This window comes from Acomys russatus, chromosome 19 (assembly GCF_903995435.1).
Source record: "Acomys russatus chromosome 19, mAcoRus1.1, whole genome shotgun sequence".
Taxonomy (NCBI): Eukaryota; Metazoa; Chordata; class Mammalia; order Rodentia; family Muridae; genus Acomys; species Acomys russatus.
The window spans coordinates 27,459,388-27,601,689 of record NC_067155.1 but is presented as its reverse complement, the minus strand read 5'-3'; the positions used below and the strand labels follow the sequence as shown (position 1 = coordinate 27,601,689).

Below are 142,302 nucleotides of genomic sequence, written 5' to 3'. Positions count from 1 at the left end.
TCTTCCAGAACCTGGCCAACATTTCAGCCTTTTAAACCCCCTATTGCCTCCCTACTGTCAGCAGGAAGTAGTTAAGAAGAATACTTCACCCCTTATCCATCTGCAAAAGGCTGAAATGCTGTGCTTCAGGCCTGGGACAAACAGCTCCAGGTTCTCCCAGGACTCCTTAGTCCCTATCTGCTGCAGGACATGGCTGACATAGCCTGCCCTCCACCCTGAACTTTCAGAGCAGAATTTTTGCTTTCCCTTCACTATATAATCTGGACATTTTGTTGCTATTGCTTTTTCTCCCTTACCTCCATTTATATACTTTAACTTACCTTATATAAAAAACAATCCAACGTCCTCTTTTTTGTTTTCGTTTTGGTTTTTGGTTTTTGGAGACAGGGTTTCTCTGGGTAACAGCTCTGGCCGTCCTGGAACTCACGCTGTAGACCAGGCTGGCCTCGAACTCACATCGATCTGCCTGCCTCATTTTTTAATTATAGGAAAAGGGAAGAATGTTAGGATTCTACTTCCATCTGCACTGAAATACATGCAGGCAAATGTACAGTGATGTCATTGCCTACCTGCCATGGAGGCATGGGCCGGCCAGTATATAAAAGGACAGACCTACCCCCCCCCCCTCTTTCCTGGGCTCTTCCCAATGCTTCTCCTTCGTATCTACCATAAAAACTGTCTCCTCAGTCACACCTCGGAGGGGCAATGTCCTTGTTGTACATGCCAACTCAAGTCCTTTCCCCTCCAATAGCACCACGAAGGAATCAAGTCAGCATATACAAAGAGCCGAAAGGCTGAGGACCCCGCTGCTCTCATCTGACACTTTGGGTCCAGGTCAGCCTGTGTTTACTCCACTGCTCAGTCTGGAAAATGCCTCTTTGCTTCTCTGGGGCTCCTGAGAGAGCCCTGCAGCATGAGAGGGGGAGGAACTAAGATTCCACAGGAACAAAGATCACTCTCCACGAAGGGAAAATAGCAGATGAGCTGGGTTTTGTTGTTGTTGGTTTGGTTTTTTTTTTTTTGTTTTTTTTTTTTTTTTTGCATTTTTGAGACAGAGTTTCTTTGTGTAGCCTTGACTGTCCTAGACTCACTTTGTAGACCAGGCTGGCTTCAAACTCACAGCGATCCACCTGCCTCTATATGAGCTGTTTTTAAACACTGAGCTAAAGGGGCTGCAGAGATGACTCAGTGGTTAAGGGCACTGGCTGCTCTTCCAAGGACCCAGGTTCAATTCCCAGCACCGACATGGCAGCTCATGAACATCCGTCACCCTCTATTGCCTCCACGAACACTGCACGTATGTGGTGCACATGTATGCAGGCAAACACTCATACACATAAAATAAAATAAATAAATCCTCCTTTTAAAAATAATCTAAGGCTGGAAAGATGGCTCAGAGGTCAAGAGCACTGTCTGCTCTTCCGAAGGTCCCGAATTCAATTCCCAACAACCACATGGTGGCTTACGGACACTTGTAATGAGATCTAGTGCCTTCTTGTGGTGGGCAGGTACACATGTGGGCAGAATGCTGTATAAATAATAAATAAATCTTTAAAGAAAAAAATATTAAAAAAAAATCTAAGCTAAAGCTTTATGCACACAAAAAGCAGAGGAGCTAGAAACTGCTGCTGAGACGCCCAGGTGGCAGGGATGGGGTGTGTGAGAGCTAGGATATCTGAGCATGCAGACTGTAGCGCAAGCTGCAGATAGAATGCTGGGGAGTTCTTTAGGCTGGGAATCACCATTAGAATTCAAACCACAGCCAGGCATGGTGGTGCGCGTCTTTAATCCCAGCACTTGGGAGGCAGAGGCAAGTGGATCGCTGTGAGTTCGAGGCCAGCCTGGTCTACAAAGCGAGTCCAGGACAGCCAAGGCTACACAGAGAAACCCTGTCTCAAAACAACAACAAAATTAGTTCAAACCACGAGGCAACTCAAAGCTCAGAATGATGGCAGTGCACACATATTGAGTATTTACTCATATTAGGTAGACATTGTGCTAAAATACAATATTTTGAGCTGGTGGCGCTTTAATCCCAGCCCCCAGGAAGCAGGGGCAGGTGGATCTCTGGGAGTTCGTGGCCAGCTTGGTCTATATAGCGAGTGTCAGGACAAGCAGAGCTACATAATAGAGAGACTCTCTCACACAAACAAACAATACAAGATATTGTATAGGCTTTTAGAACGTTAATACTAAGAGAAATGTCTATGAGGCAGACACTAGTGTTAATCCCATTTTTCGGTTTCAGGAAAGCAGACTTAAAGGAAGGGCCCAGGATTAGTGGGACAGGCAGGACTTAAACTCAATTCTGTCCTTACTTGGGGACACAAGCTACTCACCACAGGCTCTCCAGCACTCCTCCGTGGAGGAAGGTAGGAAAAGATGCAGGTAGATTAAACATCATGGGGACCTGCTGGTGAGAAAGTAAGATGCTTGACTCCAAGCCTGGCGAACTTGAGTTTGATCCCTGGGTCCCAGCTGGTAGAAGGATGTGTGCCATGGAGCGCGCGTGCACACATACACACACACACACACAACTATATTTTTTGCACCACAACATGCACCTGACCATAAGATGCACCCAATTTTTAGAGCAGTGAAACAAGAAAAACAGTAAAGACAGCAATTGGACCATAAGGTGCACCCTAATTTCCGCCACTGCCCCACACTTTGGGGGAGGAGTGCGTTTTGTGGTCCAAAAAATACAGTAAATAAATTAAAATAGTATAGTATAGTATAATATAAAAAAGGATCTTGGGTACCATTTAGCAGAAGTGAGACCTTATTTGTTTGTGGGCCAGATGTGGCTTTACAGATGTCTTGTGAAGAAGGAGAGTAGGTAAGGGTTGGTGAGCTTTGTGCCCATCTCTCTGGTGCACACACTTCTCTGCTTTTCTTCAGGTACCATTTGTGCCTCAAAAGTTTCTCACCTCATTTCAGGTGATGTCTGGTTTTCATTTTGACACAGAGCCTCACTCTATAAGCTCTGGCTGTCCTGGACCCACTCTATAGAGCAGGCTGGCCTCAAACTCACAGCAATCCACCTGCCTCTGCCTCCCGAGTGCTGGGATCACAGGCTTTCATGTCGTTTGCACTGCCCTGGCTTTGTTCCTCTCCTTTATGTGTGTGCGTGTGTGGACAGCAGGGTGTTTAACTCTGACTCACATGCCAAGAGTAGTGTACGGAACAAACGACTCAATACAAGTTCATCCTCAGCCGTTTACACCGACACTCACCCTCTGTGCCGCTCACTCTCCTGAGCCTGGGAAACATCCATCTGCCTTTAGTGGTACTTTATATACAAAGAAAGGGAGGGAGAACAGGAGGGAGGGAGGGAGGGGGCCATATTTGATGAGCTGAGTGCAGTCCCTGGAACCCACACAGTGAAAGGACAGAACTCATTTCCTGCAGCTGCCACACAGCCCTGCACACAAACACACAAACAATAAACAAACAACTGCAGAAATGGTGTGACTGCTCCTTGTTGTTTTTTTCATCCGTCTCTAGTTCTCTAAGATTCCTTCCTCACCATTTTCTTTCTGAGGCGCCTCCTTCCTTCAGGGTAACTGCTAACAGCTGCTGAGCTCTTTTACTAGAAGGTTCCCACACATTCCTGAAAGATAACATCATCAGACAGACCTGTGATTCTCTGGCCAGGATAACTCAGAGGAGTCCATGGTGGTCTAGCCTGGTGTCTTCTCTGGTAATGTGGAATCTGCTGTGGTCTAATCTGGAGTTTGCTGTGGCAATGCCGAGTCCACTGTGGTCCAGCCTGGTGCTTGCTGTGGTGGCATGGAGTCCACTGTGGTCCAGCCTGGTGCTTGCTGTGGTGGCATGGAGTCCACTGTGGTTCAGCCTGGTGCTTGCTGTGGTGGCATGGAGTCCACTGTGGTCCAGCCTGGTGCTTGCTGTGGTGGCATGGAGTCCACTGTGGTCCAGCCTGGTGCTTGCTGTGGTGGCATGGAGTCCCCTGTGGTCCAGCCTGGTGCTTGCTGTGGTGGCATGGAGTCCACTGTGGTCCAGCCTGGTGCTTGCTGTGGTGGCATGGAGTCCACTGTGGTCCAGCCTAGTGCATGTGGTGGCATGGAGTCCACTGTGGTCCAGCCTAGTGCATGTGGTGGCATGGAGTCCACTGTGGTCCAGCCTGGTGCTTGCTGTAGTGATAGTCTCTCCTCTCTGGTTTCAGGATACTCCATGTGTCCTTGGATCTCAGAAGCCTGTGTTGAGTCTTGGCATGGACACTTGGCATACCTGGCATGCAGTCAGCCTCTCCACCAAATGTGAGAAGTGTACAGCCACTAGTTCTCAGTGCTCCTTTTGTGTTCTCCTTTCCCTCAGAAGCTGGTGATGGCGCAGAGGTCGCTAACACACTGTCATTCTTTCCAGCATGTTCTCTCTGCTGCTCAGGTTATGGATGTTCTATCCGCCTGCCACCCTCACTGTATTCTGGAGCTAAATCAGTAATATTTTTATTCTCATTCTTTTGTTTTCTAGTTTTACAATTTTAATTTGTTCCTTTTTATTACTTTGCTGAGATACATTTGTTTTTTAAAAATCAGTTGCTCTTTGTCAAGTGTAATTTATTGTGCTGTTTTAAAATCCTTAATCTAGGGGCCTGCACAAACTGAGGCACCAACCAAGGACATTGCAAGCAGAGGACGTAGACCCCATGTTCAGATGTGGCCAACGGACAGTTCATTCTCCACATGGGGAAGTGGGGGAGGGGAGTGGGGACTGAGCTCAGTGCCCCCTGGTGAGAGGCCCTGTGGGGAACACAGAGGAAGAGGATGCAGGCAATCCAGATGAGACCTCATAGGCTGTGGTCAGATGGTGGGGGGAGGAGGACCTCATCTGTCAGATGTCTAGGAGAGGGCTGAAGAGGGAGGGAGGGAGGATGGGAACAGGAATATAAGAGTGAGGGGGGCTGGGCATAGTGGCTCACGCCTTTAATCCTAGCGCTCAGGAGGCAGAGGCAGGCGGATCACTGTGAGTTTGAGGCCAGCCTGGTCTACAAAGCGAGTCTAGGACAGCCAAGGCTACACAGAGAAACCCTGTCTTGAAAAAAAAAAAAAAAAAGAGTGAGGGGATTACAATCGGGATGTAATGTGAATAAATCATAATAAAGTAAAAAAATTATTGTATCAAAAATAAAATAAAACCTTTAATTCTAGAAAGATGGCTCCGTGATTAAGAGCATTTGTTGCTTTTGCAAAGACCCAAGTTTGATTCTCAGCACCTGCATCAGACGGCTCAGCTACAACCACGGGCAATTCCAGCTCTAGTTCCTGTTCAGGCCTTTGAGCTCACCCACATCTACATGGTGTATGCACACCAAAACAGACAGACAAATACTCAAGGAAGAGGATGCCCAGTGGGGTTGCTACGGAAGGAAACAAAGAAGAAATGTCGGCAATCTAGAGAAAGAAAAAGAAAGAAAAGAAGGTGAAGAAGACAAAGAAGAAGGAGAAGAGAAAAAGGAGAAGAGGAAAAGGAGCGGGAGCGGAGGGTGCGGGGGGGGGGGGGGCCCGCACGGCGGAGACGATGCTGGCCATGTTCTGAGCTGGAGAGCGTGTGCCAACGCAGGCAAATCCCCGGACTCAGCAAGGTGCAGTGTCTGTGCTCTGAAAAAGCTGAGTGAGTTCAGCCTGCTTTGTGCCCAGAACGCTTTCAAAAGACTGGGACCGATTTCCGTTCTCACAAAACTTAATTATTAACCATCTCTGTGAAGGGAACACCGATGGGTGAGGATGTGTGAAAATCAATCCCCAGAAAACAGGTCCCCTGCTTCTCTTTCCTCATGCCCCCCCACTGCAAACCCTGGCTGTGCAACCCCCTTCCAGCCATTGAGTCTAGCACTCTTCTGAGTAGGCAGGAAAAAAGTGTGTAGGGGGAAATTAACAAGGTATAAGTAAAGCCTCTGCTTCTATGAGAACTTTCCAAAGCACTTAAGTAATGAATAGCAGTAACTATCTAATCCTTTCCACGCCCCGGTCCTCAGCACTGTAGTGGCTGACCCTGAGTTACCCATGAGAAAGAAGGAAGGGGCTAGAGTGGTGGCTCAGTGCCTCAGAGCCCTGGCTGTTCTTGCAGAGGACCCAGCATTGACATGGTAACCCACAAGTCTCTGTGACCCCAGTTGCGAGGGACATAACGCCCCCTTTTGGCCTCTGATAGCACTGCACACACGTGGTGCACATTCATACGTGTAAGCGAACACACTTATAAAACACAGCTTAAAGAAAGAAAGAGAGCCGGGCGTGGTGGCGCACGCCTTTAATCCTAGCACTCGGGAGGCAGAGGCAGGTGGATCGTTGTGAGTTCGAGGCCAGCCTGGTCTACAAAGCGAGTCCAGGACAGCCAAGGCTAACAGAGAGACCCTGTCTTGAAAATCAAATAAAATAAAATAAAATAAAAAATTAAAAAAAAGAAAAGAAAAGAAAAAGAAAGGAAGAGAATGGAGAGATCAAGGGAGGGAAGAAAAGATACTCTGAACATTTGTGGAGCACTTGCTCAACACTGAGTATTCTGTTTACATATTCAGCACTGAGGGCATAGACCTGGGGACAAATATTGGATGGGGATTCGGTAAGCCGGGCCAATAAGGGATGTCTGATGGGCGACTTTGATGCTCACTGATGGAGCAGAAGCTCTCATGAAAGTCATCCTGAGAGGTCAGTGCCCAGGCGTGAAGGGCTTCCTGGGCTGCTGAAGAGTTTGGCTCCACTCTCCAGGCGGTGGAAGATGACTAACCTCCTGACAGAAGTTATGACATCTGTACTGTAAGAAGGAGAGAAAGCATATATGTCAAGATGCCATGACGCAGAGGGAGCCCCAGCGGGTCCCTGTCACAACTGCCCAGATGAGGCAGCATTAAGTAGAGGATGATTCCAAGGGCACAGAGGGACAGAAGTCAGGAATCCGCTGATTGCTGGCAGGAGGCAGGATGCAAGGATGTTGGGTACCCATATAGAGATGGGACGGGACGCCATTCAACTCAGAACCACACATGGCCTGGGCGTCTCACTTGTCATCACACCACACGGGCTCTTTTTCTGGCGAGTCACACCCTTGTGTCAGCTCTTTTCTACCCACCCACTAGAACATCCACAAGAACGTATTCATGTTTCCCTTTTTAGACTCCGTCTTTCCATAAGCTATCGACACTTGGGTCTCCAGGTCTGTGCTCCCAACGCCCTTGAATTGTGCTGCCTGCCTCTGCCCCACACTCAGCCCACAGGACAGAAGGCTGTGCTTCCCAGTTAGCTGGGTCCTCTTAGGGACACTACTCTCCTCGCTCATTTCCTACCCGCCCCCCCCCCCCCCCCCCCCGTCCCGCCGCGTGCCCCGCGCTGCCCCCTCCGCCTGACCTCCCCCCCCCCCGCACCACGCTGTCCGCCAGTTCTCCAGACCAGCAACATCCCCCCCCCCCCCCCCCCCCCCGTCCCAGCGAGCGAGGACAGGTGAGCCTAAGAGACAGATTCCAGGTAAAGTGATCGGGTTGGCTGCGCAGCCTTTAAGGCGGGACAAGCGAGTTGCCATGGCGGAGCTTCTGCTTCTTAAACAGTGAGACAGACCAAATTATATCAGTATGTCTCTAGAGGCAAAGCAAGACAGCAGGGGCACACAGTCCAGCACCACCCTGACTCGGCAAGCAGCAGCCCTACGCAGCCCGGCTGTCTCCCAGTCCCACAGGCCTCTGAATCCTACAAACTCTCTCGGCTACACTCCGCATTTTCCCCCTTTCATTTCATTTCTATTCTGGTCCTTACCTACTTATTCTCAGATCTCATTTACCTCACCCACCTTGTCACTCAGCCCATGCTTCAGATACCATTGATTGTCCCAAAGATCATTTGTGCTCCCTTTTTTTGTTTTTTGTTTTTTGTTTTTTGTTTTGAGACAGTGTTTCTCTCTGTGTAGCCTTGGTTGTCCTGGAACTTTCTTTGTAGACCAGGCTGGCCTCCAACTCACAGAGATCCACCTGCCTCTGCCTCCCAAGTACTGGGATTAAAGGCGTGCAACCACCACCGCCCGGCCCGGCGAAGCACAGAGAGATCAAGAAACGCGCCCAAAGCCACCTAGATAAATGAGCAGTGTTCCTGAGGTTCAACACTGACAATCCAGAGGTTTCAGCCGCTTGCCACGCTGCCATTCAGTAGGTGAGAAACTGGAAACAGCCAGGCTTAGGGCACGCGCCTTTAATCCCAGCACTTGGGAGGCAGAGGCAGGCGGATCGCTATAAATTCCAGGCCAGCCTGGTCTACAGAGCCAGTTCTAGGCCAGCTGCAGAGTGGAACTGTTTCAAAGGGGGGAAAAAAATGTATTGGAAACATGAGTCAGCTGAAGTCCAAAGTCAAATGAGGCTGAGCACGCCCCGAGTGCTTTCGGGACAGGACTGAGAAGGCAGCCAAGGACGATGAACGGTGTCTGTGTGTGTGTGCCGTGTTCACTAGTTTCAGAGGTAGGAGGCCACAGTCTGGAGGCATCTGAATTCCTGTGTGTGTGCCCACGTGCTTTCCTCACACGGCTCGACTCTAAAGCCCCCGGGATAACGATCCTGTCCGATGCCACTGTGTCTCCAGAGCCTATCACGGTGCCTGGCACATGGCAGATAGGTAGACAAGAGGAAGAAGGAAGGAGTGATGTTATTCCAAATGACCATCGACGTCACAGCCCGATGCCCTTTAAGCCCATGAATTTCTAATTAGTCTTGGAATTACAATTTCATATCTTCCGAATGCACTGTTTGACCCTCCATATAGCTGTTGTCCTCACAGGCAAGGGTAATACCTGAGCAAGTCTTGAGTAGTGGTAACCCGGTGTGTAAGTCCCCTGACACAGCATGCACAGCCAACATCCTGGCAAGTAAGCAATAACAAGCAAGCAACATTTATAAAACTCAAGAGTAGAAAGGAGAAAACAGTGGACGCAGATGGGCTTCTGATAAGCCCTGCTTTGGGATAGGATGGGCAGACGGGGCTATGCACTTCCTGGAATGCTCCTAAAGAGTTCAGCGAGTCCCACGAGCATGTGTCCTTCTGGAAAGGTGACCCATAGCACCTGTGACAATCTCAAAAGCCGTGGAGTCAGAGCCACCCCACTAGGGTCTGTGCGTGCCTGCGGAAGAGAGTGTTTTCCTGCCAGACAGCAAATGAGAGAGAACCCAGAAAACTCAATGCTCCTGAGGATGAAGTGGGTGAAAGAATGAGAGATTCATGAATCTCGGCAACCTGCAAGATCCGAGAACATGCGACAGAGTTGGTCGCCACCGTGCTAGTCCCGTCTATTGGTCTAACTACTAACTTTTTAAAGAAGTTGAACAAAAATCAACTCTTTTGTATATATTTTATAGAAAAATCAATAACAGCCCAGTGTGATGGCACATTCCTTTCATTCTTGCTCTTCCAAAGGCAGAGCAAGGGTCTCTGTGAGTTCAAGGCCAGCCTGGTCTATCTACAGAGTGAGTTCCAGGCCAGCTAGAGTTACAGGGAGAAATCCTGTCTCAAAAACAAATGAATGAAAAGAGTTTAAATAAGGAAGGGGAGGGCTGGAGAGATGGCTCAGTGGTTAAGAGAAGGACCCGAGTTCAATTCTCAGCACCCACGTGGCGGCTCACAACTGCCTGTAACTCTAGTTCCAGAAGATCCAATCCCTGCCCCCTCCACACACACAGACATACATGCAGGCAAAACACCAATGCAAACCAAATAAGTTATTTTTTTTTAAAGACTAGGAAGAAAGGATAAATCGGGCAACCACGTCTTTTTAAGATCACCGCACCACCCTTTACCTGAGGTACTGAACAATGGTCGGTAGGCTCAGCTTTGTTCAACTAATTGGGTCCTCAGGCCCGAGGACAAGGGCTTGGTTTGGCCATAGGAGCCCTTCATTTCAATCTCTAACCCCACAGACACAAGAAAAAGATTGTTTCCTTCAGCTGAAATACACACAAACCACCCCTAGTTCAACTTTCCCTCATCATGCCCAGCAACAGTCAGAACCCAAGGGCTTTATACAGCAAGTGACACACCTGCAGCACGCCTCGGAGTTCCAGCACACAGGGACAAAGGAAGAGCGTCTTAGAATATTGTGCAGATACGGCACCAGGCTGGTATTTTCCTTCTTTGGGCTTATTTGTTCTGTTTTATGTGCAGATTGCATGTCCGTGCACCAAACGAGTGCCCGGTGCCTGTGGAGACAGAGAGGGAGACAGATCCCTGGGAACTGGAGTGACAGGTGGTTTGTCATGTGGGTGCCGGGAACCGAACCTGGGTCCTCTGCGGGAGCAGCCGATGCCCTTAGCCACTGAGCCGAGAGCTGTCTCTCCACTCCAGTATTTTCTTTCTCAATGGCCCTGCAGTATAGAGTGAGGTTCACAAGGAAACACAGACAGAGAAAGGGGGAGGACACAGTAAGCTTTCCACGACTTTTTCTGGCTGAATTTCTCTAGGTATTATATTTAAACTTAGCTACTGGCTGCATAAACACAAAAGGTAAATAGTGTCATTCCGTTTTCTTGAGGAAAAATGTAAATTCTGTGTAACTACGGGCCAGGAGGCAGATTACTCAGGGCGCGGGGTGGGAGGGGGGGGGGGGCGGTGGGTCAGAGGCTTCTATTTGCCTTTTGGTTAACGTCTGTTCCGATCTGCTGGGAAGGTAAGAAAGCAGGGCTGGTTATCTGGATTCACCGCAATCTCTCACTCGAGCTTTCAGAGGCCTCCAGGTTTGAATGAGTGAGAGCTTTACTGGCAGAGGCTAACAAATGGCTCTGTAAATGGAGCCGACAGCGTTGATTGATTGCACTTTACGATGAAGCATGGGTAAAGAGAAAAATGTTTCTTCCCCTCAACTGAACCGGAGGCCCACGGCGTCTCTCTCGCTCTCTCTCTTGCTCTCTCTCTCTCTCTCTCTCTCTCTCAAGGAAACCAGAGAGATATTGGGTCTGTGCTCGTGGATAGACTGGCATGACGTGGGAGATGGTGTGTAGATGTGAGGACACCCTATGTGGGAGTCCACAAGCACTGTGAACGTGAAGTGATGGAGTCGGTACTGAAAGCGCAGTGTACAAGGACCGAGTTGGCTGTGAACTTAGCAGGGGGAGACAGACCTGGTCAGCTGACTTTTGACGGGAGAATCGGGACACAATACTCTCTTAGTGGCTGTGAACTGTCTCATAGTTAGACACATGCCAGGCGTTATGCATCTCGAACTAAAAGCATCAACGTATGCATGCAAAGAAATACAGAAATCTGGAGAGATGGTCCAGCAATTAAGAACGCTGGCTGCTCTTGCAGAGGACCTGGCTTCAGTTCCCAGCACCCACATGACAGCACACAACCAGCTTGTAAGCTCAGTTCCAGGGATCTGACATGGCTTATGTCCTCTGGAGATCTCCGCAGGTCTCTCTCTCTCTCTCTCTCTCTCTCTCTCTCTCTCTCTCTCTCTCTCTCTCTCTCTCTCTCTCTCTCTCTCTCTCTCTGTGTGTGTGTGTGTGTGTGTGTGTGTGTTTGTGTGTGTCTCTGTCTCTCTCCCTCTCTCTGTGTGTGTGTCTCTCTGTGTGTCTCTGTCTCTCTGTCTCTCTATCTTTCTCTCTCTCCTTCTCTGGAGAATGCTCATGTACACGTTAAATAAATAAATGAATAAATATTTTTAGAAGAACTTGGTAAAGCTGGACCTGTTGCATTCAAGCTGGAGCCTCTCTCTGATGTTTTTCTGGCTTCTTTTTGATGCTAAGGCTGTCTAGTCTCTCCACGCGCTGAGTCTTACCTGGTGTTGCACAGCGCTGAGGCTGTCTAGTCTCTCCATGCGCTGAGTCTTACCTGGTGTTGCACAGCGTTCTCTGCTGTTTTTTATTGGGGAGTAAGTGTCCTGCACCTCGGGGCTCCAATGCCACTTGTCAAAACTCAGAGGCACACAGCACAGGGCATGTGCTGACACCACAACAGGATGATGAAGGTGACTCCATTTTAATGTATACTTGAAATATCTAGTTAAATCAAACATTTGTTGATAATTTCTTGGGGTCGTTTGTTTGTTTTCAGTATTTAAATGACTCCATAACAGTTGGCATGTTATTATTTTTTTTAATAAAAAATATATAATATCTATTTGGTTCTAACTAAATAAGGTATTTTCCATGGCTTAAATTAATATGTACATGGGACTAGATTTTGGCCTGCTCCCACCTTAGACACCAGAACCTAACTGGTTACAAAAATGTGAAAAATAGCTTACTATCCAGAGAGTTCTCCTGTTGGCCAGATAAGAAATCCTGTTCTGCCATCCCAGAAGGCAAAGGCTGTTTAAGTTGCTAGATAACAAAGTTGTTATTGATTCTAGTATTTTAACTCTTCCTGATTCCCTGAAGCCCAAGGGAAGTTTGTCAGACTAAGAATGATTTTTGTTTAAAAAAAAAAAAAGTCCTTGTTGTGCTGTTAACTGGGCTGTGACAGATGGAGCCGGAGTTTCCTTGCTGCCCTTTATTCAAGAGTAGGAGAACAGAAAGTAAATAAGACAGAACCCAGAGCACTCTTAGTCTCCACGTTGGGCCCCAGCACTTGGAAAGCAAATGCCAGCTCCTCCTGCACTCCGCTGTTAGCCTGATGTTGTTACCCAGTTTAACATTCCCTTATCACATGCTCGTGTGGGCAGAATTAAGTGGAATTAGCTAACAAATTATATAAAATTCATTTACCTTTAAAGGAAGCTGTTTGGTCACAGTCAGGGTAGAGAGAGTGTTGCATTAAGACCCAAGCTAATGGTCCTGCCGGCTGATGAATCAATATGCCTTGGTTTTATTGCCTGGCTTTAATTGTACTTATGTGGGAGCTGCTGCGGGGCTCTGTACAACCTCCCAAGGAGAGGCATCTGCATCCCAAGGAGAGAAAGGAGCCCGGGAAACCCACAAACCCATCCCAAACCCTTAACTACACGAAGAAGTAATGGATGCAGGGGTGGCAGGCAGGACCAGATGGATGACTCACATCGGTGTTGGAGGTTTATAACCCACTGTGATGTGTCAGGACCACTCAGAGGTTCAGATGACGTCTCTGGGGCATCTGCTTCTCCCGAATTAGGCATTTTCCCAACCGTGTGATAATCTCAGGATGGACAGCTTGTTCTGATCATTAAAATTAGGTCCATTTAGTCTAAGTGTCTGCTGTCGACTCTCGATGCACACCGTGCCTGTGAATGAGCGTGTAACAAACGTGAGGATTCCCAGGGCTGGGGGTGTATATCAGCAGCGAGCACTTGCTCTGCATACAGGAGACCCTGGTTTTGACCTCCATCACAAAAAGAAAAAAAAAGAAAGCTAACCCCAAAAGTTAGAGGACTGACACATGAGGGCGAGGCCAGCTCTCTGGAGGTAGAGGTCCGAGATCAAGAGTTCAAGGCCAACCTCAGCTACCTACTGAGTTCAGGATCAGCCTTTGCTGATTAAGAGCTTGTCTAAATATATATATTCGAGCACCGACTCTATAATAAGCTAGCATGCTGTCATGGCAGTCAGATTAGATTCTAAAGACCCAGAGTCTTGAGAGATGATGGCTTCGTGGTTAGAGCACTGGCTGTTCTTGCAGAGGACTTGGGTTCAGTTCCCAGCACCCACATGGTGACAGCCAATCATATCTACAGTTCCAAAGGTTCTGACACCGTCTTCTGACGTCTGGCACCAGGCACACATGTAGTACACATACATACATATAGGTAAATCTAAAACTTTTGTGGTTGTTGTTGTTGTTTGTTTGTTTTTGTTTTTTCGAGACAGGGTTTCTCTGTGTTACCCTTAGCTCTCCTGGACTGCCTTTGTAGACCAGGCTGGCCTCAAACTCACAGCGATCCACCTGCCCCTGCCTCCCGAGTGCTGGGATTAAAAGTGTGCGCCACCATGCCTGGCTAAATCTAAAATGGTTTAAGATTTATTTTAAATTGTGTGTGTGGGTGTATGCATGTGAGGTCAGGTACTCATAGAGGTCAGAAGAAGGGATGGACCCCGGAAGGAACAAAGCGAGTCCAGGACAGTCAAGGCTACACAGAGAAACCCTGTCCCTAAATTAATTAATTAATTAATTAGCTAATTAATTAATAAAACCCAGAGTTTGGATGGAAGCAGGCCATTGAAGTGAGAAGAAGCCACAGAGATTGGGGGTGAGGAGGATGACATAGCAGCTGACCTTGAAGCCCTGGGAGTCTGACTTCTTTCTTTTGCTTCTCTTTCTGCTACAAAGTGAATGAAGCCTACAAGGTTGGGGCTGGATGATGGTGGCTCCTTCTGGAGGAGGAAGCAAGCGTGTAGCCATCCACAGGACCTTCAGTGCCCTGGCCCTTAACAGTACTTCTACTCCCGGACTCAAGACAGCAAGCAGGACGGATACATTTTAAGATAACTGTAACACCTCTCCACTTTTAAACTGTAGTTATATGCTGTCTAGTTTTATATCGGTGAGAACTTCAGCTGAGAAAAAAAAAAAAAAAAACCCGCCCCCAACCAGATTGGCCTGTGGGCTAACCCTTCAACTGATTGGCCACTGTGGCCAGTGCCGCCTTTAGGCTGGTGGTCCTGGGTGCTCTAGGAAAGTAGGTTGAGCATGCCATGAGGAGCAAGCCAGTGAGCAGAGTCCCTCTGTGAACGTGACCTCAGAGTTTTAAGCTGGAATAAACCCTTTCTTTCCAAGTCACTTTAGGTCATGGTGTTTTGTCACAGAAACGGAAATCCTAATTTAAAAGAAAGAGCCAAGAAAAAAAAAAAAAAAAAAAAAAAAGAGTGGTAGGGGGGAGTGCTGAGTTATGTGGGAAATAATTTCAGCTTTCCACTATTTGACACTAGAAATCACCTGAGCACGTCTTAGATGCCCTCCTTGCTTCCAGGTCCCGTCTCCCACCTGTGATCCAGATTCTGAATCTGGAATGAGTCCTCGAGCAAAAAATCTCCATGGCCACTAGCATTGCTATTGGCTATTCCAGTCATGAGCTAGTAGGACTCTCGTTAAATATGCATTGTTTGCTTTGCTGAGTTTTCTTATCTCAGGGCATAATTTTGTTTTAATTTTTTTTGTTTTTTTTTGGGGGGGGGTTGTTTGTTTGTTTTTTGAGACAAGATTTCTCTGTGTAGCCTTGGCTGTCCTGGACTCGCTTTGTAGACCAAGCTGGCCTCAAACTCACAGCGATCCTCCTGCCTCTGCCTCCCAAGTGCTGGAATTAAAAGCCTGTGTCACCACTACCTGGCCTGTTTTAATTTTTAACAGCAAAATAAATTTGAAATGAATATGGTCTTTAAAATTAAAGTTCACGTAAGCCTTTCTTTGCTGGCAAGCAAACACGCACACGTGCACGCGCACACGCACACACACACACACACACACACACACACACACACACTGGGATACAAGGGCTTAATTCCTATCATTTAGCCCAAACCAGCCTTTGGTGTGCTTGCAAACCCAGGAGGAAGGCCAGGCCTGAAGGAAGTCTCAGCAAAAATAGAAGGCCCGAGAGCAAGCAGGACTCTCAGGATGTCCTGCTAATAAACGACTTTTTCACTGTCCACACTATAATTGGTTTACAGCCTTTTTTGTTTATTTATCCATAAGAGCTGCTGTTAAATGGCTCGGGAAGGCTCTTGCCTAATGGCTGGATATCTCCCAGGCTTGCTGGAGGCAAGGAGGGCACCTGTGGCCTGGATTCAGAGCGGAAATGTACCACCTTATGGTACTGGGAGCCTGAGACCCAGAGATCCAGCCTACCTAAGAGCCACGCTGAATGGCTGTGGGAGCTTTGTTTCTTAAGTCCCTTTTTAAGGAAGGAGATGGCAGAAAACACTACTTGTGAAATCAAAGAATGTGCCTCTGTGTAGACAACACGCACCCACGCACACTGGGCACGCACACTCACTGTGGGAAATCCTTCCCTCGTGTTTTTGCTCAGCCTGGGCGGATTTATTTATTTGTTTGTTTCCCCAGGAAAAGCAGTGGGTGTTTTTTGCTGAGAGCCACTTTCCTTTTTGCAACGCCTAGCAAAAAAAAAAAAAAAAAAAAAAAAATTAAATAGGAACAAATGAAGCATCAAGGTGGAAGCCAATTTACCAAAATGCGCAATTAGACCAGAGTGCTAAGTAAAGCCTCTGGGGGTAGGGTGATATGGGGGGAGGGGGGCAGCGGGAGGGGACAGGGAGGGTCCAGCCCTAGGGGGTGCCCAGGTGTGGGGAGTAACCGTGAGGGAAGGTGTCTTTGTCCCAAGCCTGCTCATAACCGCATCACCAAGTCAACCTGCGGCCACCGGGCAGATTATCGGGCGAGGGTCAACACCTTGCTGCGGCTCGCGGCCCTGTCCGTCCCGATCGATGTGGCCACTTGCAGCCTGAGGAGATAGCATGGGGTCCCTGGCGGCCATCCTGAACAATGGGCTCATTGAGGCGGGCGCGGGTGCCCAGCCTTTCACTCCCAGGCCCAGCAATGGCCACAGGTGGCCCTTTTCCCTGAAGAAATCAGACACATTCCCCCCTCTGGCCTGACTTCCCTCGGTGAGAACGGGAGCAGCAAGCTGGGACTATGGAGGGCCCCAGGCTGGTACACCAGCTCTGGATGCAGGCAAGCAAATAGAATCCTAGGAGAGTAACAATTTCCAGAATTCAAACCCCCACTTTTTTTTTTTTTTTTTTTTTTTTGCCCTTAATAATTGTTGTTCAGGATAGCTCACTCCATCTGAATGCATTTAAAACACATTCTCTGCTAGGAAAAAAAATACTAAAATGTTGCAAAGGTCTAGATGTGACCGTATAGTTTGGGTGAGTGACTTATATCCTCTTGATTACTGGGTGACACCTGCCTTCTTTTACAGAGGCTCTCCGCAAAGATGCAAAGATGCTCAGTTTCTCCCAAACCTTCCTGTGTCTTTGGAGGACCAGGTCAGAGGCAGGCCAAGTAACTCAGAGAGTCCTGACCTCAGTAGCATCAGCTCCAGACGAACACTGAACAGAACACAGAACACCGTGGTCACTGGGAGTTGGTCTGGTCCTTGCCTTCGGGGACACACACACACACACACACACACACACACACACACACACACACACCCTAAAGTAGCCATCTTAAAGGCAGGTCCTCGGTATACCAGAGTATCTGAGAGACGGAAGGCAAGCACAGGTATCCTGACTATGCTGTGTTTGAATTAGTTTTCTTTTCTTTCTTTCTTTTTTTTTAGTTAGTTTTCTGAGCACCCTTTTCTCTCCTTGCCCAGCTGCCCTGTTTCACAGCACACAGAGTGGGCTTTCTCTGCAGGCGGATCCCACTAGGGACTCCAGGGTAAATTTGAACAACGCCCCCCAAACCTTGCTCAGCCTCTTAACCACACGTTCCTTTGCCTTGGGCACATTAGAAAGCTGTGTTCGGAGGTAATCAAATAGATTCCAATTTCCTACAGTTAAACTTAATAACAATAGCCTTCAACTTAAAAATGTTTCCAGCCACTGTGATTTTTCTCAAAAGTTAATAGTCTGCATGCTAGGATTGTAGAGAACACAAATACAGCGAAAAAAATAACCCAAGTAAGGGGATAGTTTCAGCAATAAAACAAAAAACGACAGTATCCAGCTTATAGATCTGGATCTCCTTAAAACTATTCGTCAACAGTTACAACCTTAACATTTTGCAAATCATATTATTAACTGATATTTACACACATTATTAAAAATACAAGAAAATTAAATGTTAGCCATGGTGCCTTACACCTAAAATCCCAGAACTGGGGAAGAGGACAAAGGCTTGCCCAAGTTTGGAGCCAGTCTGAAGCCAATCTGGCCTTGCAGGCCAGCCAGGGCTACAAAATTACCCACCCACCCAACTCCGTCTTTAAAAACAAAACAAACAACAACAACAAAAACAAAAAAGCATGGGGTGGGCAGAGGTGTAAACTTTTAAAGAAAGCACGTTGAGAAAGGTTTTGTAAAAGAATAAAGTTTCTGATATTTTTGCGCACTCTACTTTGGAGAGCTCCCTCAGCTACGGACAGAGGTGGGTTCAGCCGACCCAGAGAGAAAACTGAAACAGTGCAGGGGTTCGCGAGCACCGGGGCCTCCTTCTTAAAGCAGTCCTCTAGGCCAATGATGGCTCCAGGCTGAACCACGTGGGGTGCCTCAGAGCCTATGGTACAGTGGCCGGCTTGTCTGCGCCTCCCTCCCCCCGCCCCCGCCACCACCCCCCCGCCAGCCCCTGTCCCCCGAGAGAGCAGGAGAGAACTGTCAAAGCGACCCGGGGTGACGCCGGGAGTCCCCGTGCCTACCAGCGCCAAGGCTTGGCTTGTAGCTCCCTACTCCGGGCTGCTGGTCCCCAAGTGCCACCTGCCACCATGAACAGTGAGGAGCAGTACTATGCGGCCACACAGCTCTACAAGGACCCGTGTGCATTCCAGAGGGGCCCTGTGCCTGAGTTCAGCGCTAATCCCCCTGCATGCCTGTACATGGGCTGCCAGCCCCCACCTCCGCCGCCACCTCAGTTTGCAGGCGCGCTGGGAACACTGGAGCAGGGAAGCCCCCCGGACATCTCCCCATACGAAGTGCCCCCGCTCGCCGACGACCCTGCAGGCGCGCACCTCCACCACCACCTCCCAGCACAGCTCGGCCTCACCCATCCACCTTCCGGGCCTTTCCCGAATGGAACCGAGCCTGGGGGCCTGGAAGAGCCCAGCCGCGTTCAGCTCCCTTTTCCCTGGATGAAATCCACCAAAGCTCACGCGTGGAAAGGCCAGTGGGCAGGTAAGCCTGGCTCTTTCTCCCTTTCTCTTCTCCCAGTCTGGACTCAGCTGCCACTATCTCCAAAGGGCCCCTTGGGTCTTTCATGAGTCAACCCGCAGGGATAACGCAGCCTTAGAACAAATTCTAAGGGGGCCAACAAGTCCACTTGTCTTGGCAGCCTCTTTTCCACTCAGCACCTCTTCTTCCGTATCCCGAGTCTTTCTTATCCCCGGCAGCCGGCCTCCATACCAGAGAAAGCAGAGGCCTAAGGCAGACTCAGAGCTTCTGAATCTTCTGGATCCTTCTGCAGCGATAGACCTGAACTCCCGGGTAGTGGCCACTAAGCAAGTTAAGCAAGACGTCTCTGACCTAGGCTGGAGCCCATTCGGAGCCCCAGGTCCCTTCACTTCACCGCCCTGGGATGGGGGCGGGGGAGGGCGGCCCTAGGGGCACTGGATGGAAAGGGAAAAACTGAAGGAACAGGGAAAGTGCAACCATTCAGGCCTGCGAAGGGGAGTCGAATACGGGGTGGGTATGAACAAGGAGAGGTTGTGGAGGCAAAGTGAGGGGCTCACCGAAAGGCTGAAGGCAGTTAGTTCATTCGCTCAGCTGGGAGAGGCGTCTGGGCTCCCAATTCTTTTTGGACCAATCAAAGGTGTTTGAAGGGTCCTCTTGCTCTGCGTCCCAGGCAGTAAATATACAAAATGAGATGCCTCCTTCCAGCTGTCCGGCTTTACGAAGCAAGATGCCTGGGTTTCCTTAGCCCCAGGCGCCTGCTTTGAGATAGATCCTTCCTTTCAGCCCGCCCGAAGCGAAGCAAGGCGCAGGTCTCTTCCCTGCCGGATGCTGGCAGCCAGTTGGTGAGGGGGCCCGTGCCCGCCGCCGCCGCCACGGCACAATGTTATCTCTTCCGGTCTGCAGCTACTTCTGGTCACACCTGTATTGCAAATAGCTGCTTTTTCTTTTGCCTCCCGACTGTCGAGAACTAAGGTGAAAAAGCTGGAGTTGGCATCCCCTGAGAATTGTCAACGTCATGTCCTCAGGGCCTAAAGTCCCCGGCCTGAAACTGCCCCTAGAGCAGCCACGCAAAGCTTTAAGAGAGGGTCTGGGGTAGCCTGGCTCAGCGCGGTCCCAGGAGGGCTCCTCATTTTCACATTGAGGAAGAACCCCCGACTTACGACAGGGCCCAAATTCTTGCTGGGGCGTCTGCCACCTCGAACCAATTGCAAGCAGACGGAGCAGGTAGTCCGCTGCAGAGGCTTCTCAAAGCCAAGGCCAAGGCCAAAGGGCGCTAAGACCCGGTATCGGGCTGCTCGAAGACAGATCTTCCACCTAGGGGCTCTCAGCCCGCAGTTTCTTGCCAAGGATTTCCTCCTTCGGGCCTTTCTTGCTCAGAGCCCTGGAGAGTCTGGCTGTCCGTTCCTGCGCTGGATGAGGGCAGAAAGAAGGCGGCGAGTGAAATCTGAGGGGAAGCAGACAGCATTTCCGCTGCTAGGAGAGCACTTTGGGGAAACCTTCAGACGGTGAGATCCCGGCTCCAGAAGCCTTTGCGGGTCCTTTCTGAGCCTCGCAGGACTCTCGGTGGGCTGCCCCTCTCTTCTCCCGGTGGAGACCGCAGTGGCCAAAGAGCTCACCCTGGGAATAGGAATGCTAGTGACTATAGCTGTTTGCAAATAGCTGGACCTAAAAAGAACTTCCTAATTCTCACTGGCCTCTTCTGTGCTGAGCCCCAGAAGGGGATCCGATCTGCACATTCTGCACATCTTCTCACCAAGAGATTGCAACTTTAATTTCCACGCCCCCCCCCGCCCCCGCCGCTACCTCTAGCTGAGCGCAGATCCCTATGGCCTTTCACTAGGACTTGGCCAAGTGGGCAGCTGAGGGCGGGAGTGGCAAGAATCTGTGAGTTACGTGTGTGAAACTGTGGTTGGCATCTTTAACTGTTTCATTAAGGATAAATCGCTCCCCTTTTCTGCTTCGGGAAAGGCCTGGGTGGTTTGGAGGTATTCCTGGGGACAAGAGCTGCTTTCCAGAGAAGAGTGGTCTAGAGGCCCCGCCTCAGATTCTAGCGTCTCCTCTTGACTTGGGAAAAACCTGGGAGCCTATTCCATCCAGGAAAATAATCCCTTGTCCTTTCAGCTCTTTGAAAAAATGTTCCTTGCCTCTGGCCTGAATCAAGGCAGCTTTGGGCTCATCCATGAGCTTTGGTGGAGGGGCCCCAAACCAGCACCCACCACAGTCCAGTGCAGCAGGTGCTCCACACAGAAGCGAAAGATGCAGACCCGGGAAACACTCGGTTTGTGTCACTGATTTCCTGGTGACCCGGGTCTGCTGCTTGCTTTAAATGCGGGTTTGGCGCTGGTGACCCATCGCTCCTCGAAGTAGCCCTCAGTTCCCGTTGGATCTGACCTCTGCCAACATTTCGGGCAAGATGGGGCCACCAAGTAGGGAGTTAATTGTCTCCTCCTGCTAAGGGTGACCTTTCCTAAAGCATTTTCCCTTCAGATGTAGAAGACTAACTGAAATTACTGTAACAATTACCTCTCCGTAACTACAATATAACTATATTAAATATAATATATGGGCCCAGGAGACGGTTCAGTATAGAAAATAATAATAATATAGCAATAACAATAATATAACAAAGGTTCCCTTTGCAAGCCTGAGGACCTTAATTCAATCCATGGATCCAAAGATAAAAGGAGAGAGCCAACTCCCAAAAGTTGGCCTCCCCCACCTCTACATGCATGCTGACATGCTCACAATGCATATTCTACATATATGATAATAAATATTTAAATAAATAAAAACGATACATATTAAAAGATATAATAAAATGTGCCCATAACTTAATAAGCATCATAATCTTTCAAACTGCAGTCTGCATCCATTAGTGAGTTATTAAATTCATTTAAAATATTTGGAGGTGCTGGACAGATGGCTGGCTGCTCTTCCAGAGGACTGGGGTTCAACTCCCAGCACCCACATGACAGTTCACAACTGTCTGTAACTCCAAGATCTGACACCCTCATGCAGACATACATGCAAGCAAAATGCCAAGGCACATAAAATAAATAAATTATTAAAATATTTTTGAGACAGAGTCTCATTATGTTGCAATTGCTGGCCTGGAAGTAGCTAGGATACGGGCTGGCCTCATTTGCCTGCCCCTACCTCTGCCTCTGGAGCGCTAGAATTAAAGACTTGACCTGGGCTGGCCTCATTTGCCTGCCCCTACCTCTGCCTCTGGAGCGCTAGAATTAAAGACTTGACCATGAGGCTCTGATCTTGTTAAAAATAATTTAATGTGTTGGGTTTTGCATTATTTTAATGAAACAGTGAATAAGGAAGAAAATTAACATTATATGCGGTAAAAGTTCGGTCTAGAAACGTATATACCCAGTTATACATATCCCTATGAGGACGGGATAGTCACACAGTCAGATTGAACTGGGTCAATGCCAGAAAGTTTGTTTAAAATCCTGTTCTTACCTAGGCCCCCTACACATATATAGCCATGGACAGCTTAGTCATCTGTGGGTCGCTGGTAAGGAAACAGGGCTGTCTCTGACGTGGACTCTGCCGCCTACATTCCCACAATTTCCCCTTGGCGGGACTACCTTGCCCGACCTCAGTGGAAGAGGATCCTCTCCGTCCTGATGCAACTTGAAGTTCTGGGGTGGGTTAGTAGTGGCGGGGGGCGCTCCCTTTCCTGAGGAGTAGGGAAGGGGAGGCGGGGAGGGGAAAGAAGGAGGGAGTGAGGGTAGGACCGAGAGGAGAAGAGGGATGAGGCAACGATCCTGACGGACATAAAGTCAATGAAAATAAAAAATTTTAAATCCCACGTTTAAGGCATACTATTGTCTTAGTAGAATGGAGTAATTCAATTTGTCTATTATGTGCATTTTAACCATTTCGACATCAGTTCAATGAACTAAATTTGAAACCACTGGTTGTCCGATCCAAGCGTGAGAGCCCGCGCGCTATGGCGGGGGGGGGGGGGGGGGGGGGGGGGGAGAAAGGGCTCCATTGGCTAAAGGCTGTGGTTGCCACAGTGGACTGTGAGAGCAAGGGCCTGCGACTGCACCGAGCAATCACAAGCAGTAGGAGGTTGTTCTTGGGCTGGGGGATAAAATATTTGGCCTTCATGGGGTCCGGGGGACCGCACACTGACCGCCCCGTGTCGCCCACAGGTGGTGCGTACGCAGCGGAGCCGGAGGAGAACAAGCGGACCCGAACAGCCTACACGCGGGCGCAGCTGCTTGAGCTAGAGAAGGAGTTCTTATTTAACAAATACATCTCCCGGCCGCGGCGGGTGGAGCTGGCGGTGATGCTGAACTTGACAGAGAGACACATCAAAATCTGGTTCCAAAACCGGCGCATGAAATGGAAGAAGGAAGAGGACAAGAAGCGTAGCAGCGGGACGGGGAGCGGGGGCGGCGGGGGCGAAGAGCCCGAGCAGGATTGTGCGGTGAGCTCAGGCGAGGAGCTGCTGGCTTTGCCTCCGCCGCCACCTCCCGGAGGTGCAGTGCCTCCCGGCGTCCCCGCTGCAGCCCGGGAGGGCCGCCTGCCACCGGGCCTTAGCGCGTCGCCACAGCCCTCCGGCATCGCACCCCTGCGGCCGCAGGAACCTCGGTGAGGACCGCAGGCTTTGGGGTGAGCGGGTCTGGGGACCCGAATAGGCAGCTAAGGATAAGGGAGGCTTAACCTAGGCGCCTCACAAGGAGAACATTCGTGAGGGCGCAAGAGCCGGAGGGACACTGGCGGACCTTCGGGGAAAAGACCTGGGCTTCTGGAAACTTTTGAGGCCGCTTCTAGTGCCCTGCCAATGGCCAGATGAGCCTCTGTTGGGCCTGTTCCTTTCCCTGACTCTAGGACTCTATCCTGGGACCAGTTCAAAGAACAGGGACTCCAAACTAAAAAGGGTGCAAACTTGAGCGTTTTCAACCAGCTCGGCTCGGTGTCTTTGTCTGTCCGGAAACAAGACAGCTGAACGGGTGTAAGGTTAAGAATAATGGAAGGGAGTCGTTTGGGGTTTCAAAAATATAGTAACGTGAGTGAGTGCTTCCCTCCTCTTCCCTCCCCTTCCTTTGCCTTATTTCTCCCTCCTAGATTCTCTCCCCCTCTTTAGCCAAATATTTTCGTTAAAGCCCATCCTTCAACCTACATCATTTCCTTTGAAGATCAGAAATTCTTCACAGCGGGACCCGAGAGAAAATGGAAGCAAAGAGTTCTTGTACCCCGGATGGGACTGAGGGACAAAGCTGCACGGGGACATTTGAAGTTCCTATTTAGAGTGCGAATATCTTCCTGGAAGGAAGCCAGGTGCCTTGGTACACCTTGGAAAACTGTTCACAAAGCCCCGACTGATCCCCCCCACCCCCGCCGCCATCGTGATTTGAAGGTTTGGGGGGGGGGGAGAACTGATTTTTTTTCCCCCACTTAAACCCTTAAATTGACCATTCTTTGTCGGCGGGTATGGAATTTCCAACTCAGTCAGTTGCTCTTTTCAAGATACTTAGGTTGTTTATGGAAATGCTTAATAAATATGTATAGCATGAGAAGTGATGAAGACGACTTGACCCTACTTATTCCAAACTTTCCTAGAGGGTGATATTCCCATCTCATTTAAAAATGTTAATGATCTTTTTTTTTTTTTTTCTTAAGAATTTTTCTTCAAGCCAGATGCGGTGTCCGCACGTTTGTAATCCTAGCACTCGGGGAGGCAGAGGCAGGCCTTGAGTTCGAAGTCAGCCTGGTCTACAAAGCGAGTCCAGGACAGGCAAGGCTACACAGAGAAACCCTGTTTCAAAAACAAACAGACGGACAGAAAGACAAAGAATTACCCTTCGTCCATGGCTGTGGTGGCACGCCTTTAATCCCAACACCTGTGAGGCAAAGCCTGGTCTACAGCTTGAGTTCCAGGATAGCCAGGGCTACACAGACAAACCTAGTATAGAAAAACCACAGCTTTTCTAAAGATTTTTTTCTAGTGACTCTCTCTCTACTTTTCTTGAGCTCCCCCAAAGTCTAAGCCTGAGATTTTGGAAGAGGGGACCTAGGGGACACTAGGCAGTTTTGTTTACTTGTTTAATTCAATGATTTGCTCTGTTCCTTAGAGAAACTGAGTAACAACCTGTTAAAAATTCTCCTAAGTCAATAAGGTGATTTTTTTTTTTCTCTTCTCTTCAGTGTGAATATGCCTTTTCCCGGTTGATGGATGCTGCACACAACCTAGGGTCTGGGGTGTCACAAATCCACACTGGAGATGTCAAAAAAAAATTTTTAAGTGTCTTTTCCCACTTGAATATAGTGGCAAAATTTATGCTGCCTTACAGGATTGCTGTAGGGTTTAAATGAAAGAATATAAACAGGCTCGATTTAATATCTCCAAAAGAGTTGTCTGTCCACAATATTAATGACTTTTTAGTGAGGTCATCACCACGTTCCTGAGTAGCTGGAGGTCTAGAGGCCAGCCACTGACCTCTTCCATTCTCCAAGCGTCCCTGAAGGTCCTCTCCTTTAACAAACCCCCTACACTGTTGGTATGGTTTTCATACACCCACTGGTCTTAGCTGACTGAGCACTTCCTGGTTTTCCATAACTCCCTTGTTGCCACAGCAACCTCCTCCAGGAGCTTCTTCCGGGGATGCTTCTGTCCTGTTGGTGGAGGTGCTGAGAGCCCTGTAGTTTCGCGTCCAGGAGACGTTTGGGTTCCAGAATAAAGCGAGCTGCTCTCGGAGTCTGAGGTCTCAATCTCACGTTGCACGCTGACGGGGCTGTAGCTTCTGCCCCTGGATCTGGGATGTGGGCGGGGAGGAAAGTAGAGGCTGGCAGGGACTGGGAGTTTGGGGCACCGGGTAATTGCAGGGTTGCCTGCAGGCTGCAGAACTCTGGACTAACCTGAGAAACCGCTAAGCCTTTGTGCTCGCACAAGGAGGCTGCGGTTTGGCGAAGCTGGGATGAGCGCTTTGCTCAGAATACGACTCGGAAAAATAGACTGGTTACCCTGACCTTAGATGTTCCATCCCCTTACTTACCCATGGCGTCGACTGGGTCACGGAATTCTATTCCCTCATTATTGGGGGCTCATAAGGAGGATGAAAGGAGGTATTTTCTAAGGACCCTGAAGGGGATGGGCACACTTTCTTCAGTAGGCTGGCTCTGTCTGGTGGTTTCCAGTAGAAAACTAGGGCTGGCGGGACAGTCCTCAGAAAAGTGAGGGAGACAGCCACACTGGGCTGCGTGTAGGCTGCAGCAGGCATGGGGAGGACTTCAGTGGGATGAGATTTCAAACTCAGAAATGAGATCAGAGCCTAAGGGTGGAATGGCCGGGCTCCACCCATGTTCCAGAAACTGAAGTCCCCTGGAGATGCACATTGTGGCCCCTGGAGATGTGGGAGTTGGCTAAAGGTGCTGGAGCTCCGAGCTCCCAGTACTCCACAGACAGAGGCAAGGGGATCACTGTGAGTTCGAGGCCAGCCTGGTCTACAAAGTGACTCCAGGACAGCCAAGGCTACACAGAGAAACCTGTCTCGAATTAAAAAAAAAAAAAAAAAGCCTGGGTCACCGAGGGCGCATTGAGGGAGGGCGCGTGGGGAAAGGGAGCGTGCTGAGGAACTACTCAGCTCCCTCAGCTCCTTGGCTCCTTAATTTAGTGTGTTCCGTTCGTGTAAGGAGCAGACACCACTGCAATGATTTTGGAAGGTATTAAGGGAGCATACGTGGGCGGTGAGCTTACCTGTGTGTACCTCCACGCCTCATCTCTCGGTGGTGCCCTAGGCAGAATCCACACGCCCTACAATTCCTGTTGAATTCATCAAGTAAAGTGAGAGGCGGTCCCTGGATCACCCACGTGTCGATCGGTTGAATCCATTCTGGCTGCGGTCAAAGCTGTGGATACCCTGACAACCAGCCGGCTTCCTCACCACACACCCTCACCCGGCAATCTCTGGAAATCACAACCAGACTCAACCAAAGAACCTGTGGGTTTCCCCAAACCCTGTGGGTTCCCAGTCCAGAACGAAGGTGGCGATAAACACCTAGGAAACACTCAGAGCCTTTGCTTTTCTCAGGATACACCTCTTCCTGTGGCTTTGCCGACAGCTCATCTCAGCCAGTAATGGGAGCTCGCTGGGTGTAAAGCTTCTTACCTACGCTCAGCAGCTGCCTGCCACCTTAAGCGTTTATCTACGGGGGCTCTTGCCCTAAGCTGGAACCCCTGCTCTGCTGGCTCAGGAAGGTGCCCCGCATTCAAGGCAACCCTGGAGACTGTGAACTTACCAGAGTGAAAACGGAGTTGATCAGGCTCCCCGAGCTAGCGAGCTAGCGCCCCTTTTTGAAGAATAGGGACAGTCAACTTGGTTCCTGACCTGGCAATGTCATCTCTCCGCATCTGCTCCTCAGGTAACTCAGTCCAGGCTGTCTACGTCTGAGTGATATATGTGTCGCTTTCTCAGGTTTGTGAACTCTACCTCTTCCTAGGGCGCTTCTTTTAAAATATTGTGGTTTTTTTGTTTGTTTGTTTGTTTTGGTTGGTTGGTTGGTTGTACCAGACCCTGGGTTCAGGGCCCAGCGTTGCAAGAAAGTCTGTTTCATAAGCACGCATGCATGCCTCATGTCTGCACCGTGACACGCTAAACTCTCCAGATGGGTGGCGATGTATTTTGCTATATCCTATAAATGAACTCTATTTTTTTTTCTGAATAAATTCTTTTCCCTTTTTGAATTCTCTACTAGACCTGATTTGTAAGACTATGGGGTTTGGCAGCATCATAGCTCCTATTTGCCCACCTAGAAGGTTCGCACAACTAAATAAGCCTAGGATTTCTATACTACACGAAACAGTCTCTACTTCAGAAAAAAAAATGTGCACAAAACATATCACCTAAAAACCGAAAACATGACGATCCTGTATTTATTGGATTCATTGTAATAAGTGCATGCACAATTTATTCAGACTTAATGCTGCAAGAGGAAGTTTCTAAGGGCTCTTCAGTGGCCCCCGCCCTGTGAGTGGGCCCCTCCACAGGGACACAAGCAAGCACTGAGGCACAGCCAGTTTCCAAACTCCCAGTTGTCTGGCCTCGGATTCAGTGGAAGAGAAAGGGGAAGATCCTTGGCCAAATGCAAAACTGAAATTTTTTTTCCCTCAGAACCCTGGACAGGGGTTGCCTTTCTGTGTCCGTTATGTATTGACCTTCTGGAATAGGGCAAATAACTTAATCCCTTTGACCCTGTCTATGGCCAGTGGAATTAGGGCTCTTCTTGTCATCTTCTGTGTTGTCGTGAGATAGCTTATGTGAAGGGTATGCTGGACAGGGCAGGCCAGCTAAGCGACTTAGCAGATAAAAGCAGTTACCAACTGTAGAACATATATACAGAAACACATCCACCCATATGTCTATCCATACTAGATAGGCGGCAGGGCTTTGTCCAGCAGTCCCACTCCCACCTCCGCACCCCTGCCTCAGGGGGGGTAGTCAATATTAGCGGCAAGGCTTTGTCCAGCGTCCCCCCTGGGGGGGGGGAGTCAACATTAGCAGTGCAACACAGACTTTGCAAAGGTTTCATATCATTCTCTGATGGACACGGCTGGGTCTTGGTCAGGGCCCTGGCCAGCGCTCGACAGCATCTGGCTTTGCACATAGGACATGCATGCAACATCTAGTTCTGGAATAGTCTGGTGACCAGGATGGAAGTATCTTGATGAAGTGGGATTTGCATAGGAATTGTTAGGACCCCAAGGCTAAGAGACCATCCCCTCATTCATAAATCATTCCCTTGGCTGCTGCTGTATCACTCAGATGTGGGTGTGGTTAGTAGAGAGCACACGTATGCAATGACTTACACGTATGCAATTTATTTGTCTCCTACATGGAAATCTGAAAGTTAAGTCATGTAGAGCTGGGATGTTGCCTGGCACTCAGGCTGCCTTGACTGTCCATTCTACTAGCCCTGGGTTGTTTGTCTAGTCCCATGGTGCACTGCAGCCACCATGCTTGCTCCTTAAGCAGCAAGAGACAATAAACAAGGAAGAGAGAGGCAGAATTGCAATCCATAAGAGACTGAAAGACGATGATGACAGCCAGGCGTGGTGGCTCACGCCTGTAATCCCAGCACTGGGGAGGCAGAGGCAGGCAGACCTCTGTGAGTTTAAGGCCAGCCTGGTCTGCAAAGTGGAGCCCAGAACGGATAAGGCTACACAAAGAAACCCTGTCTTGTGGGGGGGAAAAAAAAGACAATGATGAAACACCTCAACTCTGTGAATGTGTGGCCTTTACAGAGCAAAGTGAGTTTTAGAGGTATAGTTAGGTTAGGGAGCCTTAAAGAGACAGCCACCAAGGAGAGTGCACCAGTTCTCTGGCCAAAGAGACTGGGGAGCTTGCTAACCAGCTGAGCAAACCGGCAGCTATTCTCTGAAAAGAGCACAGTCTTAGTTTACGCCTTGGGGGTTTTGCTTTGTATGGTGTCCTTTCTTGGGATAAGGGCTCTCTGTGTAGCATAGGTTAGTGGGCTTGAGTGTATCCTCCTGCCTCAGGGCAGGGTGAGGGCTGTGGATGTGGCTCAGCGATAGAGTGTCCAGCATACACAAGGCTCCAGGCTCAGTTCCCAGAACCCTCCAAAAGGAGAAAGAAAGAAGAAAATAATACTGATGGTAAGGGATTAGAGATACTGATTCCAGGCCAGCTAAGTGACTCAGCAGATAAAAGCAGTTACCAACTGTATGTAGCACATATGTACAGAAAACACATCCACCCATCCGTCTATCCATACACACACATGCATGCATGTGTGCATAGATACATACATACATACAATTTAAATTTTTTAAAAAGAAGTGTAAAATGACTCTTGGAGACACAATCTCCAAGGCTAGGGCCTAAGATCCTTCTTAAAATTTGTCCTGAAGAGCTGGAGAAGTGGCCCATTGGTTAGGAACATGTGACACTTTTCCAGAGGACCTCAGTTCTGTTCCCAGAACCCAAACACCATCTATGAGTTCATGGGATCTGATGCTCTCTTCTGGCCTCCCAGAGAACTGCATTCGAATGTGCACATGCACACACTTACTCACACAAACACACACACACACACACACACACACACACACACACACACACACACACAAATCTTTAGGTGGCTGGTAGTGGCGCACACCTTTGATCCCAGCACTCAGGAAGCAGAGGCAGGCAATTCACTCCGAGTTTGAGGCCACCCTAGTCTACAGAGAAAGTCCCTACACAGCCAGGGCTACCCAGAGAAACCCTGTGTAAAACAAAATAAACAAACAAATCTTTTTTTTTTTTTTTTTTAATGAAACTTGTTCTGACAATTTGGTGTTTTATAAAACAAAAAACCCACTGGCAAAAATAATATTCATTTTTCATTATTGTACATTAGTCCCTGCACAAAGAACCGTGTCCTGGAATGTGATGCCAGAAGGAAGTTTATTCAAACACATGTGCTTGATTTCTTCAAACAGTGAGACTCTGTGGCCCACTGTTTGCTTTCGCTATCAGAAAGCACAGAACTAAACTTAGCATCCAGGCAGAGCTCAACTCTGTATTTCTTCTAACACAGGCCATGGAGGAAGGCTGGGATGTTTCAATGAGGAAAAAAAATCTACCTCTGCTTCTGTGTTTATCACCCATCTCACTTCTGAACCTCAAAATTCAGTGTCTTTGAGCCTTTGTCACATTAGTCAGTTGAGGCAAAGACTACTTTTGAAACAAATCCCAAGTCTGTGGGTTCAACTGTGTCCTCTGCAGGAACAGCAAGTGCTGTTACCTCTGAGCATCTCTCCAGCTCCCACATTATATTTTTGACAAGCAAAATGAATTAGTTGAAGGTTTTTAAATTTAAAAATAAACCTTTTTTTTTTTTTTTTTTTTGGCTTTTTCGAGACAGGGTTTCTTTGTGTAGCCTTGGGTATCCTGGACTCACTTTGTAGACCAGGCTGGGCCTTGAACTCACAGCGATCCACCTGCCTCTGCCTCTCGAGTGCTGGGATTAAAGGCGTGTGCCACCAATGCCCGGCCCTAAAAATAAACTTTTAAATGCTGTTTGTTGAGAAAAGTGGGCATTAAAAAAAATTATATTGTTTTTGTTTTTTTTAGACAGGCTTTCTCTGTGTAGTCCTGGCTGTCCTGGACTCACTTTGTAGACCAGGCTGGACCCGAACTCACAGGGATCTGCCTGCCTCTGCCTCCTGAGTGCTGGGATTAAAGGTGTGTGCCACTACCATCTAGTTTACTTGATGAATTTTTAGATTAAAAAACAACTATACTAGCCGGACAATAGTGGTGCATATCTGTAATTCCAGCAGAGGCAGAGGCAGGCGGATCTCTGTGAGTTCGAGGCCAGCCTGGTCTACAAAGTGAGTCCAGGACAGCCAAGGCTACACAGAGAGACCATCTCATGAAAAACCAAAAATCAAAAATAAACAAAGACCTATAGTAAGCTTGGTGGCACACACAGAAAGCTGAATCAGGGGGCTCATGGGTTTGAGGCCAGCCTGCCTGGCTATGTAGCAAGGCCCTATCTGAGAAGGAAGGGGGCAGGATGGCAGAGAGAGAGAGAGAGAGAGAGAGAGAGAGAGAGAGAGAGAGAGAGAGAGAGAGAGACCCTGTCCATGGTGTGGAGAGCTTGGCGATATCAACCACCTGTGTATAAACTTCGGACTTGTTACTGCTTCAACTCAATAGAAGTGGAGGTGAAAATGATCTAAATTGAGGCCCCAGTACTCCATCCACCTCACAGCCTGTTTTCTGGGGGGGAAAAAAAACTTTCCAATCTCTAAACTACTATGTACAGAGCCTGGATAGGGCCTGGAGAGGTGGCTCAGTGGCCAAGGCACTGGCTTCTAAAGGACCTGGGTTCAGTTCCCAGCACCCACATGGTGGCTTACAACCATCTGTAATGGCAGTTCCAGGGGATCTGACACCCTCTTCTGGCCTCCTTGGGCAATGTGTGCATGTGATGCATAGACATCCATGCTGGCAAAACAAAACATCCATGAATATAAAATATAAATAGACAGCCAGCTGTAGTTTCACACGCCTTTAATCCCAATGCTTGAGGAACAGAGGCAGGCAGATCTCTGTGAGTTTGAAGCCAGCCTAGGTTACAAAGTGAGGTCTAGGGCAGCCAGAGCTACCCAGAGAAACCCTGTCTCAGAAAAACAAAACAAAACAAAAACTATCAAAGAGATAAACTTTTTAAAAGATTTGTTTGTTTGTTTATTCATTCATTCATTTATTTATTTATTTATTATACAGTGTTCTACTTGCATGTAACTCCTGCAGGCCAGAAGAAGGCATCAGATTACATTATAGATGGTTGTGAGCCACCATGTGGTTGCTGGGAATTGAACTCAGGACCTCTGGAAGAGCAGACGGTGCTCTTAACTTCTGTGCCATCTCTCCAGCCCCAAGATAAATATTTTTTGGGCACTTCTTCCTTGATTAAACCCAACACATAAAACTATACATAAAGAATTGATTCAGGAATAATAATAATAATAATAATAATAATAATAATAATAATAATAATAATAATAACAACAACAATAATAATGATAATAATAATAATAATCAGTAATTTGGAGGCTATATAAGTAAATAAACATGAGAGAGCTTGGCCTTTGAGTCAGCTTCATCTCTGAAAATGTGAGCAGGTTTTAGGAAAACCTGCAGAGGGCTGCAGTCCTTCAGGTCTACCTAACCAGACTGAGGTGTGAGGAGCAGGGACTCAGTGTCGGGTGTTTATTGTCATAAATGACTTCTCTGTGTGTTCCCTGTGGGTGGGTGCTTGAAAGAATTCATATGACTGTGGTGGCTTATAGCAACAGAATCTACCCTGTTCCTCCTCCTCTCTCTCTCTCTCTCTCCCTCCCTACCCCCCTCTCTCCATCCCTGCTCCCCCTCTCTCTCCCTGTCTCTCTCTGTCTCTGTCTCTCTGTCTCTCTCTCTCTCTCTCTCTCTGTGTGTGTTTCGCAGAAAGGACGGGGGGAGCCGTGTCCCTTGCCTCTTCTTTATACTAATATTTTCATTGGCATAAATGGAAGGCATGAATCACCCAAAAAGATCTATCCAAATCAATATACTTAATTTTGTGTGTGTGTTGTGTGCATGTGTATTTGTATGTGTTTTGTGTGTATTTGTGTATTTATGTGTGTGTATGTTGCATGTTTTGTCTGTGTGTGTTTGTATGTGTTTGTGTGTGTGTGTGTATTTGTGGGGGTTTTAATTTTTTTTAATTTTTTTTTTTAGTTTTCGAAACAGGGTTTCTCTGTGTAGCCCTGGCTGTTCTGGACTCGCATTGTAGACCAGGTTGGCCTCAAACTCACAGAGATCCACCTGCCTCTGCCTCCCGAGTTCTGGGATTAAAGGTGTGAGCCACCACCCCCAGGTGGAATTATTTGTTTCTTTTTGTTGTTCTTTATGAATTCAGTACACATCAGATCACATTATAGATGGTTGTGAGCCACCATGTGGTTGCTGGGAATTGAACTCAGGACCTGTGGAAGAGCAGTCAGTGCTCTTAACTACTGAGCCATCTCTCCAGCCTTTTTTTTTTTTCCAAGACCAGGTTTCTCTGTGTAGCCTGCCTCCCAAGTACTGGGATTAAAGGCGTGCGCCACCATGCCTGGCCCTATTTGTGTGTTTTTATGTGTGTACATGTGGTGTGTGTTTGTGTGCATATTTGTGTGTGCATATGTGTGTGTTTGTGTGCATGTTTGTGTGTATATTTGTGTGTACGTATGTGTGTGTTTGTGTGCATGATTGTGTGTATATTTTTATGTACGTATGTGTGTGTTTGTGTGCATGTTTGTGTGTATATTTGTGTGTACGTATGTGTGTGTTTGTGTGCATGATTGTGTGAACATGTGTTGCAGGAGATCACACCCTAGAACTCAAGCATGCCAGACATGCACTTTTACTCTGAGCTCAACCCTTAGCCCAGGATACTTAATTCAATTATACCTGTGTGTATATTTATTTCAGCTGAGGGGATTTTTAAGGGTTTTTTTTAATTACCTTTATTATTTATATGTGTGCGTGGTGTGTGTGTGTGTGTGTGTGTGTGTGCGCGCGCATGTGTGTGTGCTGAGTGCTCACATGTCACAGCACAAATATGGACCTCAAAGGAAACTTTCAGGAGTCTGTCCTCTCCTTCCACTGCCTGGGGAATCAAGCTCGGGTTGCCAGGCTTGGAGGCAGGCACCTTACCCTGTAGGCCGTTGGCACCTTACCCTGTAGGCCATTGCTGGAGAGACTCTTCTTTACTGCTTGTTTATGTTGTTGGTTTAGGATTTGTTGGATATTTTTGAGATTTGAGACATAGTCTCATTACTTAACCCTGGCTGGCTTGGAGCGACTTAACCTGGTCACTCTATAGATCAGGTTGGCCTGGAACTCATAGAAATTCACCTGCCTCTGCCTCCTTAGCGCATCAGCACACTGGCCAAGTTTTGCAGGCTTATTTGCCTGAAGGAAGTATTCACAGGTTCTAAGAATTAAGAATTGGATGTTTTCTAAGAGACCATTCTGCTATGTACCACATAGCTGGTCTTTCATGTTTCCAGTGTGTGTGTGTGTGTGTGTGTGTGTGTGTGTGTGCCTATTTTATTTATCTGTGTCTGTGTGTTTAAGGGTGTGCATGCCTGTACTCACAGAAGGCTAATGCCAGGATCCAAACTCCCATCCTCAGGGCTGGACAGCACTTTTAACGCTGAGCCATCTCTCCAACCTGTGTAAACATGAAAGTAGGAGCTATGGGCGTGGTGGTGCGCAGCTTTGGTCCCGCATGCAGAAGGCAGAGGCAGGTGGATCTCTGAGTCTGAGGCCAGCCTGGTACAGAGTGAGGTCAGGCCAGTCAGGGCTACACAGTGATACCCTGTCTCAAAAAACAAACAGAGATGGAGAGACAGCTCAGTGGTTGAGAGCCATCTATAAAGGGATCTGATGCCCTCTTCTGTGATCAGGCACATATGCAAATAGATCACTTACATACATAGATAAATAATTCTTTTTTTTCTTTATTTTTTTAAAAATAATTTTATTTCATTTTATGTTATGTGTATTGGTATGAGGGTTCCTTGGACCTGGAGTTACAGACAGTTGTGAGCTGTCATGTGAGTGCTGGGAATCGAACCCTGGTCCTTTGGAAGAGCAGATAGTGCTCTTAGCCACTGAGCCATCTTTCCAGTCCCAAATAAATAAATCTTAAAACAAACAAACACAAAAGGATACACACACACACACACACACACACACACATATATATATGTATCAGTTAAAATATATACTCACCATAGAAGACTTCCCCTCTTCCAACGCACACCCTGTGCAGCAGACTTGGGCATGTGTCTGTTTGCAGGCAGGGCACAGACAGCCAGGCACTTTATTAAATGCCAACAGCCAGCCAATGCCAGCCTACACTGCAAATGGGCGGGTTCTGGTGGAGAGCCAATCCACACTCTTCTCCTCAAAGTTCAGGAAGATGTGTGTGGCTTGCTCCTCCCTCCTTCATACTCCCCACACAGAGCAGGGAATCAGCTACAGCCCTGCCTACCATATGGCCTGGACATATGAAGCAAGGGAAAGCACAGATTTTTCTGGGTTAAAAAGTCTTATATACAGGAAACAGGAAAATAACACACACACACACACACACACACACACACACACACACACACACTTTGTATATTGTATAACCTGTAATTGTGAAACAGAACAGCCCAATGCCCTTGACTCCTAACTTTAGGTCTTCCCATAACTTTGCCATAACTTTAGTGTCTTCCCATAGGAATTAATCAGCCCTGCCCCTCAAGTACAAATTCTCACCTGTGAGGCTTCCTGATGCTCCCGGCATCCTTCACACAGTAAGTATTCACAAGAAATGCCTGAATAAAGCACAGAAGAATTCTGTATTGATATATTGATATATTAACATTGGGGGTGGACGCTGAAGGGATGGTTCATCACTTAAGAGAACTGGCTGTTCCTCTAGGGGACCAGAGTTCAGTTCCCAGCACTTCACAGACACCTATAACTCTGGTTCTCAAGGATCCCATGACCTCTTCTGGCCTAAAGGGCACCCACGTGCACTCACCCAGACACATGCATATAAATAAAAAAATTTAAATCACAATATATAGTCTTTTAATGGAGTAGACATCCAAAAAATCCACTGGGAGGCTGGGGGACTGGTTCTGCAGGGAAGAGCACCTACACACATATGGTGTATACACACACACACACAGGCAAAACACTCATACACATAAAATAAATCTTAAAGCAGGGTGCGGTGGCCCACACCTGTAATCCCAGCACTTGGGGAGGCAGAGGCAGACGGATCTCTGTGAGTTTGAGGCCAGCCTGGTCTATAAAGTGAATTCAGGACAGCCAGGGCTACACAGAGAAACCCTATCTTGGAAAAAAATTAAAAATAAATGTTGAATATATTCATAATGACTCAAGAAATAGCCATGCATAGCATTGTGTGATTTTATTTAGTTATTTATTTTGGTTTTTGGAGACAGGGTTTCTCTGTGTAGCCTTGACTATCCTGGACTCACTTTGTAGACCAGGCTGGCCTCGAACTCACAGCGATCCACCTGCCTTTGCCTCCCGAGTGCTGGGATGAAAGGTGTGCGCCACCACAGCCCAGCCTTATGTGATTAAAAAAAAGGTTACAGAGTAAAATATGACTTAGTTTCCACTTTTATGGTTTTTTTTTGTTTTTTTTTTTCACTTTTATGTTTTTAAAAACTAGAAAATATATTATTCCATGTATGTGTATGTGCACACATATAATTCTTTAAGTTTTGCTTATTTCTTGTGTATTGAGTATTTGTTTTTCGATTGTGTTGTTTGTTTTTTCCTCATATGTGGTCTGTGCACCACCTATGAGTGAAGGAGTCATGATCCCAAGACCGGCGTTTCAGACATTTGTGAGCCACCAGTGTAGGTGCTGAAAACTAAACCAAGGTCCTCTGGCAAGAGCAGCCAGTGCCCTTAACCTCTGAGCCATCTCCTCAGGTCTCACATACATAAATCTCGGTTGGAATTGCTTAAACCAGAGCCACATCAATACCCCAACTGGCTAGAATGTACACAATAAAGAAAAAAACTTACTTTTCCCCCATTGTTCACCCTTGCACCATCTGAATGTGTTGGCAGGAAATGTCCAAGGGAGCTGTTTACTGTGTCTTCATAGCCTAAGCCCAGCCAAGCTTCCAAAGGAATGTCCTTTGCGCTCTCTCTCTCTCTCTCTCTCTCTCTCTCTCTCTCTCTCTCTCTCTCTCTCTCTCTCTCTCTCTCTCTCTCTCCCTCCCTCCCTCCCTCTCTCTCTCTCCCTCCCACCCCCACCCCCACTCCTTCCTCCTGCAGCCTTCCACCCCCACGGAGGCCACCTCTGCTTATCTCTCAGTTTGTGTTCTCTAGCCTTCTACGGGGGTCGGGGTGAGGGGAGCCTGAAAGGGGGCGCTGCTCCTGTGGCAGCTACTGTGTGCGAGCTCGACCTTTGCCACTTTGCTGCGCTGGGAAGCAGGAAAGAATGTGGTGGTGGTTGGGGGGGGGGGGAGGAAGGTGGCCCAACTGGGCTTACTCTAGCCTCCTGCGTGGCAGAACGTACCCCGTGGCCAAGCCATCCGTTTCTCAAAGACTTGGCAGAGGGGCGCGGCGGACCGAGGGAGCGGGAGGACAGGGAGAGCTTGAGTGTTGGAGAAGCACGGCGTCTCCAGCACTGTAAACATTAACTTATATTAAAACCCGGCCTTTCTCTTCCCTGGATTTCACAAAGCAGGAAGTTAAAGGAGGAGGGGGGAGGGGGGAAGGAAACTGGCCAAAGAGAGGGCCTTGGGTAAATTATTTAGCTGTGATCCAAGACTGAGTCATCCACCATTCTCCACACCCCAATGTGTGTCCAGGTTGACATCAGTCCTCAGACCCACTAATTATTTAAGCCAAGAGGAGAAGCCAGGCTGCCCGAAGCCAGGAAAACGTCGCGAGTGGGGGCTGGGGGAGTGGTGGTGTTTCTTTACCCAGACTGCCCCTAAATTCCTGGGCTCATCAATGAGAACCGGCATAGCTGGGGTACAGGTGCCAGCCACTGCGCAGGACTTAGTGACAGTAAGAGCCCAACCAGAGAGGCGTACCTTCTGACTGAGGTGAAAAGAAAGCCGGCCCTGATACCCCCAACTAGCACGCCTCGCCTTCAGTTGGTTAAGAATGGGAATTTGGGGCGAAAATACCACACGGAACCCGGAAAGGCAGAAATGTGCAGGTGCCTCTCACACCCTGTGCCAAAAAGACAGGCCCCTAGGACTGACCGAAGCTTGGTGCCCTTGGCTACCAAGTCAAGAAGCAGAGGTGGAGCGTTGCTGCCCAGTCCTGGGCGCCACCCACAGGCGCTGCGCTGTGGCTGCCCCACCCGGCGACCGGGTTCCTAGCTCAGCCAGAGCAGCAGCGCCTCCTGCGGGGTCCTCGCGCGCGTGCGAGCGGTCGAGAGTCCCGTCCTGGATCAGGACAGCTTTGCAGCAGCTGCACACTTCAGCTGGGCGTCCCGGGGCGCTCAGCATAGTCTTGCCTCAGGCCACTCCAGGTGTTTCTAGCCGGGGTGTGTCTAGGCCCGGTGGCCAATTGCCCGCTGCTCTGAATTTAGAGACGTACTGTTTAAAAAGTGAGGAAGTCGGAGGGGCATAGTGGCGCAGGCCTTTATTCCCAGCACTGGGGAGGCAAAGGAAGGCGGATCGCTGTGAGTTCCGGGACAGCCAGGGCTACACAGAGAAACCCTGTCTCAACTCTACCCTCACCCTGCCCCATGGGGATTGGGGGGGGGGCAGGAAAGAGGGACTCTGGGGTTGCAGAGGATTCCGATCCTGATGCCAGCACTCACAGGCTCACAACCATCTCCAGTTCCAGGCCGATCTGATGTTCTCTTCTGACCACGTTTATTCTTTCAAGCTAACACACGTACATATACATAAACAAGCTTATTATTATAAATAAAAATAAACAGTCGGGCGTGGTGGTGCATGAAACAGGCAGATCCTAGCCTAAACTACTTAGAGAATTCCGGGGCAGCTAGGGCCACAGCGAGACCCTGTCTCTAAAAATAAATATAAATATTAAAAGTCAGGGCATGTTTAATTTGATAACTTTAAAAGGTGCCCATCGGAACCAAGATACTCCAAAGGAGGAATAAGAAGTGCCCTAATTAGAAAATTGCTAATTCGTAATAAATATTGCATGGGGAAAAAAGAGGGGAAAAAAAAAACCTTGCAACGAGGCGTCTGGGTGCCAGGCAGTGGTAGAGACGGTGTCAGTGTTTTGAGGGTGAGCAGCCTTGTGCGTGGTCACGCTCAGGGATTCTCCGGCCTAGAGCGCCGCCTTCTGGGCCCCCTCCGGAGGAAGGCGTCGCACCTGTGTGCGTTGGGAGGCGGACTCCTCCAGCGGCCTTGGGGAAGGCGCAGAAGCCTGGACTGTGCGTGCAGGAAGCCGCTGTGACTCCTTCCTGCTGCCTCCGGGAGATGCACACGACTACTGTCTTAACATTTTGAAATAAAGATGCTTGCCGCTAAGCCTGTGTCTTTGATAGTGGCTTCGTCGCCCATAGGTGTTTTAATATGTGGCCAGTGCTCTCCCGTGTATATTTCGGACAATTGGGAATTCTGTAGGAAAAAAAAAAAAAAAAAAAAAAACACCTGGCTCAAATCTAATCTGATTTCTCCGTGGGATAGGAAGAAGGAATAAACTGAAAGTTGTGAGACGCTGATGTTGAAAGCATGTTAGGAGGGGCAGGCAGAAGGAATTGGGAGTTGGAGGCTCCCAGACTGTTTCTTGTCTGTCCAATCTATCTTTGTTTAGTTATCTAATTCGTTTGGGAGATTTTATTTTGCTTAGTGACTTTGAGACAGAGTCTCACTGTGTAGTCCTGGCTGTCCTGGAGCTCAATGCATACGCTACAGTGATCTTCTCATTTACAGATCCATCCACCTGCCTCTGCCTCCCCGGTGGTGGGGTTATTTTTTATTTTTTTTAATTAATTTATTTATTTTATTATGTATACAGTGTTCTGCCTGCATGTGTAACTGTCCACAAGATCTCATTATAGATGGTTGTGAGCCACCACGTGGTTGCTGGGAATTGAACTCAGGACCTCTGGAAGAGCAGACAGTGCTCTTGGCCACTGAGCCATCTCTCCAACCCGCGCCCCCCCCCATAGTGGATCTGGCTATACTCAGGTCAGTTTTAATAACTCCTAAATCTGTGATCTAGGTAATTAATGTTTATTTGTATGCTACTATTGATCAATAAAATGAAATAATCTAAATGCCACACCACAAAGAAAATAATCTAAACACAGCCGGGCGGTGGTGGCGCACGCCTTTAATCCCAGCACTCGGGAGGCAGAGGCAGGCGGATCGCTGTGAGTTCGAGGCCAGCCTGGTCTACAAAGCGAGTCCAGGATGGCCAAGGCTAACACAGAGAAACCCTGTCTTGAAAAACCAAAAAAAAAAAAAACCATAATAATAATAATAATAATAATAATAATAATAATAATCTAAACACACACAGAAACATATGTTATGTGACAGTGATTAGCTCTTATTTTTTCTGTGTTTGCTTCCTGAAGTTAGTGAGGAATTTTTCCCCAAGTACCATTTTTAATTTTTTTTTTTATGTACATCAATGTTTTGCCCTCATGTATGTCTGTGTGAGGGCACCAGATTCCCTGGAACTGGAGTTACAGACAATCGTGAGCTGCTATGTGGTTGCTGAGAATTAAACCAGGTCTTCTGAAAGAGCAGCTGGACCTCAAGAAGCACTCCCACAGCACTTGAGCCCTCGGAGAAGAATCCCATTCCTAGAACTAAAACAGACCTGTATGAACTGCCTGGGGCTCTACTGCCAAGAAAATATTGGGCACATAAGCCCAGTGCATAGTAGACTCTTATTGTGCGTGTAAATGTGTGCACTTCCTCTCAAGGATGTGTCTTCACACATAGGCTGTTCTGGTGGTGTAGCTCAGTGGTCTCACCCGTGTGAGAACAAGCCAGGCCAAACCCCACTTTACGCTAGTTAAAGTCCCTAGCACAGAACTGCAAGAGCTTGCAGGAAATAAAAATCAACTGGTCGTATCACTCTGGGATTTGGTAACTTAGTAGATAGTATCTAAACCTGCTGGGTTTAGTCATAAATTCCAATTTGGAGATGCTGCCGTTAAAACAAATGTTAATGTTTGGGTAGTGGAGATCTAGGAGACAAAAGGTCATCTGTGCGTTAGCCCCCACCTTCTCGGCATGGATTCCTCCCAAAAGAATGTCAGGTATATGCTGGTCTAATCTCTGCACCTGAGCTAGTCTGCCTTTTTTTTTTTTTTTTTTTTTTTAAAGACAGGATCTCAGCCAGAGTGTACCGGTGCATGCCTTTAATCACAGCACTCAGGAAGCATAGACAGGTAGATCACGGTGAGTTTGAGGCCACCTGGTTTACAAAGGGAGTCCAGGACAGCCAGGGCTACACAGAGAAACCCTGTCTCCAAAAAAATAAAAAATAATAAAAAGTATTTCAGAATTGGGGGGCTGGAGGGATGGCTCAGCAGTTAAGAGCACTGACTGCTTATCCAGAGGACCTGGGTTCAATTCTTGGCATACACACAGTGGCTCACGACTGTTCCAGGGGATCTGACATCCTCACACAGACATGCATGCAGTAAAACACCAATATACATAAAATAAGATTAAATAAAAGAATTTCAGAATTGGGGTGTGGAGGTGCATGCCTTTCATTCCAACACTCCAGAGGCAGAGGCAGGTGGATCTTTGTGATTTCGAAGCCATACTGGTCTACAGAGTGAATCCCAGGACAGTTAGGACTACATAGTGAAACCCTATCGTAAATAATAATAATAATAATAATAATAATAATAATAATAATAATTTCAGAGCTATTTTCTACATCTAACGTCATAGTCTCTTTAGAAATCTGAAATAAGAAGTAGATTTATTCTCTCTGATTTGTAGCCAGGGGAAGCAAACAAACAGACAAATAAACATTAAGTCCCTGAGTGATTGTTCGGGCCTGGGGTCATTCGGCTGTTACTCCAGCTGTTGCTCACACCTGCCTGATTTCCTCCAGCCACAGCACAACCTTTGAGGAAGCACAGAGGGAAATGGCCAAGGAACGAATGATGCTAAGAGTTCATAAGAATCAGAAGCTTCTATGAGCCAGGCATGACTTAAGAAAAACTATTTAACTCTGTGAGTTTGAGGCCAGCCTGGTCTACAGAGGGAGTTCCAGGACAGAGAAACCTTGTCTCGAAAAAAACCAAAAACAAACAAACAAGAAAGAAACTATTTGAAATGCTTACAAGTAAAACCTACATGATTTTTTTTTCTCTTAGCTTTCAAGGCTCACTTACTACAATGCCTGCTGTAAAAGTTTCTAATGACAAAACAAAAAACAAACAAAACAAAACCGTAAGAGCCCAACCAAGTAAACTACTTGTCTTGAAGACATTTGAGGAAAAGCTGAACATTTGGGGTGGCTCCCGGTTCTGTATGGAATTAATAAGATCTGTTGAGATACAGATCACTTCAAACTGAAAAGGATCGATTTTTTCCCCCCTTTTGGGCTAAATAACAAAACAACAGAGAGCACTGATGAGTTCTAAGGAGTCTCGAGAAGCGAGAAGCGTCTTCAACTCCTCTTCCATCTCCTAGAATCAAGCTTTGTGTGGACATTTCCGGGAGTGACAGGGGTGAGATCACTTCAGTCGCTTGCTTGCCTTCACATCTGGAATTTAGATCAGGGCGTGAGATCATCCTATTCAAAGGGTCTTCGTAAGGGCCCCCCCCGGGGGGGGGCAATCTGCAGAAGATGGTCTGTAATACAAAAGCAGCTTGGCCGTTAGGAAGGCCTAATCCTAAGTGTGTGCTGTAAAGATAGACACCCAACCTACCACCTCATCTGACTCGCATGATACAGATAGGTGAGATGTCATCTCTCCAAGGTCAACAAACACCCCCCCACCCCACCCAAATAACAGCCCGAGGTGCAAACTGCATCCCTAAACAAACAAACAAGAAACACACACACACACACACACACACAAACAAAACAAAACACCATTTCCCCCTGATCTCCAGCAGCTCCATAATGCCTTCTCTCTCTCTCTTTTTTTTAACTGGGTGGTTATGAATCACCACAGCAAGAGAATGAACTGGTTGAGTGGGGCCAGGTGGTGCACACAGCTTTAATCCCAGCACTCGGATCTCTGTGAGTTCGAGGCCAGCCCGGTCTACAAAACAAGTCCAGGACAGCCAGAGCCACACAGAGAAACCCTGCCTCAAAAAACCACAATGCCACACATGTTCACAGGGGGCACAGCTTGCCCCTTTCCCTACATGTCCCACGCCGGTGTTTCATTCCCGTGTTATCTTTTTCCGTGTTCTACCAGCACATAAGCGTGCCTCTGCACCTTGTCTGTGGAGGGCCAGAAGAGGGTGTCCGATCCCCTGAACCAGTGGGATTACAGAAGGGCGTGAGGACCCTTGTGGGTGCTAGGAATCAAACTCAGGTTCTCTGGAAGAGCAGCCAATGCTCTTAACCACCGAGCCATCTCTCCAGCCTTCTGTAAATTTAAAAGAAGAAGAAAAAAAATACACGGTGAGGCTGGAGAGATGGCTCAGTGGTTAAGACCACTACTGGCTGCTTGCTCTTCCGGGGTCCAGAGTTCAATTCCCAGCAACCACATGGTGGCTAGCAACCATCTGTAATAGACTCTGAACCCCTCTTTTAGTGTGCATGAAGACCGAACACGCATACACATAAAATAAATAAATCTTTAAAGAAAGAAAGAAATAAACGTCACAAAGAGGCTCTTTCAGAATTGTGAGGAATCCCTACTCCAGATTTGTTTTCTTAAAGTCAGCAGATCCAAGAATCTCCCGCAGGTGGTTTAGTCTGAACTTGGGCAGCTCGAATTTGAGCTCTGAGGGCTCTCACAAGCTAAACTTCTGTTAGTGAGTTGTGTCCCCGTCCCCATCCCTTCAATCCTAAACTCGTTTTCTACAGGCCCAGGGCTACCCAGGGAGATCTCGGGTGCCCCAGTATGGCAACTGAGGAGGGGCGCTGGCTGGGCATGACCTGGGCGCCGAGCACAGGCCAAGCCACAGCTTTGCCCAGAGCACGTGCGCCTCCTGGCGGCCGGAGCCCCAAGCTGGGTGTCTCTAGGGCTCCGCGCTGGGACATTCAGGAACCTGTGAGTATCCGCTCTAAAACAGCCTCAAGCTCCAGGCACAAGGCTCCCCAAACTGAGGCTGCGCTGCCAATTCGCGCCACATCCCACGTTTCCTCCAGCTGGCCTTAGCGATGACACAGTGTCTCCGCAGCGTCACTGGCCCGGGAGGGCTTTTTTTTTCCCCCACTTCTCTCTTGGTCTGGGAGGCTCAGGGAGGCGTTTGCTGCAGGTGGAGGGCGGGGAGGGACCGGTCGTCTGCAGCTAGCTGGGTTGAGCTTCAGAGCGCGCCCCCTAGATCATCTCTGAGCCAAAACGGGGCCGAGCCCCGGGAAGGGGGGGGGGGAGAACTTGTAATCGCGTGCAGCGGGACAATGCCGACTTTTGAACCTCTAACCACTAAGCAAACAACCCTTGTGCTCTTGCTCCACTGTCCAAACAGAGTTTATTGACAGGCGTTTCACAGCAACGCATAGCAACCGCGCCGCCGGCGAGGAGCTGGCTTGTGGGCGCGGCCAGTACGCCAGGCTGCGATGCTTGCTGGGGCGAGAGGCACCTGGGGGCAACGGGAATCACCTGGCCCTGAACCTGGGGAGGCCCCGCCCCGCAGACACCCACACAGCTTCCCCCTAGGTGGCCAACTCCCTCCTCTTCTCGCTGGAGCCCCTTTCCTATAGCAAATTCGCCTCCTGGATGGGGAAGTGCTGCGGGAGGGGGGGCGCGGAGGGGAGTAGGGAGGGGGAGTGGGTGAAGTGGGCATGAGCCTGCCCTGCTGCCCTGCGTGTTCCTTCCCTCCGTGAGTCCCTGTCTTCCGCTAGGGTAGTAGGGCACGGTTAAGTCCTAAATGGAAGAGTAAAAATTTCCTTTCTGACCTTTCCCGGAGACCCAGACACCCATAGGAAGCGGGCAGCAGACCTGCCAGATAATCAACCATCCCTTGGATCTTACGCTCATCTTGAATTCTTATGTATGGGGAATGAGGGTGGGAAGATAAGGCCTTTCCCGGCAGTTCGAAAGAAATGTAGGCAGAGAGGCTTCATGGAAATGCCTAGGGATTCGGAAGACTACATATAGTCCTGAAAGTGTTGTCTGGAAAGAACAGAAAACTATTAACCAATGCTGTGTCTAATTTGCTGTGCTAAGGGGGCATACCTGAGCGCGTGCGCGCGCGAAGGCGGGGGGGGGGTGGGGGGGTGTGAAGTCGGTAATGGAGGGAGGGAGTTGCCTTCTGTTTGCATTGAGAAGGGAACTGAAGCTCTCTCGCCCCACCCCCCATGAACGGCTGCAGCAGCTGGAAGGCAGCTAGCCCTAGTGAAGAGCATTTTGCCCAAAGGCACCCCCTGGAAAACCACACATTCCACAGCCCAACGCTGGACTGAGGCGTGGGGGGCGGGGAAGGGCTCCAAACCTGCTCCTTCGGGCTTCTGAAGCTTTGGGGTAAAAGGAAGCTGCCCAGACAACCCCCCCTCTACCCAATTCTTTTTAACACCCTCAACCCCACACTTCTAGCTTGTAATCAGAGAAGATATTTTATTTCCTAGAAAAAAAATAATAAATTCCAGTCAAAATCCAAAGAAGATAAATTTCAGGATCTGACATCTGTAAAGTTCGTTTATCTTTGTCGCTTTTTTTAGAAAATAAAAGTAAGCTGTGTTCGGATACTCCCCACTTCCCTTCACCGTATCACCTCTCTGCCCATGGACCCAGAATGCTTTTTTAAAGGCTGGCTTGGCTTATTAACACAGATCAATGCCTCAGACAGCAGCAACAACTCCATTCTTCAGCCAAAGACTAAGGGACAGGAAGTCCGGGTTGGCTCTGGCATTTACAACACAGACATACATTCAGCCTACAGCAGCTCTGGTGACAGGCTTTCTAAACAAGCCCTTGTCGCTCGGCCTGGGCTTGGCTAACCCCCCCCCCCCCCCAGCCACACAGCTCCTGAACCCACCAACCGGTCCCAGATCTGTGGAGGGAGAAGAAAGCCTGGACCACCTGGGTGTTCTGCAGACTTGGATCAGTCCAGCTTTCTATCTTAGCTGCCTCTGGCTCCTGTAGTTTGAACTGTCCCTGCCCCTGAGGCAGGATGGCCAGCTGGTTGCCAGAAAGCAGTCAGCAGGAAATGGCCATCTTGGCTCAAGTATTGCTCATCTTCCAGCCCTACTCTCTTTCCTCAGTTCCAACCAGAAAGACAGTCTACGGTCGGAGGCAAAGAGTTGGGGCGGAAGAGATTGAAAGCTTGGTGCCTTGTAGCCAGTCCTGGCAGGGAGCATGAACGAAGTAGCCCCGGCGGTCACTTCCTTCGTTTGTGCTGTCCGGGAAGAGTCAGAATGGAAAAAGTAAAATAAATCTGGGCCATGTCTTCCCCCTGAGGCCCACAAACCCACTTTGTCTCTACTTTGGTCCCCATTCCTCATTTGTAGGTATTGTTCGTGGGTGGAAGAAGGGTCTCTTCTGAAGATTCTAGCAACTTCCATGCTCCCCCAGGCTCAGCCTGGAATTGCTCTGCCGCCGCTACAGACTGTGGGAGGGGGTCACTGGGTGACAGTGGAGTTTAAAACCCCTCCAGCTGGCCCCAGAACCCCAGGGACAGAACCAGGCACCGAGCCTTGCAGGGAAGACACGGGGCTCAGGGGTTCCGGTATGCTCCTCAGTGCACCTGGCTGAGGCTGGGCCGACTGAGGTGGGGGCGGTGCCGCCGCCGGCGGCTGCGGCGGCTGCTGCTGCTGCTGCTGCAATTTCTTCTTGTTGATTTTCCTTTCCTTGGCTCTGCGGTTCTGAAACCAAATTTTAACCTAGGAGTGACAAAATAGAAGGGAGACGAAGGTATGAAAAGAGAAACGGCACCAATCAGACTGCCCTCGCCCTTGAAAAAGCTCCCAGCTCTTCCAGAAGTTTCCAGCTGCTACCCTCTCTCCACTGAGCTTCAACTCAAGGCTGAAGCATTCCTTCCCAGGCCCAGGCCAGGCTCTAGAGAATTGGTCTCCTCTTTACTGGCACGCCCCTCCCCCTCCTGCTGTCCGAAAGAGCCTTTATTGGACACAGAAACTCAGAACCAAGGAACAGAACCACGCTGAAAATCCCTCCCTACACAGACGGGTGTGATTTCGTCGTGGGACACCCTTTGGCCTTCACAGATCTTCAGTGTTTTTCTCTTTGGCGCTGGCAATGAGATTTTGTGCAGAACTTCCTGCCTATGAATTTGTCCTGTCTTGTTTTCTTTTCTTTTTCCCTAGACTACAGAAAAATGTTCCTGTGCCAAGTAGTGCCTCTTTTGTTTCTTAAAAAAAAAAAAAAAAAGACCAGTTAAAGACTTGTTTTTATTTTTAATTATGTGTATGTGTCAGTGTGTGCGCCTAGAGTGGGGACAGCCACAGAAGTGGAGGTGCTGGACACCCCTGCAGCTGGAATTACAAGCCACTGAGACACCTGGACACAGAACTCTGTTTTTCTTTCTTTCTTTCTTTCTTTCTTTCTTTCTTTCTTTCTTTCTTTCAATCAGTAAGTGCTCTTAAGCTCTGAGCCATCTCCGCAGCCTCTGCCTCTTTAGTTTGCATAAGTAATCTGGACTTTTATTTTGTCTTCTGCTGGGTGTAAAAACACTATATCCTAATACAGCATTTTTCAACCTTCCTAACACCATGGTCCTTAAAAAAAAAAAAAAAAAAAAAAAAAAAAAAAAAAAAAAAAAAAAACAGTTCTTCATGTTGCTGTGATTCCCTGGCCATAAATTATTTTCATTGCTACTTCATAACTCTAATTTTGTTACTGTTATGAATTGTAATGTACGTATCCGATATGGGATCCAGGTGGTTGAGACTGTCCCAATAGCTCTTCATCGGCTCAAATGGAGTTCTGCACTGCGGTATTGCCCTGGCTTCCCCCCCCCCCCACCCCACCCCTGGCAACTCTCATATTCCTCCAAATAAAAAAAGCAATTCAGAAACATCGGGAAAGGCGACTGGAAACTCAAGGCTTCTCAGAAGGCAATGGCTATCCTAGAGGAAACGGGTGTGCTCTTGCCCAGCAGGCAACACAGACCCAGGGAAGCGATGCCCACCTGCCTCTCCGAGAGGCCCAGGGTGGTAGCCAGCTCGGATTTCCTCCTGATGGTGATATACCGACTATAGTGAAACTCCTTCTCCAGCTCCAGCCGTTGATGGTCTGTGTACACCACTCGGTATTTGTCTTTCGTCCTGGTTTTCACTGTGGAGGAAAGAGAAGTTTGGGCTGAGGATCAGAACTCATTATTCGTAAGCAATGACAAAGGTCCCTAACCCAGGAGTTGGTTCTCCTCATCCACTGATGGGGGCAGGTGGGGGGGGGTGGCTTTGGTTGTCTACCACTCAGGCTGACAAGATCCACCCACAGGATCCTGGGATAAAAGGCTGTAAGCCTGGGGGGCAGAACTAAACTAAAACGGAAACCTCTCACACAGCCTCCTCCTTTCCATAAACTAAAGTATATTTAAGACCAGAAGGAAGGGGGGGGGGAGTGGCCGGTCTCTGTGAATATTACTATCCACATTTTCCGGCTTACTAGAAATGGCAGCCCATCTTAAAAACGTGGTGTCAGGGTCAGTTATCTTGTTTCAGTGCGGTGGATGGGTGCAGCAACTGGTAGCTCCTTAAGTCACCAGAATCATCCACTTGGACACAGTAACTCCTGCCCTAGAACTCTGAGTGTTGTCAGGAGGAAATACCCTTCTGCTGAGAACATTTCATACCTGCCCCACCAGGCTTGGCCCTGGTCACTTTTTCTTTTTTAATTCCCCATTTATTCCCCCTCGGGAGTTGTCCTGACCAGTGGTGACCTACGATCATTGGATTGAGTCAACATATTAAATCTTGGATTGATTGTTTTACTGAAGGACCTTGACAAATAGCGCGGGACTGCTGGACCAAGCTGGAGTCAGGCTATTTACTCCTGTCTGTCGGGGTTGCTGCTCCACAGAGCGCTGGCCAGGAGCTGTTCCACGTCCCAAGTGAGAGAGGTCTCACAGCAGAACAGGTTTCAGCGCCCAGTGCCTAGTCGAACAAGGAGATCTAAGGGGTGGGAGTTGCCCAGAGGTGTTTAAGGTCCCGCAGCCTGACTTTGTTCAGGTTAAAAACCTTCGCAAACCACAACCAAAGCGCCCTGGGAAGATACAGGAGGGATCAGAGAGAGCCCTCCTAGCCGCTGAAAGGGGAACACAGCCACAAACAATGAAAAGACAAGGCGAGCTTATCAAAGAAGAGCCTTTTCAATGCCTTAATAACAACCGCATTCTGTTTGAATTACCACTACTGAGCAAATGGCGGCTTCAGCTTTCATCCCCTTACCCACCCACCCCCCGCGCATTAACATAAACACAGCCCCGCAGGCGCATTTGAATGGGCGCTCTGGCCCCGACCCCGCGCCTGCTTTGGAAGTAAAGGAATCCAAGCATATGCCACTCGCGAGTGCTCCAATCCACAGAGAAAGACAGCACCGAAGAGCAAGGAGCTTGGAGTCCTAAAGGAAACCACCAAACGTGGGAAGTGAGGTCCAGGACAGTTCCCCAGGCCTGAGGAGCGCAAAGTTAAGGACTGCGTGCGCTCTGCGGTCCGCTCCCCCAAAGGCCTTGGAGGCGCCCCGCACCCCCTGGGAACCAAAGATGGGGGTCTTGAAGAGGGGTGGGATGAGAAGGAGTTGTCAGAATTCATTATTGACTGAGAAAGTCACCACCCTCTTTCCGGGGCCCTAAAAGAGACAATGGGCCCGGCTGAGAAGGTGTACATCAAAGCCGGCCGGGCGGCGTACACGCCTCTGCCCCTTGACAGATGACGCTCTGCAGAGGAGTCCGGTTCTGGCGCTGCTGGGCCACAGCCTCCCCACATTAACATCACAAGGGCGCCCGGCGCCGACAGCGGCCTTGCCACCTCGGCGCAAGGACTTCACAGCGGCCTCTCATCTGCTGACCCCGCGGCCTGGGCTCCTGAATTCTCCTCCCCCTCCCAGGACCCTCGTCTTGGACCACCCACTCCCTGCACGCAAAAGGTTTTTCGTAGGTTTAAGACCCCTGCCGGCCACCCCCTTCCCCGCCCACTGTCCTTCAGGCTGGCTAGTGGAAGGAAGATTAGTGGGGAGCTCAGGTTTAGGAGTAAGACGTCTTGGAAATGGCCAAGCCAAAGCCCAATAGAGGCTAATCTGGAGGCTTCTCTCCTGCAGCATTGCCCACCAGGATGCTCACCGGGTGTGAGCAGTGACGCACAAGTGTCCAGAGACAGGGCCCCAAGTGCCGCTCTGATTTATACGGCTGTAATTGGCTATAAACCTCCTCAAAGTGGCCATAACCTGTATGTGGTCCGGCTGTACCGTCAAGAAGCAAACCCAGAGAAGCTCAGAGCCTGAGAAGGCTTCACGGGACAAAACGGGGGACCTCTAATACCACTCCTCGGTCACACGTTTCTCACTTCCTTGCCACCCCTATAAACAACCGGACATCAAAAAATTCAAATACGGCGCTAGTGAGTCCCACAGACCGGCAAATCTAGGGTCTTTAGTGAGCTATCTCCCGAGTCTGGAACACACGACACGGTGGGTGGGACACGTGAGATTCTTAAAGGGAACGTTCAAGAAAAATGGCCCACGGTGAAGAAACTGAGTTCGCTCAGGGTTTTCTCTCCCCCGGTTCTTGCTCTCTGTGATGACGAGGGGACTTCCCCCTGGGAGATTTTGCTTCGCGGAAGTAAGGCTCAAGGATCCTAGAGCTCCCCTTCCTTTTAGGCTTCTGGGGGCTCCCACCTGCTGTCCTGCGGCACACAGCAGCGTCACGTCTCTACTCGTAGCAGCGCTGACCCCTTTAATTGGCCCTATTGGACAAATTGGTCCTGGCGCAGCCTCCACACTCTCTGACCACTACCCCTTTCGAGGATAACTCAGAGGGAGGAAGGCGAATGGTGCAGGCACAGCAAAGGGAATCCAAGGCCCCTCTCTTCACATGGAGCAGTAGTGTAAGGAATGCCGACGGCGGCGGCGGCGGCGGCGGCTGCGGCGAACTCGCGGACGTGATCTGCTCAAGGCCGACAATGCTTACGACAGACTTTGCCGGGAGCTTCCGAGGGTGTCCCGAGGTTGCCCTAAACAAACCTAGAGGTGCGAGGCACAAAATATGCACCCCTGGGACCGGCAGTCGGTGAATCCCCCTGGGATCCATCCCCAGGTTTCTCCCCTAGCCTTTTCTCTTCTCCTGGCTAGGAGCCGGCAGACAGCCCGCGACAGCCTCGGTGCGCTCAGGACCTGGGGCACATCCCCAGCACTGCTTACCTTGGCTTCCTAGGGACGGTTGGGCGGGCTTCCGCATCCACTCGCACAGGTTTCGCCGCTGGCCGCTGGGGGAGAGCTGCTCGGCGGCGGCGGTGGCTGTGGGCCCCGGAGGGCCCGGGTTGAGCGTCTGCAGCAAGCCGGAAGCGCAGGACGGCGCAGCGGCCGGGTGGTGAGGGTGATGGTGTGGGTGATGGTGCGCGTGGTATTCGGCGGGGCTGCTGTAGCCCATAGCGGCGGCCGGGGAGCTCCCGTTGAGGCCATGAGCTACCGCGTTGGCGGCGGCAGCGCCCCCCGGCGCGTAGCCATTCCAGTCCTCTCGGAGAGGGGCGCCGTACGCGGTGGGCCAGGATGGTCCTGGGGACTGAGCGCTGTCCAAGTTCGCCGCAGCAGCGGCCGCGGCCGCCACGTGGTAACCGCCGTAGTCCGGGTACTGCGGGGGGCTGACAAAGTTCTGCGGCGCCAGGTTGAGGCCGCCCGAGTGGCGCACGGAGCTAGGGTACATGCTCACGTCCTTGTCCAGGAGGTAGCTCACGTACATGGTGGCGAGGGACCCAGAGCAGACCTCACCATGCTGCCTGGGGACAAACGTCGGAAGCTGCCAGGGGCGCGGGGCGCAGAGGCTAGGGATGATGGGGCTCTAGGAGCTGCGGATGGCTAGCTGCACCTCAGCCCACGGCGCTCCACTGGTTCCTTGCAGAGCTTCTGCCTGCCGGGCAGTCCCTCCCTCTTTACTGCCTCCTCCCTCTCTTCCCTCTTTCCTCCCACCTCCCTGCCACTAGGCTGCAGAGGCGGGGAAGACCTGCCACAGGTTAGATCTAGGAGTCTCAGGCCAGCGGCCTTACGTGATTAACGAGTGTTTACAAGACTCTATTAGTAATGACACAGACACCAATGGCTGGAGACGTCGAGGCTCAGCGCACTCCGCGCACAGCCCCCCAGAAACACGATTTGCATTTTAAAAGATAAAGGGGAGGGGGGGAGCTCGCCAGAGGGCAGTGACCAGATCACAGCTAAATATTCAACCCTTTATTGTTAAAGAGCTTCCTTCTTCCAACCTGGTGCACTTTAACCTCCAATCACAGGTTCAAAGAATGAAATCAAGGCAAAAGCCTTGGGGAGAGAAAGCAATCCTGGTGGGAATGTGGGTTTGAAGACACGCGGGAGCAGCCTCGTTCACGCAGTCGCAGGCAGGAGGTGGTCAAGAAAAGAGAAGGGGTGGGGGGGGGGGAGAAGCTTTTACTTTGAGGACATTTCTAGCCAACCGAGGAGGTGACTTGCAGGGAGCTAAGACAGGGGCATTCCTTCCGCTCTAGGATGAGGATGTGAGAACTACATTTATTTCCTTGCCAAAGGAAACCACTCGGAGACCAGCGCCGATGATAAAAGATGATCGTACCTTCAGATTGTGCTTCCGAATTGGTCTTACACTTAAGAGTTGAGTTCAACTAAAGCAATTCATTTTTTGAAAATAAATATAACATTAAAGGGGCCTGGAGGTATGTCTCAGAAGTTAAGAGCATGGGCAGCTCTTCCAGAGGTCCTGAGTTCAATTCCCAGCAACAACACGGCAGTTCACAACTGTCTGTAACTCCAGTTCGAGGGAATCTGACACCTTCCCACCAATGCATATAAAATAAATTATTAAAATTTTTGTTAAAATATTATATTAAAGAACTGAAAACCTCTCCAAAGCCACCATGGCTTACCTTGGAAGGCAGTAATTGGTGCAGTCCAAAGGGATGACTAGGATCCAGATAATTTTTTCTCCCTTGAGCAAGGTTTATTTACTTTGAAATTTCATTCAATTACACTTGGTTTTTATTAAGTGTATTTAAAAAATTTTAATCAAGGAAAGTATTTCTGTCTGCACCTACCCAGTTATTTTTGTCTTAGGTCATGCCCATGACTTAAAAACACATTTTCCTGGGGCCTGGAGAGATGGCTCAGACCTTTAAGAGTACTGCTGGCTGTTCTTGCACAGGACCCATGTTCAATTTGCAGTACCCACTTAGTGGCTCAAAACTGTCCATAACTGCAGCCCAAGGGGACCTGACACCCTCTTTTTACCTCCTCAGGCACTAGGCACACGAGTGGTGCACAGACATATGTGTGGACAAAAGTCATGCCCATACAATGAATACTTTAAAACATTAAATTAGTTTAAACCAGCACTTTCTCCTTTATAAAGCTTTATAAAGTGAAAGTTGTTGTTGTTGTTGTTGTTGTTGTTGTTGTTTTAACAGAAATGTGTTTTTCATCCCAGGGAATGAAGAGGCAATCGATCCACTGGGCAAAATGCTGAGCCGAGACCTGAAGTCTCCTATGGGAGAGCCTTTGGGTGTGGGAGAAAGCCAACCTAGGCCTTTTTCTCTCTGCACTAGGCAGCTTGGTGATGTTGGGGCTGCCACTTCGGACAGGACATGAGGTTACAAACTGCCAGTGTCCAAGCTGGGTAGTCCCATTTTGCAGCTGTGGATGGTGCTGATAGCACTCCTCCCTGGAGCCTTGCACTTGTGGGGCTTCTCTGGGTTTGTGTCCTTGGGGGTGGGGGAGGAGTGGTTTCCTTTACTTCCTTGGTCCCCATCTCGTGTGTTTCCTACAACTTGGGAACCTGCACATTTCCCCTACCCTCTGTGTTTTGTAAGGAACATTAAAGCTGAGGATGGGTCCACAGTCTTGTCCCTCAAGGGGCCAGGGACCCTCGCTGTTCCTCTTTAAAGCCTTCCTGGGTAGCTAGCAGGAACAGCAAGAGTGCCACCGCACTTTCCATGAAATAAACCCATTACAGAAGGAAAGAGCTGAAATGGGTGTTCCCAGTCCCCAACGGGTAGCCAGAATGTGGGGGGCTGAGTAGTAGGCACTGCAGACTTTTGATCTTGGGAGCATCTCCCTCCTCTCCCAGAGACTCTTTGCTCCGTTCACATCCCTTCCCAGGCACAGGCTCTGGAAGCCCCGACGCAAGCCCAGGCTCAGCCTGTGTCTTCAGAATTCAGGCATTCTGGCTTTTCTTTGAAACAATCACTTTATTAGGGACAGCTATTCGCTCAGCCCTGTAGTGGTGGCCACTTCCTGAGTTTTTATGACCCAGGCTGCCAGCCACTAGCTAATTGTCCCTGTTTTCCAGCTGTGTCTCTGCTCTGCCACGGAGAAAGGGCTGCAGCTTGGGCACCCAACTGCTTGGGAGGCAGACAGGGCTACTGTGACAACCGCCCCTCCCCCCCACACACACACCAGGTCAAACCAGGTCCTCCAAGCTGGCGGAGCAACAGAGAAGCCTGGGTTTTATTTGGGGGTGCTTGAACCGAGGAAAGGAAATGATACTAACAGGAACTGGTTTTCTACCTTGCAAAACCTGGCCACCAGGGCAGTAGCCTGGCCATGGCTGCAGCGGCTAGCTATTTGATGAGGAGAAAGGAGCCGGTAAGCAGTGTCCTCTGACAAGCTCTGCAGAGTGAGGATATTGCTAACTCCCACCACTCCCATGGATGGGGCCCAGCTGGGTCCCCTAAAGGGACAGATTGTCCCAGCAGTTCTGACCTCTGGGGAAGGTGGCCAATGGGAGGAAAGTTCTGCATGTCTCCCCATTGGAACAGTTCCAGCAGGTTGGTGGTCCTTACCCGTCCCCTGGAAATCCCCTCTGGGCTGAAGCATGTCCTCTGAAGTGTGGACCCACTACTCAGGCATAACAACAGAGCAAGTGACATCAAAGTCCCTCTTGAGGCACCCTTACCCTCGAGCCGAAGGGCTTAGCGTCTTTCTGGGATTATACTGGTCTGAGCTGAAACTACAAGAGAAGGGATCCGCTCTGGGTGTCCCCAGCTGCGCTGTAGGTGGCTGCCTTCCACACAAAAATCTCTGTCACCAGCCCTCCAGGTTGGGAAAGCTTGAGCAGCCAGGTCAGGAGAAAGTGGGAAGGAAAAAAGATCCAGGTAAATAAAGCTACAGGGAAGACTGCAGAGACAGCCAACCTGGTTACCAAAGGGATGGGTGACTCTTTGTTGCTGACAGCATAGGGGCCACTCCCCATTCCTTGAAGAGGGTCCCTTTTTAGAATCCAGGCTGCCTGGTGGCCTGGGCAGGGGCTCGGAGGTGGGGGAGGGGGACTCCTCCACCAGGCAGATGGGGCACTCCTTTGACCCACAGATCCTTGGCATGGCCCTGCTGTTTGTTCTAGCATCCAAGGACCATTTGTGGTTCCTGCAGCTGAGGAGTGGGTTACCCATCAAACACAGAGCAGGCTACCTCTGTCCATCTCAGCATTTAAGTCTCCTTTCTGAGTCCCATGCAGACATAATTGATCTCAGCAATGAACCCCCGCTCCCACCTCGCCCCCCCCCCCACGCTCCCCGGTGTTCCTACAAACCAGAATCCCCAGGAAAAGTGAGAGAGGGTTTCTGGCGGGTCCTCTCAGCTTGTCAGGCAGAGTGCTGTGGGCGCTGTTCAAACTCTACTTAATTGGGAGCTTGGGACTCTTTCAGCCACTCTACTCAATAGGCAATCCACTCACACAAAGAAAGACTCAATAATGCATGGATTGACCCCCAACAACAGCACTCGGGGCCCTTCTGTGGCCAACTCAGCTAACATCCCTGGAAAGGAAGTCAATAGCGCTGCTCTTTCTGTAGGCCTTCCCTAGGGTCTGCCACCTGTCCCGGTGCATCAGGCTACAATGGAGACCCAGGCGTCCACCCCGAGTGGCAAGGCGGACCTGCAGCTGCTCTCAGCTCTCAGCTGAAGCAGATGTGGTCTCATCTGGCAGACGAAGACGCTTGTTTTCCTCCTCAGCACCCCAATGCCTGGTCCTCTCTAGCTAAGGAAAGCAGGGCAGTGTGGGACTGGATGTTCTGGCTCTGAAGCTGAGGGGCCTGAGCTGGGGTCGGGGGAGGGGAACAGCTGTCTTCTGCCTCTCCTGGAGGGGCCACCAAGCTTTCTGATCCAACGCAGGGAATCTAATGGTTTGTTCTGCTTTTCTGTCCAAAATAATATTCTCCCAGGCAGAAGGTCAGAGAAAACAAGGTTGTGGAGCTTTAGAAATCTGGTTTTGCTCACTAGGTGAACAACACACAGAATAAACAAGTAATAGGGGTTACTTCCCCCCCCCCGTTTGTTCTAAAATTAGTGTTCAGTTTCTGCATAGTAGATGAGAACAGAAAGTGACGAGAGAGCTGTTGAGAGGGAAGGATTTTTGGGGTCTCACAGGCTGGGGAGCTAGCATCTCAGGTTCACAGCCTCGAACATTACCAATGCCTCGGCTTTCTATTAACGTGCATTCATTTATTCACCATGTCTCATGCCCGAATGACCTCTGTTTTTCATATGAAAATCTTTTCCAAGGAAAGCCTATAGCATAAGTTGCATGTGGACAGTGAGGGAAGGGATCAGACGAACCCATCTCCCTCAATTCACAGCCGCTGCCTGGCTGCCTTGGCGGAAGCGGAGGCATGGTGGTGGGCGGGGGTCTCAGAGTCTGCATACTTTGGTTGGTTTACAAAGACCTGAGGTGCCTGGAGATCCTCCCAAGGCCTCACAACTGTGTCTAATGCCGACGACGCTCCGCTCCGGCATCACACAGATGCCACTCTATATCTGATCCTTGCAGTCTGTACAGATGTTAATTATTACTGTATACCTGTCACTGCCACCCTGGAAACATCCCCAGTACAAAACCAGGATTTGGGGTCTCAGAAGCCCCCACCCTCTACACAGGGTGTAGAAGCATCAGCTTCTCCAGTTGCTGGCTGCATCCCATAGGGCTTTCTCTCTGAAGCACCTGTTCACGGGCGCGCACGCTTATCTTTCTACTTGGTGAATGTGTCTGTTTTGTTTTAGTAGCTCCATTCTAAGGTTCCTCTCCAACTGACTGTTACAGTCTCCCCAACTACACTTGTTTCATAGTAAACACTTTCTGGGGTGGAGGGGGAAGATATCATGTCATTATTTAAAGTTGGACCCGACATTCTGTGACTCAACTTGGAAAGGTGTCAGTTTAAACCGAGTGAAGGATACGCATCGAGTCCGTGTCCTCCCCCCTCCCTCCTTCTAACCCGAGCGTCCTTAAATACCAAGGCACAGAATAAGTTTTGAGGTTTTTTTTTTTGTTTTGTTTTGTTTTATTCTTAGATGGAAACGTTTATTAAATGAGCATAGGGAGAGAAGGAAAAGGGGGAGGGGTACCCCAGAAAGAGACAAAGACAAAGGAAGAGAGAAGAGAGGTAAGGGGAGGTGGATAGGAAGAAGAAAAGAGCCAGAATACGTTTTTTAACAGTCCCATCCACAGTCACGGGTTGCAAAGGTGAGCGACACAAAGTCAAAGATGGGCTCCTGACTTCCGGGCTGAGCCTTGTGCTGCGGTCTCTATAGGGGCATTTGCCTGCTGGGCTCGGATGTTTTTGTAAGGGACAGTGACAACGGGGGAGGTGAGGAGCGAAGCACACACCCCCCTCCCCCCAGTGTGTTTACCAGGGGTGAGCCGTCTCGTTTCCGACTGGGGTCAAAACACCCTGTCCTCGAATCCTTATGCTGTCTGGTTCTTTTTCATTTATTCCCCCTTGACGAATTCGTAAGTAAAAAATTATTTTTCCATCAAATGCAAACCAGTTAACCCTGTACCCTCCTGGTGTTTGCTGGGCCCACGCGAGCGAGCGAGCAAGCGCCTTGTGGTGCCTGCGGCGCAGACTCGTCTCCCGCGTGCTGCGCGCTAGAGGAGAGGGGCAAGGACCAGCGCCTGGCTCGGGCTTCTCACTGTTGGAGCCCAGATAGGGAGGAAGAAAACTGCCAGCCAGCCCTCGGCAGCACCGGTCACCCCCGCCGGTGGACGCGGGGAAATGGCCTCGGTCGCTAGGCTCCCTAGAAAGGGCCCTCAGTTGCCGCAAGCCTTCCTTCACTTGTCCCGGATGGCGTCCTGCGCACGTCTCACATCCGGCGCTGGCCTTCGGGCTGCCAGCGCTCCGCTGTCTTCGGAAGAATCTTCGAGTACTCGCCCTTGTCCCCTTTCCCGCAGGGATAAGCTCGCAACTGTTGAAACGTTATGCCACTGGACAGACTGGGCGATCGCAGAGAAGCAGATTACCATCTAGGATTCTAAAAATAGCCCTGGGAATCTCGTCCCGTTGGATTCTCCGCATCGGTCGGCTTAGCAAGTTTACATAAAGAGGGTGGGATCTGCATTTTAGGGCCCATTTATCTAAGGGTTGGGTTTACCGCAGGGCTAGGCAGAATACTTTTGAGTATAGCGGATGATTTTTTGAGTTCTTGGCCTGGCATAGGTGCGTCTGTCTGGCTCTGTTCTCTTCCTGTGTGTGTGTGAGAGAGATGGGGAGAGGGGGCGGGCAGAGCCACGGAGTGCTGGCCCCCGTGGGCACCTGGTGTTTCTATCCCTGGGGGTGGATCAGGCAGGCCTAAGATGCTTACTGAGGACAGGCAGCTTCCGAAGAAGCATCCACTCCCCACATGCACCCCGTTTCTCTTGCCCTCACTGCTCAGGAAAACAGATGAGGTAGCAGAAGCAGCAGGCTCCTTTACCTAGACCGGAGTGGCCCAGGAGTGTTTCTGGGGACCTTCATGCCTAGAACCCAGAGCTCTTAATGGAAAAGAGCGAGAGGGTATTTTGTTTTAGTTTGTTGTTCACTAATAGAAAAGCAACCCTGTTTCTCTCACCTGACTGTGTGCTGGGGGAAGCCAGGGACCGTCTATTCCTTCCTCGCCTGGGGAAGCCCTTAAAGTAGTATTCTTTTGTTGTTACTTGTTTTGGTTTTTCGAGACAGGGTTTCTCTGTATAGCCTTGGCTTTCCTGGACTTTGCAGACCAGGCTGGCCTCGAACTCACAGCCTGCCTCTGCCTCCCCGAGTGCTGGGATTAAAGGTATGCCAGGCTAAAGTAGTTTTTTGGGGGGCTATCTCTTTCTTCCTGGGGCAGTTGGTGTGTGTGTGTGGGGGGGGTGTTGTCCTGGCTCCTCCTGCTGGCCTTAGCAGGCTCCAGGCTGACAGACTTCCGGTCTGACTTGTTCTAGTGGGAGGATTTCTATAGGCACCATCCTTAACCCCAATATAATCAGCACTATGGGATACTGGCTTTACCCTGGGAGCCAGACCACCCAGGGCTGTCCAGTAGTGCTACTGTAATATTGGGATGGCTTGTCAGGACAGGACAGTACAGTCCACCACTGAGGGCTGATCTAGAGGGACAAGGGTGACACTGTCTCCTGATCATCAAATCTTCCAACCAGGATGGGGGCACAGGCGCGCGCGCGCGCGCACACACACACACACACACACACACACACACACACACACACACACACACGGCATCTTCCCCAGCCTGGAAGTTGAGTCCCCCACCTGCTGGACCAAAACCTCTCTTTTTGGATTTTTGCTTCCTAACGTTTTCATAGGCATCTCAGAGTGAGACAGTCACTTCTGCTGCCAGTATCAGGCGAATCAAATGACCACTATGGGATGCAAGCCCCTCTTTTTCGTGCCTTTTGCCTTTTCAGTTCCTGCTTAGCAGGAGTGAGTTAGAAGCTTTGGAACCCTTCAAGGCTGTAGCAGGCGAGTGGAGACTTGGAGCAGCCATCTGGATAAATCCAGGGCAAAGCGCTAACTGCTCTAGAATCTGACATATTTTGGCGACGCGTGCTCGTGTAGATGGGTGCACAAAGGATGCATTACTCGTGTGATACTCAATTCTCCGCTTCCTTTGTGTGGGTGTATGGATTGTCCTTCCAGGCCCCAGCCAGCTTTGGGCTCAGGGTGTACTAGCGCCAAGTCCTGTCCCTGGCGCACCCTGCTGTTTTTCTGATTCCCAGGCCCGTGGCGGTTCCACCCTGGCAGGGTTGGCGCTGCCGAACAAATCTGCCAGGCGCAGGTGGCCGATCTTCTTCACTTCGCCCAGGGCAGTGCGCAGCTCGGACTCGGGCTGGCAGTGCAGCCGGCGGGCTAGCTCCCTGGGCACTGCGGCGCGGTCGCTCAGGCGAGCTGCCAGCACGAACGGAAAGCCGAAGCGCTCGCGGTACCGGGCGTTGAGGCGCTGCAGCTGCAGCCGGTCGTCGGCGTCCAGGCTGGTGAGGCCGGCGTGGCTCTGTTCACGCTGCGACTCAGGGGTGAGCGTGCCCCGCTGCAGATCACGGCCCGCTAGGTCCGGGTGACAACGCAGGATGCCCTCCTGGCCTGCCGAGAAGCACAGAGACACGGATAACCCCCCTGCAGATTCAGAAAGCCCCGCTGAGTCCCCTGGTAGTAGTGGTGTCCCTCTCCACTAACGGGATGGGGGCTCCTCTGTCCCCACCAAGACCGGAGGGCGGGGCACGAGTGACAGGTTTGGCCTTTCTAGACCTAGGGGATCTTGGAGAGGAGAGAGGGCAGTCGGGGAGGCTGGGAATTTACGACCTGCTTCTTAGAGAGCTGGGGAGCGATAAGAGGTCCCAGTTACTCCTATCTTTTCAAAGTCTTTTGCTCTCAGGGGGGGCTTTGATGTTGAAAGGGGGCCGGATGCAAGGGCCTGAAGACTTCCGCCAAAAGTCCTGGAATGGGCTTCGTTCTGTCTCAAAGGAGAAAAGGCACGGGCGGGGAGGGTCTAGGGGATAGTATCCACGGGCTTGCCCAGATTTTGAGACTTGGAATGAAAGAACCTTGCAGATTAACCGCAAAAACAAACAAACAAATAAACAATTTCACCAGAGCTCGCCGGTCCTTGAAATAAAGCCGCTTGCCTTTTTGTTATTGTTCGTTTAGTTTGTTTGTTTGTTTTGTTTCTTTAATTAGGACCACCTACTTTCTGGAGTTGTGTTGTTACTCCTCCGACTGACTTCAGATCCCTAAAGAGCGCACAGGAACGAAAGCTTTTGTTCTTCTAGGCCTCAAACCGGAAAGCCTAGCTGTAACACCCCCGGGGTTCTAATTCCTACTCCCAGGGACTCTAGGGGTGTCCCTAGCAAGGTCGTGTCCTTTAAACGCCCCAAAGAACGAAATGGAATTCTGGGGCTTAGACACGATTTCCAATGTGGTCAGAACAGCCCTTGGTAAAAGAAGGGCAGTGAGTATGGATAATTACAATTTCCCCACACCCTGCCACCTAATGCACACGCATTTCGTGGTAGTGGGAAACCCAGGAAAACGGAACCACAGGGTGCAACTGCCTTCTCCCCCCACCCCCCCCCCCCCCCACCCCCATCTCCACAAAGCAGGTGTCTATCTTTGGCAGTAGGAATAAATGGGGCTTTGTTGGAAATGGGAAATAATGAAAACGTTCTTTAGCAAATTGTATCTCAAGACTCACAAAGAGGAAAATCCCCTTTAAATGTAGGGCAGCCTCCTCTTCCTCAAACGTAGCCCCCACTTCACCCTGCCCCCCTCAACATCACGGAAAGTAAAGCCTGTGCCAAAGGTAACTCATGACTAGTGTCCTGAGAGCCTTGGATAAAGAACTCCAGCTCCAGAGAATCTGACTATTTCTTCCGGCCCCCTTGGGCACCACGGCGCACAAACAACTGGCAAGCGATCACACACACGTAAATAAGAACAAAAATTAAATACATTTAAAAAAAGAATATTCAGCGAAGGCTCAGAAAACAAACGTTAGATTATTGGCCCAAGATCGCACCGTGCACCTATACCCTTTAAACCCACAGCCCCCTTTAATGACTTGTCTGGCCCTGTAAAGCAAAGTTGGTCATAATCCCACCCTTCCAGCACCATTGTTTTTTTTACTCCCCTTTCACGGGTACCCTAATTCTAGGCCACCTCCATCAGGAGTATCTAGTTTTCTCATCTTCCTTATAGCCAAACTTTCCCGTGTTGTGCGAAAGTGTGGGTGTTAAATTCTCTATCCTGGGGGTCAGGGGCAGTCCGAGCTACACCGCTCAGGGTAGGTTAACCCCACACCCACCCAATGCCAGGATAGGCTCGAAGGGATGGATAAAGGACTGCGCACCCCCAAGCCATCCTCTCTTGTTCAGACTTTTAAAGCAGCCTCTGGCCCCTTCGCTCAGGGGGATCCAATTGCTCCACTGTGAGAGCTGCTGGGTCAATCCAAGCTGCCAAGGAAGTAGTTATAGATAGGATTCTGGGGATGGGTGGGGGTGGCGGTGACGGTGGGATGTCTTTTCTCTCAGTCCCTCACCAGCCTCCCAGCACGCATGCGCATGTGTGGAGCAAGTGGCTGCCTAGCAGCGCCGCCCCACAAACCTCTTGCCCTTACACCTCACTTCTCACTCCTCCTAGCCTTTATCTTCCCTCTTGAAAGCATCGCCTGGGTTAATGTTTGCCCAGCAGTGAGATGTGTTTTCCACTCTTGCAGAGAGGACAAGGGGTGGGAGAGAAAAGAGGCCTAGAATAGGGCAGAGCAAAGGGCAGAAGAAAATATGCTAAATTGGGAGGGGGAATTTACACACACACACACACACACCACCACCACCACCACCACACACCACTCACGCACGCACGTGCAGTTGTCTGTCAGCGGCACATAAGAAGAAAAAGCTGACCTCTGGAAGGGTAGCCTACCCAGAAGAAACAAAGCTGGTTTGCCCAGCAGAGGACCCCATCTTCGCTGCTCCAAATCACTGATCCCTTGGCTACTGCAGGGCACAGCACCCATTTGCCTATGGGCCCACAGCAAGGACCTGTCCTAATTCCCACAACGCTATCTCCTTCAAGGTATCCCAGATGAGACCATTATCCCCAGTGGGAGGCTAGAGAGTGGGTAGTCAGCTGCGTGCCTGCCTCGCCTCATTGGGTGGCCAGCGCTGGGTGGGCACACCCACCTCACACCCACCTCCTAACATCTGGTCTTTCCAGGTATGTCACAGGGCATTGTGACTAGAGTAGGTGCAGGTAGCTCTTACTTACCGAGAACACAGGACACAGATGTCTGCATGTGGAAGACTTTCAATCCTTATGAATCCATAGGAGAAGGACAGACACCAGTGTCCCCTGAGCAAGAGGCAATGGCCCAGAAGCCCATGATGGCCACTCCTGGCACAATGGATGGTCTGTGTCTTTCTAGGAAGCACCAATTCCCTTACTAGTGTTCTTCTGTTAAATTAACTCAGTTATTCTAAAAGAAACTCTTTTCCAAAAATTTATCTTATCTTTAATTTTTGTGTGTTTACACATGAGTCTGTGTGCACGTAAGCGCGCGCGCGCACACACACACGCACACACAGTACCTGTGGATGACCTTTGTGAGCCCTGCATGTAGGCACTGGGCACTGACATAACTGGAGCTTCTGTAAGAGCAGCATTTAGCCTTAATCTCTGAGCCACTTTCTCTAGCCACCTTGTGCTTCTGGTGACGGGGTCTCATTTAGCCAAGGCTGGCCTCGAACTCCTGACCCTCCTCTCAAGCCCTGGAATTACACATACACATTTCCCCACTGAATTTCTACTTGTGATTTCTTTGGTTTTGGTGTGTGTGTGTGTGTGTGTGTGTGTGTGTGTGTGTGTGTGTGTGTGTGAGCGCACGTGCGCGCGCGCATGCTAAAGTGAGAGACATTTAATCCCATGGGACTGAGTTTCCTGGTGGTTTTCCCACAGGGTGGATGCTGGGACCCAAACTGAGATACCTTGCAAGTCCCACTCCCTAACCACTGAGCCACCTCTCCCACTCCCTAACCACTGAGCCACCTCTCCCACTCCCTAACCACTGAGCCACTTCTCCAGTTTCTGGTTTTAGTGTTTTGGGTCCACTTGCGGTTTCCCCTCTCCCCCTCATGCTTCACTTCTGTGACGTCGTGGGTGTGGTTTCCCCACCAGACCCTTCTTATCCTCCAGCTACTGGCAACTCGAGGTAGACCCACTTATTCCAAGGGTATAAGTCAAGTTTCCATCTTTCCTTACATCTCTGCCCTTCTCGCTCCCACATCCCTTACTGTTGACTTCCTTCCTCACTCCTCCACACACTTCACCCTGCCAAGTCTCTGACTCCTCCCACAAACCAAGCTGCCCTCATGGCCTGCGCCCAACGCCTATGCCATCATCTTTCCTCCAGCCTGTACAGAGCGTGTCATGTGGCCCTCCCGGCCCCTCACATGCCTGTTTTTGTCTCGCTCGGCCTGGCCCAGATATAGTGCTAAAGAGGCAGGACTCACATCTCTCCTTTCTGTAGGTATATAGTAAGTGTTCTCACCCACGGGGGTTTTCCTTTTGTTTCTTTTCCATTTTTCTTCAGAGACAGGGTCTCTTGTGGTCCAGGCTGACTTCAAACTCTCAGGATGACCTTCTTGCCTCTGCCTCCCAAGTGCTTGGGGCACAGGCATGGACCTCTACAGACGTGGACCATGGTGCCTGATTATACCGTGTGCTGGGAATCGACGCCAGGGCTTTATACATCGTAGACAAGCTTTCCACTAAACTCCACTCAGCCACCCCCACCCCCAGCCACCCAGACTAAGTACCAAGGGGATTGTCTTTAGCTTTTGTCAGTTTTGATCTCCCTCGAGCGAACTCACCTTAAGCAGAGGCCAAACAACCCGTTCTCTCACTTTTAACCACTGCAGTAGCATCTTGACCCATTTCCCTGTGCCTGATGTCGCCTCCACACAACTTGTCCAAAAAGTCCACACAATGAATGGTATTGGTATGGCAAAGATTTAAGTGCAGATACACACACAGACACACACACACACACACACAGACACACACACGAGGGTGTGCTAGAGTCAGAGTGAAGACAAAGACACAAGCAGAGACAAAGAGCCAGAAGGAAAGAGAGAGAGACTGAGAGGGGAAAGAGAGGAGGAGGAAGGAGGGGGCACAGGGAGAGAGGAGTTTGGGAGGTCGGCGCTGGAGATAGAGCCCTGAGCCTTGGACCGCACGCCCTAGGAATGCAGCTTAGCTTACGGGTTTGCTTCCCCAACCGACTCTTTGACTTTGGACTCAAATAAGTACTGAGTCAGTCGAGGGTCTCCAGTACATGTTTTAATATTTCTTCCTTTTCCAGAGCTTCCGCTTAGGTCATGGCAAGAGATGCGGCATTGTCAGGGCTCGAGCCCAACATTAGTCCTGTACTGCCACCTGCTGGCCACTGTGCATCATAGCGGAACCTAAATGAAAGGTCCATTTTACTCCAAAAAAAAAAAAAAAAAAAAGCAATTTTCAGTTTTTTGTATGAAAGGAAGTTTTTTGTTTGTTTTTTTATTTTGTTTTTCAAGACAGGGTCTCTCTGCGTAGCCTCGGCTGTCCTGGTACTCTCTCTGTAGGCCAGGGTGGACTTAACTCACAGAGATCCACCTGCCTCTGGCTCTTGATTGCTTGTGCCACCACTGCCCAGAGGGGTATTTTCTTAATTGTTGATTGATGAGGGAGGGCCCAGCCCACTGTGGTGGTGTCATGCCTAGGCAGGTGGGCTTGGGCTGGATTAGAAAGGAAGCTGGGGGTGGGGGGTGGCTGGAGAAATGGCTCAGAGGTTAAGAGCAGTGGCTGCTCTTCCAGAGGTCCTGAGTTCAATTCCCAGCAACCTCATGGTGGCTCACAACCATCTATCATGAGGTCTGGTGCCCTCTTCTGGCAGGCACACACATATGCAAGCAGGATGTTATACACATAATAAGTCTTAAAAAATAAAATTTAATTTATAGAAAGGAAAGGAAGCTAAGCAAGCCAGCAGGCAGTGTTCTTCCACGGTCTCCAGCTTTTGCCTTGAGCTCCTTGCTCTCAACAACAACAACAACAACAAACCGGCTTTGGATTGAGCTGGAGTGAAGGTTCTTGCACAGGACCTGAGTTCAGTTCCCAGCACCTACACCAGATGACTCACAACTGCCCATAACTCCATCTCCAGGAGACCTGACACCCTCTTCCAGCTGCATGCTTGATGTGCACAGACATACACTTTGGCACACACAGTCACATACATACACAGTCACACACATAAATTAAAAATCATGCTGGATTTTGTGTGTGTTTTGTGTTGCTGCTGTTTTTTTAAGACAGGGTTTCTCTGTGTAGCCTTGGCTGTCCTGGAACTCACTCCTGTAGACCAGGCTGGCCTCGAACTCACAGCAATCCACCTGCCTCTGCCTCCCCAAGTGCTGGGATTAAAGGCGTGCACCACCACCACCCGGCTTGGATTCATTATCTTTAAAACGAACCTTCAAATACATTGAGGTTTCCAACAACCTAAAAGGGATTGAATGCAGCTCGGGGTTAGAGGGCTTGCCCAGCATAAGTGAGCCTCTTAGTTGATTGGTTTTCAGAACACGAACACACACACACACAGACACACACACACACACACACACAGAGGTCTTCTTTCCCTCTTCCGTCAGCTGTGGGCGTGGCTTCCATGGTGGCTTGAATAGGAATGTCCCCACAGGCTTATGTGTTTTGAATACTCGCTTCCCAGCTGCTGGCATTGTTTGGGAAGGTCTAGGGCAGTGGTGACAACCTTCATGATGCCTTGACCCCCTAATACAGCTCCTCGTGTTCTGCTGACTCCCCAACTATAAAATTATGCTGTTGCTACTTCATAACTGTCATGTTGCTACTATTAGGAATCCTAATACAGTACTTAATGTGCAGGGCATCTGAGATATGCCCCCAACGGGGTTGCGACCACAGGCTGAGAACCACTGGTTTAGGAGGCGTGGGGTTTTGTTTGTTTGTTTGTTTGTTTGCCCTCTCTTTCTGCTTCTGGGGGACTGCCAGCATGTCCCTACACTTCTGCAGTCTGACGTTGGTTCCCTTGCTTATTTGTCTGTTAAGACAGGGTCTCACTGTGGCTTAGTTTAGCCTGTAACTCATAATGATTTTCTTCTCTTACCCAAGTACAGGCTCGGGATACTATGCTGGGCTCCAGTGTGACACACACACACACACACACACACACACACACACACACACACACACACTTCAATTTTATATGTTTGAGTGTTTTGTCTACATGTATGCCTGTGCACCACTTGTGCTCTTGGTTTCTGCAGAGGCCAGAAGAGGACCTCAGGATACCAGATTTTTGGAGATCAAAGCCTGTGTGAGCAGCTGTGTGGTAAATTTAGAATAAAGGCTCTCCGGTCCTCTGGAAGAGCAGCCAGTGCTCTTAGCACCTGAGCCATCTCTCTAGTCCTGTTTGATTTGATTCTACTTTTTTAAAAAAAAATTTTTTTTTTTTTTTTTTGGTTTTCCGAGATAGAGTTTCTCTGTGTAGCCTTGGCTGTCCTGGACTCGCTTTGTAGACCAGGCTGGCCTCGAACTCACAGCGATCTACTTGCCTCTGCCTCCCGAGTGTTGAGATTAAGGCATTCGCCATCAATGCCTGGGCTCCTGTTTGATTTTATAACGGTACCCTGCCCTCTTCCTGGGTAAGTTCTCATAGGAAGACATGCAGCTGAGGGTGTCACAGCCATGCAGGCAAGCACACCCTCCTGCCTGAAGTCTGCAAAGGATCTCAATGGCAGGTGACCCTTACGCCCTGTCCTCGTTCCCCAAGGGCATGCCAGGGTTATTCTCAGATTCCAAAGTGGCCTGTGAGCAGGGACCATGTACCTTTGCCCTCTGTGCCATGCAGGGTAAACCTCTACCTTTTCCCCGCCCACCCCACCCCCACGGCTCAGAGTGCGTCAGTGTTCCCTCTCTTGCCAGAAAACACGGATTCGCTTTAACCGTTCTTCATGGGATCTGAATGAATGCACTTTCCTTGTCTGGTTCAAACTGCCCCTTCCTAGTAACCACGGCAGTGATTTGCACTCCTGTCAGGGCCCCTGAAGTGTACTCACTGCCTCCTTGCCCGTTTCCAGAGCATTGCTGAAGCCCTTCCTAACCTCCAGGCTCAAATATTAATTCACCATGTTGTTTGTTTGTTTGTTTTTTGAGACAGGGTTTCTCTGTGTAGCCCTGGCTGTGCTGGACTTACTCTGTAGACCAGGCTGGCCTTGAACTCACAGAGATCCGCCTGCCTCTGTCTCCCGAGTCCCGGGAGTAAAGACGTGCGGTGGTCTTGTTATCCTACCCCATACATTCTGTTATGTCTGCCTTTCAAGAGCGTAGCACTTGAAAGGATGTTGCTGACCCTTCCAATAATCCCAGCTAAATAACTGTAAGTATAATTAACGACAAGGCTAAAGTAATATAAAATATTTTTATATACGGTATTAGAAATCACTTTGCACGTAAGATTTCCCCAAGTCTCACCTGATCTTGGAAGAGCATCAATAAAGGCAAAGAAGTGGTTTTCTAAGTCTTCCAAGCCAGAGAAGGGACGCTGGGACCAGACGGCAGCTGCAATCAGGGGACACTTTTCAATGACGTTCCCAAACACATCCACAAATTCACCGAAGTCCATGGCGTTGACTTTCTCTATGTCCATGGCTAGGACTGGACTGGAGGCACTGTGGTGCCCTGCACTCTGCTCTCATCAACTGAGGGACACTGACTCCCCCTCACCGCATTGTATTTGCTGAACACACAAGCCTGCCTTGTGCAATAGCGGCTGAGGCTGGTTTAAAAGCCTCTGGGAGGAGTTTATCCAGAATGTTCCTGCAACAAGTGAATGCAGGTTCAAGGGTTTTCTTGGTGGTAGGGGGTGATGTGTGTGTGTGCTGGGGACAGAGCCGGGGCCTTACACATGCTAGACAAGCGCTGTACCGTGGAGCTATGTTCCGCCCAGGCTCAAGGTTATGACCGAGAGAGCAGAGACTCCTGCATACCAAATGTTTCCACCCAAGGCATTGCCACAGTCAGAGGCAGCAGTGGCTGTATTTTACGAGGCATCTTGTTTTGTGTGCAGGAGTATTCTTCCTGCCATGCATACCTGGTGCCCACAGCGGGATCCCCTGAAATTGGAGGTACAGGTAGTTGTGATTTACCCTGCAGATGCTGGGAACTGAAGCAGGCTTGTCCCTGACGAAGTTCCTCCTGACAATCCAGGCAGGTCACAGGTCCACCCGCTTGGACGTTGACTTCTCATCCATCCTTGCTGTTGCTCCAGAGGACCGGTATCATGTTTTAATCTATCTTTGTATTAGCAAATGCTTAATACAATATATATTCAGTTAGTGTGAATCAGACAGAATAAGGTGCTGCAGGTGGAGGCATGTGTGCACACGCGAGTGTGCAGGAAGAGGGGGCAAATCTGCCTCCAGGTTCCTGCCTTGAGTTCCCCATCTCAGATTCTTTCAATGACAGCCTGTAGACTATAAGCTGGAACAAGCTGTTCCCTAGAGGGCTTTGGTAAGTGCTTTATCATAACAGCAGTGAGGCAAACAGGTGACAGCATGGCAGAAAAAGCTCAACTGAGCCTGTTACTAGGGGAGCCGTTCACGGCGAGGATTGATCAACCGCACCCTGGATACATTATCTTCAAAGAGCTTTTCCTTTCGCTCACTATTCACCCTTCCGGGTACCACAGGCAGTGGTTTGGAATGGTGGTGCTCGGGCGCCACCTGCTGGTAAATCACTATAAAGCAAGCCCTGTTCCTTCCATTCCCTGGGCCTTGGGGTAGGGATTGCTTTGTAGACGCACCAGTTGGGGCTGCTCACACCAGGGTCACTCATTCTCTGCGTTGTCGGTTGTAAAGGAAATCAAGGGCTAGAGAGGACCAATCAGTATTCTTTAGGGGAATATTGATAGGCCCCCTATAGGTTATCCAATCCCAAGGAGCCAGCCCTAAAGACATGTGCATAAGGACACTAAATAGGCCCAGGTGTGTGTGTGTGTGTGTGTGTGTGTGTGTGTGTGTGTGTGTGTGTGTGTGTGTGTGTGCGCGCGTGTGCGTGTGTGTGTAACTATTTATAGAAGATGCCAGTCACGGGGTGTGTGGGACATGGAGAAGTTAGAAGATTAGAGAGATGGGTAGATTTGACATTGAAAAAAAAATTTTAAGGGACATTATGGCATGCAGAACTGTAGTTTGTGCCCAGCAGGCTGCCTCTTGTGATATATTCAATAAACCTTTCTTTAAAAAAGAAAAAAAGGGGGCTCGGAGAGATGCTCAGTGGTTAAGAGCACTGGCTGCTCTTCCAGAGGACATGGCAGCCCACGACTGTCTATAACTCCAGAATCCAGCACCTTCACACAAACATACATGCAAAAAAATCATTGCACATAAAATTTTAAAAAATAAGTTATTAGAAAAAATAAAGGAAGGAAGGGAGAGAGGTCACATCATGGACACAGCTTGATGCAAACTAAAGTGAAATTAGGAAGACAGGTGGACCCTCTACTCCACACAGCACAGAAGCATATTGACATGTCATGAGCTTGAGAATTAACAATCATGGTGATCAAGGACATTAGAAGATGAGGACTGTCAGCTGGGGTCACAGCCGGTTGCAAGGGCCCAGCCGTGGGTGCTGGGAACTCAACTCAGATCCTCTGCCAGAGAGGTATGGATTACTGCCTGGCTCTCCAGCCCCGACGTTGTGCTATTTAAAAGAAGCATTTGGTCTTGCACACTATTTTTATGATGCTCACAGCAGAATATTCATTCTCACGGCAATGAGGTCCTTTGGTGATTTTAACACCACACATAGGAAGTGACTCCACCCGCATTGGCTCCACCCGCATTGGCTCCAGCCACAGAGACGTCACAGGCAGAGTATGTGGAGGTGCTGGGGAAAATCACATTGAAAGGAAGACTGAGACACGCTCTGCCTTTTTCCCATCAACATGCGTCTCCTGAGAAGAGGGCAAGAGGCTTTACCAAACGCCTGTAGCTCTGTTCTCTCCTTCAATCCCATTAAGACGTGGAGAAATATACAGCAAGAAAGATCACTGGTAGGAGCCGGGCGTGGTGGCGCACACCTTTAATCCCAGCACTTGGGAGGCAGAGGCAGGTGGGTCTCTGTGAGTTCAAGACCAGCCTGGTCTACAGAGTGATTTTCAGGACAGCCAAGGCTATACAGAGAAACTCTGTCTCAAAGAAAACCAAATCTGGGCTGGAGAGATGGCTCAGAGGTGACGAGCACTGGCTGCTCTCCCAAAGGTCGTGAGTTCAATTCCTGGCAACCACATGGTGGCTCCCAAACTGTCTATAATGAGATCTGGTGCCCTCTTCCGGTGTGCAGGTGTACATGCAAGCAGAACACATATATAATAAATAGATCTTTAAGGGGGAAAAAAAAAAAAGAAAAAAAAGAAAACCAAACCCATTAAAAAAAAAAAAAAAAAAAAACCCTTGTCTCAACTGGTTAGGGTGGAGCACATCTGTAATCCCAGCACTCCGGAAACAGAGGTAGGTAAATCTCTGTGAGTTCAAGGACAGCCTGGTCTACAGAGCAAGTCCAGGACAGCCAAGGCTACACAGAGAAACCCTATGTCGGGTTGGGGGGGGAGGCGGCGGGGAAGCCAGGCATGGTGGCCCGTACCTTTCATCCTAGCACTTGGGAGGCAGAGGCAGGCAGACCTCTGTTAGTTCCAGGCCAGCCTGGTCTACAAAAGCAAGTTCAGGACAGCCAGGACTGTTACTCAGAGAAACCCTGTCTCAAAAAACCTAAAAAACAAAAACAAAACAAAACAAAAAAACAAAAAAAAAAACCCCACCAAATAAGCAAACAAAAAGAAAAACAATTAAAAAAAAAAAAAAACCCTGTCTTAGAATAAATTCTTTTTAAAAATGAGTGTACGTGTGAGAGAGAAGCGGGTGGGGGGTGGGAGGTTATTTCTACAAAGAGGTTCTCAGCAATAATAGTAACAGTAAACAAGAGCTGAGGCAATCCAAGGTCTGTTGATAGATCAATGGCCAAATAAAAGTTGCCATGTGCACGCAGTAGATTATGTGACCTTAAAAAAGAAGGGGAATTCTGACACATGTTATAATCGGATGGGCCCTGAGGACACCGTGCTAAGTGAAAAAAGCCAGACACAGAACAGCAAACTGTCTTGGGTCCCAGGGGTGGCCAGATTTACAGCATCAGAAAGTACAGTGGAGGCTTTGAGGCGGTTGAAGGTTTGAGGAACTCAAAGTGTCTAATAACTTAAAAGTGATGAAAATCACTTGGAAGACCGTAGACTGGGACTTACAACAACGCAGGTATGCTTTCTGCTAATGAGCTCAGGGTTCTGTTTGTTTGTTTTGTTTTGTTTCAGACAGGGTTTCTCTGTGTAGCCTTGGCTGTCCTGGACTCTGCCTCCCAAGTGCTGGGGTTACAGGGGTGCGCCACCACGCCTGGCTATAGCTTTAATTTTTTTTTTTGTTTGTTTTTTGTTTTTTCGAGACAGGGTTTTTCTATGTAGCCTTGGCCATCCTGGACTCACTTTGTAGACCAGGCTGGCCTCGAACTCACAGTGATCCACCTGCCTCTGCCTCCCGAGTGCTGGGATTAAAGGCGTGCGCCACCACGCCCGGCTTATAGCTTTAATTTTTTAAATGAAGAGTTGTAAAGGCTTATTTACCCATATGATTTTGTTTTGTTTATATTATTTTATGTGTCTTTGTGTCTCACCTGTGTGTATGTCTGTGCACCATGTACGTGCGTTCCCACAGAGATCAGAAGATGGTGTTGGATCCTCTGGAACTGGAGTTATGGATGGCTCTGAGCCACTGTTGGGGACAATAAACCATATGGCCAATGTTCAACCATCTTGTCAGAGCCTGCACCTTTAAGTCTCTGTTTTTTCTAGAGCTTGGCTTTCACCAGAAACTAGCTGGCCCTGTTGTGGGTCAGCAGTTAGACTAAAGACAGATAGAGATGGAGCAACCCTGTTATGGTTTAGCAGCTAGACTAGAAAAGAAGAAGCCAGATACCCTGTGTGTCAGGACATTATGACCTTGCCTGGAATTCCCTGTGTTTTGAGAAAAGCCTGCAGCTGGGTTGCTATAGCAATATGCTTCCCTGCCTTCTGACTTATAAAAACTGCTGCCTGACTAATAAAGTTTGAGAGTTTAATCATTCAGACTTGCTCTCCTTCTTTGTGTCTTGCATTCCAACAGGTGAACTTCCTCCTGAGTTTTAGTCGAATCCCGCAGGCCGGGGCAAGCCACCCTGTGGGTGCTGGGAACTGAACACAGGCTTTCTGCTGGAACCTTTTCTTTTTTTTCTTCTTCTTCTTTTTTTTTTTTCTCTTTCGAGACAGGGTTTCTCTGTGTAGCCCTGGCTGTCTTGGACTCCCTTTGTAGAGCAGGCTGGCCTCAAACTCACAGCAATCCACCTGCCTCTGCCTCCCAAGTTCTGGGATGAAAGGATACGTGCCACCACCGCCTGGCCTGCTGGAACTCTTAACCACCAGGACGACTCTCCAGCCCCGAGTTCTGCTTTTAAATAGGTTTAAATGGTAGATATTGGGTTCTCTGCTCGGTGCCCTCCCCCTGTCCCCTAGCCCCCCCCCCCCCCCCCACCTCCAGCCAGAGCTCACTAAGTACAATCATTGAATAATGCTAGAGTCCAGCTGTAATCTCAGGACGATAAAGGAGTTCTCAAATCCTACTGTTTCAAATCCTCGGAGAAAAAACCAGCAGGGCAGAAGTGGACCGGAAGATTGCCCGCTGGCAGCGACCGACTTCTAGATCATAACAAGGGTCTCGTAAATATGCAGATTTGGGGACATCTCCACATATTATCAAGGACAAAACCCACGTTTGATGACATGGCTTGTATGGTTGATTCTATTTAGGTAAAAATGTGGGCGTTTGAATGAGAAATGCTGCCCATGGGTCCCCAGTGGGTGACGCTCTGTGGTTGGCTGTTTCAGAATCCTTACGGGGCTTGTCTGTCTCTGGGGTGGGCTTTTTTTAGTCTTTTGTTTGTTTGAGACAAGGTCTCACTGTGTATTCTGGGCTGTCCTGGAACTCACTATGTAAATGAGTCTGGACTCAAATTCGTAAGTATCTGCCTGCCTCTGCTTCCCGAGTGCTGGGGTTACAAGCGTTGCGCCCCCCACAACTAGCTGGGGTGGGACTCCGGAGAGTTCGTAGCCTCACTCCACTCAGATTTCACTCTCTGTGTTGGTGGCTGAGTGTGTGAGCTCTCAGCTTCCTGCCCAGTTGCCAAGCCTCTTGCTTGTTGCTAGGCTTAACGCCATGATGGGCTCGTGTGTGTGTGTGTGTGTGTGTGTGTGTGTGTGTGTGTGTGTGTGTGTGTGTGTGTGTTTTGAAGACAGAGCTTCTCTGAGGTAACCCTGGCTGTCCTGGAACTCATAGAGATGTTGCTGTTCATTTAAAGGCATGGTCTAATATTGTTAGGCTCATAATGATTACGGCTGTATCCTGCTATCACAATCGCTAAAGACAGACACCTGGTAGATTTTAGAAGAACCTTAGCTATCTTTACCTCCCAACGCCCCCCAACCAATGGCATCTATTCTGATACTTTCTATCTGGATGACCTCCCACCCACAATTCCATAAATACTTGCTTATTATGGGCTGCTTTCCTCCATCCAAGCTGGTCGGTCCGTGTGTTCCTCTCCACGGGAACCCACCGTGGAGATCCTTCGTTTTTCCCTTCTTCCAACACCTGATCCTTCCCTTCCCAAAGCCACGCCTTTGCCATGCCCACCTTCCTCTGGCCCTGCCCAGGTATTGGCTTTTTATTGGTCAGACAGGAATAATTTCTTAGGCGAGGTTTACATAACAAGAACAGGTGTAGGTGAGAATGTGCTCATCTAGGCAGCAACTGGATCCTGGAAGCCAGTAATTAGCATCAGAATACAGATCTTCAGACCAACCCCCAACAAAGAGATCCACCTGCCTCTGCCTCCCGAGCAATGGGATTAAAGACGAGCCTCTCTTTGAGAGGGACTCTGATCCCAAATAAATTCTTTCTTCCATAAGTAGCTTTTTTGTTTGCTTGCTTGTTTGTTTGTTTGTTTTTCGAGACAGGGTCTCTCTGTGTAGCCCTGGCTGTCCTGGACTCGCTTTGTGGACCAAGCTGGCCTCGAACTCACAGCGATCTGCCTGCCTCTGCCTCCCAAGTGCTGGGATTAAAGGCGTGAGCCACCTTTTCATGGATAAAGGAGTCTAAGCAAAAACAACACTAGTTGGATGTTTATTATCAAGCATATCTTCTGCTTTTACATCACTAGGCTAAAAAGTAACCAAATGTCTGTCTATACCTGTTACTTCCTGACTATACACAAATTGGGGCTGAGTGTGTGAGTTCGCCTAAATCACACCTGCCTTCATGCCTGTCCAACCCCAGCTTGAGTGGGAAGGCACATAGGCACAGAAGCTAACTACAGCGTGCCATAGGAAGGCTGTGTGTGCAGAGACAACCTGATGGTATGGACGTGGATGCAGATATCCCTGTGGGCACAGGGATGGAGGCTGAGGCAGGAGCAGCAGCTGGAAGCCCAGACACATCAGGACCACACAGGTGGCCCTGGCTGGAGAGACAGCAGGAACTGGTGAGGCGAAGCCGGAGTGGGGTGGAAGCTGGGAGAAGGGGCGCTTGCAAGGCACCCTAAGCACTCGGGAAGACAGCAGCTCTTACAGCAGCTAAGAGACAGACACATTGGGCAGCATTCTCAACTTGTGGGGTTGCAACTCCCGGAAGGATCTCCTATTAGAAATCCCGACTACCAGATATTTGCATTATGATCATCACAGTAGCAAAAATCAGTTATGAAGTAGCAACGAAATAATTTTATGCTTGGGGGGAATCACCACAATGTGAGGAACTGGACTAAGTGGCTGCAGCGCTAGGAGGGTTGGGAACCACTGCAGTAGACGGAATAGAGGCTGAAGAAGCAGGCGAAGAAGCTAGGCATGACGAGCACGGCCTGGAATCCCAGCACTCGGGAGGTAGAGGCAGGAGGACCAGAAATTCAAAGTCATCCCTGGCTACGTAGTAAGTCTGAGGCCAGCCTGGGACACATGAGATCCAGTCTTAGGACTAAAGAAAGGAATAAAAGACAGGACTTCGCGGTACCTGGTATCCAAGGGGACAAAGGCAGCCAAGTTTATAAGTTTATGGGTTGGAGGCTGCTCAGTTTCAGAAGACCAATAGCAAAAGAGTTAGGAATGAAAGTAAGGAGGAACTGAACAGACACGGCACTGGCCACCCTCAGCCGTCGAGGCCGGGTACTTTGTTTGTTTGTTTGTTTTGTTTTTTTGAGACAGGGTTTCTCTGTATATCCCTGGCTGTCCTGGACTCGCTTTGTAGACCAGGCTGGCCTCGAACTCACAGCGATCCGCCTGCCTCTGCCTCCCGAGTCCTGGGATTAAAGGCGTGCGCCACCACGGACTCAGGTACTTCTAATAGTCTGAAGAAAGTGTCGACCTTCTGCCAGGGTGATGATGCAAGGACTCCAGGCAGGGGCTGCAGGATCACAAGGCTGAGGCCATCCTGAGCTACATAACCGGATCCTGTCTCAAAGCCAAATCGCAAGGAAGCCTCCTCAAAAATGTACCTGCTCCCGAGAGAAGAAACACACGCACAGATGAGCCAGGAGCTCATAGTCCAAGCAAAGGATCCACAGCCAACATTTCTACAGTAGAAAGTTTATTTCCATCCATAAAATATATCACTAAACAGATGAAAAAGTTACATATTTATTTTAAAACATAGATTTTTAAAAAATCATATTTAGCTTCTCATTAGCAAAAAAAATTTTTTTATTTTGTTTTGTTTTGTGTATTTACAAGAATATACTATATTTCAGATGCACAGTTCCCCCTGCCCCCTTCAAGCCAGCCTGGGAAGGCCTCCCAATGTAGGCAGGCTTGCCGAATAAATCTCATTATTGGCTCTTCCTGCAGGTGCGAGAGGCGGTTTGATTTTTACGTAAGTCACTTTGGAGTAATGGCAGACAGCGTCTACAGGAAAGTCCAGCAGCGAAGCAGCAGCCAGTAGGGCACTTCCTCTGAGGCGAGGCTAATCTTGGCTCTGCAATCTACAGCCTGTCTAGGGTTAACTAACTTCTTTCTCTGTGACTCTTCACCTGTGGCTGCGGTGGCGATGGTGGCTCTGAGCCTGCCTCTCTGCTGACAGGCCGCCTGTTCTGGTAGATGGATGGGTGTTCTGGAACATTGCCTCCCATGTTCTGATATGTCTGGAAGATGGAAGAGGCAGCAGGATGACCATCTGAGCAAGACCCACCTGCGCGCCTTGACAGCAAAGCATTTAAAAGTCTTGCTTTTCATACAGACCATTAAAAAAAATCATGAGTTTGGCGGCTGGAGAGATGGTTTGGTGGTCAAGAGCACTTGTCGCTCTCGCAGAGGACCTGGGTTTGGGTCCGAGGACCTGGGTTTGGGTCTGAGGACCCACAGGGAGTGGCTGACAACTGCTTATAATGCCAGCTCCAGGGGAGGCAACACCCTACTCTGTTTTCCGAGGGTCCCTACATACATACACCAATACACATAAGTGCAAAATAAAAGTAAATCTTAACAAAAATAAAGCTATGAATTTGGGCAGTTTCCATTTCCTTTATTTGTTTATTTTTTCAAAGACAGGGTTTCTCCGTGTAGCCCTGGACTCACTTTGTAGACCAGGTTGGCCTCGAACTCACAGTGATCTGCCTGCTTCTGCCTCCCTGTGTGTGTGTGTGTGTTTTTTTTTTAAGAGTTATTTATTTATTTATTATACAGTATTCTGCCTGCTTGTGTGCCTGCAGGCCAGAAGAGGGCACCAGATCTCATTATAGATGGCTATGAGCCACCCTGTGGTTGCTGGGATTTGAACTCAGGACCTTTGGAAGAAGAGACAGTGCTCTTAACCTCTGAACCATCTCTCCAGCCCTGCATGTGCCTTCTTGTTAGCATATACACCACATGAGGTACAATCCCTGCAGAGGCCAGAAGAGAGTGTTGGACTCCATGGAAGTGGTGGTATAGGTGACTGTGGGCCACCGTGGGAGTGAACCCAGTCCTCTGCATAAGCAGCCTCTCGGGTCCCTTCCACTCGTCCTGGTTTTTTTCTTAAATTACAGCTACTCATTTTGGTGAAAAGCAGGAAAAAGCAGATGAATTGCCCTTTTGAGAACAATAGCCCTGACCCCACGGGGTGTTCACGTTCAAGTGTAAAGTAGCAACTGCGACAGGAGATGCGAGGCATGGAGTCAGGATCTGGCCCTCCGCCCTCTGGGCTCGGCTAGTCTAGTCTGGAGCCGCTCTCTCTGCTCTGATGGGGCTGCTAAGCAGCATCGAGCTGGGCAACCTATTTTACAGACGGGAACACCGAGGCCAAAGAAGAGACTCGCCATCACTCGCATCGGTGAGGAACAGGAAGCCGAGCTGGGGTGGGTCCTACGGCTGCAGGCCAGAGCCCTTCCCAGCTCCCACAGCGCCCCCGACGCAGCTGAGGGGAGGCCATGCTTGCGCTTGGCCTTGGCGTTGAGTTAGGAAAGCCCAGTGGCTTCTGGAGGGGTTAATGTTTAGCTAGCTAGTCCTTTGCTCTGGACCCTTGAGAGCTTTTAATTTTCTTTTTATTCATAATTTTTATTTTATTTTTATTTATTTATTATTTTTTATTTTTTGGTTTTTCGAGACAGGGTTCCTCTGTGTAGCCTTGGCTGTCCTGGACCCGCTTTGTAGACCAGGCTGGCCTCAAACTCACAGTGATCCACCTGCCTCTGCCTCCCAAGTGCTGGGATTAAAGGCGTGCGCTACTACACCTGGCTTTATTCACAATTTTTAAAACAATGTATTTTGGTCACATTCTCTGCTCCCCCACTCCTCCCAGGTGCACCCTTCGTTCCTTCACCCATCCAGTTTTGCGTCCTCTCTCTCTCTCTCTCTCCTCTTTTTTTCTTTTAAACCCCATCAGATATAGTTTGCGATGATCATATCCTCTTTGGTTTGTGGTCGATCCACCAAGGACTACACCCTTAAAGAAAACGGACTTTCTCCCCTTAAGAGCTTTTAACTTGCTAATCAGTTGGAAGCCCCCAAAGCCTCCATTAGTAAGTAGGTCTCGCTGCACACAACCATGACAGGGTGGTCTGGACACACTGCGGTGAGGAAGGCAGTCTCCCCCAAGTGAACGTCAGGGCCCCTCGCGCAGCTCGTTCTCGGGGGAAGCGCACCGCCAATTTATACGTACCGCTTCCTCAGCTTCTGTCAGCTGACATCCTAAAAATGAAGTCAGATTGGGGAAGGATGGCCGCTTCCTTGAGTCCGAGGCCCAGCAGGATTGCATTATGAAGTATCTGTGAGAGCAAGACAACAAAGGCGGAGCTGAGGCGGCAGAAATTGGGCAGCACATCGCTGGCTGGGTGGGGCAGCTCCTGCGCGGTGCGCTGGCTCTGTGGAAAGCTTGGACTGGAGTTTGTGCTACATCAGAGAATAGGGGAGGTGTGAGGTGGAGTCAAATCCTCAGATGCCACAAGCAGAGGAATTAAATCCTGGGGTACTGCCCCCAGCGAAAGACTAAGTTTGTCTCTGCTTTCTTGCCTACCTGCTGTAGCTATCTTCTATCATCTATCTATCTATCTATCTATCTATCTATCTATCTATCTAGCACAGGCTAGCCTACTGCCTCAGCCTCACCTCTGCAGTGCTAGATTGTAGGCAAGTGTCCTTTGCCCTTCCCACCTCCCTCTCCTCTTCTCTCTCTCTCTCAAAATTTTTTACTTATTGATTAGCTGGTTGACTGGTTTATTTTTTCAAAGACAGGGTCTCACTACACAGCTTTGGCTCTCCTCAAACTCACTCTGTACACCAAGCTGGCCTCAAATCACAGACTTCTGCCCGCTTCTCTGCCTCCCAAGTGCACCTGCCACTGTTCCAAGAGTCGTCTGCTTTTAAAAAGCAATCAAAGGTTGGAGAGATTGCTCAGCGGTTAGAGCACCAGCTGCTCTTCCAGATCGCCAGCACCCACATGGTGGATCATAGCCACCTATAACTGCAGTGCCATGCCACCCAGCGCCCTCTTCTGGTGTGTAGATGTACATGCAGACACAACATCCAAATGCATAAATAAATAAATCTTAAAAAAAAAAAAAAAAAAAAGGAGCTGAGCAACGTAGTAGAAAAGTGGGTTTTAGCCAAGTGTGGTAGCACATGTCTTAATCCCGGCACTTAGGAGGTAGAGGTAGGTGGATCTGAGTTTGAGGCTAGCCTGATTTACAGAGTAATTTCCAGGACAACCAGGTCTATACAGAGGAAATCTTACCTCAAAACTGTAACAGCAACAAACAAACAAGCAAAAAAAAAAAAAACCCCAGGAAACATTTCTTTGTTTGTTTTGCCATGCATTTGGAAATGGTACAGCACATGGTAAATGTCTGATATGAAACCCCAGGCTCAGAGCACTTACATTTCGTCTGTAGCATAGAATGGCTGATCCATTTTAAATCCGCTCTGAATCAGTTTGTAGAAGTTAGCGTCGACAGGAATGCCAGGGTAAGGGTTCACACCTGAGAAAAACAGGAGCTCAGTGCTGCCGCACAAACATTTGGTTTCCCTTTTTGTTGGTTTGTTTGTTTATATGTTCCGTTTGTAAACAAGCCGGGCCCACCCTGTGCTGTTCTGTGGGTGGAGAAGTCCCAAGGCCTCCTAATCGATTACAGATGGTGGGAAAGGCAGACCACTGGACGGCAGCGACAGTGGAAACAGAAGCAAGCCACGGGAGCCACTGAATGGCGGTTCACTTTCTGACGGGGAGGAAAGGAGCGAGGGAGGAGGGTGTGGAAGGAGTGGGAGAGGTGAAGCCAGAGCCTGCAGTGTGCCACTCGTACCTAGGGAAAATATCTCCCAGAGAAGGATTCCGAAGGACCAGACGTCGCTTTTAATTGTGTAGGTCCCTTCAAACAAGCTCTCGGGAGCCATCCACTTTACAGGCAGCCGCGCCTGCCGGACACAGAAGAGGCCGTTCAAGTTCCCGCGTGCAGGCTTGGGGATTTCGGCTTTTTGTTTGTAATTGGATGTGTATGGGGGTTTTGTCTGCACGTGCCTAGGTGTGCCATGTGCTTGTCTGCATGTGCCTAGGTGTGCCATGTACACTCCAGCCTCCCCCTGACGCTTTCGTTGTGGTTAGATGATAATTTTTTTTTGGGGGGGGGTGGCATTTGAGACAGGGTTTCTCTGTGTAGCCTTGGCTGTCCTGGAATCACTTTGTAAACCAGGCTGGCCTTGAACTCACAGCAATCCGCCTGCCTCTGCCTCCCGAGTGCTGGGATTAAATGCGTGCGCCACCACGCCTGGCTTTAGATGATAAATTTTAAAACCTAAGGCCACTCTTTGTAGTTGTTGTTGTTTTTAACGATTTATTTGGTGTTTCGCTGCATGTATGTCTGTGAAGGTAACTGATTCCCTGAAACTAGAGTTAGAAACAGGTGTGAAAATCTAGCTCCGGTCTTCTGGAAAAACAGCCAGGGTTTGGGTTTGTTTTTTGTTTTTTGCTTCTTTGGTTTTTCACTTTTTCTTTTGAGACAAGGTTTCCCATTGGGCATAGTGGCGCACGCCTTTAATCCCAGCACTCGGGAGGCAGAGGCAGGCAGATCGCTGTGAGTTCGAGGCCAGCCTGGTCTACAAAGCGAGTCCAGGACAGCCAAGCCTAACACAGAGAGGAGACCCTGTCTCGAAAACAAAACAAAACAAAAAAGAAAGAAAGAAAAAGAAACAGAATAAGGCGTTGAGTGAACAGATCCGCCTGCCTCTGCCTCCTGAGTGTTGAGTCTAAAGGCATGCGCAACCGCTCCTGGCAAAATATACTTGTTTTAAAAGTAATCTTGGATGCAGGCTTGTGCTTGGGCGTGGCAGGTGCTTGGCATCACTACCCAGTGATGACTCTCCATTGAAGATGAGCCCCTATTTGCTGGGAGGTAAGTGAGTCCAAGCCAATGGGCATTTCTTTACCAGAGCGTTTCTGAGAATGGAGTACAAGGGTCATCCTCGAGGATGTGGCAAGGGACTTAAGTTGTCTAGAGCTGACACCAGGCTGCCCTCGGTGGCTTCAGTAACTTCCAGCAGTGTGAAGGGGGGCTTGCCTTAGTCTGCATGGCCTTGGCTTTGCACCAGGACACAGTGGCTACTTCCTGGGCACGGGGGTTTTTTGATATGGTTTCAGGAACCTTTACGTTCAATCTGTCAGGCAAAAGCAGAGTCCCAGGAAGAACGCCTCTTTTAAATCCTACGCGAATGGAGTCACCGAATGAATCAAGTGTGTCAGCCTGGGTAGCCCGACTCATTAGTAGGAGGTTATGAATGGAATTCGCCTTCCACATGAGGGCCCGTTGGTGGGTTCTCTATTAACACGAACTATCCGAGCAGTCAGATATTACAACTGCAGCCACGGTGACTGGGAAGTGATTCTAACTCACTGGAGGAGTTTTCACACTTAGGGGCATTTACCCCCCAGTAAAGGCCGTTGACTTTGGTTTTAATGGTTTGTTTCCAGGAACCCAGGAGGTGAGTTCAGACCCCTGTAGGAACCCTGACACCACAGCAGGCGACACAACTCAAGACTACCCGCTCACTACGCGCTCACATCCATGCGCAGAGCAACCACAGGCATGTTGCTTTTCTTGGCCTCAATTTCCTCTCCACAGAGCCGGTACTTTCAGAACGAAGAGAGAGGAGGAACTGGATCAGCCCTGACTGCTGGTGTTTCACCAAGAGAGTGATAATACCAAGAGGACCCTGCCCCCACACCCCTCTTCCCCCCCTCACCAAATGAATAGCAGCAGCAGCTAGGAACTCACACCCAGGTGCTGTAATTCCTTATTTTTCTTCCTCATTCTGAGGCCCAAACCAAAACCTCCTGACTCTCTATGCCTGAGTGAAACCTTCATCTCCTTACCATCTTTTTTTTTTTTTTTTTTTTGGTTTTTCGAGACAGGGTCTCTCTGTGTAGCCTTGTCTGTCCTGGACTCACTTTGTAGACCAGGCTGGCCTCGAACTCACAGCGATCCGCCTGCCTCTGCCTCCCGAGTGCTGGGATTAGAGGCGTGCGCCACCACACCTGGCCTTCCTTCCCTTCTTAAACATCTATTTTACTTCATCATACTTGAAATTTACTTTACGTTGTGTGTGGGTATGTGTACATGTCCAAGGAAGCCAGAGGCGTTGGATTCCCTGGAGCTGTGAATGCCTTGACATGCGTGCTGGGACTCAAACTTGGGTCCACTGGAAAAAGCAGTACATGCTTTTAACCACTGAGCCATCTCTCCAGCCCCTCCCCTTTTTATTTAAGTCTTCCTGCATCATTATAATATTAACTGGATAACATATTACTAATAGTGAGCTACAGTACCTTTAAATTTTATAGTTAATATCTGTGTGAGGCCTGTTCTGGGAAAAGCCTGTCATGCATGCCAGCTTCTCTCATGATCGCCACCTTACAGCTGAGGAAACTGAAATAAGTCCGAGAAGGGCATCATGTCTTTTTAGGAGAAGAGTGCACGCCAAACTCTGATGGATCGATTCTGGGTAGCACACCCCCAGAGAGACGTGTGGCTATCTATCTTGCTTAGTTTTTACTAAGCGCAGAACAATCTTTTCAGCCTAAATAAGGAAAGCACTGGGAAGTTTTTTGTTTTTGTTTTTGTTTTCCTGTGTTGTCATAAATCAAAAACGCATTACAGCGAGTGCAGATGTTTCCTGTACTCATGACAAAAAGCAAACGGCTCACGTTGCCCCTGACGACGTAGCTGGAGTCACTCAGGATGTCCCGGGCCAGTCCAAAGTCACAGATCTTCACCATCTTCCCGTGGGTGACCAGCACATTCCTGGCTGCCAGGTCTCTGTGAACACACTAGAAGAAAGACGCTAGAGTGACACTGGCTATGACTTATGCCTTCAGAGAGGGACGTCTCTTCTCGTTTCAGGTTCACAACAGTCACACACACACACACACACACACACACACACACACACACACGTACATAAATAATAAATATGGTTCTTTTAAAAGGGTAGTTTGGAGAAATGGCTCAGCAGTGAAGAGCGCACACTGCTCTTCCAGAGGATCTAAGTTCAGTTCCCAGCATCTACATCAGGTGGCTCAAAGCCACTTGTAACTCTAGCTCGAGGGATATCTGACGCCCTCTTCTGGCCTCCATGGACACTGTACTCATGTGCACAGACACACATACACATACACACACACAGAGAGGGGTGGGGTGGGGCAGACAGACAGAAAATGACAACGAGTTCTGGGGATGTTTCTGAAAGCAGATCTAAGAGACTCTGGAGTGAATGAGCTTTTTGAAGAAAGATGCTGGAGAGAGCATGGCATCCACAGGGGTCCAGTGTGCTCCAACCCTCAAAAGGACAAAAGCCTACACAAATTCAAACATCCAGTCCATGCCTTGATCTCTCGTGTTTGCCTTCCCCGAATTGGATTTTTTTCATGTTGCACCTCCATGCAGCCTGCCCCCTTCCCTAACACCCTCCTGTCCTCCTACCTTCCTGGCCACCTACCTTCCTGGCCACCTACCCTCCTGGCCACCTGCCCTCCTCACCACCTGCCATCCTAGCCACCTGCCCTCCTGGGCACCTGCCATCCTAGCCACCTGCCCTCCTGGCCACCTGCCATCCTGGCCACCTGCCCTCCCGGCTACCTGTCCTGTCCATCCTGGCCACAGCTGCTCTGAAAAAGACTCATGCTGACCAGCAAGATGCCTGGCCTGCCTGGATGTGACCTGACTGGTCCTCTTCCTCCTGTGCTGCCCTCCCTCCTGCTCTCTCTCCTGCTCCTCATTCCTGACACCACTACGGCTCTTCAGTCCACTGCCTTCCATGCTCCCACATCCTCCATTCAGGAAGGTTCCATTCAACCTCGGGGAGAACTGCCATCACTCAAGTCTCAGTCGTCAACCCAAATGCTTCTTTGGTCCCTTGGTAGGCAAAGCCCAGCATCTCCTTCCCCGTTGCTGCTGACCTTCTGAGGTCCATCTCCCCAGGGCCACACCCCCTACTCTTTCCAGAACCCTGCCCACCACTGGCCAGATCTGCCATTCCTCTTCCTGGGGCACTGATGGCCTGATTTGTATGTCTGCTTGTCTTTCCCCTATCAACGTATGATCTGTGACCCAGGAGTCACATCCTCATGTGTCTCTGCCCCAGCACAGTGTCAGCACAGATGGAGCCATGGAACAGGAAGGACACTATCCTGGCCCCCGCGCCCCCCTCCCCCTTTCCACAGACCCATTGTAAACAGTGAAAACGCAACAAATGCACTGACTTATCTAACTACTGATCAGGAGCATGGGGCAGTACCAACAGCCCTATGGGCACAAGGGCTGACTCAGTCTCCACTGCCGCCCAGCATCCCGGGAGAGGTCTGAGAGGCACATACTAGCCCGGGGAAGGCAGAAATGCAAAATTCTAAGCACTGGTCTCATTGAGTATATGGCGCTTGCAGCATCTGAAAGCTGAAAGTCCCTAGTGAGACTACAGAAGGAGGGGACCACCTGCTTTAGCTTCACGGCCAGCAAACTGGCCAGGTGGCCAAGGCAGGGGGCTCTCCACATCTTTATGAGGCACTAATGCCCATGTGGAGTGGGTGGGGAGCTCCAGGAAAGGGGAACCCAACAAGCAATGAAGGAGGCACAACCCCAGATAGTGAGGCAAGGAGTACTGCCTCAGCTGTTACATTTTAACAGGAGAAGACACAGCCGAAATTATCTTTCCAAAGTCAGGGAGAAGTGGAACAGAAGCGGGGGGTGGCAAGAGAATAGGAAATCTAAAGAAAGCAGAGGGGAAAGTTCAGGAGTAAAGAGGAGGGAATGACAGGTGAACGGGTGCATGGAGCATCACCCGAATCCAGGGCCCCCGTTTGGGATCAGCTGGCATTGGGTGAGGCTTATTCTCTGCAGCCCATTATCCATCCTGAAGACCAGATCTGCCCATGGGAAACAAACGGCCTCTAACTCTTATTGAAATATCATTAGCCAAGGAGAATCAAGTTCACCTCACAGAAAAGCCTAGAATTCGAATTTCGCCCCTGGAGCCCAGAGGGGCTTTGTCTCGGACCATCGTCTGCCCTTTGCCACTTTGCTGTTTCTGTCTGATGTTTTGGTGGGATGCTGAGGACCTCTGGCATTCTACACAAGTTGTCATTCGCTAAGCTACAGCCTCAGCCCCATGGTTTCTTCTTCAGGCCATTCATTTCCCATAATATCTTCTGTTCCCTGTGACGGTTCAGCATTGGCTGCCAACTTGGCCACGTCTGGAACACCAACAGTAAGCAGCCGGTCAAGCGAGTCAGCGATTAGATTACCTGCAGCCAGAAGACCCACCTAACACCTGGGCCGCCATACCTTCTGGTGGCAGCCCCACATAAAAGAACACAAGGAAGGAGGCATCTGCTTTTTGCCTGCTTGCCCTCACTCTTGCTGGCACGTTCATCTGTCCTGCTGCTGAGGCAAGTCTTCACCAAATGAGGACCGTCTTCTTCAGGATTCCAACACAGAAGGAAGAGCAGCTGCTGTCTAGCCTTCCCCGGGGACAACACCACCAGATTGGGTGTGCCGAGACACCCAGCCTCAGGCACCAAACAAGTACCAGATTGCTGTCTTTTCTGTTGGGTGAAAACCACTTTTGGACTGCTCAGACCACAGCCTGTAAGCCATGCTAACACATCTCGTGTGTGTGTGTGTGTGTGTGTGTGTGTGTGTGTGTGTGTGTGTAGAATAATGTTCTTTATTCTATCTGTTATGTTCCTTTAAGAACCTTAACTAGGGGCTGGAGAGATGGTTCAGTGGTTAAGAGCGCCGCCTGCTCTTCCAGAGGTCATGAGTTCAATTCCCAGCAACCACATGGTGGCTCACAACCATCTATAATGCGATCTGATGCCCTCTGCAACACTGTATACATAATAATAAGTAAGTAAATCTTAAAAAACAACAACAACAACAAAAAAGAACCTTAACTAACATACTACCCCTCTGAAATACACACATCTATTGAGCTCCAATATTTTGTGTAGGATGAATATACAGGTTACCAAAAAAAAAAAAAAAGTGTGTGCTTTTTTGCCTGCTAATTTGCTTTATTACACATCCTTCAGCAGACATAAAGATCCCAGGCCTTGGTGTGGTGAGAAGCTGCCTTTGCTGCTCCGAGGGGAGGCTCTGGCGGCTCACAGTGTGAAACAGGAAGAAGGAACAGGTGGAAACACAGCATGGTTTGGGGCAGGTCCTGCAGCCTTCCTGTTGCAGTCCGTGTGAACACGGAGCTAGCAACTGTGAATGGCTCTACAGTGCAGTGGCGACACGGGTCCAGGCTGACTAGCCGGGGAGGCCGAGTTCCATTCATTCCCCTGACTGCGGATACTCTGTGCAGGGACAGCTGTGTCAGCAGGGATGATGACACTGGACACTGGCTTCTCAGGGACTTCTGACTAACTCCCCTAGATGGTCCGAGGGACTTCCATTGGGTGGGGGGGGGGTGGGGGGGGCACCCTGGGCCCTTATGCTGCAGACAATACTTGTAGGTATGAAAAGTGTCAAGGGCAGGAGGGCGACAGTAGGGGAGGAACGTCAAAAATGAACAAGAAACAAGTGTGAGGACATCTCTTTTCCACAGCTGCACGCACACGCTCTTTCCTGCCATTCCCTTTACACACTTTCCGTTAGTTTTTGCTTTAAAAGGTGCTTACCGACTTAAATTCCAGGAACTCCATGCCTTTGGCCACTTGATACGCAAAGCATAAAAGGTCCTCAAATGTCAGCACGTTCAAATCTTCTTCTTCTTCCAGCCTCTTTTGGTTTTCATACTCAATTTCATCTGTAAAAATATACCCAGTCTTCACTTTCCCCAGGCACGGGGTGGTGGCCTGTCAGAGCTCCCTGAGAAGGAAGCTGAGGTGGCAGTCATCCTGCAGGGTTGATCTGACCTCCCGCTCCCATGGTGTCGCCCGCACACAAGGTGCACCACACAAAGGAAGGGCTGTTTGATCTTTGGAGAAAACAGAAGTAGCCACCAAGCTGCCTCCCAACCAGGGCAGGTTCCTGGGCACCAGGACAGAATTGCTCCTGCTTGGATCCTTACAAAGGTCACCCGAGGGGTCTGCGTGTGAAGCCGGCAGCCACCTTTCTCACTTCCTGACTCCAGTCCCGGGAAGCGACTGCACTGTCCCGCCCTGGCTGTCCTGGAACTTGCTATGTAGACCGGGTTGGCCTCGAACTCACAGACAGCCTCCTGCTGCTCTGCCAACTGCGTGCTTGGGTTAAGGTTGTACACCACCATTTCCGACCTACCTTTGCTTCCTTTTTTTTTTTTCTTTCTCTCCCCCAGTCATTTTTCTTTCTATAAAGCAGCCTCTTATGGAATGAAGCGCTGCTCAACGCCCCAGGGGCTGGAGAGATGGCTCCGTGGTCAAGAGCACTGGATGGATGGTCCTGCAGACAGCCCAGGCTAGGTTCCCAGCACCCTATGATGACTCACAACTAGAGACTAGGACTCTCGCCTCTGGCCTCCGCGCAGGACCAGGCACACAACATGGTTTGTTACATACATGCAGGCAAATACTCATAAAATAAAAACAAAAACAAAAAAATGTGAAAATCGGCCAGCCTGGTCTCCAAGGCTACACAGAGAAACCCTGTCTCGAAACCCCGCCCCCCCAAAAAAAGTCAGAGTCTTCTCAGTTGATAGTACCAGGAACAGGTCTTTGTGAGTGGCCATGTTAAAAGAATGGGACCAGGGTCTCTATGACAGACAGAGAAGAGGATGGACATGGTTCCTCAGGTAAGGCTGTTTGCACAAAAGCTGCTCCCTGGAACCCATGGGGTGAAAGGAGAGAATGCAGTTCCCTAAGTTGCTTTCCCCCCTCCCCCTACTTCCTCCCCACCCCCCCTCACACACACACACACACAAAATGCCAAAAAAAAATTTTTTTTTTTTAAGGAGGAGAAAGTTGTGTAAGGACTGGGGACCCAGCAGGAAGATCCCCGTGTGCACGTGGGAAGCAGGGTTCACCTGCACCTTGGTCTAACTTTTTGGCCTCTAGAACTGTGAGAAAGAATATTTGTAGCTTTTGCCACCCAGTCTTCAGTAATCTGCTAAAGCAATCTGAGTGAAGATCATGGATACTAATTATGGCTCCTTCTTGGGTCTGCAGAGATGGCTCATTGGTTAGAGTGCTGGCCATGACCCCAATGTTAAGGAATCTAGCACCGTCTTCTGGGACCCCGGGGTGGGGGGAACTCCCCCCCCTTTACACTAGGTAAATCTGTCAGGGTGTCTGGGGGGCACAAAGACTGATCAACTGGCCACCATATTTCATGAACTGTACTTTGTACCCCACATCCTCTGTGCATTCCTTCTAACCGTCCTAGGATGAAAGCAATGTTAGACCAGTTTTTGTTTGTTTGTTTGTTTGTTTGTTTCGAGACAAGGTTTCTCTGTGTAGCCTTGGCTGTCCTGGTCTCATTCTATAGACCAGGCTGGCCTTGAACTCACATCGATCCACATGCCTCTGCCTCCCAAGTGCTGGGATTAGAGGTGTGCGCCACCACGCCCGGCTGTTAGCCCAGTTTGTAAGTGACAAGTGGAGCCTCTGGACACCTAAACACCCTGTCTGGTGCCAGAACTCACCAAAACTCTAGAACTCACTGTCTACCAGGTACAGGGTGGCTCCAATCAGCTTACAGCTTTATAAAGAATATTCTGAACAAACCAAACAGTTTCGGGCGTTTGTTAGCTGGCCATGAGCAAGAACTTCACAACTATTGGCATCCGACTTTCCAAGAAAGAATGCAAAGACAGAGCCTGTCACTGACACAGTGACAAAGACACAGTGCTTCTGCTCTGGGGGTACGGCTCAGAGAGTCACACTGCCACCAGGCCTGCAACCTGCTCACTAGTTGTCCTCTGACCTCCATGGGGTACTATGGCATGAGCATGTGCACACCCACACCTACACACATACACAACACACCTACACAACACACACACACACATACACAACACACACACATACACAACACACACACACACATACACACACATACACACATACATGCACACACATACATGCACACACATACATACACATACATGCACACACATACATACACACACATACATACACATACATACACACACATACATACACACATACACACACATACACACACATACACACACATACATGCACACACATACATGCACACACATACATACACACACATGCACACATACATGCACACACATACATACACATACATGCACACACATACATGCACACACATACATACACATACATGCACACATACACACACACATACACACATACATACACACACATACACACACACATACATACACACACATATATACACACACATACATACACATATACAATACATATACATATACATACACTCATAATTTATTTTTATTTTTTAATAAATTTTAAAATTATTTATTATCTATACAGTGCTCTGCCTGCTTGTACCCCTGAAGGCCAGAAGAGGGCATCAGATCACATTATAGATGGCTGTGAGCCACCACATGGTTGCTGGGAATTGAACTCAGGACCTCTGGAAGAGCAGTCAGTGCTCTTAACCTCTGAGCCATCTCTCCAGCCCCACACATGTAATTTTTAAACAAGTTTAAAAATAGCTGGTATAGGACTCTTGGATTCATTTCAAAGTGCTGCCAGTGAGAATAAAATATTACCTTCAGAATGAGTTGAATTCCCATTGAACCCTGAGACACGATCCAAGGCCGGGTGCATCTGAACTTCTCGTGAACCAGGCATACTATTAAAAATCGATTTGTTTCTTAGTTATTTACATAGTTCTTCTGAGCAGACATTTTGTTAGCAAAAGTATAATTCATCGGAGGAGCGGACTCCAGTTACAAATGGGCTTTTAAATGAAAAGCACACAGGCGGCTTGCCAGTGGTGCCCTGGGGTCTACAGGTGCACTCACTCACTGTCACACGCGAGCTGGGTACACAAAACAGAAGTGGGGGCGGTGAGTGACTTGCTGTGCCCTGAAGTTTATTAAAGAAAGGAGCAGTGCCTGCCGCTTCCCCTTTCAGAATTTCTACAGTACAGAGCTTATAAAGGAGTGGTTTCGGCCTTTGATCTGTGGGTTTCTGCTGTGCTGGGAGTGCAGCATGCACTCTGCTGCGAAGGTGCGCCCCAGCTCAGCACGACCTTTCCAAACCAGCTTCTGGAAAGCATGCTTCTGTCCTCTGGGGAGGAAGCTAACAGCCGCAGCACAATCTCATATTCTCTCTCTCTCTCTCTCTCTCTCTCTCTCTCTCTCTCTCTAACACAGGGTTTCTCTGTGTAGCCCTGGCTGTCCTAGAGCTCGCTCTGGAGACCAGGCTGGCCTTGAACTCGCACAGATCCACCTGCCTCTGCCTCCCCGTGTGCTAGGATCACAGGCGTGCACCACCACCTCTCCCTGGCCAGACTCTCTTTTCAAGCACATGAGATAGATGCTTGCACCAGGACGAATACAGACTCAGTATTTCTCAACATAGGAGTTTGCCCCAATCTATAATCCCCTTACCTTTGGGAAAAACAAAATGCTTTACTGCTTTCAGTATACAGATACTCCAGAATAAATCTCCAGGCTATTTAATACCTCAGTGACTAAAAATTAACCAAAGGATCTGAACACCCATCTGTGCTAGGATAGTTTCTCGGTTCTAGGGCTCTCACAGAGGCTGGGGGTGTGGCTCAGGGGCTGAGGATGTGTGCAGCCCTGGGTCTGCCCTTGTACTACAAACTCTCACAATAGTAAATGATGAAAGACAATAATAAACAAATCAGGGATAGTTACGGATATGAGATGAACGGTGGTAACCAACGACAACCAGAGCACGATGGCAATAGTAAGCTCTTTGTAGAGTTACTTAAGCCGTAAGGGCTGTTTATTTCTGGGCTTCCTGTTTAGTATTTTGGGCCACGGTTTCCGGTTGGTAAGTGAAACTTTATTAAGTAAGAGAAGAATAATGGGGCAGAAGTCCACTGTACCCACAAACACTGCCTGAGGTGCCAGGCGCTTGTTGGGTTTGAGCTGGGCATGCGCAGTGGCCACTGGACCCACAAACACTGCCTGAGGTGCCAGGCGCTTGCTGGGTTTGGGCTGGGCATGCGCAGTGGCCACTGGGCGCCTCTCCTGGAGTGTGTAATCACGGAGCGCTCATGTGTCTCTTACCTGGAATTTGACTGTGACTGGAAAGTGGGGTAAAAACTGAAATTATGCTCCTTAAAAATCTCTGTCCACGTCCTGTGAAACTTCTCTCTTTTGCTTCTTAGATAGTTGAGGAGGTCGCCATAGCAACAATACTCAAAAATCAAGTACACTGGCCCTGAAATGGTTACAATTTTAGTTACAGGCACAGAAAAACCCCAGGCGGCTCTTTCAGAATCACGCATAGCACAGCACGGCCTATGACCTTTCAGTTCTCCCTGCCTTCGAACTCACTTTTTTCCCCCCAAGACAGGGTTTCTCTGTGTAGCCCTGGCTGTCCTGGACTCACTTTGTAGACCAGGCTGGCCTCGAACTCATAGAGATCTGCCTGCCTCTGCCTCCCGAGTGCTGGGATTACAGGTAGGCACCATGTACATGTCGCACCCGGCTTGGAGAGCACTTTTGATGACCCCATACCTTAGACTTTACATCCAACCTCAGCTTTATGCACAAAAGTCTGTGTCTTCCAGCCCTTCTCTGGAGCTCTGAAGCATGGGTGTGTGTTTGTGTGCGGAGCTCTGAAACTAATTTCACTACTGCATTTAGGCTTCACAGCTCGGGACAAGCTCAGGCACCAACAACATGAACATGCAGGGTCTTTCAGGAGATTAGAATTCTGGGACAGACAGAGTAGGTGAAAGAGGGGTGTGACTGCTCCACGAGGGGGGCATCTGAGCTGGGGCTGAGGGAGGGGCACACATGGGAGTGGAGGCCTCACCACCTCCAGCTGCAGACCTTGGAGCAGCTGCTCCGCATGTAAACGTGCAAACGGACATTACCTGAGAGTGTGCATGCCCCCAGCAGGTTCACGATGTTGTCATGGTGCCCCAGGCGGGTCATCATTTTGAGCTCCGACATGAGCGCTTCTTTTTCGCTGCTGTCAGCTTTCTCTGTTAGCGGAGGAGCAGACACAGTGTTGACTTCAAGTAGCTGTGTGCAGTTTTATAAATCAACATTTTCCCCAATTCAGATATCACAACTTACATAAATTCAAAACTGTGAGAGAAAAACTGAAACAGACATGGCATGTGGATTTAAATAATGTCCTGTGTTTTTAGGACAGAGTTTTAAACCATGAGTTATAAATGTTAACTATATGGCTATATCTTTTTCTTTCTTCCTTGAGACAAGATCTCTTTATATAGCCGTGTCTGGCCTGGAACTCACCCTGGAGATTTGGCTGTCCAGAAATTCCCCCCAAGAACCACCTAATTCTACCTCTTGACTGCTGGGATCAAAGTATATGCCCCGCCATGCCCAGCAAGGATATACGTCTCTACTCGACTTTCAATGACCAACAGAAATAAAACTCCTTCCACCCCAACTTGTTTGTTTGTTTGGTTGGTTTTGTTTTGTTTTTCAAGACAGGGTTTCTCAGTGTAACATTGGCTGTCCTGAATTAGCTTTGTAGGCTAGGCTGTCCTTGAACTCACAGTGACCTGCCTGCCTCTGCCTCCCGAGACCACCAGGTGCTTATTCAGCTGAAAGGGCAGCTAGGAGGAGGAGCTTCAGCAAGTATAGTTGTCTCCAGCATGAGGCTTGTCCTCAGGCCCGGAACCTTCCATTTCTAAGTATGTCTGATGGGGGTGGGGGGTGAGGGCGAGTTAGAGCAGTAGACACATTTACTATCCGACCAATGCAATCTCTTCCAGGAACAGAGCCAAACAGTGTGGCTGTTCTCACAACCGTGTTAGGAAGCAAGCAAAGCCTGTCTTTGAGTCTTATGTGGCTGCTAGGGGTGCCTCTGCCTCCGTGCGTTTGGAGGCCCCGTGGGTACAAGGGTACCAGGGACAAGAGAGAAGGGTAGCATCTTTAGTTGGCCTCTCTACTCCAGGTTCCCTGCACTCTTGGTTCAAAGCCAAGACAGAGAAACCTTGTCTCGAAACAAACAAACAAACAAACAAAAAACAAAAAACTAAAAGGACAGAGCAGCATGCAAAAAGCCATGTGCTTTTTCAGCAAGCTTTGGACTAATGCAGCAGCAGCCGGTTAGCATGAACTGACTAGCTAAACAAACACAACTGTGCCCGAGTCTACAGCTCTGGGGGAAGTCTGGCTTAAGGCCGAAGACATGGTGATGATGATGATGATGATTTTAATGCTAGGATTAAGCTCAGGGCCTCAAGCACATTGAGTTTGTGTTCTACCACTCAGCTACAAAAGCCTCCACCCCACGCCACCCCCCGCCCCGGGGGGGACTTGATCTTGCCCCGGCGTGAGAGGAGGTTTCCCCGTGGAAGTGATCTCTAAGCTGACCTCTGATCGAAAGGGGAAGGGCAGGTGGGAGGATTCACCTGTGCAAGGTTGTGGGCGGGGAAGCATGGCAGCATGGGGAACTGAGAGGAGCCGCGCTGAGCCTGAGGTGGGGAGCTGAGCCATGGCTCCTCCGGCTCCTCCGGCTCCTCCGTTGCTCAAGGTTGCCGGAACCACTCTCAGACCAATAGAAAGCCACCGGCAATGAACGCTAAGGACGGTGCAAAGCGGGGGTGGTGTGTGTGTGTGTGTGTGTGTGTGTGTGTGTGAGAGAGAGAGAGAGAGAGAGAGAGAGAGAGAGAGAGAGAGAGAGAGAGAGAGGAGAGAGGAGAGAGGAGAGAGAGAGAGAGAGAGGAGGAGAGGAGAGGAGAGAGAGAGAGAGAGAGACCTGTTCTGCACCATGGCCCCACGCCACCTCAGCACATGGTCCCCAGCAGAACACGTGGGGCATCTGCTTTAGAAGCTACCATCGGTGGCCAGGGGAGACGGAACTGGACCACCATGGGACAGGGAGAAGAGGATGGGCCCGGAAGATGCTGCAGGAGACCTGTTGGGAAAGGCTGAAAAAGAAGCAGCGAATGGGCCTGCCTCCTCATTCCTATGGCTGTATAAAATGTAGAGTGTCGCTGTAACGCCCCAGGTTGGAGCAGAGCTGGGGTTGAGGGTTGGGGACTTCATCTTGGGGTGAGCGGCACGGAGAGGCAAGTATTGCCAAGGCTTAGAGAAATGATTATGAGAGCTGTTGGTGCAGAAGACGGAGCTGGGTTACAGGGGGAGGGGGGGCTGGTGTGTGTGTGGAGTGAGTGGAGCCAGGAGGAACTCCACAACAGGAAGCTGATGGTAGCACTGTTACAATAGCCAGCCCCCCTGCAGCAGAGGGATGGACAGTGGAAACGTGGTCCCCAGGATGCGGTTTACTCAGCTGCAGAGAACGGGGTTGGGCCATCTGCAGAAAGACAGCTGGAACTAGACACCATCCCATCATGTTAAGTAGAAAAGCCAAACGCGGGAAGACAGAGAGCACGTGTCGTGTCTCACCTGTAGAATCCAGATGAGAAGGAAGAGGCATGGAAATCGAAGGAGAGCTGTCCCGGAAGCGGAAATGGGCCGAGAGGAGGAAGGGAACTGAAGGAAGAGGGCAGTGGGGGTGGAAGTGAACAGGACCAAGGCGTGCTTTAGATATAGGTGTGAAAAGGCCACAGTGACACTTTCCCTTTTGTGGAACTAAGATGTGCTTATGAAGAAAAACACACAACATAAAGGAAACACACATATGTGTTGCCTGGATTTAACAAGTGATATAGCCTCAGCGTTTTGCACCTTGCGGATACAGGAGGGGGGCCCATCCCTTTCCACATGCTGAACTTGATCTATAGAAAATGTATGTATACTAAACCATACTAATGTATGTATATATACATATGTGTATATGTGCATACACATGTATGTATGTGTGTATATACATACAAATATATATATACCTTGTGATATATCTCCAAGGTAGCCTAGCACCCATTATATATGTATATGTATACACAAACAAAGTGGCATTGCATTAAAAAAAAAAAGACTGGATGGGGGGCAGCTGGAGAGATGGCCTAGCAGTTAAGAACACTGCCTGCTCTTCCAGAGGTCCTAAGTTCAATTCCCACCAACGACACGGTGGCTCACAACCATCTATAATGTGATCTGATGCCCTCTTCTGACATGCAGGTGTCCATGCAGGCAGAGCACTGTACACATAATAATAAATAGATAAATCTTAAAAAATAAAAATAAAAAAACCCAAAGAACTGGATGGAGGAAGAGCTATCAAAGGACTGAGATAAAGTGAGGGACGTAGGAGGAACCCAGGGCGTGGAATCTGGGAGTGCTGGAGTAGCCTCAGGGGTCCCCTACCGTCTCATGCCACCCCCAGCCACTCTCTTGTCTCTTAACCCCCGTGCAGTCCAAACTACAGAGACAGGCCTTCTAAAGCTCCTGTGTCGCTGTGAGAAATCCTTCCCGGGGAGAAACGGCCATTGCCGTGAAATCTTGGAAAGACGAGACGAAAAGTCTCCATCCACATGACACCCTACCCAGAAAGACTTTTGCATTCTATCACCTAAGAGGTTTTGTTGTATGATCAGACAGACAGACAGACAGACAGACAGACAGACACACACACACACACCTCTTCTATTCCTCTAACACAAGTTTCCTCTTCTTTCTGTAACCCAGGTTGTACGGAAGCATCAGTCACCTGGCTAGGAGGCTCGGACTGTGAGATTTCTGTCCATGATTTCCTGTGTGCCATTTCTCCTATCAGTCTGTGTGCTGCAACGCACATCAATGACGTGTGTGTGTGTGCATGTATGTGTATGTGTGTGTGTGTGCATGTGTGTCTGCATATGTGTGTGTCTGTATATGTGCATGAAGGGAGGGACTCCATTACCCTTACAGAGATCAACTTAGCAAGAGACCGGGCCAGACAAGCATGGGAACACACACCCCAGCATCCATGAGGTAAAGGGTGCAGAGGTGTGAGTCCAGAGTGAAAGGCTGGGGATGGCTCTCCAAGGGAGAGGACTTGCCCAGCATGCACAAAGCCCTGGATTCAATCCTTAGCGCTGGGCTTGACATCAGCCGAGGGTGCCCGATCCCTGAAGGTGGCCAGGGCAGAGCGGGAGGTGAGGAGTACCCTGGTTTGGTCTTCTACCCAGAATCTGCGTCAAACTGTACCGCTGAAGCCAATCAAAAGCGAGCAGAGAGAAAAGAGGAAGCAGTGACGTTTGCCTTCTTGGCTTGTCCTCTTTACTCATGGCCTTCCCCCTGCTGCCTTCCTTATTAACCTTGGCAAACAGAACTGTCAGGATAACAGGAGAGACCAGAGGGGGGTGGGGAGGCAGCTGCATCCCTTCTCCAAGAGACTTTGCTGAGATATTCGCCCCCCCCCTCCTTCTGTACCTTTGAGCATTTTCACCGCCACCTGAATGGAGACTCCCGTTTTACTAATCCCATAGGCTGTGGCATTCACCACTCTCCCAAAGGCGCCAGACCCCAGGACCTTCCCTGCAAAGATGGAGTCAGCACATGTTAAAATTTTTGCAAGGAAGAGGAGACGCCACAGAACCCCTGAGCATTTGATCCTTACCGAACTCCAAGTTTTCTCTTGGAAACTCCCACTTGAGGTCATATTCGTAGTCCCTGAAGTCAACGTAGAAGTACTCATTCTCCAGGGGACCGGTCACCTGAACCATCTGCAGCTGGCTTTCGTACCTAAATTGCTTGAGAGATGCAGGGAGTCAGCAGCAGGGCCTCGGCGCTGCGAAGACAGGAAGGCGCCTTGACCCTTGACCTGGCTTTTACCTTTTTGTACTTGTGACAGATCAGGACACTTAGGACGACAATGAAGGGAAGACAGAGCCCAAAGGTAGCGTAGAAGGAGATGTTGTCTGGGATGAAAGGAAAGGGACCTGCAAGAGAGGCTAGGCGGAGAAAGAAAACTCCTGTGTGCGGTGATAAACAGTCAGCCCCCCTCCAGTGAGACTTTTCTCACATCCTGTTTGAGTAACCACGATTTTCGGCCCTTATAGGCATTCTGTGTATTCTGGGCACCCCAGAGAAAGTCAGACGCTGTTTCTGAAAACCCAGCATCCTTCCAGAAAATTAAACTTAAAAATGACCGTGGGCTAGGTGCGGTGGCCCACGCCTGTAATCCCAGCACTCAGGAGGCAGAGGCAGGTGGATCTCTGTGAGTTCCAGGCCAGCCTGGTCTACAAAGTGAGTCCAGAACAGTCAGGGCTGCACAGAGAAACCCTGTCTCAAAACAAAACAAAACAAAACAAAAAAAAAACAAAACAAAAACTAACCAACCAACCAAAACCCAACAAAACAACTAAACCACGATGTCATATGACTAAAACCCATGTAAGTTTCCCACCAAGCTCTAGTCAGAATCTGCAACTCATATTTGTCACATGAGCGTGGAGAAGCGTGTATGTGGGTGCATGTTTGGCTGCATGTGTGTCTGTGCACCGTGCGCATGCCTGGTGCCCTCAGAGGCCGTCAACTCCGCTGGAGCTGGAGTTACTGATGACAGAGAGCTGGGTGCTGGGAATCGAACCTAACCACAGAGCCATCTCCCGAGAGCCATAGCTTTGGTTTATTTGCTTGGTTTGTCTAGCATTTTCCTGAGCCCCAGGGGGTCACTGTGGAGGCCAGCAGACTAGACTTGAATTTGGGAGCCTCCTGCTTCTGCCCCTGGAATGTGAAGTGGGCTGTGCCACCACTTTTGGTTTGAACTAATCAATATTATCTGGTGATTCTAAATTATTAGTGCAATTTTAGAAAGGCTCTAAAAACAACCCCAAAATCTCCGGTGGTGAGCGAAAAGTAAATAAAGGGATTAAGGATGCTCACTAAGTCTGTTCTGTTGCATGTATTCACCACACCAAAAATTCACAAGACTCCACCTCCCCATCGCCGCTGAGCCATAATGCCCCAAGGATAACTGAGTCCCCGAAAATGTGAAATGGGACAGAGTCTGCCTGGGGATTCTCGCCTGACTCACAAAGACCTTATGCTCAGTCAGAACTATGTGCTCTGGTCCGAATCCCCCCCCCTCAAAGCCAGCCACGGCGCCCGACTTCATATGGCGAATTTCTGGGGACGGCCAGCGGTTGCGCACCTGGTGACCTTAGAAGGATGGTTTCACAGGACGTGCCCACAGAATTGTATGCACAGCATTTGACCAGGAGCCCCTTCCCAGCCTCACTCATGTTTAGAGTGCTGCTTGACACCCACTGTCCAAACACTTTTCTGTTAGCCATTTTATTCCAAACTCCTTCTGGGATTTCCTCAGTGCAGCTGAAAGAAAAAAAAAAAAGGCGGAAAAAGGAAGTTAGATGGGCGGGGTCGTGGTAAAATGGGAAGTGAGGGTTTCTATTGGCAGTTCCCAAAGAAATAAGCTGCGGCCAAAGGAAGTGACGTCAGCCCCAGGTTGCCTGAGGAGCTGCAGTCATGGGGAGGGGTCAGGGAATCTAATGCCTTGTCCTCACTTTCCTTCTACCTCTTTTTCTTTTTCCTTTCCCTCTCCTCCCTTGCCCTCCCTTGTCCTCCCTCCCTCCCTACCCCCCTTCCCTTCCTTTCTTCTTCTTGTTTTTTTGGAACGGGGCCTCACTATGTACCCTATGCTGGCCTCAAACTCTAAGATTGTCCTGCCTCGGCCTCCCAAGTGCTGGGATTACAGGCGTGCGCCGCCGTGTCCAGCCTGGCTCTTCCATTTCAAGAGACTTCAAGTTTCTCATTACTTGGGAGACTCGTCCGAGCATTTCTTCCAGGTCCAGGAGGGTAGTGGGTATCCGTCAGAGGAGCAGGATGCCTGGATGCCCGAGGTCTTTGCTAGCACTTGGGGTTTCTCTGTAAGAAGTGACATGCAGGGGCTGGAGAGATGATGGCTCAGAGGTTAAGAGCACTGTCTGTTCTTTCAAAGGTCCTGAGTTCAAGTCCCACCAACCACATGGTGGCTCACAACCATCTACAATGAGGTCTGGTGTCCTCTTCTGGCAGAATACTGTGTACATAATACATAAATCTTTTTTTAAAAAGGGGGGGTCATGCAATAAGCTAATGGAAGGTGCATCTTTCCAGAACCAGCTGTGAGCTTGCCTCAGCTTAAGCTGCCTATCTATCCCAGGTGCCGTGTGCCCCTGGGATAGCCCCTCATTAGGATGCCTCACTTCTTTGGTTGGTACCTCCCTCCTCTGTTGTGTAACCTTCTTGATGGGTGGAGGCAACACCTCTCTGTGGCTCACCTTGTAGAGGGAGCTGAGGTGTAGACCCGCCATCTACTGCACGCACACCCACACACAACACTTACCATCTGCAAACAAATCTAATGAGCTATATTGTCTTTTTCTTACTTATGCACAGACCAGAATGAAAACCATTAAAACAAACAAACAGCAGGCGGCTCCTCGGCTTTTTCGTAATGTCCCTTTCAAAGCGCCAAGCCGGTAAAGTCACAACAAGAGCACAGGCGTGTCAGAGACGGAACAAACACAGATGACTAGAGCCAACCACAGGAAGCATGTAGCTTACAAAGCAATTTCAGAAGCCGGAGAGATGGCTCAGCGGTTAGAGCACTGGCTGCTCTTGCAGAGGACCTGGGTTCTGTTGCCAGCACCCACATGGTGGCTCACAACCATCTGTAACTCCATTCCAGGGGATCAAACGCCCTCTTCTGGGATTTGTAGGTACTGCATACATATGTTGCAGAGGCACATGCAAGTAAAACATCACTCACAGACACAAAAATAAATCTTTTAAAAAAACAAGTTTGATAGCATCCCTTCTAAGCTGTGTTTGGGTCCTCTTGGTTAAAAATTAACAGGGAATAAGATAGACAAAATGAGATTTAACTTACTTCTTATATTCAGCGTGAACATTTTGGTGAACTGAGCATCATCGTTTTCTGCGTGGAATATGTACTCTCCTGGCTTGTTCTTATGATCGCAGAATTTAGATATACTGTGTGAGAAAGGATTAAGGATGGACTCAGCCTGGTGTTTCCAGGAGGCTACAGTGAAGAACAGCACGTGGAAGAGCTGTTGAGTGGTCTCCCCACTCACTTACTGACGTTCACCAGGCAGGAGGTGCCTGTATTCTAACCCTTGCTACTCAAAGTGTGGTGCCGGGACACAGCCTCACCATCAGCATAGGCAGCATCTAAGAACCTCGCAGAGATGCAAACACAGACCCTAGCCAAGCCTGCAGAGGCAGCAGAATATACCTCTTAGAATGCCGTCCGAGCCATTCTGCACGACAAATGTTAGAGCTCGCTAGGGCTAGGGGACAGACAGGGATGTCCCTGGCCCTGCTCCTCCAGACCCTATATCGACTCCCCTTGCAGGCAGAGGAACCCTCTGCTCCCTGAAATGACTGAGTCCCTGGTGATGAACTAGTCATTAAAACCCAATGACCAACCATTGACTTAAACATGACGGTTAACACTAGCAAGCGCCGACCCACCGAGGTCTTTAACTGATGGGGCAGGCTCCAGTGCCTCCTTGGGATGCACAACAGGCATATGCATCTTTACATAGGAAGCTTCGTATTGTGGGTTGTCACCAGACGCACCAGGCCTATGGGATAATGGCACCGGTGGTGGGACACTGCCAAGAGTTAGAGAGGGCCAGGGACTACCCACCATGACAGGACTGAAAGAGGAGGAAAAGGTCGTGCTCAGGAGATAATGTCATATAGGCTATTAGAGAAATAGTTTTATGTATTTATTTACTTTAATTAAAGTTTTGTGTTTAAGTTATAATGTGTACAATTAATGGGCTTAGTCATGGCACTTTCATACATTGTCATCACCTTTGTTCTAATTTGTCCCCTTCCCCTGTTGCCTTCCTTTGAGAAGATATTTAATTAGACTGTCGCTTACTTGAAAATGAAGGGAGGGAGAGAGAGCGAGAGAGGAGCGAGAGAGAGCTAGAGCAAGAGATAGAATGAGAGAGACAGAAAGAAGAGAGACAGAGAGAGACAGAGACAGAAGTGGGGATGGGGTGGGCTCATGCAAACATGGCAGGAAGACCTGTAGCAGGCATGCTGAGGAGGTGGCCCAGAAGATGGAGGCTCTAGTCACCAAGCCTGCTGAGGGGAACCTCATCTCCGGAAGGCACAAGCTGGAAGGACAGAACTGACTCCAAGGGTTGCCCTCTGACCCACACACACAACACATGTGGACATGCACATAACAAATAAATAGGTAAAATGTAAAAAAAAAAAAAAAATGTACTTTGAGAGAAAGAAAGTGGCAGGAATCAGCATGGAGCCAGCCAAAAGCCTGCCAAGCAGGAAGCAGACTAAGACGGAGAAGAGAGGGGCTGACAGACTGACAGCTGAAAGCTTGGAGAAGGAATGACAGAGGGCCATCGGTACCAGGAGGCTCACAGCCTCATTTCTTCTGGGAGGCAGAGGCAGGTGGATTTCTAGGAGTTCAAGGCCGGCCTGGTCTATGTATCTAGTTCCAGGACAGCCAGGGCTACACAGTGAGACCCTGTTCCAACTTTTAAAATCTGTAACACTATATAGCTATTAAAATTATACCTAAGATATAAGAATACAACCAATAAATTAAATACATTTATTGCTTATGGTTAAGGCAGGGTTTCTCTGTGTTGCTCAGGAAAAGGACTCAGGGCCACTATTATAGACAGTGGGCCTTAGTGATCTAAGTCTCAATATTTGTATTGCTCTGAAGCCAATGTTTTTTGCTCTGAGACAGGGTTTCTCTTTGTACCCTTGGCTGTCCTGGACCCACTTTGTAGATCAGGCTGGCCTCGAACTCACAGAGGTCTGCCTGCCTCTGTTTCCAGAGTGCTGGGATTACAGGCATGCACCACCACGCCCGGCTTAAGCCAACTATCTTTTCCTTTGTGTATGTAGTCAGGCTTATGGCTTTCCTAGAGCTCCAAACCCCATTCAGTAAAAGGAGAATGTCAGCTCTGCCACAGGTCCCCTCTAGAAGCTTCTGTGTGCCTGCTCCTGTCCTCAGCAGCCCTAGCTGGTCATGCCTGTGCCTGCTCCTGTCCTGAGTGGCCCTAGCTGGTCATGCCTGCTCCTGTCCTGAGCAGCCCTAGGTGGTCATGCCTGTGCCTGCTCCTCTCCTGAGCGGCCCTAGTTGGTCATGCCTGTGCCTGCTCCTGTCCTGAGTGGCCCTAGCTGGTCATGCCTGCTCCTGTCCTGAGCAGCCCTAGGTGGTCATGCCTGTGCCTGCTCCTCTCCTGAGCGGCCCTAGTTGGTCATGCCTGTGCCTGCTCCTCTCCTGAGCGGCCCTAGCTGGTCATGCCTGTGCCTGCTCCTGTCCTGAGTGGCCCTAGCTGGTCATGCCTGCTCCTGTCCTGAGTGGCCCTAGCTGGTCATGCCTGCTCCTGTCCTGAGTGGCCCTAGCTGGTCATGCCTGCTCCTGTTCTGAGTGGCCCTAGCTGGTCATGCCTGCTCCTGTCCTGAGCGGGTCCTAGCTGGTGATCCAGACTGTAAACATGTGAGACATCCTGTTTCACTTTGGGACACTCAGTGAGAGCCGGATAAGGACAGAACTGAGACTTGTGGAAAAGAGGAAGAAATATTTCTGGGGAAGAGTCATCAGAAACTTATCCTTTTTCTACCACAACTTTAATGCAGACTTGGTGTTTATAAATAAGTCTAGATAACGGCTCAAAGGAAGGGGCGGGGAGCCTTCAGTCTTCTTTTCAGAAGTAAAGGGACACCATGGCAGTTGGTAGCCAGACGAGCACGGGAAGGCGGGGCCCCAGTAAGCCTTCGGGTGAGTTCTGAGGAAGTAAAGGGCAGAAATGAAGCTGTGCAGGTGGGGGAACTGAGAGGCCTTTGACGCGCATCATGACCACATCACACTTGTGCAGGAGTCCAGCTACTCTACAGATTAGAAAACCCAACTGTTACAATTAACTTATTTGCACAATAACTGACACAATAAGACTGGATTGTATTTGTTTGTTTGTTTGTTTTGTTTTTGGCTTTTTGAGACAGGGTCTCTCTGTGTAGCCTTGGCTGTCCTAGACTCAATTTGTAGACCAGGCTGGCCTTGAACTCACAGCGATCCACCAGCCTCTGCCTCCCGAGTGCTGGGATTAAAGGCCTGTGCCACCACCACGCCGGGCCTGGATTATATTTTTAAAGCTGCAACCACTATGCTGGGCAGAATTTATTTTATTTTATTTTATTTTCGAGACAGGGTTTCTCTGTATAGCCTTTGCTGTCCTAGACTCACTTTGTAGACCAGGCTGGCCTCGAACTCACAGCGATCCACCTGCCTCTGCCTCCCAAGTGCTGGGATTAAAGGCGTGCGCCACTACGCCCGGCAGAATTTAAACTTCTACTAATCTATCAATAAACTACTCTAATCCTCATAACCTACATGTATCTGAAGCACTTGCCAATCTCATCCTCCTCTGGCGGCTTCTCCCCACCAACTCCAGCTGTCCTCTCTCAACTCCACTTCATGCTCCCCCCAGCCTCCCGTGGATGTCCCGCCTTCCACTTCCTGACCTTCTGTCCAGCTGATTGGCTAAACAGCACTTTGTTAATTTTAATTTTATTTATTTATTTATTTATTTTGGTTTCTCGAGACAGGGTCTCTCTGTGTAGCCTTGGCTGTCTTGGACTCAACTTTGTAGACCAGGCTGGCCTTGAACTCACAACGATTCGCCTGCCTCTGCCTCCCAAGTGCTGGGATTAAAGGCGTGCGCCACCACCGCCCGGTCTTTGTTAATTTTTTTTTTTTAATTTTATTTACTTATTTATTATGTATACAGTGTTCTAACTACACGTACACCTGAACACCAGAAGAGGGCATCAGATCTCATTATAGATGGTTGTGAGCCACCATGTGGTTGCTGGGAATTGAACTCAGGACCTTTGGAAGAGCAGCCAGTGCCCTTAACCTCTGAGCCATCTCTCCAGCCCCAACGGCGCTTTATTGACAACTGCTATAGCCACACAAGGCATTCCTCCACAGCCAACAGCCCCCGCCACCACGCAAACTGCTGCATCTAGTGTGAAGTCCAGAAATGCCAGTTTGCTGGCTTGTTAGCATTTTGAAACTTTTTTGTTTTGTTTTTCGAGATAGGGTTTCTCTGTGTAGCCCTGGCTGTCCTGGACTCACTTTGTAGACCAGGTTGGGCCTCGAACTCAAGAGATCTGCTCGGCTCTGCCTACCGGGTTCTGGGATTACAGGTGTGCACCACCACGCCCAGATATCGATTGAGCTTGTGTTAGCTCCCACCTCCACCTGGAGCCAACAGCAGAGAGGCTTGTGGAACTCTGGGAAATGAGTTTAGGCTTCTTGCTGTCCAGCTTTCCTTCAGAACTGTCTGCTTGCCTCAGAGTCAGTGCTCCACAACTCCCAGCACATTTTTATCTTCTGGGAGCCGTCAAAGGAACTCACGCTAAGCACCAGGTTATCACTTGTGCTGCATGCAAGACAGCACGAGTTCAGCTATCTCCTACAAGTGGCATTCAGGAAAGACAATCTGTTCCCTGGATCACAGGCACATTTCTTGAATGAGGCAGGGGGCAGAGCGAGGGCAATGACGGCACAGCCATCTTTACGGAGATTGGAAACTCAGAGCAGAGATGTCCCATGGGAAGCTGCTCCTGGGCACAGAGCAGCTCAAGCCAGAGTGGAAAGCTGCTGGACATCAGGCCTGTAGACTGGAGCCTCGAAATGTAATGGGGCTACCCAGCCCAGGGCAATAGCCCCTCACTACAGCTCTGTGACACCTCAAGAGGCTCTGCTGTGTGTTGCCTACTCACACAGTGACAATATGTGTCCTCTGGAGGAGACGGGCAGTGGCAGCACCTTACCCACCGACATGGCCCTTTGCTGTGTAGTTCAGGCTAATCTGGAACTCTGTGTAGCCCTGGCTCTTCTGGACTCACTCTGTAGACCAGGCTGGCCTCGAACTCACAGAGATCCACCTGCCTCTGCCTCCCGAGTGCTGGGAGTTAAAGGCGTGTGCCACCACGCCTGGCACAAGGTACCCTTTAAACAGGAGGATGGCTTTCACAAGAGACAGTACATAGCTCTCTGCAGTGCCTGCCTTTTGACTCTTTAAAAATCCAAGTAGGGAGCTGGGAAGTGACGTAGGACATCTCAGATTCCGAGCTGATGTTTCCTCTTCTACAAGGGCTGAGGCCCCGATGGCTCAAACTGCAAGCAACCCTGGGCGCAACCCTGGCCTCTACCCTCGGCCCTGCTTGGCTGTGGTTTGGAACACGGGCTGAACCTCTGCAAACAGGAAAACTCATTGCTATTTGGAGGATGCCAGGTCACAGTCAGAAGCTCTAACAGCGGGAGCAGGGGCCTTGTGTCCATGCAGCTTGTGTTCTGGGAGAAATAGCAATAAGTCTCTTAAGTGGCAACAGCTCAGTCCCATTAAGAAGACATCAAAGGATCATTACTGTGCATTGGTGTACGAAGGTCTGTCAGGGTGACACCTGAGCCAGGATTTAAAGGGAGAAGCCCCCACCTCCACCCCTCCAACCTCAGCTAGGTGAGAGGCTGCACAGAGGCCCCAGGCAAACCAAAGCTGCTGTGTCCTAAGAACGGGAAGATGCGGCCTTGCCCAGGACGGAGACAATGGAGCCCACCAAACCTGCATACAGGGTATAAGCAGTGTTAGGCCACATAGTGGAACTATAAGCTGCTGTCAGCCACTCAGGGTTGAGGAAGGCTGTAGGTTTGGGGGACCACCCACTCAGGTACTTGGCGGGCCAAGGCCATGCTTTGCATACCGGCTAGTCTCAGCCATGATGTCTAAGGCCATTTCTCTAAGTTCCCCGTGAAACTGGTCCATGACAGCAACTAAGCTGGGAGTGGGGGGGTGGATGGGGGGGGTGAAGTCTGGAGCCTGGGACTGTGAGGTGTAAAAAGAAAGCACACACTGCTCTTGCAGAGAACTTGAGCTGCGCTTCCAGCACCCATGGTGGGCACCTAACAACCGCCTGCAACCAAGTCCCCAGCCTGCATGGACACTGCAGTCACACACACACATACACACACACACACACACAGACTGCCACAGACATACACAACAGACTACAACTAAAGTCTGTAAAAGAGAGAAAAAGAAGAGGCAGTGTAGAGGAAGAAACTATGTACGCTGGCATTTGCTTTTCAAGAAGGAATGAAACTTTCTCCCCAGAACACTCTGGAACATGGCTGAACCAGTCCCAGCGAGGATTAAATTTCTCCTTCACCTCCTATGGTTGGGCTATTTCTGCCTCTAGGCTTGAAAACATAAATCAGTATGGGCGATGCTTTCTGTTGGCAGTGACTCGTCCATCCACACAACCACACTTAGCACCCCCCACAACACCTCCACGCCCTGCTGCCCCCCATACTGTCACAGCACAGCGCTCAGACAGGAAACCACAGTCTCTTGCCGGAAAACTGCCAGGATTCTGCTTTCCTGCAGCAGGCTTTACTCCCAGAAGGGGATGCCAGGCAGCCAGCCATGCTTGCAGGGTGCGGTTTGCCTTCCGTCCTCCTTCAGTTCTGACTCAGTAATAAATCAGCGCGCAGCCTCATGGGGGCTGCCTGCGGTCTATAGCGCAGCTGCTGTGTACGCGCCCCAGGTTTGATCCTCGGTACTGGGGTAGGAGAGGGAGGGCATGCACGTCGGCGTGTACGCACACACTCATAATGAGAAAGTTCACTTCCACTAATAAAACACTGTCCTTTGGAAGGGTGGAGACGGAGGAGGACCGGGCCTGCTATCTCACCTGTACCCATCCTCCAGACCGATTTGCTCACAAGGAAAGGATGCTTGAGAGAACGCCCACGCACACCGGATCCGCGGGTATGCTTTGAACCTGACTGAGAAACAGAACTTCTCGTACGGGTCGATGTCATACTCTTCTCGGGAGCTGGTAGCATTTATGAACCCCTTTTCTGTAAAGAGAACATTTACAAATTACAAATTACATTAAGATGGTAAAATGAGTCGGGCGTGGTGGCGCATGCCTTTAATCCCGGCATTCGCAAGGCAGAGAGGCTGGCAGCGGATCGCTGTGAGTTCGAGCCAACCTGGTCTACAAAGCCAGTCCAGGACAGCCAGGGCTGTTACACAGAGAAACTCTGCCTCGAAACAAACAAACAAACAAACAAACAAACAAACATAAAAGATGGTAAACTGATTTATTTTTTTCTGGGGGAGGGCAGGGTTTTATTGTGTAGTCTCAGTTAACTTAGAAGCTGCTGTGTAGACCAGGCTGACCTCATAGAGATCACACAAACATATACACACACATACACATATATGTGTATATATGTACACATTTTTTTAAATTTCTCAGTTTAATGAAAGGAAGCGTCTACACTGGTGAGCTGTGGGCTGGGGTAATCCAAGGAGAGACAGGGACAGATCGCATCATCTTTTGTAGTCAGGGATGGAACGTTGGAGCTGGAAAGATGGCTCAGAAGCTAAGAGGACATACTCATCTTGCTGAGGAGGCAGGGACAGGCCCCATGTTACATACTATCCAAGTGCAAATGTAAGGGCCACGTGGTAAGCAGTGTGGACAAGGGTCCCCCCCATGAGCCTCCAAATTGTGCTAAGAGCATACCTGCCCCCTTGGCTGGCTCACTTCCCACAAGCCCACACCCTAGTGTGACATCACCGCACGGACATCCCCACTCCCCAGTCACTTAGCGTGAGAACAGTGCTCAGGGTCACGACTCAGGAAGAACATTGCCAGAAACAGATTCACTGGGCAGGAACTTAGTACCAGGTTCTGGGACGCCAAGGATAGAAGGGACTGCCCTGTCCATGGGAAGTTACGTGACAACACTGGGCAAACAGACGGGCTCCATGGCAGTGTGGTCTGAGCAGCCAGTGGCATGAGTGTACAACAGCTGAACCTGCCGATGAAGGCAGAGGGAAGACCAGGCTGTCCACTCACAACTCTAACACAACTCTGGCCACTCTTCCAGGGAACTTCCATGGAATTCCCAGTGCCCACGTCAGGGCACGGAGCCACCTGTAACTCCCGTCCCAAAGGATCTGACACTCTTCTGGCCTTTGTAGGCACACACAGACATTGGGGCACAGACAAAGGTGCAAGGAAAAGACCCCCGCACATAAAAATAAAAGTTACTTTTTAAAAAATCACACTTGGGCTGGAGGGATGGCTCAGAGGTTAAAGGCACTGGCTGCTCTTCCAGAGGTCCTGAGTTCAAATCCCAGAAACCCCATGGTGGCTCACAACCATCTATAGTGCGATCTAGTGCCCTCTTCTGGCCTGCAGGTGTACATGCAGGCAGAACATTGTATACATAATAAATAAATCTTTTTGAAAAAAAAATCAAAAATCATATTCATGTACTGTGATTTGGCCAGTACAGGTGGCAAAGACCACACGCAGAGGTCAGCGGGCAACCCACAGCAGGAGTGGGGTGCGGAGCTCAGGCCACCAGGCTGGGCAGCAATCGTCTTTACCGACGGAGCCATCTCACCAGCCTCGTGTTCCGGGTTCCTGATGGAAAGTCACACTGAAACCTGAGTCTAGATCGCATATGCCACGTCCCACATTAGAAACAACTTAAAAATACAAGCAGGGCTGAGTAAGGTGGTGCACGCCTTTAACCACAGCGCTGGGGAGGCAGAGGTAGGTAGGTTTCTGTGAGTCCCAGACCAGCCAGTCCTACACAGAGAGACTCTGTCTTAAAAAGCAAAACAGATTGCCTGAGCCAGCTGCCTTTACCTAGGATGGTCACCAACGCTGACTGGCTGCGATGTTTGGAGGAAGAACAGGTGTAATATCCAGTGTTGTTTCTTCCCACAGAGGACACAAAAGCCAGGAGAATCCGGGTCATGGTTCTGTTCCTGGAGTAAGTGCTCATCTCAAAGTAGCTGCCCTGGGCGGTAAGGAAACAAGGATGTGCATTTCCGGTTTCCAGCCCAAAGCGCTGGGAGCTTGTAAAGGCCGATGACGTCATTACCTCCTGGAGGGCTTTGTTCTCTAGCTCCCAGGTGAGTCCGAATCCGTGGTTCACATGGGTGGCCTTGCACCTGATCCACAAGGGTTCCCCCACTTTCAGGAATAACTGGGGCAGTGTGGCCTGAGGAGTCTGATTCAGATCTAGAAGATAAAAATACCCCAAATAAGAAAAAAAAAAAAAAAAAAAGCCAGGCGGTGGTGGCGCATACCTTAAATCCCAGCCCTCGGGAGGCAGAGGCAGGTGGATCACTGTGAGTTCGAGGCCAGCCTGGTCTACAATGCGAGTCCAGGGCAATCAAGGCTACAAAGAGAAACCTTATCTTGAAAAACAAAAATAAAAACAAAAAACCATATTATTTGTGAAAATTTTGTCTCATCATTAGAATGTCGTGAACATTTTGGAAAACAAACGCGTCGACATTCCCCAGTGTTACTAATCAAATCAATAAAATAATCTTCAGCTGGGCGTGGTGGCGCATGCCTTTAATCCCAGCACTCGGGAGGCAGAGGCAGGCGGATTGCTGTGAGTTCAAGGCCAGCCTGGTCTACAGAGTGAGTCCAGGACAGCCAAGGCTAACACAGAGAGACCTTGTCTCGAAAAACCAAAAAAATAAAATAAAATAAAATAATCTTGAGCTGAGAATGGCACAATGGAAGAGGCTAAGCCTTGAGAAGCCCTGGATCCACAGAAAAATAAAAATAACAAAATAAAGCAACCCTTTGTTGAAGAATTCCCCACTAGAGACTCTATATTACATTTTAAATGGTTTGAACTGGCCGTCAAGATGGCTCATCGCGTAAAGAGGCCTGCCGCCAAGCTGGATGGCCTGAGTTTGATCCAGGGGCCCCCAGTGATAGGAAGAGAGAACGGACTCCCACAGGTTGACCTCTGGCCTCCTTGTGCACACTTCAGTGTGTGTGTGTGTGTGTGTGTGTGTGTGTGTGTGTGTGTGTGTGTGTGTGCCCACACACAATAAGTAAATGTAATAAAGTGGCGGGAAGGCTCCGGAGTAGAGCTCAGCAGAGCATGTGGCCTGAGCCCAGAACCTAAATAAAATCACATTGAACAAAGTGCTGGGAAAGAGTGGGGCGGGGAGGAGGGGCGGGGGGGGGGGGGCCGGGGACCGGAATTCCTGAAGTTAAATTATTACCGGGACAGTGAGTCCGGGTGACAGCCCACGTTACCTATGGTGAACAGTTGGGTGCACTCCAGGCCCAGTTCGTTCCTCGCACAGCATCTGATGTCTGTTCCGAATAACTCGTGCAGCACTTTTTCCTTCTTCCTGACAACAGCCGCGCTTTCTTCTTTACAGCTGCAATTAGAAGGCCAGCTTCCTTCACAAAACGCTTCAAAATGATGACAACAGGCCATAATCCTGCTGCTCAGTGGGAGATTTTATATATATATATATATATATATATATATATATATATATATATATACATATGTATATATATATATATATTTGTTTGTTTTTGTATTTTGAAGACAAGGTCTCTCTGTGTAGCCTTGGCTGTCCTGGACTCACTCTGTAGACCAGGCTGGCTTCGAACTCACAGAGATCCACCTGCCTCTGCCTCCCGAGTGCTAGGATTACAGGTGTGTGCCACCAAGCCCTGCTACAAAGCACATTTTAAGGGAAGGAAGAAAAGAGTAGATGAAAAAGTAAACAAACTCAACTGTACTCGGCCTGGGATCCCCATGGACGAGCTAGCTACCTTGTATCTACTTAAAATACTATCACTATTACTTTATTATTTATTACTTTAGATCTTATTTTACGTTATTATTTAATTACTTCAGATTTTGTTTTGCATTGTTACTTTATTATTTATTACTTTAGACTTTATTTTGCTTGGTGACTTTTTTTTTTTCCTAGATAGGGTCTCTCCATGTAGCTCAGGTTGGCCTTAACCTCACTATGTGGCCCAGGCTGGCTTCAGACTCAGAGTGATCCTCCTGCCTCAGCTTCTTGAGTGTTCATTACAGATGTGTGTCATTACACACAGATGCCTGGTGACCTCTTCTATTTTCTGGCTATGATTTAAAGCCAGGCAAGAAAGGGAAAGGGGAGAGTGGAGGAAGACACTGGGACACAGGAAGTCCTGCCGGCCTCTGATGCAGCTGACATGCGTTAAGTGCGTTCCTTCCAAGCACAGAGGAGGGTGGTAGAGAGAGGCCGCCACTGCCAAAAGGCAGCAGGTGAGTTCCTGAAACAAACTGGAGAGGAGGGCCGAGGTGACCCCCCAGAGAAGACCACCAGACCACGGTACTGTTCACAGAGCGACACGCTCCAGCCTCTCCCAGGCAGGAGATGCCCCCACGTGGCTTCCCAGGGCACATGACAGCTTTGGGTGCTGTCCGCATTGCTTTCTCCACTGAGTGAAGTGCACTGTCTCTCTCTCACACACACACACACACACACACACACACACACACACACACCGAGACAACTGCTGTCACACTGATGTACCCTTCCAAATTTCTTATTCTACACACACAGCACATACATATATCCATACATGTACACACACATGTATGTCTCACACACACACACACACACACACACACACACACACACACATACTCAGGTCCTCAGTCTTTTCTCATGAGATTCGAGATCTCATTAACCGTTTTAGAGAAGCTGCTTATGTTTGCGTGTTTCCCCACCTCTGCTTTGTCCCTTGTCACTTTCAGCAAATGCATAGTATAAATGATTTGGCTAGCTCAGGGGGCGGGGGCCCCCCGGGCCAGTGGGAACCGGGCTCTAGCTCAGGGAGCAGCAGAAGGCAGCTTGCGCAGAAGTGCCTGCAATACTGGGTCCACGGCCTCGCACCTCAGCGCACTCTGGCAATCTCATTATTCCCTCTATTTTGTTTGCTTTTGCTCCCATTCTCACTCCTGTGATGACGCACAGACAGATGAAGTAACCTGCCTGAGGCCACACAGCTTGGTAAACAAAGGTTCAAAGCTATAGGCTCTCTGGCTCTGGGTTCCGAGTCCTTAAGAGTTCTACAAATGAAGCCGGGGTGTGGTGGCGCACGTCTTTAATCCCAGCACTCGGGAGGCAGAGGCAGGTAGATCGCTCTGAGTTCGAGGCCAGCCTGGTCTACAAAGGGAGTCCAGGACAGCCAAGGCTACACAGAGAAGCCCTGTCTCAAAAAACAAACAAACAAACAAAAGAGGGAACAGAATGGTGGCTCACAAGAAACTCCTGGTGTACAAGGACAATAGCTCTGGCTGACTTGGAGGCTCTGGGACCCAACATCCCACAGTTCAGTCTTTTCTACTGTGATGGCTGAGATAGCCCTGCAGCTTCCCCTGGACTCTCTCAAAAGCCCTCATAACAAAATCACCCCTTTCCTCACCATGACATCCACAACAGTCACTCTGTTGAAATGCAGGGGGGAAAAAAAAGTCAATTTTCACCTACAGCATGATGCCAGAGACAGAAGCAGCCAACATTTTGACAGGAACAGTGGTTGTGGCCACGGCGAGGCGTGCCTTACCTTTCCCCGTGGGAGTTGCAGAACACCCACTCCACAGTAGGCTCCGGAAGGCTCTCGGATACACAGACCAGAGCATCCTGGTTTTCCATCTTCCTAAAGTAAGGTCTTCTCAGTACGTACAGCTGTGTGTCTAAGGTGACACAAAACACAACCGTTTTAATACTGAAGGTGGTCCTGGCAGCGCCTCAACAAGTTCCACACCACTCCCAACAGCTAACCTACCTCACACAGCAGGCTCGGCCTCCCACCGCCCTCAGGGGAGGCCACCTCTTTGTTTCATTTTGAGACGCCATCTCACTGAGTAGCTCTGGCTGTCCTGGAACTCCCTCTGTAGACCAGGCTGGCCTCGAACTCACAGAGATCCACTTTGCCTCCCAAGTGCTGGGATTACAGGCGTGTGCCACCACTGCTCAGATATCCTGGTGGTTTCTTTTTGTTTTGTTTTGTTGTTTTGTTTTTCGAGACTTGGTTCCAATTTTACACTTTATTCCTAAGCAAGAGCCCTGTATCTAGGCTTGTCCCCCCTGCAGTCACCCCGTGTCACGCCCCAGAACACTTATAAATAAGGACATTTGCTGACCACAGTATCATGTTCCAAAGCCCAAAGGTTGAGCGCCCCTACTTCAAGAACTTTTTTTTCCCTTAGGCATAACATTGAAGCCAGGTGTGGGGGCTGCAATCCCCGCATGGAGGAAGTGGGAAGGCCGTGGGTTGGAAGCCAGCCTGGGCTACACACAACTAAGAGTGCAGTGTGTGAGAGAGGGCAAAGGAGCCCACACTTAACGCCCCACAGGAGGGCTGAGGAGATAGGAGCAGGATGGGGCATGGGGCAGGGGTGGGGTGGAGACCCAAGGCACAAGACAGCTCTTGAATTTTGTACTTCTGGGCTGTGCTCCTGCCTGTTTCAGGGACACTGAGCACTTCTCAGAGAAGATGGGTGAAACTACTTTGTATTTGATTTTGCCGTGCACGCTGACTGTGTGTCCCAGGATGATGACCCCTGCCCCCCAGAGCTAGTAGCTATGACTTTAGGATCACAAGTCTCCCCCCAGGTTCAGAGTGGGGTGATGAGCAAGTGCAGCCCTGGCTCTCCTGGCCTCCCCACTCACCCCACCCCCCACCCTCAGTTTTGCTAGTCACAAACACATAAGGTGTCTGTGTTCACATTAACATGCCGGCCAAGCCCTGAGATGGGGCATGCAGAACTCCTCAACAAAAGGTGGCTGTGATCTAGCTGGGTGTGGTAGCGCGCGCCTTTGATCCCAGCACTAGGGAGGCAGAGGCAGGGTGATCTTCATGAGTTCGAGGCCAGCCTGGTCTACAGAGCAAGTCTAGGACAGCCAGGGCTACACAGAGAAACCGTGTCCACCTGCCCGCCCCCCACAAAAGAAATAAAGAAAAAGAAAGGGGTGTGTCTGCGATCATCCCTGAGAAGTCCCTCTGTGGCTGCACTCTGCTGTCCCAGCTTCCTCTATCTGAGTCATTGACAAGAAGAAAGCAGCCTGGCAAGTTCTGGCAACGTGCGGCTGGCAGGTCAGTTGCAATGGTGTCATCCCTGAGCCTGTAGCACTGCCGCAGCCCCCAAAGACACCAGGCTCTGTGCACGCGGCCAGCTCCGTAGTCAAGGAAGGAAAACGGAGTCTGCGCACGAGACCTGTGGGTAACGGGACCAAAGGAGCGCAAACCAGAGAGCCCTTGGTGGTGGCACCTCTGCTGCCCACACCGCTTCCTATCACTAGACAGTTTACATTTGCATGAACCAGCATCGTCTATCGCAGCACCCACTGGCTATGTGTGGTTATTTAACTGAGTCACATGAAATAAAATAAAAAAGCTGGTTCCTCGGTTATACTAGCCAGAGCTCAAGTGCGCCACAGTGGCATGCTCTACAGTCCATGCTGCTAGGAGATGGATTAACAGTGCCAACCCATCAGAAAGTTCTATTAGGTCTCACTGAGGCCTTTAGTCCACGAGGCATATACTTTTAAAGATAAATTAATTTTTAGAAAGATTTATTTATTATTTATACAGTACTCGGCCTGCATGTACAGCTGCAGGCCAGAGAGGGCATCAGATGGTTGTGAGCCACCATGTGGTTGCTGGGAATCGGAGCTCAGGACCTCTGGAAGATCAGTCAATGTTCTTAACCTCTGAGCCATCTCTCCAGCCCCTAAATTAATTTTAATTCACTTTATATGTATGGGTGTCTCTGTATCCTGCACCTGTGGCACCCCAAAAGTCAGAAGTGTGTTGGACCCACCGGGACTGGAGTTACACATGGTTCTGAGCCACCATGTCCAGGCTTGGAATGCAACCCAGGTCCAAGGCAAGAGCAGCAGCCAGTGTTCCTAACTGCTGAGCCACCTCTCCAGCCCAGAGGCATGGGTTTTCATCCATCTTCTATTACAGATGAAGGAGGTGAGGCTCAGAAAGACTCAACAACCCTTGGAAGCTGGTGGTATTAGAATCAGAATGTGAGCCCGGGGTATATTTAGTCAGCGTGGTAGTCAGCGCCAAGCCTAGGCTACATAATGAGTTTGAGGTTAGTCTGGGGAAAAAAATTTGTTTAAGACAGAATGGTTTTTTTTTTTTTTAATTCCCAAGTCATAATGTTTTCTAGTTCTTCTATCTCTGCGTTGAGAAGAGCCTGGGCATCTGAGTCTGGGACATCCCCCCCCCCCCCCCCCCCCCCCCCCCCCCCCCCCCCCCACCGCCAGGTGAGAGCTCGCCCTCAGGGGACTGGAAGCAGGAAGTAGAGAGCTAGACTTACTTCGCATGCTCACTGTGAACAGTACTGTGTAGTTGGCCGCGGCACTCTGGATGTGGAGGAGGTACTCTCCAGCCTGGGTCTCCGTCAGGTTCACGATGACCATGGAAACGAGTCCTCTGCGGGATGAGAGAGAGGGCTGGCTACGTGGGAAGACGCTGTGAGCAACAGCATGGACGCTAACAACGGTCTGAGGGGAGCCGCGACCTTGTGGCTGCGGCGGCTCTGTGGAGAACATGGGGCACCGAGCTAGACACGACTCTTACCAACACCTGTCATCAAAAGCGAGCTTTGGTGCAGCAGAGCAAGATGGCTACAGCCTTGGGAAAACCCACACCTTTAGGTCTCTGCTAGTTATTATAAACATTTTGTACACGTGTATTTCATATCCATAACAAGATATTTACTTTCTCAGGGCAAATTGAGGTTTCAAATTACATATGTAATTTATATGTACATAAACTTCTAAAATTAAATTATTTTATCTTAAATATTTATTTATAGTATTTGCTTATTCTTTTTGTTTGTTTGGGTCTTTTTGTTGTTGTTGGGTTTTTGGTTTTTCTTTTTTTTTTTTAATATATCTTATTAATTTATTCATATTACATCTCAATTGTTATCCCATCCCTTGTATCCTCCCATTCCTCCCTCCCTGTTTTTTGTTTTTCAAGAAAGGGTTTCTCTGTGTAGCCCTGGCTGTCCTGGACTCACTTGTAGACCAGGCTGGCCTTGAACTCACAGTGCTCCACCTGCCTCTGCCTCCCAAGTGCGGAGATTAAAGGTGTGCGCTATCACGCCCAGCTGTATTTGTTTCTGTTTGCCTGCGTGTATGTATGTACATTATGTGCATGCAGTACACACAGAGGCCAGAAGAGGGCATCAGATCTCTTGAGACTGGAGTCACAGATGGTTGTGAGTGGCTGTGTGGGGGCTGGGAACTGAACCTGGTCTTTTGGAAGAGCAGTCAGAGCTCTTAACAGATGATCCATCTCTCCAACGCCTAAGACTTTATTTCTTAGAGCAGCGTTGGGTTTGCCAGTCCCACGGCACATCCTTGACGTGATCACTATCTCGTGCAGGCCTAGTTTGTCGTAACTGGAGTCTGCAGACACAATCAGCTTCCCTCTGGGGCAGCCGCTGCTACGTCCAGCAGATACACAATGCCCTGTGTCCACACTGTGATTCCACACTTTGTTCGTCGTTTCACCGGAGATAAGTTAAAATGCACGTGGATAGAAACTGTAGGGGAATTCTGAATCAAGCCTGTAAATAACCTCAGCATTCCTTACACAGAATCCTGAGTTTTGAGGAAAGCAAGTGGGGGTAGGAGGGGTGAGGGGTAGGGAGGTGGGGGTGTGAGGGGTGGGGGTTGAGGGGCATGGGGGTGGGGGGCAAATGAACTACACTTTATGCAGAACGTTTGGCTTTGAAACCCTCGTGGTGTGCACCCACCCTCACCTGTTTTGTAAATCAAAGTGTGGCTGGCAGCCCAGGGAGCTGTGCTTAAAGACCCAGAGGCAAGAAATGTCCCCTGGGGTGGTGATCAGTACTTGCAGTGTGATGGACGCAGACTCGGCCACTTCCACAGCAGCAGCTTCGTACACCACCCCTTTAGTCTGACGCCTCGGTGTGCAGCCGAGGTCTTCCGGGGACCCCGGTACCTGTGATACAGACGGAAGAGTGTAAAGTCACAGCTCTTCTTGGCATCGAATCTGTGTGCATATGCGTTGACATGCTGCCCAGCTGGTGGTTTGAATGAAAACGGTGCCCCGTGGGCTCATAGGGAGTGGCACTATTAGTAGCTGTGGCCTTGTTGGAGAAAGTGTGTCACTGGCTGGGCCCTGAGGTTTCGGAAGCGCAAGCTGCCACGACCATGGTCATGGTGTCCCTTCACAGCAGTGAAACCCCAAGACAGCATAGACTGTCCAGTGATGCTGGTGCCTACTGAGACAGCATCACTGAGTTGGAGAGATGACTCAGTGGTTAAGAGCACTGGATGCTCTTCCAGAGGAGCCTGGTTCAATTCCCAGCACCCCTGTGGTGGCTCACAACTGTATGGAACTCCAGTTCCGTTGATCTGATGCCCTCTTCTGGCCTGTGATGGAACTGCACACATATGGTACATAGAAATACATGTAGGCAAAAGGCTCACATATATAAACGACTGACCCCTTCCTGTTACAGGCTGCATGGAGTCAGCTTGCTTATTTCTTTGAACCCCAGAGATGGCTACCATAGGAGTGCACTTGGTTTCAGCATAACCACTATGGATGCTGTTTAGATTGCCGTGAAGAAAAAAAAGATAAGGTGAGTCAAAGGCTTATGAACACACACTGTGCACTGGCACTGGGCACTGGGCACTAAGCACTGAGCACTGGGCACTGGGTGCTAAGCACTGTGCACTGGGCACTGAGCACTGAGCACTGGGCACTAAGCACTGAGCACTAAGAACTGAGCACTGGACACTGAGCACTGGGCACTGGCACTAAGCACTGAGCACTGGGCACTAAGCACTAAGCACTGGGCACTGGCACTAAGCACTGAGCACTGGCACTAAGCACTGGGCACTGAGCACTAAGCACTGAGTACTGGGCACTTAGCACTGGGCACTGAGCACTAAGCACTGAGTACTGAGCATTGGGCAGTTAGCACTGAGCACTGTAGCTCAGTGACGGAGTGGCAGAGTTAGCATTAGCAAGGCCCCAGGTTCCAAACCCAGCCCTGGAAAAAAAGATGCATGAACCGAAAAGCCAACAAGCTGGAGGGCAGCACAGCCACGCAGCACGACCCGGCACACACAGAACCCTGATGAAATGCAAAACACAAGAAGGATGCACAGGTCCCGGGCAGGGAAGGACAGCTCGAGAGCAGCAACCAAGCAGAAGCAAAAGAGGCGGCTGGAAAATGGGAAGTCGCTGCGGTGTGGCTAAGAGTCCATCCCGGGGAGAAGGGTGGTAAGAGTTCAAACAGTGAAGGAGGCTGGTGTGGGAGAGCCTGCTACCCGCCCTGCCTTCTCTGCTGAAGAACAGCTCAGTCCGAGGGCCATTTGCCTCCAGAAGGCCAGGATCACACCCTGAACTCAGCTCCCTTTGGAGGCCAAAAGAATCTTGCCAACCTGCTGTGATGGCTGAGCTGTGATGGCTGAGCTGTGATGATGGCTGAGCTGTGATGGCTGAGCTGTGGTGGCTGAGCTGTGATGGCTGAGCTGTGATGGCTGAGCTGTGATGATGGCTGAGCTGTGATGATGGCTGAGCTGTGATGGCTGAGCTGTGATGATGGCTGAGCTGTGATGGCTGAGCTGTGATGGCTGAGCTGTGGTGGCTGAGCTGTGATGGCTGAGCTGTGATGATGGCTGAGCTGTGATGGCTGAGCTGTGGTGGCTGAGCTGTGGTGGCTGAGCTGTGATGGCTGAGCTGTGATGGCTGAGCTGTGGTGGCTGAGCTGTGGTGGCTGAGCTGTGGTGGCTGAGCTGTGATGGCTGAGCTGTGGTGGCTGAGCTGTGGTGGCTGAGCTGTGGTGGCTGAGCTGTGGTGGCTGAGCTGTGATGGCTGAGCTGTGGTGGCTGAGCTGTGGTGGCTGAGCTGTGATGATGGCTGAGCTGTGATGGCTGAGCTGTGATGATGGCTGAGCTGTGATGGCTGAGTTGTGATGGCTGAGCTGTGGTGGCTGAGCTGTGATGATGGCTGAGCTGTGATGGCTGAGCTGTGATGATGGCTGAGCTGTAATGGCTGAGCTGTGGTGGCTGAGCTGTGATGATGGCTGAGCTGTGATGGCTAAGTGCGGTGTCCCTGAGGGAGAACTTGGTGCGGCCTTGATGAAGGCAGCTGACCATGAGGAAGCCTTTCCGGACCAGCCGTTTCCTGCAAGGCAGGCCCCTCCATTACCCAGGTCCACACACCAGCAAGAAGCTGCAGGCGGTGCCATCTTTTTTCTCTTTCCTCAAGACAGGGTCTCACTGTGTAGCCCAGGCTGGCCTAGGGCTACTATTTGTCAGTGGTTCTCAGCCTTCCTAATGTTGAGACCCTTTACTACAGCTCCTCCCGCTGTGGCGACCCCTCCAACCATAAAATCACCCCATTGCTACTTTACTACTGCAGTTTTGCTACAGTTAGCTACATTGCTACGAACTGCAGTGTATCTGATGAGCAGCCACCTAGGGGGTCCCGACCCCCAGGTTGAGAACAAATGCTCCATGTCGCCCACACTGGCTGCAGACGCTAAGAGCTCTGCCTGCCTCTGCCTTTGCTGGCGTTCAAGCCAGACACCACCACACCCAGCTCCCATTTGTTTTGAGACAAGATCTCTCTATGTAACCAAGGCCGCATGCATACCCCACCCCGAAGTTACATGATCTTTTTCTTTCTTTCTTCTCTTTTTGTAACGTTGGGAATCAAATGCGGCCTTGTCCGAGCTACCTGGAAGGCATTTTATTGTCACTGAACGTCCTGCCATGCAGGGTTTCTGGCTCTTTCCAATCTAGCACATTTGTAGCCATCACGAGAGCTAGAGAGTCATATAAAATAATAAACAAATCAAAATGATTCTATTTTAATTTTAAAAAAAGAAAAGAAAAGGAATATGGAAAGGGAAGGGAAGAAAGGGGACTAGGAAGACAGCAGTTAAGAGCACCGGCTGCTCTTGCAGAGGACCCAGGTTCAATTCCCAGCGCCCACACAGCAGCCCACAACCATTGGTAACTCCAGCTCCAGGGGCTCCAATGCCCTCTTTGAATTCCACAGGCACCAGGAAGGCATATGGTGCGCAGACACACACATATAGGCAACATATTCGTACATATAAAATACATTTTAAAAACATGTAATGGTCCATTTAAAAAAGATATAATGCCGGGCGTGGTGGCGCACGCCTTTAATCCCAGCACTCGGGAGGCAGAGGCAGGCGGATCGCTGTGAGTTCGAAGCCAGCCTGGTCTACAAAGTGAGTCCAAGACAGCCAAGGCTACACAGAGAAACCCTGTCTAGAAAACAAAACAAAACCAAGGGGTAGAGAGATGGCTCAGAGATTAAGTGCACTGGCTGCTCTTCCAGAGGTCCTGAGTTCAATTCCCAGCAACCACATGGTAGCTCACAAGCATGTATAATGTAATCTGATGCCCTCTTCTGGCCTGCAGGTGTATATGCAGGCAGAGTACTGTATACATAATAAATAAATAAATAAATAAATAAATGTAAAAAAGGAAAAACCAAAACCAAAACAAAACAAAAAGGTATAGAGAGTGGCCCTCAAGTATCCAAGAAGAAAAGAAAAGAAAAAGTATCCAAGAAGATGTCGAAACCCACACAAACTAAAACACTTCTCATCTGCGAGCCTGGCAAGTGCTGAAAAGGCTACCAGCACATTCTGATAGTGAGGCTTTGAGGAAGTGGACACTCTCATGTGAGACCCTGCTACAGGAATTTACACCGAGCAACCTTCTGGAGGGGAATTCAGCACCACCTAAGAAACTCCTATGTGCGCTAGCTGGCTGAGCCAGCACCCCTCACTCTTAGAAATAGGTCTCTAATGACTAGTGACACCAGTTATTGTGCTGTTGGTAATGCCAAAATATTGGAAACAATTTAAATTCTCAAACAGAGGTGAGCGACTCAACACCCAAACCACGGTACAGCCATACAATGGAGTAGGACGCAGCTGTGAAAAACTAAATAAATAAGGACGCACTCTGGGACCTGACCTGCAGTGATCATCTGTGTCGTTCAAAGGAAAAGGGCTTACTACAAAACTCTCCTCCTTCAAGTGTGCAGTTATGCATAAGAAAGGCGGGCAGCTGAGCGGTGGTGGCGCATGCCTTTAATCCCAGCACTCGGGAGGCAGAGGCAGGCGGATCGCTGTGAGTTCGAGGCCAGCCTGGTCTACAAAATGAGTCCAGGACAGCCAAGACTACACAGAGAAACCCAATCTCAAAAAAACAAAAGAAAGAAAGAAACAGGCAGGCATGAGACACGTACACATCTGCTTGTTTGTGTACGAGGAGCTCGGGGCTCATACCTACCCACCAAAGGGATCCGCTAACTGCAGAACACAGGCAGGACTCATGAGTACATGTGTATGTGGGTGTGAGTTTATACACACCACAGCAGTACAGGAGCCTGCAGAGGCCAAAAGACATCCCTAAGAGGCCATCAGATCCCCTGCAGTGAAGTTACATGTGGTTGCGAGGCATTCTGTGGGTGCTGGGAGTGGAACCCAGGTCCTCTGGAAGAGCAGTAAGGGCTCTCTACTCCTGACACATCTCTCCCTCTCTAAGTAGATACATATTTTTTAGTGCTGGGGCTGGAACCCCAGGCCTCCCATAAGATAGATACCTGTTCTGCCACTGAGCTAAACTCATAGCCCTAAATACATCTTCTTGTTGTTGTTGCTGTTTTATAATTCTGACCTCCAAGATCGAAATAAAATTTAAAAGTAATCAAAGAGCCAGCAGCCAGGCATAGCAACCTCTAACCCAAGACTTGGGATGGATTCGAGTCTGAGGCCATCCTGAGCTACCTAGTTTCAGGCCAATTTAGGCTGGAAAATGAAACCTGGTGTCAAAAAGTGAAAGGTGAGGGCGTGGAAGGAGGAAACCGAGCAACCAGGATTTGGTGGAAAGGCATCAAAATGGAACACAAAACCAAAGCAACCCCAACCACGTTGGAAATAAATCACAAAACTATGATGAAAAGGGTAGGACAGAGAAGAACTCGTATACACGATAGAGAACTTTGGACAATACACGTTGAATATTACAGCAAAAGACAAAAAAAAAAAATCACTATGCACAGAACCCATACATATCTCCTCTATACCCACTGGGTACTGGTTGGTCAGTACTTTTGAGACTCGGTTATAAAATAGGATGGAGGGCCGGGCGTTGGTGGTGCACGCCATTAATCCCAGCACTTGGGAGGCTGAGGCAAGTGGATCTCCGTGAGTTCGAGGCCAGCCTGGTCTACAGAGGGAGTTCCAGGACAGCCAGAGCGGTTATATAGAGAAACCTTGTCTCAAAAAACAACAACAACAACAATAATAATAATAACAACAACAAACAAACAAACTAGGATGGAATAAGTAAATAAGCATATTGCAGGCCTGAGCAGGTCTCTCGCTTTCAGAGAGAAGTACAAAAGAGAAAGGGGTTAGGCTGGCGTGAACCCTCACTGTGTTGTATTGATACCAGTTATCAGCATTAACTTAGGGGAGAAAGAGACAGCAGCCACGGAAAGTCATGAGGTGCTGAGGAGTGCCCCCCTGAATGGTCTCCAGATCTAAGTACTAAATGTCATGAGCCTGCGATAAACTAAAGAGATAACTCAGTAAATAAACACAAACTGGGGAGAAGGCATAGCACTTCCTCATAATATATAAATCCTATTAATAAAGCTGAAAGCCAGGCGTCTACCAAGGGGGCTTGGCCATCCGAAACACCACTGGACTGTAAGATCTCCACAAAGGTGTCTCAAGAACTAATAAGCCAGCCGGGTGGTGGTGGCGCACACCTTTAATCTCAGCACTCGCACTCAGGAGGCAGAAGCAGGTGGATCACTGTGAGTTCGAGGCCAGCCTGGTCTACAGAGTGAGTCCAGGACAGCCAAAGCTACACAGAGAAACCCTGTCTTGGGGAAAAAAAAAAAAAACCAAAAACCAAAACACAACAACAAAAATACATGTACATAGCTATTTTCTTATGTTGGAAATACAGTACCACACAGTTCTCTTGTGTCCATACTGAGATGTGAACTTGGGACTCAACCTGACCTGAGGTGACCAGACAATGAATATACAACAGATCCACTGACAAACAGGAGGATACGCTGGGATCGGGTGGGACGTGCCCTGCGATGGAGGCTGGAAATTCACTATGTCTATTATATACAGTCCACAAGGAGGCAGGGGTCCATGTACGGGAGCAGTGTCAGGCTGCAGTCACCCAGGAGGAAGAAACTGTGCTGGATGCTTTCTGTAGTGGCTGTCACATCCTTACTCAGCCCTTGCCCGTCTCTCCCCAACCCCCTCACCTCCCCCACTCACTCATCCCCTCACCCCCAACCCCCACCCAGGCTGACCTGGATGGGGAAGGCTTTGCCATCCCTGTGAGTCCCTGACATGGCAGAGCTCAAGGCAACCACACACACAGTCTCTCAGGACTTCAACTGTTCTCCACACTATTATTAATAAGCCAGGTTGTTACAATGCCAATACCTAATTCAGAATTAAAATCAATGATGCTTCTACCAGCAGGGCATGGTGGTACATGCCCTTAATCCCAGCACTCGGGAGGCAGAGGCAGGCGCATCTCTGTGAGTTCGAGGCCAGCCTGGTCTACAAATCAAGTCCAGGACAGCCAGGGCTACTACACAGAGAAACCCTATCTTGGGGGGGGGGGGCGGGGAGTTTCTGCCATGAAAAAAATGTTTTAAATTGATATAATATATGTGTATATGTGTGCATTACTGCTATTTAAGCCCATTTCATATTGTTTTTATCAAATCTAAGATTATTTCTAATCTCTGATACTTGGGGGTAGGTAAGGAAAAATCATATATTTTTCTATCTCTGTGAAAGAAAACAGAGTTAGTGCATCTTAAGCTGGAAACATCCACAGAGTTGGCTGATATAGTCTTATTTGTGTGTAGAAATGTCTAATATTTTCAGTTCTCTATCTTGAAAGCTTCCTTCATTTGCATACACTCACCACACGTATGCTTGAAGAAGTAGGCAGATGGGAATAGCATGTCAGATGACTAGTGTCGCAGAGGGGGCTGGAGAGATGGCTCTGTGGTTAAGAGCACTGACTGCTCTTCCAGAGGACCTAGGTTCAGTTCCCAGAACCTGCATGGCAGCTCACAGCCTTCTGGAATTCAAGTTACAGGGATCCAATGCCCTGTTCTGGCCTCTGTGGGCACCATGCATTCAGGCAAGACACCCATACATATAATAATAATAATAATAATAGTAACAATAACAATAACAATAACAACAACAACATTTTTAAAGAGAGAGTAACAGGCTGGAGAGATGGAGAGACAGCCCAGTGGTTAAGAGCACTGGCTGCAGAGCTAGGTGTGGTGGCGCACGCCTTTAATCCTAGCACTTGGGAGGCAGAGGCAGGAGGATTGCTGTGAGTTCGAGGCCAGCCTGGTCTACAAAGCAAGTCCAGGACAGCCAAGGCTACATAGAGAAACCCTGTCTTGAAACCCCTCCCCCCAAAAAAGAGCACTGGCTGCTCTTGCAGAGAACCCAGGTTCTATCTCCAGCACTGACAAGGGGGCTCACAGCTGGAGTTCAGAAGGAGATGTGACACCCTCTTCTGGCCTTGGTGGGCACCAGGATGCACATGGTGCACATACATACATTCAGGCAAAACACTCATACGTGTCAAATAAAAATAAAAACAAACAAATCTTTAGAGAAGAAAAGGGAAACGTAGCCAGTGTAATGGCTCAGTGGGCAAAGACGCCGGCTGTACAGTGAGGGAACCAACTTGCGCTGATCAACCTCCGACCATCATGTGTGGCACAGGCATGCACACGCACACACACAACAGGCACCCATGCATACACATACATGCACACATACATGCATGCACATACATACATACACACACAAACAAATAAATAAATGTAAAGGAGGCAGAGGGGGAGGGGGGGGGGGGGAAGGGGAGGAGAGGGAGAGGGAGGTCGAGAGAGAAACGCTCACCACTTCTTTACACTGGGTATAGGTGGCCCTTTCAAATGCACGCCCACAACAGAATGTACCATGGGTCTCCCCATGTGCACACATATGTACAAATACACCGACCCTCAGTGCACGGGAGTCTAGCTCATAGCCTCTCGCCCCCCAGAATGTGGTTCTTGATGCCATGGGTAGTGAGGGAGCTGGCAGTATAGATGCTGGCGTGCCCACTAAGAGTATGTAGTCTGCTAACGGGATACAAAGTGTCTGCTTAGCCAGCGCAGGTCTCAGCAGCCTACGAAGCCGCATGTCCACGTTACTTTACCATGATATAGGCTGGTGACGTTGCCGAGGACGAGCCATTGTTCTTGTGACTGATTAAGACACACTGGATCACAGGCAGGTCTTGGTTTGCAAAGGTCTCCAGAATCATTACTGACAAAACACCTGTAAAGGAAAACAGAGACCATGACGTTGGTACATGCACGCCTTGGAAAGAAAAATCAACATCGGTCTTACCACAGAACAAAGACACAAAACGCTGTCAGGGAAAATGGGCCAGCAGAAAAGAACACAGGAAGTGGAGTTTCCTGAAAGCCAGTACTCTAAGTGAGGAACAGAGCCAGTGAGAGCAGCCGGTCCCACAGAAGCCTCAGCGGCGGTGGCAGCGACGGATATGTGCTGTGCAGTGTGGTGGCTGCTGGCTGGTGATGCCAAGAAACTGTTGTTGTTAACGCTGGGGTCCTGCAGTGGGGAGGGCGCTCTCTTTCTCTCTCTGCTGCTCTCTGGCTCTGTCTGTCTGTCTGTCTGTCTCTTTCCTTCTGTTGGAGATCACAGAAAAGACCTCAGAAATGCATGCTAGGTGACCATTCTATCAATGAGAACTCTCCAGCGAGGCACACCCCAGCCCTAAGCTCTCAAGTTTAGGCATCTTCAGAGCCCTACTGAGGTATTTGTCTATTTATTTTTAGTTATTTTGAGCCAGCATACAAAGCAGTGCGTTTCATCATGGAATTTTTTTCCTCGTGAGTTTTGCTTAACCTTTTTGGTCAAGTCTCTGACCCTGTGATCTGAGTCTCAGTTACTATCCCGATCCTTTCTCATCACACTCTCCATGCTTGTAAAACTGTGCCTGTGCCAGGAGCGGTGATGCACTCGGGAGGCAGAGACAGGTGGATCTCTGTCAGTTTGAACCCAGCCTGGTCTATATAGCACACTCTAGGCCAGCTAAGGCTATATGGTAAGACTCTATCTCAAAAAAAATCAACCAAGCCAGGTGTTGTGGCACACATCTGTAATCTCAGCACTTGTGAGGCAGAGGCTGGTGGATCTCTGGGAGTTTGAGGTCAGCCTGGTCTACAAAGCAAGTCTAGGACAGCCAAGGCTAACACAGAGACCCTGTCTCGGAGGAAACAAAAAAAAAAGAGGCACTGTCCTCAGATGCTCCTGCTGGCCACACATGGGACTGTAGTTGTGTCACATTCTCAATAACTGCTATAATGTGATCGGCAGTCTCTCCATTACTTGAAATGTTATCACTGTTGCATGTATGCATGTATGCTGGCACACTGCATGTGTGTGTTGCCACAAGTCAGGTAGCTGAGCCTTGGCGGCAAGCACTTTTGCCCACTGTATCATCTTCTGCCTACAGGACTTTCGCTCTTCATAGGATAGTAGGTGTGGCCTACACGGGGGCTTTTTTTTTTTTTTTGAGACAGGGTTTCTCTGTGTAGCCTTGGCTGTCCTGGACTCACTTTGTAGACCAGGCTGGCCTCGAACTCACACGATCCACCTGCCTCTGCCTCTGGAGTACTGGGATTAAAGGCGTGCGCCACCACCGCCCGGCTGGCTCTTTCTTTTTCATTGTTGAGACAGAGCTGCCCTGTGTCTCTTGCTAGTCCCAACTTCTGCCTTAGGCTCCCAAGCGCTGGAGTGCCGGGTGTGAGCACACCTGGGCACACTACGGCTTTAACTGCCCGGCTGACGGGCAGCATTCAGTAGTATCCTTCCCGGGGCTTTAAAAACATTCTCTCATTTCTTGTACTGTGGTGATGGACTCTGCTCGGAGATCTTGACCAAGTCCAGTTTTGTAAGCTTTATTTTTGATTTTGAAAAGTCATGTGTCTATGTGACATGTGACATATTTTAACATGTGTGCACTCTACAGTTGCACTGCACTGGCGTCTTTGGTCTCTGTCTTCCTGTTGGTCCTGCTGAGGTTCATCAGTTCATCACTCTGCGTTACATCGACTTTCACCATGGCTTTGCTTCTCTCGTTCACTGATCTTTAATTCTGGTCATGACTATGTTCTTTATTTTGCTTGGACACAGCTTGATTTGCTATTTTCTTTCGTTTCTTCTTGTTCTTGTTCTTCTTCTTCTTTTAAAGATTTGTTTATTATTATGTATAGTGTTTCACCTGCATGTATGCCTACACACCAGAAGAGGGCACCAGATCTCATTATAGATGGTTGTGAGCCACCATGTGGTTGCTGGGAATTGAACTCAGGACCTCTGGAAGAGCAGCCAGTTCTCTTAACCTCTGAGCCATCTCTCCAGCCCCCCAACCTCCTTTTTTGTTTTGTTTTGTTTTGTTTGTTTTTCAAGACAGGGTTTGTCTGTGTAGCCTTGGCTGTTTCGGACTTACTTTGTAGACCAGGCTGGCCTCGAACTCACAGCGATCCGCCTGTCTCTGCCTCCTTTCTTTTGTTTTTATGGTTGAACATGAAGCCATTCTTTGAGATCTTTATAATTTTATAGTTGCTCTCTCCTGTAACCCCAGCACTGAAGAGACTGAGCAGCAAGACAATTTCTGTGAATTTGGGACCAGTGTGGGCTATAGAGTGAGACTCTGTCTCAAAACAAACAACTGTGACACTGCAGCTAAACACTATAGTCAGTGACTGAAGCCACCCACATAGCACCATATTAATCTCATTTTCACTGTGATTCAGTTTAAAACACATTTGATTTTCTGATTCCTTCTTGACCCCTGAGCTCTTAGAAGCCATGCTTTGGTTTCCCAGATACATTTTTCTGCTAGCATCTTTTAATTCAGTACCATTTCAGTCAAAGAATGTATCCTTTATGTCTGGAGTGTTTCTTCTTCTCCTCCTTCTTCTTCTTCTTCTTCTTCTTCTTCTTCTTCTTCTTCTTCTTCTTCTTCTTCTTCTTCTTCTTCTTCTTCTCTTCTTCTTTTCTTCTTCTCTTCTTCGTCTTCTTCTTCTCTTCTCTTCTTGCTCTTCTTCTTTTGGTTTTTCGAGACAGGGTTTCTCTGTGTAGCCTTGGCTGTCCTGGACTCGCTTTGTAGGCCAGGCTGGCCTCGAACTCACAGCGATCTGCCTGCCTCTGCCTCCCGAGTGCTTGGGTTAAAGGCGTTCATCACCACGCCCAGCTCCCTCATATTTTTGTTTTAATTAAAACTTTATTCTAAGGCTGGAGAGATGGTTCAGCAGTTTAAGAGCACTGACTGCTCTTCCAGAGGTCCTGGGTTCAATTCCCAGCAACCACACGGTGGCTCACAGCCATCTACAATGAGAACTGGTGCCCTCTTCTGGTGTGCAGGCATACATGCAGGTGAACCAATGCACCTTATCGGGGTTCTTTACAAGAGCAGAAATGACCCAAAGACAGATGCATGACCAGAGCTTACCCCGGCATGGGGAACAGGTCCCAAAAGCTGGGAACCCGGAGCACACTGCACAGCCTGCAAGCAGCTCAAAAGAGTTGGAGAGTGTCCTTTCCAGGTGCCTCGGTTGGTCTAAACCTCCTCCAGGCAGCTCTGCCGCTTTCTGTGTCTCCCAACCAGCTTGTTGATCAAGATTGTCCCAAGAGTCTTCTTTGCAGCTTGTACTGCTCACTCTGTTAGGCACCTAGTGAATTTCATCAGTTTCAGGGACTTCCTGAAGCTGTTTTGAGTTGTTTACCTCCCTGCTTAAAGATCTTCCCTGTGGTCATTCAGAAGAAACTGTTACGCAACGCTACTCCGACGACAAATAATTTGTATCCATGATATACAAGTCGCTCTTAAAACCTCATAATAAGAAAATACGGGCTGGACAGTTGGCTCAGTGGTTAAGAGCACTGTCTGTTCTTCCAGAGGACCCGGGTTCGATTCCTAGCACCCACATGGCAGCTCACAACTGTCTGTAACTCCAAGATCTGACACCTTCACACCAATGCACATAAATTAAAAAAGAAAATACACAGTCCAGTAACAAAGTAAGGTAATGATTTGAGTGCATGGAAATTGTGTCGCCTTGTCAGGCATCCAGGAAACACAAATCAAAACCACAAGTTGCTACATCCTTATTAGAATGGGGGGTGGGGTGGGCGTGTCTATGACATAGATTGAGAAGGGAACTGGGAAAAAACCAGAAAACCGGCTGCAGCACATGCGGGCAATAGTGTCGAGCAACTGCAGTCCCCATGTGCTCTTGGGGCAAAAATGGCACCACTCAGTTAAGACAATAACAGCTCAGCGTCTATACACCCTCAAATCCGTCCATCCAATACCAGGAGGAACGAACACTACATCCATGCGAACCGTCTGCTCTTGAGTTTCTATGAAACCACTCATAATCAACAGAAACCAGGAGAAAACCCAAGGCCAGAAAGCAGCTTCGCACTGCTCCAGAATAGCATGAGGAAATCTGAGAAAAATTACCATAGGCCAGACATAGTGGCACACATCTTTAATCCTGGCACTCAAGAGGCAGAGACAGGTGGACCTCGTGAGTTCTAGGCCAGCCTGGTCTAAACAAAAGAAAACCAAATACATTATTTTATGTCAATAAACAAACTCAAAAGACCATGTGTTATACAATTCCACACGTGATCTTCAGAAAAGAGGGGAAGTGACAGCAGAAAAGAGATTATTGGTTGCCAGGGGTTAGGTATGGTGGGGGCTGGGTTGACAATGAGCATAAGGGAAGCGAGGTGTGGGGTGGTGGGGAGGGGGTGGGAGGGAGGGTGGTGGGGAGAAGGGGGGGGAGTGGAGATGCCCTGCATGTGGATAGTGATGGCGATTGTTTGTTCCTAGTAAACTCTGGAAAGCAGCCGTGTTACACGGTGACATCACTGTAGAAGCACAACTTGTCGCACCTGCCTTTGCACCTGCCTTTAAAGGTTGACACAGAACTTGACATCACTGACTCAAAGGCTCTTCCCCAAGAATCCATTGCAAAGCCTCAGCGGAAATTCCCAGGTTATCACTGCAAACCCATGTGGTCCTGAGGGAGGTTTGGGATTTAAAACGATGGGGAGGCTCACACAGAATCAAACGCTCTGAAAGGGAAAGAATGGCATTGGGGAGGGTACTTTCAGGGAGGTGACATGCAAAATCAAATTTTAGGCTAAAGCAACTCTCTCTCAAGAAACCCACGCTTTCTCTTGTGTGGTCCCATCCCTCCACCCGCTTGACTGATGAGTAAGTCTCTATTAAAATCTTTTTATAGCCAGGCGTGGTGGCGCATGCCTTTAATCCCAGCACTCAGGAGGCAGAGGCAGGCAGATCTCTGTGAGTTCGAGGCCAGCCTGGTCTAAAAAGTGAGTCCAGGACAGTCAAGGCTACACAGAGAAACCCTGTCTCGAAAAAAAAAATCTTTTCTTAATAAACTACAACTTTGCTTCCCCCAAACCCCAAATCCAGTGAGGTATTGCATGCCTGTAAGCACCCCTCAGTTGACAGCCCTCAAGAGGCAAAGGCTGAACTGTTGCCTTAACTCTTAGGCAAGTCTACACAGATCCAAAGCTGGCGAGCTAGACAGTGAAGCTGTGTCTCCACAAACAAACAAACAAGCACACAACCCAAAGTAGATAAATAAATATGTGATCCCAATAACAGATCTATGGATGTAGATTGTATAAAACAGATAAAAGTCTAAGACATCTTGTCTAACTTTCTTTCTTTCTTTCTGTCTTTCTTTCTTTCAAGATTTATTTATTTATTATGTATACAGCGCTCTGCCTAATTGTACCCCTGCAGGCAAGAAGAGTGCATCAGCTATCATTATAGATGGTTGTGAGCTACCATATGGTTGCTGGGAATTGAACTCATGACCTCCCGAAGAGCAGTCAGTGCTCTTAACCACTAAGCCATGTCTTCAGCCCCTTTCTTTCTTAATACAAAGAAAAGTTCTGAAATTACTGTGTATGAGTGTTTGCCTGAATATACCACATGCCTGATACCTGTCGCCTAGAACTGTAGTCACAGATGGCTGTGAGCTGCCACGAGGGTGCTGGGGACAGAACTGAGTCTCCTTTCACCCTCATTTCCCATGCAAGCAGTAGGCACACCCCAACATTTTGCCTTCTCTCTCTCTCTCTCTCTCTCTCTCTCTCTTTTTTTTTTTTTTTTAGTTTTTTTTAGGTTTTCTTTCTTTTTTGTTTGTTTTTGTTGTTGTTTGTTTTTTGTGTTTTGTCTTTTTGTTTTTCCAGACAGGGTTTCTCTGTGTATCCTTGGCTGTCCTGGACTCACTTTGTAGACCAGGCTGGCCTTGAACTCACAGTGATCTGCCTGCCTCTGTCTCCCAAGTGCTAGGATTAAAGGCATGTGCCAACATGCCCAGCTTTTTAGTTTTTTAAGACAGGGTTTCTCTGTGTAGCCTTGGCTGGCCTTCTCTTTTTAATAATTTATTTATTTGTAGTCTATGTACATTGGTGTTTTGCCTGCATGTATGTTTGTGTGAGGGTGTCAGATAGGAGCTGCCGTGTGGGTGCTGGAAACTGAACCCGGGTCCTTTGGAAGAGCAGCCAGTGCTCTTAAGCACCAAGTCATCTCTCCAGCCCACATTTTATCTTCTTGATTATCCTCAGATCTGCCATCAGGTCAGCCTCTGGATTACCATTACTACACTAAAAGTCTTTTGTTGTTGTTGTTTTGTTTTGTTTTTGTTTTTGTTTTTCGAGACAGGGTCTCTCTGTGTTAGCCTTGGCCGTCCCGGACTCACTTTGTAGACCAGGCTGGCCTCGAACTCACATCGATCCGCCTGCCTCTGCCTCTCGAATGCTGGGATTAAAGGCGTGCGCCACCACGCCCGGCACGCAATTTCCTAGCTGGGTCTAGACAGTTCAGAGGACCAGCTCTCCATCTTCTACACTGACAGCACATGCCCTCCACTCAGCTAGCAGCCGGGTTCTTACCTTGTCTGCACTCACAGATCCCTTTAAAAAAATCAGTGGCAGAAATGAACACTTCTCTAAAGAATAAATCAATAAGATAATGTGGTGACAGAGAGGGAGAGTGAGAGCTACAGGGACAGGGAGAATGGTATCAGTCAGAGGTTCTTGGTCTCCATGATAAAGACCAGGCTCTGGGCCGGAAAGATGGCTCTGTGGGCACTATCACCGAGCATGAGAACCCGAGTTCTGATCCCTGAGACCCACACGGTGGAATGAGACAACCAACTCCCTCATATTGTCCTCTGACCCTCATACACACACACACACACACACACACACACACACACACACACATACGCATACCATACACACACATACACACACATACACACAAATCACATATGCACACAACAAACACACACACACACACCACATATGCACACCACACATATACACAACACACAACACACACTAAATAAGTATAGAACATTATCTCCCTGACTTAGGACTTTATAAAGGAAAGCCACTGTAACCCTAGAGACCTTGTTCACTGTGCCCCAGCAACCAAGACTGGAATTATAGTTTTTCCTCCTTGCCTTTGTTACCTCCTTTCTATATCCTCCTTCTGGGACCGTCCTCACCCGCTGCTCTCCCGCCATCAATCACACATCTTCGCAGCCGTGGCTGGAATGGTCTCCGCTGAGAAGCTGGGGGTTCTTTCCTGTCTGGGTTAGAGGCTATGCTTCTGGAGATGTTTCTAAAACTGTATCCCACGTCCAGCTCTGTGTCTGAGCTGGCACCTCGGCACTAGCCTGTGAATCCTTTGAAGGCAGTGCTGGGCCGCTGTGTGGCATCTTGCAGAGCCGGACCCACCAGCACTCCAGTGCAGAGCCGCCAGACCCACCAGTGCTCCAGCGCAGAGCCGGACCCACCCGCACTCCAGTGCAGAGCCGCCAGACCCACCAGTGCTCCAGCGCAGAGCCGGACCCACCCGCACTCCAGTGCAGAGCCGCCAGACCCACCAGCACTCCAGTGCAGAGCCGGACCCACCCGCACGCCAGTGCAGAGCCAGACCCACCCGCACGCCAGTGCAGAGCCGGACCCACCAGCACGCCAGTGCAGAGCCGGACCCACCAGCACGCCAGTGCAGAGCCAGACCCACCCGCACGCCAGTGCAGAGCCAGACCCACCAGCGCTCCAGTGCAGAGCCGGACCCACCAGCACCCTTCCTTTCTACATTTTGAGTCCTGAGATGTCTATCAGCATTTCCACTAAGGGAAACCTGACTCTGGTCCCAGAGGATTTTTCCCCCTCCAAGACAAGGTTTCTCTGTGTAGTCGTGGCTGTCCTGAAACTTTCACACTCTGTAGACCAGGCTGACCTCAAACTCACAGCCTCCCTGCCTCTGCCTCCGGAGCACTGGGATTAGCGCCACCACCGCTGTCGATCACAGAGGATTTTGAAGACTGAATTTGGTGGCTACCTTAGAATTAAAAATTTGGTGGCTACCTTAGAATTAAAAGTCAGTATTTGAGGGGCTGGAGAGATGGCTCAGATGTTAAGAGCACTGGCTGCTCTTCCAGAGGTCCTGAGTTCAATTCCCACCAACCACATGGTGGCTCACAACAATCTATAATGTGATCTAATGTGCACTGTATACATAAAAAATAAACAAATCTTTTTAAAAAAGAAATTCTTTTTTTTTTTTTAAGTCAGTATTTGAGAGAAAGAATACCACGCTCCAGTGTAGACTATAAATAATTCTGTGGTGGGTTCTTGGCTCGCAATCAACATAATAATGATAGTAGTGAAAAAAAATTTTTAAAAAAACTGTTTAACACCACCACCCCCCAATACCAATAGTTCCTCTTTTCAAGTCTTATGCAATTCTTCTCGCCACAAAAGAACATTGTGTGTGTTCTTTACATTATTTTTATATTTCCTTCTCATGTGTTGGTATCTAAAGGGCAGAATGGTATGAGTCAGGTTAACGACCATCCGTGGCCTTTAAACCAGCCTTTGTTATTTCAGTAGCAGCGAGGAGACAGCTACCAGCCACCGGGGAGACAGCCACATCACCCAGGGCCAGGGCTCACGCCCTGTCTCCTAAAGGAAGAAAAACTTTTAACCTCGCAAGCGTGGCTGAAGCCTCCTTAGGAGCCAGTGAGGGGGAAAGTCTAAAGATGTACACATCTGCCAGGCCGGTGACCCCAGCACTTCAAGGCTGAGGTAGCAGGAACTCAACCATGCGAACCTTGCCTGCGAAACTCTACCTCAGGAAAAAAACAAAACAACCCCCCCCCAAAAAAAAACCCTACCGCCCATACCAATAACAGCTCAGACTCCAAACGAGCTTCCCAGGGAAACCCCTGAGAGTCACGTGCTTATCTGAGTGAAGGGCAGCAGCCGGAGCAGCAGGACCAAGCGATGCAGTGGGCCAAGGCAAATTCATATTCCTATTATCTGCAAGACCTTGGTGACTCCTGAGGACTGGGCGTGGTAGCACACGTGCCTGTAGTCCCAGTACTAAGGAGGCAGAGGCAGGAGAGTCCGGCAGCTTGGGACACCACCTGAAGAACTTTTCTCAAACAGACCAAAAGAAACCAGGCAGTGGTATATTGCACCTTTAATCCCAGCACTTGGGAGACAGAGACAGGTGGATTTCTGTGACTTTGAGGCCAGCCTGCTCTTCAGAGCAAGTTCCGGGGCAGAGTCACACAGAGAAACCACGTCTTGAAAAGGGGGGAGGGAGCAGTAAAAGGTAATATTTTACTTTGTATGCTAATTAATTTTAAAATTTAAGAATAGAAGTTTGAGCTGGGCGTGGTGGCGCATGCCTTTAATCCCAGCACTCAGGAGGCAGAGGCAGGCAGATTGCTGTGAGTTCAAGGCCAGCTTGGTTTACAAAGTGAGTCCAGGATAGCCAAGGCTACACAGAGAGACCCTGTCTCAAAAACTCCCCTCAAAAAATAAATAAATAAATAAAAGTTTGAGTCAGGTGGTGGTGACTCACACCTGTAATCCCAGCACTTGGGAGGCAGAGGCAGGCAGATCTCTCTGAGTTCATAGACAGCCTGGTCTACAAAGCAAGTCCAGGGCCACCAAGGCTACACAGAGAAACTCTGTCTCAAAAAAAAAAAGAAAGAAAAAGAAGAGGGGCTGGAGAGATGGCTCAGAGGTTAAGAGCACTGTCTGTTCTTCCAAAGGTCCTGAGTTCAAATCCCACAACCACATGTTGTCATATAACCATCTAAAATGAGATCTGGTGCCCTCTTCTGGGGTGCAGGTGTACATGCAAGCAAAATACTATATACATAATAAATCTTAAAAAAAAAAAAAAGAGTTACCGCACATGGTGGCACATGCCTTTACTCCCAGCACTCAAAGGCAGAGGCAGGTATATATGCGTGAATTGAGCCCAACTGGTCTACATAGTGAGTTCCAGGCCAGCCAGGACTGCCTAGTGAGACACTGCCTCAAAACAAAACAAATTAAGCTAAGTAATATGTAGGTATTCTGAGTCAACAAGAATGCGATCTACCCATCTTCCACCCTCCCTCCATCCCTTTTCTTTCTTCTTTGAGGGCAATCTCCGACATCAAATCTTATTCCCTTGTCAGAGACTCCTGCCACACTGATATCTGAGCATCATTAGGGAGTGAAGACAGGAGCGGGGATGGTACAGGGTGGAGTTCTCAGTGGAGCACAAACAGTCCCTGAAAAGAAAATATAGCAACACATTCTGTTCAAAGAACCACTTAGAAAACTGCTTCTTGCTAGGTGCCATGGCCTGAGCTACAGAAGCTTAGGACCAGCCTAGTTCACATAGTGGAAAGACCGTCTCAGAAAACTCAAAACCACCCCCCCTCCCCCAGCTAGGCTTCAGAATGTACCCTTATAGTCTTTGCACTTAAGATGCTGGACCAGGGGGATCAAGAGTTCAAAGTCGGCCAGGCACGGTGGCGCACGCCTATAATCCCAGCACTCGGGAGGCAGAGGCAGGCGGATCTCTGTGAGTTCGAGGCCAGCCTGGTCTACAAAGTCAGTCCAGGACAGCCAAGGCTACACAGAGAAAGCCTGTCTCAAAAGAAAGAAAGAAGGAAAGAAAGAAAGAAAGAGTACAAAGTCATCCTTCACTATATATTAAGTCGGAGGTAAACCTGGCCAGTGTAAGATACACACACACACACACACACGCGCGCGCGCGCGCACACACACACACACACACACACACACATACACACAACTCCCAATGCAAAGTTCTTCTTCCTCACATGCAAAAGATCACATGTGACTTTGCAACAGATGATACATTTGACCGCAACTGCAAGAGTGTTGCTTTGCCCACAGGTGTACAATCCAGTCGATCCACATTTAAGGACTTCTACAAGGTAACACCCCTGGGATTCCTTTTCATTGAAGCGTGCTGTTTCTGTTCCCTTTATTTGCTTTTTACCTTGTGTGTGCATGTGATGTGTGTATGCCCACGGTGCAGGTACGTGCAGGCCACTGTGCACCCCTGGAGGTCAGGTGGCTTCATCGTCCGCCTTGCTGCTTGCTGTGGCATGCCAGCCTGGCTGGCCCATGGCTTCCCGAGGTTTCTCCCATCTCGCTGTTTACCTGGGATTATACACCAAGCTCGGCTTTTAAAGGGGCTCTGAGGACTCAGGCCACTTTCAATCTATAGCTATTTAGTGATAAAAATATTTATTGATATTACCTCTTTACTCATCGTCCCCTAAGCACCCCACCCCACCCCCAAAAAAACATATGAAAACAACTGCTGGAAGGGTAGAGTAACTAAAAAGAAACTTCACAGAGCTGGAGTGCTGGTTCAGTGGTTAACTGGGGTTTGGTTTCCAGCACCCACACATGATCACTTGTCCGCAGCCATCTGTAACTCCAGTCTTAGGGGATTTGACACCCTCTTCTGGCCTCTGTGTGACCTGCACACTCATGGCACATATACATACATACAGATAGGCAAAACATCCATGAATATAAAAATAAATACAAATTTAAAAATAGGGGCTGGAGAGATGACTCAGTGGTTAAGAGCACTGACTGTTCTTCCAGACGACGCGAGTTCAAGTCCCAGCAACTGCCTGGCAGTTCACAACTGTCTGTAACTCCAAGATCTGACATCCTCATACAGACATCCATGCAGGCAAAACACAAATGCACATGAAATAAAAATAATAAATTACGGAGGCTAGAGAGATGGCTCAGTGGTTAAGAGCACTATCTGCTCTTCCAAAGGACCCAGGTTCAATTCCCAGCACCCACATGACAGCTCACAACTGTCTGTAATTCCAGTTCCAAGGGATCTGACACCCCCACACCAATGCATATAAAATAAATTTGAATTATTTAAAAATAATAATAATAATAAATAAAAATAAGTAAAAGAGAGCATCATGCTAAAATGCTTTCCTGAATCAAAATGACGGCTTAGTGCATGAAAGAGCTAATATGCATGCCTAAGCTAAGTTCCATCCCGGGAACCCACACAGTGACAGGAGAAAATTGACTCCTATAAGTTGTCCTCTGACTTCCACCTGTTCACCTCTGACTTCCTGTTCACTGTCACACACACACACACACAACAGACAGAGAGAATGAACTTCTTATTAAAAAAGCAAAACAAAACCAAAATGGCAGCTGGGCATGGTGGCACACACCTAGCACTCAGGGAGGCAGAGGCAGGTGGATCTCTGTGAGTTCAAGACCAGCCTGGTCCACAAAGCTAGTCACGATAGGCAAAGTTACACAGAGAAACCCTACCTCAAAACACCCAAAAACAAAACAAAACAAACAAAAATGGGGAGTGGGGTGCTGACGGTGGCATTGCACACCTTTAACCCTAGCAGAGGCAGGCAGATGTCTGGGTTTGAGGTAGCCTGCTCTATAAGAGGAAGTTACAGGGCAGCCCAAAGCTACACAGAGAAACTCTGTCTTGAACCACCACCACCACCACCCCCCAAAAAAATTTGAGATGATTTTCCTGGGAAAGGCAAAGACTATGGATTTGGTACATAGAATAAAACCGAGACACTGCCATCTCTTTCCTTTTTTAAGACAATGTCCAAAAAAGTTCCGTGCTTGGCACAGAAATAAGCACTTAATAACCTGTATTAAATTAAAAAAACATTTCCCTTAGGTCTAGATTGATTTTTAAGTTGATAATGATGAGATATTATAGACATTGATTCACATTCAGAATTTTAGACACACCAAGTTGGGAACGACATTTTCTTCAAGGCTGTCAAATACAAATAGCTAAAATACTAAAAATGTAACATTTATATAATTCCTGATTGTGTCATGGTTCTTCTTGCTATAGGTAAGTTATTGTATATATGTGTAATAATATAAATGTATATGTAAAAAAAAAAACGTTATTCTATTCATTTTTATTATCCTAAGAAAATATGTAAACCTCCATCTTAAAACAAAACAAAAACAAACAGACAAACAAACAAAACAGATTTGGACTGAAGAGCTGGCTTAGAGGTTAAGAGCACCGTTTGCTCTTCCAAAGGTCCTGAGTTCAATTCCCAGCAACCACATGGTGGCTCATGGCCATCTGTAATGTGATCTGATGCCCTCTTCTGGTGTACTTGTGTACATGCAAGCAGAACACTGTATACATAATAAATACATAAATCTTTATGTACGTGCTGGTGTCCACATAGACCCAGAGGCATCAGATCCCCAGAAGCTGAATTACAGGTGGTTGTGAGCCACCTGACATGGGTGCTGGGAACTGAACCCTGGTCCTCTGCAAGAGCAGTGTGCACTCTTCAGCAGTGAGCCATCTCTCCAGCCCACTCCTTCCCAACTGCCAAGATCACCTGACTGTATCATTTTCAGTTAAACAACAGACAGTGTCAAAGCAATGAAAACATCTTAACTGACAGCAAAGAGCTACTGCAAGCGCTGCGTTATTTATAAAGATCATTCATTAACAGGAGGCAGGAGTTCCCCTACTAACCCTCGGATAGTTTACTACAGGCAGATATGAAGTTCCTGTGGGGAAACTAATAGCTAACCTAAACTCAGATGAGGCAAGAATTAAAACTAAAGCATTAGAGTCAGAGGCCATCAAGGGTCTAGTCCAAACCAAAGGGCCACAGGTTAGAACGCTTGGTCCCCAGTTGGTGGAACGGTTTAGAAAGGACTAGCAGGTGTGGTCTTAGAGGAAGTCTGTCCCTGGGAGTAGGTTTGAGGTTTAAAAAGTCCACACTAAGCCAGGCGGTGGTGGTGCATGCCTTTAATCCCAGCACTCAGGAGGCAGAGGCGGGTGGATCACTGTGAGTTCAAAGCCACCCTGGTCTACAAAGTGAGTGCTGGAAACCTTGTGTTTTGTTTTATTTTGTTTTGGGGGAGAAAATTAAAGTCCACACCATTTCCAGTTAGCTCTCTTTGCTTATAGATCAAGATATGAGCACTCTGGGGGCTGGAGAGATGACTCTGAGGTTAAAAGCAGCTTCTACTGGCTGCTCTTCCAAAGGTCCTGAGTTCAATTCCCAGCAACCACATGGTGGCTCACAACCATCCATAATGAGATCTGACGTCCTCTTCTGGCCTGCAGGCAGAGTGTTGTATACATAATAAATAAATAAATATTAAATAAATAAATATATTTTTTAAAAGATATGAGCACTCAGCTAACGTCTACCCACCTACCACTGTGCTCCCGGCCATGATGATCATGGATTCTATTTCTCTGAAACTGTAAGCACCATTAAAATCTATTTTTGTTGTTGTGTTAAATAAGTTGCCTTGGTCATGGTGTCCCTTTACAGCGAAAGAAAAGTAACTAAGACAGACATTTGTAGCAGGAGTGGAGTGTGGAAGACTTTGGGTCCTTGAACACTGTAAAGAGAGCTTAACACACCGGTCTACTAGGCACTTGGAAGACAATGGTGTTAAGAGCAGTGCAGTCTAGGGAGGCCCAGCTCAGGAAGGTTTAGTAGGGAGGTTGAGGGGGCAGGGGAGCCGACCAGCAAATGGGCCTGAGGCCCATCTTTGCGCTATTTTGGCAAAGAATGTGGCTGCTTTTTACCCTTGTCCTACGAGTCTGTCTGTGACAAACTCCTTTGGCAGACGATATTTCAGGTCGGCCCAATACTGACTGTACCATGTGGTTATCAGTGGTCACTCTTATGCAGGTCTACAATGAAAAGGAGCGAGCAGGGTAGAAAGAAATACAAACATGGACAGTTTGAGAAGAAAAGGAGCATCAGGAAATTTAATGTTGCAGCCAAGTCTTGTGTTCAAAGAGATAAGCAGCTTAAAGAACGGCTTAATGTGAAATGGATTAAAGGCCAAGACCCTATTATTAAACTTTCTTTCTTTCTTTCTTTCTTTCTTTCTTTCTTTCTTTCTTTCTTTCTTTCTTTCTTCTGGGGGTGGTGTTCAAGACAGGGTTTCTCTGTGTAGCCTTGGCTGTCTTGGACTCACTTTGTAGACCAGGCTGGCCTCGAACTCACAGTGATCTGCCTGCCTCTGCCTCCCGAGTGCTGGGATTAAAGGCGTGTGCTACCACGCCCAGTTTATTAAGCTTTCAACCTGCAAAAATGGAATGCATAAGGATTCTTCTGCTCCTAAAACACATGAAAACTTGTTCAACAAAGGAAGTAAACAAATCAAAGTTTAAGCAAATGGACCTCCTGCCCAAGCAGGCAGCAGGGCTTGGCAGCAGAGACCAGGAGGTTCAGGCTATAGAGTCATGAAGAGGGTAAGAGTAAAGCATATGGGGGCTGGAGAGATGGCTCAGAGGTTAAAAGCACTGACTGCTCTTCCAGATGTCCTGAGTTCAATTCCCAGCGACCACATGGTGGCTCACAGCCATCTATGATGTAACCTGATGCCCTCTTCTGGCTTGAGGTGTACATGTAGACCACTGTATAAATAATCAATAAATCTTAAAAAAAAAAAAAAAAGAGTAAAGCGTATGTGGGATCTTCCTCCGCAGTTAGGAGGTCCCTGCATGGAGACCAGCAGAGGCCAAAACCTGTGAGAGTGAAGTCTGGACTGTGTCGAAGACCCTATAGTGCTGGGGATGCCATCGCTGTGCCATACCTGCCAGGGAGAGCTGCAGACCAGCCCGGGGAACCAGCCCAAGCACAAGGCTGGAAGGGCTTTGACAGCAGACACAGGACAGGATTTGGAGTCTGCCCTGTGGGGTTTCAGTTTTGCTTTGATCACTTTTCCTTAGTCT

General features: G+C 49.1%; 4 protein-coding genes across 4 annotated transcripts; 1 reads left to right on the top strand and 3 right to left on the bottom strand.

The window, feature by feature from the left end:
• Nucleotides 1-18,342: 18,342 nt before the first annotated feature.
• On the top strand, nucleotides 18,343-23,366 carry Pdx1 (pancreatic and duodenal homeobox 1). Its single transcript, XM_051161214.1, has 2 exons — nucleotides 18,343-18,748; nucleotides 22,921-23,366. Exons 1-2 carry the CDS (start codon nucleotides 18,343-18,345, stop codon nucleotides 23,364-23,366), a joined length of 852 nt encoding a protein of 283 aa, XP_051017171.1.
• Nucleotides 23,367-46,512: 23,146 nt separating this feature from the next.
• On the bottom strand, nucleotides 46,513-51,803 carry Cdx2 (caudal type homeobox 2). The gene is made up of 3 exons (XM_051162179.1): nucleotides 51,266-51,803; nucleotides 48,039-48,184; nucleotides 46,513-46,773 (listed from the first exon to the last, which is right to left on the bottom strand). Exons 1-3 carry the CDS (start codon nucleotides 51,801-51,803, stop codon nucleotides 46,513-46,515), a joined length of 945 nt encoding a protein of 314 aa, XP_051018136.1.
• Nucleotides 51,804-58,145: 6,342 nt separating this feature from the next.
• On the bottom strand, nucleotides 58,146-68,632 carry Urad (ureidoimidazoline (2-oxo-4-hydroxy-4-carboxy-5-) decarboxylase). Its single transcript, XM_051162088.1, has 3 exons — nucleotides 68,389-68,632; nucleotides 60,046-60,429; nucleotides 58,146-58,279 (listed from the first exon to the last, which is right to left on the bottom strand). Exons 1-3 carry the CDS (start codon nucleotides 68,561-68,563, stop codon nucleotides 58,146-58,148), a joined length of 693 nt encoding a protein of 230 aa, XP_051018045.1. The 5' UTR covers nucleotides 68,564-68,632.
• A 10,489-nt stretch (nucleotides 68,633-79,121) lies between these two features.
• Nucleotides 79,122-128,214, bottom strand: Flt3 (fms related receptor tyrosine kinase 3). Its single transcript, XM_051162087.1, has 23 exons — nucleotides 128,133-128,214; nucleotides 126,280-126,401; nucleotides 117,738-117,940; nucleotides 116,283-116,398; nucleotides 113,513-113,642; nucleotides 111,188-111,315; nucleotides 110,004-110,143; nucleotides 109,766-109,919; nucleotides 107,786-107,954; nucleotides 100,899-101,002; nucleotides 99,784-99,892; nucleotides 99,162-99,340; nucleotides 97,841-97,959; nucleotides 97,626-97,758; nucleotides 97,439-97,543; nucleotides 93,019-93,129; nucleotides 92,204-92,357; nucleotides 90,707-90,789; nucleotides 87,681-87,808; nucleotides 83,709-83,831; nucleotides 80,815-80,926; nucleotides 80,394-80,493; nucleotides 79,122-79,284 (listed from the first exon to the last, which is right to left on the bottom strand). Exons 1-23 carry the CDS (start codon nucleotides 128,212-128,214, stop codon nucleotides 79,122-79,124), a joined length of 2,967 nt encoding a protein of 988 aa, XP_051018044.1.
• Nucleotides 128,215-142,302: the final 14,088 nt, after the last annotated feature.

Coding starts and splice junctions, on each gene's coding strand:
- Pdx1 (XM_051161214.1), top strand. CDS start 18,343: ATGAACAGTGAGGAGCAGTACTATGCGGCCACACAGCTCTACAAGGAC. Junction 18,749..22,920: donor GTGGAAAGGCCAGTGGGCAG/GTAAGCCTGGCT, acceptor TGTCGCCCACAG/GTGGTGCGTACGCAGCGGAG.
- Cdx2 (XM_051162179.1), bottom strand. CDS start 51,803: ATGTACGTGAGCTACCTCCTGGACAAGGACGTGAGCATGTACCCTAGC. Junction 48,185..51,265: donor ACCGTCCCTAGGAAGCCAAG/GTAAGCAGTGCT, acceptor TTTCCTCCACAG/TGAAAACCAGGACGAAAGAC. Junction 46,774..48,038: donor TGGGCCTCTCGGAGAGGCAG/GTGGGCATCGCT, acceptor TGTCACTCCTAG/GTTAAAATTTGGTTTCAGAA.
- Urad (XM_051162088.1), bottom strand. CDS start 68,563: ATGGACATAGAGAAAGTCAACGCCATGGACTTCGGTGAATTTGTGGAT. Junction 60,430..68,388: donor TGATGCTCTTCCAAGATCAG/GTGAGACTTGGG, acceptor GCTTCTCGGCAG/GCCAGGAGGGCATCCTGCGT. Junction 58,280..60,045: donor GGAATCAGAAAAACAGCAGG/GTGCGCCAGGGA, acceptor ACGTTTCAACAG/TTGCGAGCTTATCCCTGCGG.
- Flt3 (XM_051162087.1), bottom strand. CDS start 128,214: ATGGTGAAAGTCGATGTAACGCAGAGTGATGAACTGATGAACCTCAGC. Junction 97,960..99,161: donor CATCCTTCTAAGGTCACCAG/GTGCGCAACCGC, acceptor TTCTCCGCCTAG/CCTCTCTTGCAGGTCCCTTT. Junction 80,494..80,814: donor CTGGGAGATATTTTCCCTAG/GTACGAGTGGCA, acceptor TGTTTTTCTCAG/GTGTGAACCCTTACCCTGGC.